General features: G+C 23.5%; 2 protein-coding genes across 2 annotated transcripts; both read left to right on the top strand.

Moving 5' to 3' along the window:
- Window positions 1–17,646: 17,646 nt before the first annotated feature.
- On the top strand, window positions 17,647–85,303 carry LOC129616601 (hemicentin-1; the record flags this gene model as incomplete). Its single annotated transcript, XM_055532235.1, has 14 exons — window positions 17,647–17,784; window positions 29,243–29,453; window positions 30,964–31,107; window positions 33,439–33,633; window positions 33,714–33,862; window positions 33,993–34,104; window positions 37,120–37,240; window positions 50,896–51,059; window positions 52,701–52,859; window positions 54,945–55,106; window positions 59,657–59,770; window positions 69,142–69,175; window positions 70,896–71,031; window positions 85,084–85,303. Coding segments are annotated over 14 exons (1,947 nt in total), but the record flags the coding sequence as incomplete, so codon positions are not given.
- A 31,017-nt stretch (window positions 85,304–116,320) lies between these two features.
- LOC129616600 (probable serine/threonine-protein kinase cdc7) lies at window positions 116,321–118,028 on the top strand. Its single transcript, XM_055532234.1, has 4 exons — window positions 116,321–116,395; window positions 116,552–117,099; window positions 117,484–117,905; window positions 118,018–118,028. Exons 1-4 carry the CDS (start codon window positions 116,321–116,323, stop codon window positions 118,026–118,028), a joined length of 1,056 nt encoding a protein of 351 aa, XP_055388209.1.
- The last annotated feature ends 21,176 nt before the right edge of the window (window positions 118,029–139,204 follow it).

The raw sequence follows: 139,204 nt of genomic DNA, 5'->3' as shown, positions 1-139,204 counted from the left end.
AAATTTTTTAAAATTTTACACAACCCCCTACCTTGTCAAAAAATTGAAAATTTTTTAAAATTTTGCACGACCCCCTACCTTGTCAAAAAATTGAAAATTTTTTAAAATTTTGCACGACCCCCTACCTTGTCAAAAAATTGAAAATTTTTTAAAATTTTGCACGACCCCCTACCTTGTCAAAAAATTGAAAATTTTTTAAAATTTTGCACGACCCCCTACCTTGTCAAAAAATTGAAAATTTTTTAAAATTTTGCACGACCCCCTACCTTGTCAAAAAATTGAAAATTTTTTAAAATTTTGCACGACCCCCTACCTTGTCAAAAAATTGAAAATTTTTTAAAATTTTGCACGACCCCCTACCTTGTCAAAAAATTGAAAATTTTTTAAAATTTTGCACGACCCCCTACCTTGTCAAAAAATTGAAAATTTTTTAAAATTTTGCACGACCCCCTACCTTGTCAAAAAATTGAAAATTTTTTAAAATTTTGCACGACCCCCTACCTTGTCAAAAAATTGAAAATTTTTTAAAATTTTGCACGACCCCCTACCTTGTCAAAAAATTGAAAATTTTTTAAAATTTTGCACGACCCCCTACCTTGTCAAAAAATTGAAAATTTTTTAAAATTTTGCACGACCCCCTACCTTGTCAAAAAATTGAAAATTTTTTAAAATTTTGCACGACCCCCTACCTTGTCAAAAAATTGAAAATTTTTTAAAATTTTGCACGACCCCCTACCTTGTCAAAAAATTGAAAATTTTTTAAAATTTTGCACGACCCCCTACCTTGTCAAAAAATTGAAAATTTTTTAAAATTTTGCACGACCCCCTACCTTGTCAAAAAATTGAAAATTTTTTAAAATTTTACACGACCCCCCTACCTTGTCAAAAAATTGAAAATTTTTTAAAATTTTGCACGACCCCCTACCTTGTCAAAAAATTGAAAATTTTTTAAAATTTTGCACGACCCCCTACCTTGTCAAAAAATTGAAAATTTTTTAAAATTTTGCACGACCCCCTACCTTGTCAAAAAATTGAAAATTTTTTAAAATTTTGCACGACCCCCTACCTTGTCAAAAAATTGAAAATTTTTTTAAAATTTTGCACGACCCCCTACCTTGTCAAAAAATTGAAAATTTTTTAAAATTTTGCACGACCCCCTACCTTGTCAAAAAATTGAAAATTTTTTAAAATTTTGCACGACCCCCTACCTTGTCAAAAAATTGAAAATTTTTTAAAATTTTGCACGACCCCCTACCTTGTCAAAAAATTGAAAATTTTTTAAAATTTTGCACGACCCCCTACCTTGTCAAAAAATTGAAAATTTTTTAAAATTTTGCACGACCCCCTACCTTGTCAAAAAATTGAAAATTTTTTAAAATTTTACACGACCCCCTACCTTGTCAAAAAATTGAAAATTTTTTAAAATTTTGCACGACCCCCTACCTTGTCAAAAAATTGAAAATTTTTTAAAATTTTACACGACCCCCTACCTTGTCAAAAAATTGAAAATTTTTTAAAATTTTGCACGACCCCCTACCTTGTCAAAAAATTGAAAATTTTTTAAAATTTTGCACGACCCCCTACCTTGTCAAAAAATTGAAAATTTTTTAAAATTTTGCACGACCCCCTACCTTGTCAAAAAATTGAAAATTTTTTAAAATTTTGCACGACCCCCTACCTTGTCAAAAAATTGAAAATTTTTTAAAATTTTGCACGACCCCCTACCTTGTCAAAAAATTGAAAATTTTTTTAAAATTTTGCACGACCCCCTACCTTGTCAAAAAATTGAAAATTTTTTAAAATTTTGCACGACCCCCTACCTTGTCAAAAAATTGAAAATTTTTTAAAATTTTGCACGACCTCCTACCTTGTTAAAAAATTGAAATTTTTTTAAAATTTTGCACGACCCCTTACCTGGGCTAAAAGTTAAAAATTTTTCAAAATTTTACACGACCCCCTACCTTGTCAAAAAATTGAAAATTTTTTAAAATTTTGCACGACCCCCTACCTTGTCAAAAAATTGAAAATTTTTTAAAATTTTGCACGACCCCCTACCTTGTCAAAAAATTGACAATTTTTTAAAATTTTGCACGACCCCCTACCTTGTCAAAAAATTGAAAATTTTTTAAAATTTTACACGACCCCCCTACCTTGTCAAAAAATTGAAAATTTTTTAAAATTTTGCACGACCCCCTACCTTGTCAAAAAATTGAAAATTTTTTAAAATTTTGCACGACCCCCTACCTTGTCAAAAAATTGAAAATTTTTTAAAATTTTACACGACCCCCTACCTTGTCAAAAAATTGAAAATTTTTTAAAATTTTGCACGACCCCCTACCTTGTCAAAAAATTGAAAATTTTTTAAAATTTTGCACGACCCCCTACCTTGTCAAAAAATTGAAAATTTTTTAAAATTTTGCACGACCCCCTACCTTGTCAAAAAATTGAAAATTTTTTAAAATTTTACACGACCCCCTACCTTGTCAAAAAATTGAAAATTTTTTAAAATTTTGCACGACCCCCTACCTTGTCAAAAAATTGAAAATTTTTTAAAATTTTGCACGACCCCCTACCTTGTCAAAAAATTGACAATTTTTTAAAATTTTGCACGACCCCCTACCTTGTCAAAAAATTGAAAATTTTTTAAAATTTTACACGATCCCCTACCTTGTCAAAAAATTGAAAATTTTTTAAAATTTTGCACGACCCCCTACCTTGTCAAAAAATTGAAAATTTTTTAAAATTTTGCACGACCCCCTACCTTGTCAAAAAATTGAAAATTTTTTAAAATTTTGCACGACCCCCTACCTTGTCAAAAAATTGAAAATTTTTTAAAATTTTGCACGACCTCCTACCTTGTTAAAAAATTGAAATTTTTTTAAAATTTTGCACGACCCCTTACCTGGGCTAAAAGTTAAAAATTTTTCAAAATTTTACACGACCCCCTACCTTGTCAAAAAATTGAAAATTTTTTAAAATTTTGCACGACCCCCTACCTTGTCAAAAAATTGAAAATTTTTTAAAATTTGACACGACCCCCTACCTTGTCAAAAAATTGAAAATTTTTTAAAATTTTACACGACCCCCTACCTTGTCAAAAAATTTAAAATTTTTTAAAATTTTGCACGACCCCCTACCTTGTCAAAAAATTGAAAATTTTTTAAAATTTTGCACGACCCCCTACCTTGTCAAAAAATTGAAAATTTTTTAAAATTTTACACGACCCCTACCTTGTCAAAAAATTGAAAATTTTTTAAAATTTTGCATGACCCCCTACCTTGTCAAAAAATTGAAAATTTTTTAAAATTTTGCACGACCCCCTACCTTGTCAAAAAATTGAAAATTTTTTAAAATTTTACACGACCCCCTACCTTGTCAAAAAATTGAAAATTTTTTAAAATTTTACACGACCCCCTACCTTGTCAAAAAATTGAAAATTTTTTAAAATTTTGCACGACCCCCTACCTTGTCAAAAAATTGAAAATTTTTTAAAATTTTGCACGACCCCCTACCTTGTCAAAAAATTGAAAATTTTTTAAAATTTTACACGACCCCCTACCTTGTCAAAAAATTGAAAATTTTTTAAAATTTTGCACGACCCCCTACCTTGTTAAAAAATTGAAATTTTTTTAAAATTTTGCACGACCCCTTACCTGGGCAAAAAGTTAAAAATTTTTTAAAATTTTACACGACCCCCTACCTAGTCAAAAAATTGAAAATTTTTTAAAATTTTGCACGACCCCCTACCTTGTCAAAAAATTGAAAATTTTTTAAAATTTTACACGACCCCCTACCTTGTCAAAAAATTGAAAATTTTTTAAAATTTTGCACGACCCCCTACCTTGTTAAAAAATTGAAATTTTTTTAAAATTTTGCACGACCCCTTACCTGGGCTAAAAGTTAAAAATTTTTCAAAATTTTACACGACCCCCTACCTTGTCAAAAAATTGAAAATTTTTTTAAATTTTGCACGACCCCCTACCTTGTCAAAAAATTGAAAATTTTTTAAAATTTTGCACGACCCCCTACCTTGTCAAAAAATTGAAAATTTTTTTAAAATTTTGCACGACCCCCTACCTTGTCAAAAAATTGAAAATTTTTTAAAATTTTGCACGACCCCCTACCTTGTCAAAAAATTGAAAATTTTTTAAAATTTTACACGACCCCCTACCTTGTCAAAAAATTGAAAATTTTTTAAAATTTTACACGACCCCCTACCTTGTCAAAAAATTGAAAATTTTTTAAAATTTTGCACGACCCCCTACCTTGTCAAAAAATTGAAAATTTTTTAAAATTTTGCACGACCCCCTACCTTGTCAAAAAATTGAAAATTTTTTAAAATTTTACACGACCCCCTACCTTGTCAAAAAATTGAAAATTTTTTAAAATTTTGCATGACCCCCTACCTTGTCAAAAAATTGAAAATTTTTTAAAATTTTGCATGACCCCCTACCTTGTCAAAAAATTGAAAATTTTTTAAAATTTTGCACGACCCCCTACCTTGTCAAAAAATTGAAAATTTTTTAAAATTTTGCACGACCCCCTACCTTGTTAAAAAATTGAAATTTTTTTAAAATTTTGCACGACCCCTTACCTGGGCTAAAAGTTAAAAATTTTTTAAAATTTTGCACGACCCCCTACCTTGTCAAAAAATTGAAAATTTTTTAAAATTTTACACGACCCCCTACCTTGTCAAAAAATTGAAAATTTTTTAAAATTTTACACGACCCCCTACCTTGTCAAAAAATTGAAAATTTTTTAAAATTTTGCACGACCCCCTACCTTGTCAAAAAATTGAAAATTTTTTAAAATTTTGCACGACCCCCTACCTTGTCAAAAAATTGAAAATTTTTTAAAATTTTGCACGACCCCCTACCTTGTTAAAAAATTGAAATTTTTTTAAAATTTTGCACGACCCCTTACCTGGGCTAAAAGTTAAAAATTTTTCAAAATTTTACACGACCCCCTACCTTGTCAAAAAATTGAAAATTTTTTTAAATTTTGCACGACCCCCTACCTTGTCAAAAAATTGAAAATTTTTTAAAATTTTGCACGACCCCCTACCTTGTCAAAAAATTGAAAATTTTTTTAAAATTTTGCACGACCCCCTACCTTGTCAAAAAATTGAAAATTTTTTAAAATTTTGCACGACCCCCTACCTTGTTAAAAAATTGAAATTTTTTTAAAATTTTGCACGACCCCTTACCTGGGCTAAAAGTTAAAAATTTTTCAAAATTTTACACGACCCCCTACCTTGTCAAAAAATTGAAAATTTTTTTAAATTTTGCACGACCCCCTACCTTGTCAAAAAATTGAAAATTTTTCAAAATTTTACACGACCCCCTACCTTGTCAAAAAATTGAAAATTTTTTTAAATTTTGCACGACCCCCTACCTTGTCAAAAAATTGAAAATTTTTTAAAATTTTGCACGACCCCCTACCTTGTCAAAAAATTGAAAATTTTTTAAAATTTTGCACGACCCCCTACCTTGTCAAAAAATTGAAAATTTTTTAAAATTTTACACGACCCCCTACCTTGTCAAAAAATTGAAAATTTTTTAAAATTTTGCACGACTCCCTACCTTGTTAAAAAATTGAAATTTTTTTAAAATTTTGCACGACCCCTTACCAGGGCTAAAAGTTAAAAATTTTTTAAAATTTTGCACGACCCCCTACCTTGTCAAAAAATTGAAAATTTTTTAAAATTTTGCACGACCCCCTACCTTGTCAAAAAATTGAAAATTTTTTAAAATTTTACACGACACCCTACCTTGTCAAAAAATTGAAAATTTTTTAAAATTTTGCACGACCCCCTACCTTGTTAAAAAATTGAAATTTTTTTAAAATTTTGCACAACCCCTTACCTGGGCTAAAAGTTAAAAATTTTTCAAAATTTTACACGACCCCCTACCTTGTCAAAAAATTGAAAATTTTTTTAAATTTTGCACGACCCCCTACCTTGTCAAAAAATTGAAAATTTTTTAAAATTTTGCACGACCCCCTACCTTGTCAAAAAATTGAAAATTTTTTAAAATTTTGCACGACCCCCTACCTTGTCAAAAAATTGAAAATTTTTTAAAATTTTGCACGACCCCCTACCTTGTCAAAAAATTGAAAATTTTTTAAAATTTTACACGACCCCCTACCTTGTCAAAAAATTGAAAATTTTTTAAAATTTTGCACGACCCCCTACCTTGTTAAAAAATTGAAATTTTTTTAAAATTTTGCACGACCCCTTACCTGGGCTAAAAGTTAAAAATTTTTCAAAATTTTACACGACCCCCTACCTTGTCAAAAAATTGAAAATTTTTTTAAATTTTGCACGACCCCCTACCTTGTCAAAAAATTGAAAATTTTTTAAAATTTTGCACGACCCCCTACCTTGTCAAAAAATTGAAAATTTTTTAAAATTTTGCACGACCTCCTACCTTGTCAAAAAATTGAAAATTTTTTAAAATTTTGCACGACCCCCTACCTTGTCAAAAAATTGAAAATTTTTTAAAATTTTACACGACCCCCTACCTTGTCAAAAAATTGAAAATTTTTTAAAATTTTGCACGACCCCCTACCTTGTCAAAAAATTGAAAATTTTTTAAAATTTTACACGACCCCCTACCTTGTCAAAAAATTGAAAATTTTTTAAAATTTTGCACGACCCCCTACCTTGTTAAAAAATTGAAATTTTTTTAAAATTTTGCACGACCCCTTACCTGGGCTAAAAGTTAAAAATTTTTCAAAATTTTACACGACCCCCTACCTTGTCAAAAAATTGAAAATTTTTTTAAATTTTGCACGACCCCCTACCTTGTCAAAAAATTGAAAATTTTTTAAAATTTTGCACGACCCCCTACCTTGTCAAAAAATTGAAAATTTTTTAAAATTTTGCACGACCCCCTACCTTGTCAAAAAATTGAAAATTTTTTAAAATTTTGCACGACCCCCTACCTTGTCAAAAAATTGAAAATTTTTTAAAATTTTACACGACCCCCTACCTTGTCAAAAAATTGAAAATTTTTTAAAATTTTGCACGACCCCCTACCTTGTTAAAAAATTGAAATTTTTTTAAAATTTTGCACGACCCCTTACCTGGGCTAAAAGTTAAAAATTTTTCAAAATTTTACACGACCCCCTACCTTGTCAAAAAATTGAAAATTTTTTTAAATTTTGCACGACCCCCTACCTTGTCAAAAAATTGAAAATTTTTTAAAATTTTGCACGACCCCCTACCTTGTCAAAAAATTGAAAATTTTTTTAAAATTTTGCACGACCCCCTACCTTGTCAAAAAATTGAAAATTTTTTAAAATTTTGCACGACCCCCTACCTTGTTAAAAAATTGAAATTTTTTTAAAATTTTGCACGACCCCTTACCTGGGCTAAAAGTTAAAAATTTTTCAAAATTTTACACGACCCCCTACCTTGTCAAAAAATTGAAAATTTTTTTAAATTTTGCACGACCCCCTACCTTGTCAAAAAATTGAAAATTTTTTAAAATTTTGCACGACCCCCTACCTTGTCAAAAAATTGAAAATTTTTTTAAAATTTTGCACGACCCCCTACCTTGTCAAAAAATTGAAAATTTTTTAAAATTTTGCACGACCCCCTACCTTGTTAAAAAATTGAAATTTTTTTAAAATTTTGCACGACCCCTTACCTGGGCTAAAAGTTAAAAATTTTTCAAAATTTTACACGACCCCCTACCTTGTCAAAAAATTGAAAATTTTTTTAAATTTTGCACGACCCCCTACCTTGTCAAAAAATTGAAAATTTTTTAAAATTTTGCACGACCCCCTACCTTGTTAAAAAATTGAAATTTTTTTAAAATTTTGCACGACCCCTTACCAGGGCTAAAAGTTAAAAATTTTTTAAAATTTTGCACGACCCCCTACCTTGTCAAAAAATTGAAAATTTTTTAAAATTTTGCACGACCCCCTACCTTGTCAAAAAATTGAAAATTTTTTAAAATTTTACACGACACCCTACCTTGTCAAAAAATTGAAAATTTTTTAAAATTTTGCACGACCCCCTACCTTGTTAAAAAATTGAAATTTTTTTAAAATTTTGCACGACCCCTTACCTGGGCTAAAAGTTAAAAATTTTTCAAAATTTTACACGACCCCCTACCTTGTCAAAAAATTGAAAATTTTTTTAAATTTTGCACGACCCCCTACCTTGTCAAAAAATTGAAAATTTTTTAAAATTTTGCACGACCCCCTACCTTGTCAAAAAATTGAAAATTTTTTTAAAATTTTGCACGACCCCCTACCTTGTCAAAAAATTGAAAATTTTTTAAAATTTTGCACGACCCCCTACCTTGTTAAAAAATTGAAATTTTTTTAAAATTTTGCACGACCCCTTACCTGGGCTAAAAGTTAAAAATTTTTCAAAATTTTGCACGACCCCCTACCTTGTTAAAAAATTGAAATTTTTTTAAAATTTTGCACGACCCCTTACCTGGGCTAAAAGTTAAAAATTTTTCAAAATTTTACACGACCCCCTACCTTGTCAAAAAATTGAAAATTTTTTTAAATTTTGCACGACCCCCTACCTTGTCAAAAAATTGAAAATTTTTCAAAATTTTACACGACCCCCTACCTTGTCAAAAAATTGAAAATTTTTTTAAATTTTGCACGACCCCCTACCTTGTCAAAAAATTGAAAATTTTTTAAAATTTTGCACGACCCCCTACCTTGTCAAAAAATTGAAAATTTTTTAAAATTTTGCACGACCCCCTACCTTGTCAAAAAATTGAAAATTTTTTAAAATTTTACACGACCCCCTACCTTGTCAAAAAATTGAAAATTTTTTAAAATTTTGCACGACCCCCTACCTTGTTAAAAAATTGAAATTTTTTTAAAATTTTGCACGACCCCTTACCAGGGCTAAAAGTTAAAAATTTTTTAAAATTTTGCACGACCCCCTACCTTGTCAAAAAATTGAAAATTTTTTAAAATTTTGCACGACCCCCTACCTTGTCAAAAAATTGAAAATTTTTTAAAATTTTACACGACACCCTACCTTGTCAAAAAATTGAAAATTTTTTAAAATTTTGCACGACCCCCTACCTTGTTAAAAAATTGAAATTTTTTTAAAATTTTGCACGACCCCTTACCTGGGCTAAAAGTTAAAAATTTTTCAAAATTTTACACGACCCCCTACCTTGTCAAAAAATTGAAAATTTTTTTAAATTTTGCACGACCCCCTACCTTGTTAAAAAATTGAAATTTTTTTAAAATTTTGCACGACCCCCTACCTTGTCAAAAAATTGAAAATTTTTTAAAATTTTGCACGACCCCCTACCTTGTCAAAAAATTGAAAATTTTTTAAAATTTTACACGACCCCCTACCTTGTCAAAAAATTGAAAATTTTTTAAAATTTTGCACGACCCCCTACCTTGTTAAAAAATTGAAATTTTTTTAAAATTTTGCACGACCCCTTACCAGGGCTAAAAGTTAAAAATTTTTTAAAATTTTGCACGACCCCCTACCTTGTCAAAAAATTGAAAATTTTTTAAAATTTTGCACGACCCCCTACCTTGTCAAAAAATTGAAAATTTTTTAAAATTTTACACGACACCCTACCTTGTCAAAAAATTGAAAATTTTTTAAAATTTTGCACGACCCCCTACCTTGTCAAAAAATTGAAAATTTTTTAAAATTTTGCACGACCCCCTACCTTGTCAAAAAATTGAAAATTTTTTAAAATTTTGCACGACCCCCTACCTTGTCAAAAAATTGAAAATTTTTTAAAATTTTACACGACACCCTACCTTGTCAAAAAATTGAAAATTTTTTAAAATTTTGCACGACCCCCTACCTTGTCAAAAAATTGAAAATTTTTTAAAATTTTGCACGACCCCCTACCTTGTTAAAAAATTGAAATTTTTTTAAAATTTTGCACGACCCCTTACCAGGGCTAAAAGTTAAAAATTTTTTAAAATTTTGCACGACCCCCTACCTTGTTAAAAAATTGAAATTTTTTTAAAATTTTGCACGACCCCCTACCTTGTCAAAAAATTGAAAATTTTTTAAAATTTTGCACGACCCCCTACCTTGTCAAAAAATTGAAAATTTTTTAAAATTTTACACGACCCCCTACCTTGTCAAAAAATTGAAAATTTTTTAAAATTTTGCACGACCCCCTACCTTGTTAAAAAATTGAAATTTTTTTAAAATTTTGCACGACCCCTTACCAGGGCTAAAAGTTAAAAATTTTTTAAAATTTTGCACGACCCCCTACCTTGTCAAAAAATTGAAAATTTTTTAAAATTTTGCACGACCCCCTACCTTGTTAAAAAATTGAAATTTTTTTAAAATTTTGCACGACCCCTTACCTGGGCTAAAAGTTAAAAATTTTTCAAAATTTTACACGACCCCCTACCTTGTCAAAAAATTGAAAATTTTTTTAAATTTTGCACGACCCCCTACCTTGTTAAAAAATTGAAAATTTTTTAAAATTTTGCACGACCCCCTACCTTGTCAAAAAATTGAAAATTTTTTTAAAATTTTGCACGACCCCCTACCTTGTTAAAAAATTGAAATTTTTTTAAAATTTTGCACGACCCCTTACCTGGGCTAAAAGTTAAAAATTTTTTAAAATTTTGCACGACCCCCTACCTTGTCAAAAAATTGAAAATTTTTTAAAATTTTGCACGACCCCCTACCTTGTCAAAAAATTGAAAATTTTTTTAAAATTTTGCACTTTTTGCCCAGGTAAGGGGTCGTGCAAAATTTTAAAAAATTTTCAATTTTTTGACAAGGTAGGGGGCCAAAAATTTAGCCAGCTAAAATTCCAAAAAAATTGCGATATACTTCTTCCGTCAAATTCCAAATGCCCATTAAAATTTTCCATATTTTTAACATATCTTACTTCCTTTGAAGTAAGATATGTTAAAAATATGGAAAATAAGATGAATATTTTTAGAAATTTTGATCATTGTATTAAACCCAGTATTATTCTTCTATTAGAGTTACTCAATAATCGGATGTAATAGAACAATATTAGAAAACAGTAGGTACATTATTTTGAAGTAGATTTAACAGGAAATTAATAATTATTTGCTGAAAATATTTAAAAAGAACTACCTAGGGACATAAACGATTTAACCCTTTTTTTACGGAACAATTAAGTAAATAAATTTTCTTTAACAATTTTTTTTCTACAAAATATTAACTGTGATCAAAAATTTGATTTATTTCTAATTTAATTGTTTTGTTTTGAAAATTTACTCCCATATAATTTTAATAATGAAATTATTAAATCTGTCTATTAATTTAGCAATATTTTAGTGAAATTCATTGAAATGTGAGTGTATATAACAATATTATAGGGAATTTTCCATTTACAAAATTGTACAAAACTTTACTTATAACACAACATTTAAATATATTCGCAAAATACTTATGTTATAATTGTAACTATTCATATATCATTGTAAAACGTAGGTACCTTCATATTATAACGTCTAACAGAATTTTATTTATTAGTACCTGAAAACATTATGAGCACATCCGGTTTTTTGAAAACGATTTTTTACAATATGTAACGATGCTTGCGTTTTAAATTTATTATAGCACCTTATCAAAAAAACAAAAATGGAAACAAGAGATATAATTTTAGGTTTTAACCCTCTTAACTTAATAAATATTTAAATAACCACAAGTATGTATATAGTTAATATAAATTTTCTCAAGTTACACTTTACAACAACGTATGGGTGGATGTAGGTACGTATTTCTATATACGTATACAATTTGATATTACATAAATATCATAAATATAAAGGGATCCTTATACTATTTTAGGTACGTAGTTTTTATTTAGAATAAATTTCACTAGAAAAATAAATAAAAAGAAATAAATATATAACTTTAATTTTGTTTCCATTGTAACACCCTCGCCAAGTTAATATTAAAAGTTCATTTATTAATTTATACGTTCATATATATAGGTATAGAGAAAATAAAAGAAATTGCTAACTTGTATACGTTGTTTATTTATAAATATGAATTTCTGTTATACATTTAAGTTATTTTTAGAATAGATTGAATATACATAAATCAAAGGTTAGAATATTTTAATGCAAACGTACGTATTTTACTTACACAGTAGCTGTAGTATATCTGCATAGATTATAGTTTCTTCGTATTCAATTTTAATATAAATATTACCCCTTAAGTTATATTTAACACGTTGAATTCCATTCCAATCGGTGAACTGGAAAAAAAACTTACTTTCATTGTAACAGATGAATAAATACAAATTATTGGCTAAAACCTGCGCTCAACGGTGCAGTTCTGCCCAAAGAAAAACTAGAAATTTTACAGTTCTACTCTCTAAATTGAAACAAATCAATTAAATAAGGAACCTATAATATATTAAAATTAATTTTTTATTTTCGACAGAAATTAAATTTATCTTCTCGTTGCATAATTATGGAGCTTTAAAAATATTCACCAGTGATGCATTGGAAATCAACGTGTTAAAAATTTCTCTGATTTCGTAATTCGAAAATTGATTGATAATATTGTTATTGTGTTAGAAATAATTATAGTTTTTGATAATGATGTTCAAGTGCTTCCCCGTCAAGTATCAAGTAATTTCGATTTAAAATTAGAACAAGTTGAATTTGACTGCGTTAATTCAGTGAAATCTTGTAAAGGTATGAACCCTTTAATAATTAAGATTTATAATAGTTTGATTAATATTTTTTTTTGCCTTTTGACTATGTCTATTTGTGTGAAATTTTCTTGAAATACCGTATTATTAATAATTCATCTACTAAATTTGTAAGGAGTAGTGAACTGGCAATTCGAGAAATTTTCCTCTTTTTTCAAAATTTTTTGTTGTAAAATTTTTAAACTGCGTTTTAAAGTTTTTCTTTGCTTTTAACATTTATTGATGGATTTCTGTATTTCATACTCTTGTTCGAAGCCCTAACACACTGAGTCCTATTTTATAACCGATGAGCAAAATAATTTACTGACATTCTTTGCCAAAAAAATTATATTTATTCACTAGTGAGTATCGAGTTTAATTTAATCTCTATACTGTCTCTATAATTCTTATATTGATATTGCTTTAAAATGAACGCTTGTGGTTCTTGTTTGTACAATGCATTTTTCAAATTACAAATGTACCTAAATTTTTCCCTCATTTGTTTTACTTATTTTTATATTCTGATCTTATACTGTAAGATAATTATCTTGGTGGATATTTCAGAAATTTCAAGAATTTATAATAAAAATTTATTTTCATATTATTCCTTCTTAAAATTTAATTAGCATGTAAACTGAGTTTTCGTAATGAGCAAATATTCTGTTTTGTTTATTAAGCAATATAATAATTTAATGAAGTCAGTATTAACATTAACATATACAAAAATTTTGTAAAGATTCTTAAAGGGAAAACGTACTAAATGCTAGTCAGACAAACTCTTTTAAAATTTATTGCATTGTTATTTTCTTACTTGAAATTTGAAAGTTCCAATTAATAATATAACGAAAAATCTTAAGGCATACCATGTTGATATAATCTTTTATATGGTTTCACGAAAAAATGCCGTTTTCTTTGAATTTTTGTAAGTATCTAAATTTTCATACACACAGATACAAAATATTATTTTTTTTTTCCTATTTGAAATATTTTAATTCTTACTTCCTTATTGAGGAAAAATAAACCTCTGCTGCCGGTTTTCTTTTCTGGGTTAATTCTATATTTCATTCTTTAGTGCGTATGTATGTATGTACATAAACTTCTATCTAAAACGTGTACTTATTTATGTATACTGATATAAGTGTATATATACATTCTTGTAATGAAGCCAGTAAATTCCTGTTGTGATTTATTTGAAAATAAAAATAATAAAAACAAAAAAAAAAAAACATTTTCTCCGAGTTACGGAATTTGGTGGCTACATTTTGTAATAATTCTTATAATCGCTTTACAATAATAAATAATAAAAACATAAAATCCCGAATTTTCCCTCAGGTAAAGTGCCTTTTTATTATATGGAAAAGTAAAAAAGCAATAAAAAAATTAAGTAACTAAATGTAAAAAAAATAAGTGTTACCATTTTGTTTTATTTTGAAAATAAATTTAATGAAGTAAAATTACTACTAACAGAAATTTCTTTATACAACTGCAGAATGGGTGGATGACATCATCAAAAGAACAAGTCAATGTAGAATTAAAATTATTTATATTAAGAAATTTTTCTCCTCGAACTGGACTCAAATCAGTGACCTACCACTTTCTAGGTTGCAGGCAATATTTCTTCATACCTCTGTAGCTCAGTTCGTCTAAAAATCAAAATCGTCCGTCTAAAAAGCGCTAGGTTACCGGTTCGAATTCAGTTCTGCAGTTGTATAAAGCAATTTCTATCATTTATTCTAATAAGAAATTAATAATAAAGATAAACGACTTCACGTTATATTGTTAATTTGTAATACAATCAAATACATTTTTTAATTTGTTTAGGTTGTTACCAGCTTTTTTAACTTCAGAAATTTCGTTTTATTCATTTTTAAAGTAAAAATATTCTGCTAAACAGCCACACTGTTTGTAATATGATAAACTGTTATTTGATGGAATTTATAAATAATTTTGTGCCCTAACTTAATTTACAGTGCCTTCTTTTATACATACATATATACATACAATTTTTTTTTCTTTATTACACATTTTGCGGTATTTTTCTGGTTGCCGATATTAAGGTGAAAATTCGTTGGAGTATATTTATGCAATATTATGACGTGCAGAAAATTTTTATGAACATATACATACACAAATTATGTGTATATTACATATGTATAAACTTATATACTTTATGTGTGAATGTGTATAATGATATAAAAGGTTATCTACCTAAAAAATATGTGGTTAAAATTTTGCCTCGTTATTTTATAATTTTTACACTTTTTTTTCCATATTATTTCATTTGCCTTATCTAAATAAAATAATATCCTTTAAATAAAATATCAGAAAATAATAATATTGTGAGAATATTATAGAGAGAGTAAGTTGGTATAATATATATTATGTAATAAGGGTGAAAATCTAATAAAAATAAAATCATAAAGATAAGGAGAAAAACAAATAGAAAAAGACAGATATATGGTATTAATGTTAACGGTATTATAAATTTTTATTTACTTCCCTTTTTGTTTTTTTTTTTTGTAAATTTTATCTCATAAAAAGTGATCCTCTTGCATTGGCTTATAATCACACAAATTATATAAACCGTTATATATGACAATATAATTATGACACAATTTATAATTTTTATGTTTATGTACTTGCTTTAAAAACAAGTCTTCTTTGTACACATTCTTATGTACAAACACATTATACTTGTACAAATATGTATTAGTTATACTCGTATTATGCGGTAGGTACTTATAGAAAATTTAAATGTATTACTAATAGTACATGTAGCATGTTTATACAATATTCTATAAAATGGAAACCGGATGTATTAATAAAAAAAAATTATGACAAAATGTTTGTGCGTGTGTGTATAATAAATATCCTATTTCAAAATTTTTCTTTAATATTTCTGTAAAGTACTCTTATAGCAAAGAAATAAGAAAATAAAAAGAAGAAGAAAATATAGGAAAATAAAAAGAGAAAAACCCACATTTTTGACATTTCGAAAGATTTAAGGGCGGTTAAATTTTGAAGGAAAAATTAATGATTCTTATTTTACATCATCAAAATGATGATTTTTATATAAACATTACCACATAGAGAGCATAATATTTTACAAAGTCTGAACCAAGGTTAAATTTATAATTTGTTTTTAATTTAATCGAATGAACAAAAAAATTCATGCTTTTTCGAAAAAAAAAAACTAGGTTAATTTTCGTTTAATTTCTGATTAATTCTTAAATAGTGAAATCGGAGGATAATTTTTTAGCCAAATTTATAAATATGATTTCATACTTTGTACATACAGTACGAGTAATGTTTAATAAAATTAAAATGAATTGGTACCGTCATAAATGTATAAACATTGGGCTTTCTATAAGAGAAAATCTGGAACACAAAGCAAGAAAATTTGTTAACCCTTAAACATAAAAATATGGGCAGCGAATATGGAAAATTTTACGAGTTTAATGTTATTACAAGAATTTTAGCATAGTTTCCTCCCTTAAACTTGTTATTATAACAAAATATAAAAAATCAAAAAAATTTTTTTTTGTATGGCAACTTTTACTCATCTCTACTCTCAAGTTCTACTCATAAATTTTTTCAAAATTATTTCAAATAATATTTAAAATGCTCGAGAATTTTGTTTGCTGCCTGTAATTCTTTTATAGTCAGTCATCCTATATTATATAAGTATTTGATATGTTTAGGTGTATTAAGTTGTAAATCTAAATATTTTAATGTTTTCGTGTGTAAAAATTTTAAAGATAAATATAAGTTGAATTTAATTTATAGACAGGAAAATAATAATAATTTGTTTAAAAGATAAAAATTTTTTTTTTTTTTTAATTGGTATCAATATGCGCGGAAAATTTTATTATATTAAATGAAATTTTCCAAAGGAATTTATAAGATATTTAATAAAATTCAATATTCATTCAGCATAAGCCATTTTTTTTTTCTTTTTTTTAGCTTTCTAAATTATTAAATTTGAAAATAATTTATCAAATTGAATGGAAAAATGTTTACCTTCTTTTTCATTAAATCTCCTGTAATAATGTTGAAAATCTAATGTAGAATGTGAGTTTTCCTTATAGTACGAAAAATATTGTAGTTAAAATTATTTTGAAAAATAAAATAGCATCATAGCACAAACCGCTACACCCATAACCGATATAAATTATGTTCAAGGACCTCACTACATATTGTGACAACTGCTGTAGTTCAGTATAACACTTTTTTTTCAAACACTGGATGTAGTACTTGAAATTTCCCTTGGCGCTGCGGATTTTTAACTAAAATACTGTAATTATTTTATTTAGATTATAAATGTTGTTAATAAAAATATTAAACTTTACGTAATTAAAATTATACTAGGTATACTTAATGTAAACTTTGTATTTCAACTTCCATAAACGTATTTTATGTATAATAATTAAAAAAGAGCCTGTTAGTGTATAGTAAAATTAGACAAGATTTACAATTAAAGTGATATTATTAAAATTCTCATACATAATTAAACAAGACTATAAACAACAGCAATTTAGTGTACAATTTTTAATGTAGAGAACTAGGCTTTTAAATTTTCGTTAAAAAAAATTTAAGTTGCCATTGCGTGATCACATATGGTCCCCAAAAAGAAATAAAAATAAAATAATATTTCATACCAGTCACACATTATAAAATTATATGAAGAAAAAAACTCAAAAATATTTTGTATACCAATAATTTAGAATAAGCATTCATAATATTTCCAAAAGATCTACTATTATTCTCCTTAAGAATAAATTCTATATTTAACATTCTCATTTAAAAACGTACGTTAGTCGTATTAAGTTAAAGAATTATTACATTAAATTAAATAAATTATAAATCATTCCATACAAGTAAAGCAATAAATATCTAAAATGAAAATCCCAAAAAAAAATATACATATATATACAAAAAATAAAGAAAATAAATTGAAAAATTTTATAATTTTGCCTTTATTTTTTGTTTACTTGTTACAGATGGAGCATGTCTTCAAAGATTTGCTGAACAACCTAAATATACAGAAGTAAATCCTGGTGAGGACGCATTACTTACATGTAAAATAATCGATAAAGCTGGAACATGTTCATGGCAAAAAGATAATAAGGTATGTAAATATAAGATACTAAATACATTACGTATGTTATATTTGTACATAATATTGTAAAAAAGAAAAGAGGTAAACAATATCCTGGATCTGAAATACAAGCAAATATAACAAAAGAATTTAGGATTATAAAAATAAAAGAATTCTCTATAAAATTTTTATAATTCTTACAAACTAAATGACAAAGGATGTCGTTTAATTGAAAAACAGAAAATACAAAGTCTTCTTATATTCAAACGCTTTTTTGAGAAATATGTTGTATATTCGTAAGTGCTAACTTTTTCAAAAACAACACTCTGGAAATATTTTCTCACAATATTCTTTCTTATATTGTCATACCGTGTTATGTTAAACTGATCGCGATCGAAATTATAAATTTGACCTGAAAATATTTATTATTCAGAGCTCCTTCTCAGTCAATTTAACATCTCATTAAGATTGTTTATGTGAGCAATTCTTGAATAAAATTCAAATATTTTTTAATTTCAGAGCAAAATCCATCTTCAGACATTGTAAATTGAAAAATAACAATTAATCGGTTTAAAATATCAAAAAATTTAAACAATATTCCCTAAATTCTTTAATTCTTAAATTTGTTCAATAATTTTGATCGACTCTTTTAAAAAATTCTAAAAGACTGTTTTGAAAAACCAAATTCTCAATAGAAACAACAAATTATTCAAAAATTTCTGTCACCTGAAATCACACACCTTTTATTCCCACCCTTCCCTCTGTTGCTTTCTATTTGTGTTTTTTTTTCTTCTTATATTCATGTTAAATTAACCTTAAAGTTGTTAAAATTTTGTTGAACCGGAACTAAAAAAAAAAATATAAAAATATAATAAGGGAAAAAAACAACAAAATACAAAAGAATAAAAAAAAAAACAAAAAAATTATAAGATAAGAACAAAATAAATAAAAATGGTGAGCAACGGCACCATATTTCTGACAATAATTTTAAGGATAATAGAAAACAAAAAAAAAAAAAAACAGAAATAATGAAACGAAAAACTGAAAAGAACACCTAAAATTCATTGCTTTTTACACATATTAGGACAATTTTTAAATTTTTGCTAAAAATTTTCGAAAAAAAGAATTTGTAAAAGTAAAAAAGGGACTAGACTATCAGGATGTGTTAAATTTTTGTCAAAGACATACTTATATTTTGCACATGTAATATTTGTCATCAAATAGAGAGAGATAGAAAGAGGAAGAGAGAAAGAAATATTAAATCGTACGAAATGTGCCCTAGTTTTCTTCTTCTATTTGTTTTATGGCCAATATACTAACGTATAAGCAGATTTTTTTTTTACATAATATGCTGTTTAGATAAAGGACAATATGTTAAATATAATTTGAGAAGAAAGGGTTGTTTTTGTTAAAATCCTATGTTTTTTTTATCTGTTATTTTTCATTTTCTTTTTTTGGTCTTAGGTGAATATTTTGTAGCCAACAATAGATAATTATTTTTGGTGTCAAAAGTGTTTTCATTTTTTGTCCCTTAGGTTTTGCATAACGGTAACGATTTGTTGGTACATCATTTATTAACAGAGTTCTTTTTTGTTTTTTTGTTAAACTAAAAGTTGTTGAGATTTTGATCTTCTTATAATTTTAATATTAGAATAAGTTAAAAGATCTACATTAGTTCCAAAAGCTTTTAGCTTATATTTCATTTTAAATTTTCGAAATAATGTGGCGTAAAAATGCATTAAAAATATAATTGAAGCACAACTATAATATAAATTGATAAGGAATTTCAGCAAACCTTATTTGGAATTTTAATTTCATTTTGATATGATCTGGTATTTTGAATGATGTTTTAAATTGGTGGGCAAATCTATATTGTAACATTTCATTTTTAACGGAAAGCCTAGCATTACGAGCTTTGCTGACACAACACGAAGTGGTGTCATCATGCAAAGGTGTTTCTTCATTCGCGCACTGCAAAGTTAGCCGTGGAGTAGTTGGAAATATCTACAAACCGGGTTCGTGCTATTGGATTCGAATTTCTTTACTGGACACTGCCCTTACAAGGCGTATTATAGACGAGAGCGTGGAGAAACTACAATAAATCGCGAAAAGCTGCAGTGGCGCGGGAATATGTCTTCCTGTCCCATTTGGTTCCCTTGAAATTTATGTTACTTGTAGTATTCAATTACAAAAACATACAGAATTATTAAAATTTTTAAATATTATTGACACAAAATTAAGTCTCACATATCTACCATTTGAGTATAATAAAATTGTATCTAACTCAAAATTAATTTTATCTCAAATTCATAATATTTTTAAAATATTTTACTAAACCTTGAAATTCTTTTGAATTTGAAAACTTCTTATTTTCCATAAAAGTGTTATACTTGTACACGATTACACTTTTGAAGTCCATAAAAAAAAACTTTTTACTTTTATAATATTAGTAAAAACACTTTCCTTTTAATTTTTGTTTTTCACTTTTTTGTCAAATACCTTAACTTATTTATTTTTTGAAAATTTTTAATAAATTTTTTTTCATTTTAAAATTTAGCGCAAACAACAAAATACATAGCAAGTTTTTTATAAAAAATTAATTTAAAAAAACCAGTTTTTTTTTTTTTGTCATCATTTTATACAATTTACCATTTAAGTTAACGTCATTTACCATTAATGTTTTAGACAGGTTTAATTACCCAGGATGTACAATAATATCGAATGACTTCAAAAAGGAATTTTTTTTTAAACAATTACTTTATTATATGCTTCTCAATTTCGTCCTGGAATGTTGTAGAGTGAATTACAACTATCTGCTTTGTTCTCTCTTTTTATTTTCTTGTTATGTACTCTTTTACTATCACATTCTCTTGATAAAAATATGGTTAGTTGTTATGGTAGCTGAATGTTAAAAAATATTGTTTCGAATTTTAAAGCTAACTTAAATTTTTTTTTATATTCAAGTATATTTTATGAAAAAAAAAATATTTCGAGGACTGTGTAAAGCACACAACTTTAAAGTTTTAAAGCATTTCATGTTAAAAAATAAAGAGATCAAAGAAAATTTTCAGAAAACAAAAATAAAAAATAAAAAATTACCGGATATTTGAATATTCCATTAAATTAAAACAAAATGACAGCACCGAATGAATACTCTACCTAAAAATGTAATTAAGTGTATGTCCTTGATAAAATGAAGTGTTCAACTTAAAACTTTTTATGGAAGACAAAGAGGAAAGAAAATATTAAAAAAATATTTTTATTTTTTAAGATTTTATTGTGTATATAAGAGAGACACGCATCAATAAAATCTCGCATACAATACAAAATAACATGCCTCATTAATTTAAGGTTGAACTTGTATTCTCGTCCTCGTGCATTAAACCATGTTATTAAGTTTTCAAACTCAATCTTTTTTTGTTATCAAGTAATATTATTGCTAAAAACCATTCCATTCAAATACAAAATGGTGCATTAATATAAAATTTAAAATTTGTGCAATCCAGTAAAATCTCCATGAATTTCACCCCTCTATAACGAGACCACCTTCATAACTTGACCCGAGTTTCACCGCTACTTCTATAATTTATAATTGAAATTATAGAAATTAGAAATAAATCAATTATGTATCAAGTTCATATTCTATTCCTTAGTATGTAAATTAATTAAAATTTTGCCATCACAATAAACATAAAACTTGGAATATAGATCTTCAGATCTAAAAATAGAAACTTTTTTTAACTTTATAAATATTTTGTATACATGAATAATTTACAAATATCTCAAATATTTCAATAAACATCAAATTAAAGTTTATAAGAGATGAATTCACCTTCTTCATAACTTTTTATTTTCAAAGCACCAAAAAAAAAAATATTTATTAATTTAAACTTTTTTTTTTCTTTTTTCATAAAACTTTAACATTTCTCTCAAAGAACATAATAATTCCAAAAGAATTTTCCAAAATCCATGAAAAATACGCGTGTTCAAAAATTATAGTGTACAAAATTCTTATCCCTTTATACTTTTTAAAATACTTTTCAAATAATATTCAAACCAAAGTACCTTGTAACCCCAAAAAAACAATTTCTAAGCCGAAAACCAAAAAAAAAATTTTTTTCCAAAAAAAAACAGGAAAAACAGAAATGAAAACATCAAAGAAGCTCTATTGAGAATTTCGGTTTGAAAAAAGGAACTTTTTTCTTATAATATGTGATTACATATTCGAAGAAAACTGTAAATTTTAAAGTTTATTCCTTGTGTATGGGAAATTCAAAAATAAGAAGTGTATTTGTCACAACTATAAGATATTCAAGTAAATTCAATTGTGTTTTTTTCATTTGTAAACTGATAATTGAAGTTTAGTAGCTAGGCGAAAACACCACAACTTCATAAATATTGTGCATTCCCTTTTGAGGAATGGAATGATTTATTCGTTTATGTGTTAAGATTTATGATAGTAGCATGGCAGTAGCATGGTAATCAATAATATAAAAGTGAAAGTGCGTAAAAGTTTGTGCTTTTCATAAATTTTTCTCCAAATTTTTTTTGACATGTGAAAAATTTGCAAAATCCAGTTTAAGGACGAAAATTTTTGGAAATTACGAATAACTACAAGTGTAAATATGAATTCTCCGAATGGAAACACAATGTAATGATAATCTGTGAAATCAAAAAAAGGAGAAAAGCAAATAAAATTTAAATAAGCACGCTTAAATACGGTATATGTTATAAATATATTAACCATGTGTACTTACTCGCACAGTAGGATAAAATTAAGGAAATACATTATTGTGTTTGGCGGCTTTGGTGAATATTATAAAATATTATATATACACTCAATTTTAAAAATACTCAAGCATCTGCTTCCTTTAATTTTTATTAATATTTGTGAAAACTGTGCAAAGAATTTAGAAACAGGGGGGCAAAAGAAGAAAAGTTTTTTAAGTCTTTGAAACAATTTTGATTGTATATATAGGTATTAATTTCCTGGAAATTTTAATCTCGTAAAAATATGTTAATAAAATTTATTTGTAAATATGTACGGTTTATAAAGATTTTATGTGTATTTTTGGTTATAATGCGAAAGATTCATTTGATTTTTTTGTCATTATTATTAAATATAATAATATACAGTAAAAAATTGTTAGTGAAAACTTTGCTATTAAATTCAGGGAAATGCATAAAAATTTCAAGTTATATCACATTACCCATATCGGAAATCTATGGTGTTTTAACAAAACCTTTTTATACAAATCTGAAGAAAATAATGAAAATTATTTTAATAATTAAAAGTTACACATTACCTGAGTCTCCAAAAAAATATATGATCGTTCAAAATGAAAACAAAAATTACAATTTTTTAAAATCTTCAGAGTCTTATTTTTGAAATGATGCGTTAACTAATCGATGACTGTACTTAATGAAGTTAAGATTTCAATTTCAGTTGGAAATAATGAAAATTTTGTTGCCCAAAATTACGAAATTATTTTAACAAATTTCTATTTTATATTTTTTAAACTTTGAAATAATTAAACTAAATTTTGCATAAATTTTCAATATTGTTAAAAATGTCTTTCATAATTTTGTTTTCACATTTAGAATCAAATCTTTATTGCATTAAGCAATTTAGCTATTGCTCAAAAAGGATTTAAATTTTATAGTGCACTAGAGTGATTATAATTTAAATGTAGTTTAAATTCAACAAAATGAATTTATAAAATTTAAAGTCAACCCAGGCAATCAATTAAGTACGAAATGAAGTTCATTAAACTACAATATATAAAACATTAATATTTTTAACATGCTGATATGAGAATGTCGGTTGCCGTTTTTCAATATATATGCATACTTACATATATAATAATGCATATATATATAATAAATGTATATATATTAAAATAACATAGAAAACATTCTTGACTTAACTATCAAATATGCTATGATAACTAATATAAATTTATATTGTACAACTTTTCTATATTGTATTTTTTTTATAGAATCATTGATTATCTCAATTTTTAGCAAATTTGCCAATAAAATTAGGAAAAATGTAATTTTTAGTTTTACTTTGTGTATCTGTTTGATAGAATGCTGATAGTTTAGAAGAAAAAATCCGCAAATTCAGAAAAAAAGCGACTATATCTTGCATTATCGCAATACAGCATAGTTAGACCTTAAAATTACAAAATAGGCCTCTTTGTTTTTAAATTTTAACATGGATTTTTTCTTGCATGGTAAGCTGTTCGAGTCTGAAATTTGAGCAGCTTCTAAACAGGTTACATTCTTAGTACAATTACAAAGTATACGCAAATAGTAAAATTTTAATTTTTGGCCATCTAATTCTCTAAACTGCAAGTTTTTCAGTAACAACAACAAGCTAATTGTAGATGGCTTGCTATTAAGGACATAACCTATACAATTAAGGGTTGACTTCGACCAATATATTCTAAATGTTTTTTTTTCCAAATTTTTGTCTTCCCCCCAAAAGTATGCAATTTTTTTTAAATTTTTTTATAATATAATTTTGGTATACCAGCATACAGTAGTGAAACAATTTATGTAGGCGATTCCTTTTTGCAATATTAATGTAGGGAATATTCACTTGTTCAAGCGAAAAGTACTGATTTACGGACTATAAGTTCGATCCAACTTTATTTTCTTTCAATCTTAATAATATTCAAAGCCAATTAGAATCCTACATTGTTTTACCTTTTTCCTTACTTTCTTTACATTTTTTCCATTTAGTTATTTGTTCATTGCTTTCTCAAATCGATTCTATATTAAAAATACCATAATATTATAGAATTTATATAGAATTTAACTATCATTTTAAGTTTAGATTATTTTCATTTCAAAAGAGAGTTATTCAAAGGTAAATATTAAATAATAAATTTTTTATTTAGGTTTAATTTTTTTTTTATATATGTCAACCTACATACCTGTTTGTAAATTATGTATATCATGTTGTATTTTCAAAAATAAATTAAATAAAAACAAGAAAAATATAGGTAGGTACTAAAATATAAACTTATACGGAGAGTAAATTTTTAATTGTTTTTCTTATCAAAATTGATCTAAATTTAAAATACAAACAGATATATTATACATACATTCATATACATATCATGTATATTATCTAAATGATATTATATTCAATTATGTGTATAGGTACGTATGTGTTCATAATATAAAATTAAATAGATAAAACTGTATAACTATTTTTTTGAATATAAAGTTTGCATGGATGAAGAATTCGATATGAAAGAAGCCATACACAAATATAATATGACAAGTTTAAACATACAAACATATAGCTAATATATATGCAGATATGTACATTTATAAATGAAATTTAAAATAAAAAAAAAAGAATATGTTTGAATAAAAAAAAAAAAACTTTTCAAATTATAAATTTAATCTTTTATGAAAAATGAAAATTGAAGTGAAAATTCAGGAAAAATTTATATAAAAAATTCTTTTTCATTTCACTTTTTTAATGAAAATTTTGTTTTTTTTTTAAATAAATAAACTATAAAAAATTATTAGTTATTCAGTTTAACTTGAGGATATTAGAAAATTTTTGAAATTTAATTGTACTGCATAGACACCACAAAGAAATTTCATATGTTGACTATTGAAAAAGGAAATTTGAGAGTATTAACACAATAAAATTAAATCTTTTCATATAACTGCAGAACAAGTGGTTGACGTAATCGAAGGAATGAGTAAAAGACAGAAAAATTAAAAAAATTTTCTCCTCGAACTGGACTCGAATCCGTGGCTTACCGCTTTCTAGGCAGACGCTCTACCAACTGAGCTATAGAGATGTGTAGAAATTTCCGACGAATTCTTCACATTGCTTTATACTGTAAACAACATGATTACTAAGTATTGTTTACATTGAGATGCTACATACATGCAATCTTCTATTTGAAACACACAATCGTAAGAACATATGTAAGTAGGTATCGTGCCTATTACACAAACATACTGAATTACTAATACAACGTGTAGTTGTGTTTGATTAATAAATAAAAATAAAAAGTATGGTAGGTTTTTAATAAATAAGTAAGAAACTTGAGAGTTTTAATAATTGGAGTGATATTGATGAAAATAAAGTGATATTGATGGTATTTTCTCTTTTTTTGTGAATATTGAATGAAGACATACAAATAACTCTGTTGGTAATAGCCCTTTTCTGTTTTTCAAAATAAAATGTAGCTGAACAAAAAATATTTTGATGGAAACAAGTTGCCAAGTAATATACAATTTATTCTAATTTAAATATATTTTTTCTCAGTGTTCTCTTCAAATAATACAACCTTTCACATTTTATTGAAGAATTTCCACATTTATGAAACTTTTACGAAATAAATGTTAAAAAAACTTAAGGTATGCTAAATGGAATTTGAATTCGAAATCTACTCACAGATATCATGTTGAGAGCGAGTATATCAATTAGAATCTCCGAATTTTCTGTATGAAAAATATATTGTCCTCAACAGTTTCAATTTTTTAGAATTTCATTTTTTCAATAATATTTTAAAATTTTACATATATGTTTTTTTTTCCCATTGATAAACGATTAAATAGCATTTTTGTTTTTAAATAAATATTATTGAAAAATTCTATTAATTTTTTAATAATGTTATAAATTTTGTTTTTTTAATAGATTTTGTGTTTTTTTACTTCGATAATATTTTCAATTTTTATAAAATTCTATTTTTAATATAAAAACTTACATAGTTTTATTTTGTATATCAGTTAAAGCTTTAAAACATGATGTTAAAACAAAAACTAAATTTAAAAAAAAATTAAAATTGAATAAATTTTATATATAAATTTTCTATTATGAAAATTTATATAGGCCTTCTTCTTTGGCAACATTAAGCAATCTATGTATATGTGTATAACAATTTAATAAAAATTTCTTCCTTAAAGGCAAATTCACTTGATGGATTATTGGCTTGTTGATTTTAGACTGAGCGAATTTTTTAATTTTTTTATATTACACTTAATTTGACACTTCTTTGACACTAATTGGATTAATACCATATTTTATTATAAATTATGTTATAATACTCGTAAAATAGACTTTTTAAAAATATAATCGTACTAAATAATACCAACGAAAATAAGGAGACATTTAATGTCATATAAAGTACATCAGTTTGTTGGGAAACCGATGAACTAATGAATTTTAGCTTAATGAACGTAATTTTGTTAATCATGTTTGATGTTCGTTGCCTTTTCTGAAAACATACAAAGCTGCAATACAGTCATAATTTTAAATTATGTTCATACTAGTGCTTAGAACTACATATAACTCTTAACATGTATTTTCAAGTTTTATTGCATATTTTCTAAGAGTATGTTAAAAAAACAACAAATAAATTATTATTTCATTTACTACTTGTGTTCTAGCACAATATTATTTATTTGACCAAAAAACTTTACTATTTATTATACAATATGAATTTAAATTGATTCAAGTTTCTTCAATTTGACAAGATATAATAATGTTCAGAATTCTTATTAAAGATAAAATTATGCAAAGTATGAATTAGACAAAAAAAAAAAAAAACAAAAAATATTTTATTCATTGTTTATTAAAATTTAATCAAAAATTACATGAATTTATTTGAATATATTTATGTATAATAAAAAAAGGTATTTTTTTATATTACATTATTATGTATGTGTGTATGTATGTTGATGTAACAGAGAGCAAAAATTATTCATTCACATAATATGTCAGAATTTTTGATATTTTATATATGATAATATTCTTATAAAAGTGCCCGTTCTTTTCCTCTTCCAAAATTATCTTTAATAATTTTCGATATACATACAATTTTCTATTTATGTATAATCTCTATATATCATAGAAATAATTATATACATAAAAAATCTATATAAAATATATATTTATAAAATTGTAGTATAATATTACACTTGTATGCTTCTGCAATTTATTTAATTTTTTTTTGTATAAGGATATAAAAGATTCAATTATTTCATTTTTACAAGTATATGAACATATGTATTAATACAATGTTTTTACACATGTATATTATATTAACTATACAACAACATGTTTATCGAACATGTATGATAATGTGAACATAAAATTATGAAAATATTTTCTATCCATATTATATTTATGAACGTATTAGGTTCTATTTTTTTCTTTTTTTGCAACCTAGAAATTGTTATTTTATTTATGAAGGTATGTACAGGGTGCTGAAATAACAACAACAATATTATAATATATTCAAACAAGTTTTCGTATTATTTTACAGGAAGCAGCAGAATTCTTCCACACTTTTTGCGTTAATGGAATTTATTTTTGCAGAGTTCACTGTATTTTAGACTAAAGCGTAAAATTAAAGGTTTTGTACAAATTGTATTTGTATAATATTATACAAATCATTCGGAAAATCTAAACATAATTATGATAATATCAAAAAAAACAAATGCTGGGATCTTAAACATAAAGTTTTTCACTAAATAGCTTTTATTTAGGCACAAATTTCTTTTTATAATTTCTAACCAATTTACTGGTAATTGTTGTGGAACTTATTTCTCAATTTGTATTAAAAAAATGTCGATTGAAAAAATAGTTTTATTTTTAATTGGATTAAACAAATTATTATTTTATAGGACGAACACCAGATTTGGATTTTATGCAATATCAAAATTATGCCTAAATTGTCAATTAGTTAACCGACTCACCTTCTAAAATTGTCTATCATGCTGAAAACTTTCAAAATGTTCATACAAAGCGAACATTTAAGAACAAAAAAATACGTATAGGACTCTAGAGCCTGGCATCGAAATTTAACAGCACATTTTATTCAAAACTTGTACATACGGATCAAAGTTGTACTCAGTCAACGAATTACTATTTTTTTATTTTTATTGACTCTTTTATGTCTTATCACTATTATTTTATTGTCAACAATAGTAACCAATTGAAAAAATGTGAATGAATCTAAACTATGTATATGGAAAACTAAAATGCTGTAAATTGTAAGATTTTGCCTCTCAAATAATTGTCAATCAACTTTCTCGTGCATTAAATTTCAGTTAACTACAAAGCCCACAAGTATCAAATTGTTAAAATATTGTTAACTAATATACTAAACACATTTTTTTTGCTTTTTCGTTATTTTTTTTTGTTTTACTTTATAGTGTTGCTAACAGAATTAAAATTTCCTGTTAAGCATTTTGAAAACATCCTATACAACTCATAATCCTCTTGTTACAACATTTTCAAAAAAAAAATTTAATATAGTATTATTTTACTTGATTCTATTAATAAGATCAAAATATTTATATATACATATTAATAAGTATATAATAACACTATATTCCATATACATACATAAATAATAACACAAATAAAAGAGATACCTATAAAAACATATTAATTTTTTTCTTTTACTTTTTTTTTTCTATTTCTATTTGATACGTTATATTATAGCCAGTGGGCATTTATGCTAAAAAATATGAATGGGCTGGTAGTATACCACATATACATTTACAGCCGCCATATAATGGTGGAGATTGTTCATTATGGATACGTTCAGCAACATTAGATTTTGATGATGGCCTCTGGGAATGTCAAGTAACAGCAAGTGATTTTACTGCACAAGATGCTTTAACTAGTTTACCTGTGCGATTAGTTGTTAGAAGTAAGTATACATTATATATATATACATATACTCACATATAATAAAAAATTATTATAGGAATATAAAATTATACAACCGCATAATCTATAAAATATTATATTGTATTATATTATTAATGCACTGCATGTAATGTGTACCCCTTAGTTGTATACTATAATATGAAATTCAATATGAAATCCACTCATTAGGTTTACATGATTTAAGAAATAATGTATTCATATGGTATTATTAAATGGAAATTTATTATACCAAATTATTACTCGAATATTATTTATATTATGGTAATGTAAGGAATACATTAAAAATCTGTTATATTTAATAAAATATAAAAAAAACCGACTTTTATGTGTGAAAATAAGGATTTTATTATTCGAGTAAATGAAATAATCATACTTTAATATTATTTTGTTTTGCTTTTAATAAGTTGGATGAATTTAGGAAAACAATATTTTTAATCCAGTTTAATTGACTAATGTCAGATATGGATAATATATGTATGCAACATTTCGTACAAAATAGACCCTAGTATTTAATCAAAAGCCGAATAACCAACACTCAAAGTAGGCAATTCTTTAAAATTCTAATACAAAATTTTAGTTATGTTAAAGATTTCCAGTGAACTTAATGTATATTGGTAAATTTCTTCTAAACCAATTAAAATGCATAACACATCAGTAATACTAAGTCGGTATATTGTGCACAAAACTATATATAAACGAAATTTGAGATCTCGTTGAGAACTTCTCTTCAATAGTCATGTGGGTAGACTATATTTGCTAAAAAAAGAGCTATTATTAGACCTTATGTTTCTCTCATGATATTTTCGTATAAAGTGCGATTAAAACTGAAATTGAAACTGTTGAACTGCTTAAAATGTATATTAAATGTGATATACTACGAAAATATAATTATAATTTCAAAAATAAAAAAAATTTTTGTATAATTTTAATACTTTATTTAAATAGTGTTCAAAATTTACTAACCACATTTAACATAACCTTTATTTATAAAGGATTTGTACATTTTAATGTTTTAATTTTAATAAAGGTATAATAGTATTATAATTATTATACATTCAATTTAAAAATTATTACACTATTTCGTATAAATATTATGTACTTGAATGTATATTATAAAAGGTATACATTCTAAAATTATTTCAATATGTTTGAATATTAGATGAAAGATGGTTTATTTACACAAATAAAATTTAAGGTGTTTGGTTAATGTCATACTTAAGTATAGAGTTACATACAAACATTATTTATTTATTCTCATTATAGGTCTGATATATTATTATCATCATGTATGTACATTGTTATAACAAAAACCATTTTTATTGTCCTTTAATCTACGATGCTTTCTTGTTAATTATATTTATTTTTTTTTTTTATTTTTTTTTGTTATCCTACACCTGTTATATTGTTGTCATGCTTTGATTATTTAATCTGTTATACTATATATTTGTATTTTCAATAATGTTTTGTGTTTTTGTTTTTTTGTGTTATAGTTAAACCACAGAGACCACGATTGGAATATGAAGGTGTTCATGTACCACCTGGCCATAATATAACTGTTGATAATGGTGCTATTGCGACAGTTAAATGTGTATCACATTATGGTAATCCACCAGCGTTAATTAAATGGTTTTTAGGTATGTTTATTATAATATAATTACAATTATTTTATATTTGATTTTGGTTCTATTTAGTAGAAAATTGTAATTATAATGAAATTTTATTGTTTATTCAAATACTTACATAATATTATATAAAATTATTATAGTTATTATATTATTATGTAAGTGTGGCAGAAACCATACACTTCGATACAAAGAATTATTATGTAATTTCAATGGAATTTAAGCTATAGTAATTTAGTTATTTATTGGTATTAATAAACAGAATTTATAATTACGTATTCTAAATATAATTTCAATATAATGTAATATTTAACCTAAATAATATTAACTTTTTTTTTGAGAATATTATAATATTCTATAGAGTCATAATATTTAATATTGCAAATCACAATAAAAAATAATATGACCTAATCGATGGCATTAGAAACCTATTTTTCAAATAATACTTATAATTGGTGACTGAATCAATGTATTAAATTAGAAAATAAAGTTGCATTATGTCCTTAAATGCGGATTAAAATGAAAGATTTCCAAGAATTATCGTTGGAAACTTAACATATGAAATTTGCTGCCATCACAATGCATACCATATTTATTTTGTGCAATTCGCTGGGTAATTATTTTACGCGTCATTAAAGTTTTAAATATTTTCTAAGAAATTCATATACAAGCATGAATCCTTTTGAATTCCTAACTTTTACTTCTAAAGTTAAATAACAATTAATATGAAATTGCGAATTAGCGTGAAATTTTAAGGATAAAATCAGATTTCGTAATAGAATTTTCAATAATTTCACATATTTTATCACATAGCCACACTATATATGGAAATAATTTGTATTAATAATATTATTGTAAACTGTTATACAATTCTAGTTAATAAAACTTGAAAATTATCCGTATATAAGCCTTGGAATTTATATATCAAAACAATATTTGTATAATTACACAAATAATTGCTGTATTAAACTTATACAACAAATGATGTATAATTGCTGCTGACATTCCAGCTTATTAACCTACTTGAATAACCAATGAATTTTGAATATTTATTGGTTTGTTTTATTACCAAGAATTTTAAATAATCAGAATAGTTCACAGAAAAACATAAAATATTATATAATCCATTTTTCTTTCACTCAAACTGAAATTTCTCGTAGTTCCACGCAGAAATCGAGAAATTCAAGAACACTTTATCCGATAAAATTGAATACAACAGATATTTAATGTTTTATTTAAAATAAAGCCTGAACCTAAGCACACAAAATTTAAAATACAAAAAAAATAAATTTGACAAATTCAATAATTTTGAAAATATTGGAAACAGGTTAACCACGTTATATAAATCAGCGAGTACAGTTTGATAATTCTAGGAAATTTCTCTTTTTCTGCTTTTCATTTCTTTATGAAGAAAATAAGTAGCTATTGTCAGTGCCTGCTCATTATTAAAACATTAAAATTGTTATAAGAAAATTTTCCTAAAAATATGCTATAAAATTACGTCATATTAATAATATTTATAATATTTCTCCTACAATTACACACACATTTTTATGTACTCGTGTATATATGTGACGTGTTCATTATCAAAATTTAAGAGTATATAACAATACCACAATTACAATACAATTTTGTGTAACCAATTTATGAGATTTTATTTACATGAACAGAATAATTCTTGTTTTATACAAAATGTTGCGGTTAAAATAAAAGTTATTGTGACAGCAGGGATTTAAATCAGGAAAAAACGAAAACGTTGTTAAAATAATAAATTTCTTTTCATTAATTTTAAAAATTTTATATGATTGTAAAGTTGTAATCAAGGGTTTTAACATTGTTTAGAAGGTATAAATAGACGCTATGAGTAATAGAAGTTTTTAGTATAGAGATTTTTGTATGCTTGAACAAAGAGGAAAATCCTGAAGATTTTGAAAATAAAATGTCGCAAATAAGGATTCAATTTGAAATTGGTTTAATTTAGAAAAAAATTTCTATAGTTAGAAATTTTTACAAAAAATTTGTGCTTCTTAAAATAATTTTTGTAGCAGATTTGAAAATCAAATTGCAACAAAATTGCAGCGCTATAACATAATTTGTTCATAAATTAATGGGAAGAACAATTTAGCCACATAGATATAAAATTAATTTGAAGTTAATTCCGGTATATTGTATAATTTCAAATTAAAGTTTACTAATTTTTTATTTTATTATATGCTATGCTATATTTTCTTTACCTATAGTTTTGACCTACGTACATAATAAGATTACACCTTTTCCGTTCAATATATTAACAAACACTACTTATTCATTACTATTGAATCTAACGTGTTCTTTTAAATTTAGGTGATCAAGAAATAACACCATTAGGTCCACAAATAAATTCAACTGAACCAGATAATAGAAGAACATGGTCAGCAACATCTGTAGTTCAAATTCCTGCGTCACGTGATCGACATGGAATTTTAATAAAATGTGTTGCATTACATGAATCATATGCAGCAAAATCTGTAACTGTTGAAGGAAGATTAGATGTTAAATGTTAGTATAGAAATTATTTTAAATTTTTATTTCCTATACACACATATATGAATTTTTTTAAATTTTATAATAAAATGCAGATGCACCTACAATACGTTTAATAGGAGCACCAGAAATTGATTTAGAGGAAGGTAAGGATACTTTAATAATGAGATGTGTTGCTGATGCAAATCCACCAGCTAGTATTGTATGGAGAAGATCTGGTAGAACAGAAATAGCTAGTTTACAGGTAAAATTTTTTAATTATTTCGAAAATATTAAGATTTTTTGATTTCAAAAATATTATGAAGCATATTGTGTACAATAGTTATATACAATTTATATAAGATATTTATAATGTACACTATTTTTTTAATTAGGAAACACTTCAGCTAAGGCCAGTAGGTCGACGTGACAAAGGTCTATATACATGTCAAGCACAAAATTCAGTTGGAACATCTGAACAACTTTCAATTGAACTGGATGTAAAATGTAAGTGAAAAAATTTATTTTAAAATAATATTCAACATTGGTTGCTAAAATTATTTTTTGACTCCAGCAATGAAAGAAAAACATTAAAAATTTGATTCTGAAATTTTTGCTAAGTTTTTTACATTGCACATGAAAAATATTTTTGCTTTACGTAATATGACAAGATTTTCATGATTTGCGTAAAATACTTTTTATAAGGAAAATTCAGACAATTAATATTCTAAATCTAGTATACAAAGAAAAATTCCGGAATCAGAAATTTGTTTCAACAAAATTAGTACTCGTTTTCTGTTAGAACATTTTGAAAATTGTTGATTTAGCTAAATAGTTTATCAGTTTTTTCTAAAATTTCCATTATCCTATAAAATGGACCAATATTAATAGAAAAATTGATATTACAAACACAATTGTCCATATTATGTGTTTATATGAAAAATGTTTTTAGTATTTTATTTGCTTCACTTATTTTAAGAGATTACAGTTTAATTCTTTTGTACAACCACCCTAAATTTTTTCACATTTCAAAATTGTTATAAAAAAGTTTTCTTATTGTTCGTTTTTTCCTTCATAATTATTTATTATAAAAGTTTATTTTTAAAATTAAAATAAATAGTTTTTTAAATGTCTGTTTATAAAGTGGACAAGTTCAGTCTTACTTACTATTATATGGTGTAATAATTTCAAGAACGAGGACGCCATAATACAATGATAACATTATAGTAGAGTGTTTGTGTAGTGTAACGTGTATAGTAAAGGTAGAATTATTGTTCTTTAATGATATTGGAGGGAAAAGCTTAATTTACAATATTATTTTTACAGAATCCGCTATAGTTTATTTTATGCCGTTATTTTCTGTATAACATTTTTTTTGTTATACTGTTATTTTAATAATTTTTCTGCTCTATATTTTAGAAGAGTAGAAAATTTTGATTGCGCCAACTTCTTTTGTCTTTTCATTTTGTGACTTTGCTTTCTGCTTTTTTATGCCTCGGCTAAACATTATGATTATTTTTAAGTACCTTGAAATGAAGAATAATAATAATAAAAAAAAAGACAGAGCAAAGAATAGAGGAAGGATTGTGAAAGAAAATTATTTTATTTTACTTGTTTTTTCTTTTTTTTTCTTTTATATCCCGATTGTCCTTTTTTTAGCGTACTTTGTTGATTTTTTTTTCTTTTTATGCTTTATAGCAATTTATGTACCTTTTAGCGAGGCTTTTCTCTATTTTAACAGTGAATGATACAAAACTTTTACAATAACAAAATTTAGATTTTGTTTTTTTACTGTTGTTTTTTCATTGTGCATAATGATGGTTCAGTTAAATTGTTAATGTTGATAATACTGATGATGATGCTGATAATGATGGCGATGATGACGACGACAGAAATATTTTTTAATATTAAAAGCATTTCATTTTATTCCTTTTATTTTTTTTTTTTGTTGAATATTTTAATAATAGTGTAACCGCTTACAAGGATAATAATAATTTAATAGGTATATATGAAAATTGTTATATATGAAAAATTATCATCATTCTTAGAGGAATTCTTAGAAAATGAAAATAAATTTTAGTTAATAATAAAAGTATAAAAAAAAAAATTTCAATAACAATATTTACATTATGGAAAATTAAAATTTTCTCTGATTCTAGATACTTGTAATTCGTTACTCTAATAATATTTCCCGAAAATCATTTTAAAATACTTCCAGCACATTCTTTAAAATTAATTGCTATTCTTATGTACCAATTTTTTTAAAAATCGATTAAATAATTTTAAGTAATTTGGTATACCTTATACATATTTAGCTTGTAGATTTTATACTGTAAGCTTGTATTGGGCCACCCAACTAGGTCTCGAAGGAGTATTGTAGGGACGAACTAAAGATGGGTCCCCTTCGAGACCCATCTTTAGTTCGGAACAAAAAATTATATGAAATTTGATACGAAAAACATAATCGAAATATAAAGACAAGTCAGGTTAATTAAAAATATTTTTGAATTCGAGAAAAATCCAAAGGTATTTTGAAGATTTAAATGAATAATTGTGTTTTTGACATGTATTCCTCTGTGTAATGGTAATTTTAATTGAATTCTTCATAACAGAAAATTCAGAATCACTTTATTTTTAAAAGTATGTGCTTAAACTCGTAGTTCTATAAAAGGAAAAACAAAACCTTCAGTATTTTTATATTTTATTTAATCACATTGCTCTTTATTCAGATTTAATTAAAATAATTGACGCTTTTGATTAATAAAAGAATCACATAAAGAGAACGAAAGTAAATAAACCTAAATTAATTACTTTTTCAAGAAAAATATTTTCCCCTTATTTCCACTACAATATATACGAACTTTAGTAACTCAATATAAATTTTACTGTAAAGTACATGTACTGTGAATGTTTTTTTGTAATTCTTTAAAATTTCATTTCAGTTTACTATCGTGAAAAATAATTTTTTTTTTAGAAAATAATATTACGAATAATAACAATAATAAAGTGTACTTATCCTTTTTTACTGCGTTAGCTTAACTATAGATACAGAATTTCATTTGTTTTCGTATTTTAGTAATTTTATGTTTATATATTACATAGGCTTATATAACATAAGGACGTGTATATATATAAAGGTTTTATTTACAATATGCAGCGTTTTGTCGTCGCTATTTATTACTATGACACAAAAAGTAACAATGGTACAAAATCTTATTTTGTGCCATTAGCAACAACAAATAAATTTTTTTAAATTTTTATATTTTTTCTTCTTCTTAATTACCTATTAACATTATTGTTCTTCCAGTAGTTTTTAACCCACAAAAAAAATATGTTATACCCCAATACCCCAACCATACAAAAAACAAAACAAACAAACACTGTGATAATTGAGAATAAAATTGGTAAACAAAATGTTTTCTTTCAGGGCTAAGAATTAAAAAGAATGACAAAAAGAAAAAAAAACAAAAATATTTAATTTATATTATCTGACTTTTTTTTTTATTTTTACTTTTAACATAGTTGCACCAAGAATTGTATCCGCTGGTCCTGATCGTTTAACAACAGCACCATTATTTAGTCCAGCTGCATTTGATTGTGATGCTGAAGGTAATCCACCGCCAACATATAAATGGGTTCAAAGGTATGTACATTATATTATTATGTAATATATAGAAGTGTTAAAAATTTAAGAAAATTAATTTTATTCGCAAGTATACTTGTTTTTTAAGTATATAGGTATACAATCACATATACGCGCATAAAAAGAACAATGAATATTATTGTTATATAATAATAGCTTTTTGAATACGATTATTGTGTACATTTTTTATACACACCCTTATATTTTTAATTCCATAAAAAAATAATCGCACTTAAATTTTGTTATGTAAGTGGAAATACAAGAAAATTTATTATTAAATTTTGTAAATTTAATTTTCATCTAGATTAATAAATTCTCTATATATGCTGTGCACTTTCTATGATTGTTCTTTTTATTGCTTAAAATAAATAAGGATAATTATTATTTTTATAAGAATTTTTTGAATGTAATTGGAAAAAAGTAATTAAATCGAATTGATTGAATTAATTTAAGATATAAAACTGTAAAAATGCATAAGAGGCAGGAATTTATTGTAGGATTCTATTTTTTTTATTGTAAATTTATATAATTAAAATTCTGATTTGGCTTTTAATATAATTTTGTAAAATTATAGGAACTTTTTATTTTATTTTATTTTATTTTTCAGTACCCACAATTTTTTAAGCAATAATAGAAATATAACGAATTTACCTTATATTCTAAAATTTGTATAAGTCCTATAAAAACGAATTTTATAAAATGAAATCAACTTCTTGATTTATTACCAATTCCAATCCAATCACATTTTCTTTTAATTAAATCCCTGAATTTACAGTAAGAAAATGAAAATTAACAACCACATTAACCATATAATTATACATTTTTAGAAGTATTTGTTGAATAATGGGCATTGGCGATAGTTTAGTTAGGCAATGAAAGTTCTGTTACATAACGATTAGTTCTAATACGCATAGGATCTTTTGTTATTCCTATCCCTACATACATTATCACTGTATCTAGATCCCTGGAAAATTGCAGTAAAGCAACCACCTCAAGCCGCGAAACCTCCATCGAGGCGACAAAGTCCCTTCCGGAGCATCTTAGTCGTTGGTGGGCCAGAGACGGAAGACCTCGCCCTCCGCCTTGTTCATCCTTTTAAGATAAACCATCGGGAGGCAGTTTCTAGTGAATACATCCACCAATAGCCTCAAATATGGACGACCGAGTTGACTCTCTTCGGCCCCAGGTGAGATATAAATTTTTTTGGAATGAGATAGACCCGGCCAATTGCCCCAATGGTTGACCCGGAACAGTTATTCTCAGTCACTCAAAGCGCGCAATACCAAAATGATCATATATTTGTTATCCTTGATACCCCAAAGTATCATATATTTACTTTTTCATATTTGTAATGTTCTGGAATTATTAGTACATTAATATTAATATAAAACAGCACAAAAAATTACAAAAAAATATTTACATACTCGTATTTGACGTTTTCCTATTATGTTCCTCTTTTCTTTTGCTTTACATTTTCCAACATGCTACGTTATTTTTGCAGATATTGCAGTTTGAATTTATTAAACCTATTTTATATTAAGATCTAGATTAGAACTGAATAATCGACAATATATAGAATTCTTTATTGCAATTGATCGGAATACTGAAAAAAAATTGACATGCTTATTACACATGATGTTATGTAGTAAACTAAATTAAAAATTTTACAACTTTTTTTAAATTTCCTCACCAAATTTCCCCTTATTTATTCATAGTTATTGCATAAGAAGGTGTGTCATAAGTTCTTGAACATTCTTGAAGATTATTTCTTACGATTTTTTTTCCACAATTTGATAAGAGACCAATAGTATTTGTGTATTCCAAATTTTCTATTACATCCGTTACACAAATTAACAAATTAAAAGATTTAATACTGAAAAACAGTTAAATATACCATTAAATACCCTTTAAGCATTTTTATACCCTGCACTTCGTGAAGGGTATATTAACTTTGGTATGGAGTTTGTAACTACTTGAAGGAGTCATCTGCGATATGGACATATATATATTCTTGCTCAGCGTAAAATTCTGCGTCGATTTAGACATGTCCGTCTGTCCGTCCGTCCGTCCGTCCGTCCGTCCGTCCGTCCGTCCGTCCGTCCGTCCGTCCGTCTGATCGCACGATAACTCAAAAACGAATAATGCAATCGACACCAAACTTTCACAAGTTTTGTCTTTTGGGCCAAGGACGAGCCCTATTGTTATTGGACTAATTTGGACAACGGGTTCGGCTAGCTGCCATACAACTCAAAGAGTTTATTTTAAATATTTCAAAAACTAATTAAGCTATAAATATAAAATTTTGTATACATGTGTCCAATTATATTCTACACATGCTGTAAAAATTATAATGGGATAGCTGCACCGGTTCGGGTGGCTGCCATACAACTCCAACAGCAAATTTTTTATATTCGGGAAAATAATAAAGTCAGATTCATGAAACTTGGCAGTCATGTGTCCAATTATAGATCACATATATTTCTGAAGTTTTAGAGGAATTGCTTGACAGGTTCAGGTACCTGCAATACAACTCCAGAAGCTAATTTTAAATATTTAGAAAAATAATAAAGTCAGATTCATGAAACTTGGCAGTTGTGTGTCGAGTTATAGGTCAGATATATTTCTGAAGTTTTGGTTGAATTGCTTGACAGGTTCGAGTAGCTCCCATACAAGTCCAAAAGTTTAAATATTTGGAAAAATAAAGTCAGATTCATGAAACTTGGCAGTTGTGTGTCCAGTTATAAACCAAACATATCCGTGAAAAATCTATAGAATGGTTTCACAGGTTTGAGTAATTGCTACACAATAACGAAAGGTGCAGGGTATAATTCAATCGGTTTATACCGACTGAAACGTTTTTACTTGTTCTTGTTTTACAATGACATAAAAAGAAGAAAAAAAATTAAAGATATAAAAAGATAATAGAAGAATTTTTGAGTTTTTTTTTTAGTCCTTTTGTTCACAGCAAAAATATTTTGCAAATTAAGTAGTTTTCTAGAACTCTTTTAACCAACTCAACAAAATAAGAGAAAATGCAAACTTTTAATTGAAGTTGAATGTTATAATGAAAAACTTAGATAATAAATTAATTAAATTATTTAAATAACATTTTTTTTTTCAACGAAATAAAGATGGAAAAAATAAAAATGTAGGAAAATTGGAAATTATGTTAGATAATCTTTAACCTCAAAAGTTATTTTCATCTTAAAACTACTCATATACACATGAAGATTTTTACATAAGAATTTCAAACTATTTCAACAAGTTTTCTAGAATTTCAAAATTTATTAACTGTTCTCTGTCATCTTCCATTTACAAAATGGAAAAAAGTGTATTATAGGAAGAGTGCTTTAAAGGTTAAGGGTCTCAGAAGCAGAGTGGCATAAGCCACAAATAAAAATCTACTTAAAATCATTGTAATAGCTGTTAATAAGTCTTCCTTAACATATTATACAATTTTCAAAAAAATAAAAGGAGAACATAATTATATCGGTTCTCAATATATACTAGACATATAAAAAATTTATTTGGGAACTTAATATTTAATTTAATTATAGAAAATTAGAAAATATCAATCCATCCCACTCATAACGAAAATTTAAAATGAAAGTCGATTAATAATACCGATTAAATTGTTTCCAAAATAATATTCCAAAGGCATAATTTCCGTAGTTTCGGAATGCTATATACTAAATATTTGTATATTACATTGTTATACTGTATACTAAAATATTTGATGTAAGATCCGCAGAAAAGGGTTAAAAATGTGTTAATGGGCGTATAGATTCATGCATCATACATATCAATGTATGTATATGTTGTGTACGAGATATGAACAATAAGAGAAAGGAAAAAAGAAAATAAGAGAGTATAAAAATATCACGTAAATCATATTCGGAAATTTATTTAATTGAAATAAGAAAGAAGATTATAGCAAAAGAAGTAAAAAAGGAAAAAAAAAAAAGTAAAGAGATAAAAAGGAAAACTTTTATTTTTTGTTTTCTTCTCGTCATTTTTCTCCTTATTTTTCATGTTTTTCTGTTAATTTCAAGGTTTTTTTTCTTAAGAATTTTTGCCTAATCTTGAAATTTTATATAGGTTAATGAATAATTTTCCTCTTTTTTCTTGTTGCTCTTTCTTACTATAATCTTGAGTTGTAGAAAACTTTGTTAAATGTTGGAAAAAATTCAGGTCAAGATAATCACTTAATTGTAAAAGAATACAAAAAACAAAAAATAAGAGTAAAGAAAAAAGAGCAAAAGACGCCTAAAAGTAGTCTAAAAGTTAAATGTAAATTCGAAAATAGAAAATTCTTTTCTTACTCCGAATTAACAATATAATTGAATGACAGTAAAAAAATATGTGCAATTCGGATAATTATGATGCAAAAAAAAATTATAAATAGAATTTTTGGTTTTTGTAATATTTCAATATATGTGAAAAGATAGAGGAAGAAGTATATTTTTTTTAAATTTTCTAATTGTAAAATGTCAGTTTTGAATGAATTGATGAAGTTTTGAAGAAAACACTGCTGTTATTAATTAGAAATGCGGTTTATATGCTCTCAAATTTAATTTATAATGAGCAAATTAATCATAAATTTGGAAAATTTGGAAAATCTAGAAAATTTATGATTAATTCCGTCAGCATAACATGGAAATCTGTTATTTTCCATTCGGGAAATTTAAATCTTCCATAATAGTTTAGTCACAACCTTATTTTTTCGATTTTTTTTCTTACTTCTCCGCATATCCTTAAATAATCCGTTGAAATATGTTTTAATTTTGACCAGGTTATTTAAATTTTTGAATTCTTTAATTTTATATAATCTCAGCCTCACTATATAATTCTCATTTATTCACTAAGGAATAAAATTGCGAAAAATATAATTTATTTTGCCTTAAGAAAACCAAAAGAAACCTTAATAATAAAATCTATTAAGCATAAACAAAAACCTAATTGTTGAAAAAAGAAATAAATTGTAAATTAAATAAATGGAACAGAGGAATTATATTATGTAATATTTTCTATATAAAAAAGAAAATTACATAATATAATTTCTATAAAAGAAAAATCATATTTTCTATTATTTTTCTATATTGTATTGCACATATAACTTACAGCAAAAAATCTGAACGACATTATAAGTAAGCATGGCATAATATTTTCAAAGAAAATAAACCTTTTCCATTTTAATGAAATTGGGTCGAAATAATATTTTAATGTTGAATGAATGCGTTGTAAAAGTTGCTTGAAAAAACTGAAAATTCTAAAGGAAATTTTTTATTAATAAAAAAAAAATTTCACTCACGTGTTTATATAAAAATAAAATTTCGTATTTTTCTAAAAGAATTTCTCAAAAATTCGCAGCAGTTAGTGTTTTTAAGAAAACTACACTTACTAAAAGTAGAACAAATAATTTTGAATTTCAAAATTGGTCACTTAATTTTTGTGAATTTTTCACATCTAAATAAGAAAAAATATTCAAGATTTAATACAAAAATTCTTCGAATATTCTACTATTTTTCTGACTGCATTTTTAATATCCTTGCAAATTGCACGTTCTTATAATATAAGAAAACTTTATGATTTTCCATTTTATAGTTTTCTTTACAGTTCTTTGCAATTTTTATTTATAAAATCAAAATTATATGTTTTTTTTTATGTTTGTTCGTTAAGGAAATAACAATTTATAAGTAAAATTCCTAGAAACTGTCATCTATCCATGCAAAAAGGAAATTGGTTAAGTAAAATAACTTACATAATTTGTTAAAACTTTAGTATTCATTACACGGAATCTGCTATAATTTGAACTCCTCTGTTAGTGTCATTTTAACTGATTTGAACAAATACTTGTTTCTGTTATTCATATTAAGATTTACTCAATACTTTCAAATTAATGAAATGTAATGTTAATATTTTCTTAATTCAAAGTAATGTCGCATTTCTGAAAAGGCTAACATAATATATTTTATTTATGCAAATTACAGTTTGCTTTATAAATAGAAATAAGCGATTGAAAAAAAAAGTCATCATTTTAAAATTAAATAAATAATGGCACAGAACTAATGGAGCTTCAACTATTAAGACTCCAGAATAAAGTTTTTATTTGAATCTATAAAATTTTGTTCTTTTTTTGTAAGAGTAAACTTTTTTATGACATTCATGTTTCTTACAGCTACATAACTTTTTTAATTTTCTTCTTTCTTTGAACTTTATTGCAAAGAAAATTTTTGAATTTTCTTGAAACTGCATTATAAAATCATATTTTCAAATCTCTTTAAAACAACGATGTTTAAGTTAGAAAAATAATTTTTGTACAGTAAAAGTGAAATGATGAAATTTTTCCTGTAAATTTGAGTAAAATTTTCTTCCTCAAACCAAATGTAGAGATGCATTAGGAAATCTAAAAATCGTGTGTTATAAGAAAAATACTTTTTTTTTGTCATTTAAATATGGAGGATTCTTACATTTTTTTTCGCTCGAAGATGCGAATATTTTGTAAGATTTCTTATAAAACTCAAGTAGAGAACACCATATAATGTGTAGGATTAAGTAGCTTTTATTGCAAATACATATTAAAAAACCTAAGCAAATGAATTTAATTTTACTTTTTAAGTTTTTAGAAGAATTTTCAGAATTTTAATATTCAGAAATTTATTTTATGAAAAGGCAGAAGATAAGAGAAATTTTATATTTGAAAAATAAATTTACTTTTTTCTCATTCTAACAAACTTCAATTTCATCATTCTAAATATTGGTATTTGTAACTTATTAAGAACATTCAAGAAACTTTATCAAAAAGGGATCATTTTTAATCGTTTAGGATTTTATCTGGCCCTAATACAAATTTCAATTTTTATAAAGTATGAAATACAATAAATTTCATTGAATTTTACCTATTTAGATATTACAAAATTAATTAACTAAAATTTCAAGAAATGAAAAAGAAAAATTCAAATTTTACTGAAGAAAATTCTCTTGTAACTAATTTTATCTTCATCCAAACGTCATCTTCATATTATAAAACTTCAATATATTATAATGTTCAATATATCGTTGAATTCATTAAAATTTTGATTTATTGCTAATATTTCGTCACAACCGCAAACTGGTGGAGGAGTTTTTTTTCAAAAATGCATTTATGAATAAGATTTATGTACCCCGATTCTTGAATTTGTGACCGTAATAGACTTTTTCCTTAATAAATAGTTTATATTTTTCCAAGCAGGTGTATTATTTTTAATGTTTTTGTTAATTAAGTGTTTATAATATGCAGGTTATTCAATTGATAAATTTTTATCACTTTTGCTAAATTATCAACTTCTTCAGTTTCTAGATTTTCAATGTGACTGCGAATTCATATTAATGTAAATTTCTGATTTGGGTTTTTGTGCAGTATATCTCTCAGTTGAATTTTGATTGGATGATTGGAACAAGCTTCTGTTTTGCCTTGAATACTCTACGAATTTGTGAATTGCTTAAAATTCTGCCGAATATTTGCTGAAATATTTTGTAATATGGGATTTTTGGTGAAAATTTTCATGTTTAAATGTAGAACCAGTTAACAATTCATTACAACTATCATCAGTAAAAATTTTTTCAGCAGCCCCTACACATATGCAATTTTTTCTTTTTTAAAATCAGAAAAAATTTTAAATTTTTTAATTTACATAAAATTCTTTTAAAAGATGCAACAAAGCCTTAACTAAATTTTCGAAATTTTAGTTGAAAAAAATCAATTACATTTGTAGTACGTATTCATTTTCGAATAAACAACAACGGTTCACAATAATTCATTCAATTGTAATATTAATTTATGATTCTTCCCAATATGTGTTTGAATAAATATTATTATAACCATAATTACACCTAACACTCTTATAATTATAGACCAATTTGCACTATATGTTGTAAAAATTCTAAAGTTATGTATTTCTACACAAGTCCTGCTGAAAAGTTATTTGTAATATTTTTCATTTTTAGTCCTTTCTTATTTTCCTATGTATAAAATAAATTAACAACATTTTGTTATTTCTCTTTTATTATTGTTAGGGCACTTGAAAAAAAAAGATGCTCTTATTAAGTCTAACTCATAAAGTAATTATATTGTTTATGCTCTTCTTTTATATTCCTTTTAGACTATATCCTTCCATATTTATTATAACAATAATTAATTTTTTTGTATGTAGCGTTCCTATACAACGCTCCACTAAAATGAACATGCACATTTTTTTTTTGTGTTCTTCATACACTTAGACATTTTTATTTATACACAACTCTTAACTTATGAGAAAATAAACTGACTACATTCGCTGTTTCTTCTATTATTCGAATAGTAAATAAAAATAAAAAAACAAATCTAAATCCTTCAACGGTCTCAAAATGCCTACATGTGTGTACATAAATTATTATCAAGGAGAAAAAAAATATGCAACCCTTCCTTTTTCATGAATTGAATTGTTTTAGTTGCACATTTTAATATTAAAAAAAATTTCCATGTTTTATTTATTTATTTAAATCTAAGAAAAAAAAAGATGCCAGTATTTCGTAAAAATATAATATTAGTAGGTGTTGCTCTTGCTCCACAAATTGAGTGAGCTGAGCTGATTGTAAAAATCAAATTCGAATAAATTGGAAAATTAATTTTCGGTATTATTCATTCTTCTTTAAAGAACCGAATTTCTTTTTCGAAATTGAGTAATTGCTCAAAAATAAATCGAAATATATTAAAACCAATTTGATAAATCAGAGTATTTCACATACCGATTTGATAAAAGATGTACGGAATTGCAACAGGAGTTCAATTTAAAATGAAGTCAAGATTTTTCGTGAAGTTTTTTATTAAATTTTTGCTAAGTTCTGTTAGTACTTTCTATTATTCTTCTCAAAGCAGCTATTCGAGTTTTTATATATAAATTTCCAAATTCGTAAAGATATTGGAAACCTTATCTCATATAAAAGAGTACATTGATCTAAAAATACAAACACGATGAAATTTACGAACACGTGAATATACGTTCACAAATACATAAATCTCTAATTCATGTAAAATCACGCTCTTAAATAACGTATGTTGCATCCCACCCCATTGAATTTTAGATAAAACAAAAAAGATGTTTATAACATGCAGTTCAGAGTGTCATGAGTTAAAGTAAATGTTTTTAAACTATCCAAGTAAAAATTTCAAAAAAAAAAAAAACTCAAAACATATTGACGAATCATATTAAATCGATTTTGTATAAAGAAGTTGTAGTTGACATGAGCAAACTATATCTTTATCTATCAATTTAGTATGACCATACTTTTAAAATATTTCATGTTTTTGATCCAATTTTGCTGCCGCACGATTTTATTATCATTTTAAAAATTCGATTATTGCATTTAAAATTTGTTGCAGTTAAATGTTGTCGCACTTCACATTTACAGTAAAAATATGGGGTTGCAGAGCAGTACATTATTACACTTTCAATAACAGTTTATATTATTAGTATTATTAGTACTTTATTAGTACGTTAACAGCAACCTTTACTCATAAAGCACTATATGATTCTTAGTATTCCTCTAAATATTCGAATCAACGTATTTCGAACAGTTAGACTAACACCTCAATCCGTTTGTGTATATTTATTAATGTATATACACTTTAATTTTAGTTGGATTATGTTTTTGATATTATTTCAATGCTGGAAGGCTAAAATAAATGTGTATTTTATTTTAAAAATAAACATTGAACTAAGGGTTGATGTTATTGTAACAAATACTTGAAAACATAAGAATAAAATTTTCACAAGTTTTCTTATATTATGGAACCAGAGAAAAGAAAAACAAAGAATATAGAAAAGAGTGTACTAATTGCTACTCTTTTCAATTTTCAACTTTAACCCTTTAATACTACTTAGAACTTTTGTTTAAAATGAATATTTAATTCAAGGTATACCTATATAATATTTGTACTCGCATATTTAAATTATGAAAGACCTAGCGTGTACATCATATAATATATTAAAAATTCTGTATAGGTGTTAGTAAATCTAAGCATTCTTTTAACCCCATTCTTATGTAGTACATATAAATATATGTGTATAATTCGTGAGTAGAATGTTCATTGTAAATTGTTTTCAGAATAAAAGTTAGAAATTATTAGTTGATATTCTCATGTGTAACAGTTATTTACTCACTTATATTTTTAAATTTTTTTTGCTATTAAATCATTTGTATAATGAATAAAAATGTATAAAATATGTAAGTGACTGTAATGTTAAAATTAGTTTTACATTATTGTTGAATTGTTCCAATAAAATTATCTTTTGCGAATAATTGATTAAAATTTAAAAACTCTATTAAAATTTGCTGAGTATAAGACAATGAAGTTTACTGAATAAAATTTTGCTATCTTCTTACTAAAAGTACTATAGTTTTAGTACAATTTTCAATTTGAAATTCATTTAAATTCTAAGAAGAATTATGGAAATATTATGAAATTTTGTTAATTAATAATGGTATTGGGTCACAACTTTTCTTTTTAAAAGAACCCTTTTCATAATCCTTTTCCACACAATTTAACTATCAATTTACGTCTAAAAATGGTCATTACTCCGACTGCAGTTGGTTTTTAGATCCCATTCACTTATTTCCATTATATTGCAACATATTCCAAATATTTCAATTATAATGAAAAGAGCAAATATGGTTTTTGTACTAATTCTATATTATGTTGGTTTATCTTTTATCGATTAAACACTTAATTTAAAAAAAAAAAACAATTCTTTAAAACCATACAAAAATCTTTAAACACCAAGGCAATGTACATATGTACAAACATATTATATAGATAAATATATACGCATGTTTTATTATGTAATCCGGTACCGTTGTAATAACATTGACAATATCAATAAAAAAAAAGGACACAGAAAAATTAACAAAACAAAAAAGGAAAACAATTTATTCCTTAAATTTCTTAACAAGTTTTTTTGTATTATAAACACAATTAAATGGAGGATGACAAAAGAGAGTCATTAAAAATAAACAGCATATCTAAAAAATTATTTTAAGTACTTTATTTTTGTTATAATTTGAAAAAACCTTATTGATAAGAGAACGTGTCTATCTGACTGTTGAAATTATTGCGATAGTGACGATCTGGACATCATTAAAGGTTCCTTAAATTGATTTTTATTCTAAAATTTACGACTTTTAACTCATTTATAATTCTCATTATTAATAATAAGTTAAAAATAATAAACTCATTAATAATAATAAGTTAAAAATAATTGGAAAACTGCGTAGAACCTGAACTGTACAATGTTATAACGTCATCAACTTTAATTTCAATCAGTCTTAATACAATCGGGTTTAATTTTCAGTCGACTAAAAGAATTCCTTCCAATGAGTTTTGTTAAAATGATAAAATCATTTAAAACTCGAAATTTGAACAACCTATTTAACAGTCTTTAAATTTTCACACTAACTTCACTGAACTGTTGGCTATTCTCAAAAAGATGGGATGGAAAAAAAAATTAAAACAAAAATGAATTGATTTTCTATCTCTTTCTAATTCTCACTTATGTGAAAATTTTAACATTTTCTTTTTACTCTTTAAAGGAAATGAGAAAGACTTTATCATCTTTATTGTCATCAATGTAGCCAGCACAGTCATAATCATCATCATTTGTAGTACTTTAATTCAAGGTCATCAGGGCAGCAAAACAAATGAAGAGTAAAAGCGAAGAAAAAAAAAGAAATACTTGAAAAAAGGGGATGACGATAAAAATACTTGCAAACATTTTTTGATCCTCTCTTTTTAACGAAATTTTCAATTATTTTTTCTTCTCTATTTTCTGTATTTCGTTCACAGTGGTCTAATGTTTTTTTCCGGTTCCATCTTATTTGGGCATGATATTGTAATGAAATTTCGTAGAAAAATATTTTTTTAATTTTTTCTTCCTCTATACAACGCAAAAAATCTTTTCTATTTTTTTTTTCGTTTCCGTTTTTTTGGCCTTTAATGTTAATTTTAACAATGATGACAAGTAAGATGACCCTTTTAAGCGTAAAGAAAACGAAAATATGTAATTATTTTTTTTTTGTTTTGGAATATAAAATTTTAGCAAATTTGAAAGACACTGAGCATCATGATTCCGTTTTTTTGTTGCGCTAAGTATTAATATTTAAAATAAAATAGATACTTGCAAATATTCTAGATTATTAGAACTCAAAACAAAATGTTCTTGCTTAAATGTTTTCACTCAGAATATTACTTTGTCAAAGTTTTACAGCAAGACGCGTTCAAAATTTTCCAAAAAAAAAAATTTTTTTTTCATATAAACCTGAAATTCACTAGCCGAATCTAATCGCTTATCAGCTAGGCGGACTACAAGTCCAACAACCAAAAAATCACCCAAATCATCAGAAAATAACAGCATTATCAAGGGTGCGTCATTAACACAGCTATTAACATTTCTAATTTTCTTAACAAGTCTAACATATTAAAACTTGAGTCTTATATAATAAAGCTTAAATTTTGAAAATTACATTTAAAATTTTTCGTTCATTCACTCCTTTTTCAACTAAATCAGCTCTAAACTAAATTTTTTGCTTATTTAATAAGGGATTTTCTGCTGAAGATCTCCAGTTCCAAATAAGTAACATGGATTTTTTAATGTTTTTATACATCTTGATTAACTGACTGCTCCGTTAGAGTCAGTTTTTCAAAAAGAACAAAAAAATGGAGGAACAGAAAAAAAGGAAACCCAAATTCTTTTATGACATTTTCCTTTTTATCATTTAACATCCATTCAATTTTTTTGTTGTTTTCTTTTGGTCTAATAAAAAGTTAAAATAATTTTTGTTCCCTTTCCTATACAAAAACAATTCGACCTTCTATATCCGACATATCTATAAAAGATAAATTTTTTTTCCTCTCTTGCTTTTCCAAAATACTGTTTAGTCTTTTGAATTTTGAAGTTTTTCAAAAAAGGGTAGTTGAAAGAATACAAAAAATTTACACATAAGTGATGGAATCAAAAATTTTTAGCTAATTAGTTTATCAGATGGTCGACGGTATTGAAAGATTATACTTGTCTTGTGTTTTTTTTTTTGCAGTTTAAAATGTTGTTTTGAAAGGATCGCTTTGGAAAAAAGATTTAAGAAAAAAATAAAAATATTCAAAAATTATATTGAAAGGGTTAAAACCAAACAAGTTTGGGATAAGATAAAATATAGAACGATTTTTTTTTTAAAATTTTCTTAACTGGCTTAACCATTCGAATATGATTCTGAAAAAAACGGTTTTATATAGTGAAATCTAAATTTGCAAACAATGCATCGATATCATTTGAAGTTTTTGAATTGTTTTGAAAATCCCGAAAAATTTTAATTTTTTTAACGGGCTCCCACCTTGTCAAAAAATCTAAAATTTTTAAAAATTTTTTTAAAATTCTTGAACGTAACCCTGCCTTAGCAAAAAATTCAAATGAAACGGAATGGATTGAAAAATTCAAAAAGCTATTATTAAAGAATACAGTCATTGTCTTAATAAGTACAAATAAATTGTCTTAATAAGTACAAGTATAGTACAAATTATTTATTGAAAATCCTCCTTAAAATCAACTAAATAAATTTTTAATGTTGTAAAATTAAAATAATTTCAGGTTAGCACATGGCACAAAATATTTAGAAAGAGGAAGCTCATCACGTTTAGTAATCGATAATGTTACATATGATTACCAAGGTGAATATGAATGTCGAGCAACAAATTATATTAATGGACAAGAGAGAAGTGTAACTTCTGATCCAGTTTCGTTACAAGTTGTTGGTAAGTTGATTTTTATATAAAATTAGATAAGTTTTGCTATCAAAAAATTCAGACATTTTTTTCATAGACTATTTTATGGTTTCACCAAAGTGTACTTGCTTCGTCGCTATTATTAAACTATTATTATAGAATCCGATAAGCTACTTATGAAATTCCCTTCTTAAAATTAGCTCATATTCTGAAATTTAAAATAATTTTATGAACATTGAAGAGTGCCTGAAAGTTCATAACCCATTATCATTTTCCATTTTCAATTGTTAGCTTTTAAGTGGTTTTGAACCTATGAATACATTATTTCATTTAAAAATTCCAATATTTCATAAAATTTCAGAAAAAAAATTCCAATAGCCTTGCTTTGCATTATTCGTTCTTAAATTTTTATAATCTTCCTCTTTTTTCTTTTATATTTTATTTTCTTCAACTTTTTGTATTTAATATTGGTTTTTTTATAGTTTTAATATTTCAAGTAGTTTCCAAAAGCAAAAAATAAAAAAAAAAGTTAAGTAACTAGCATACTTCTTTGTCTCATTCAATGAGCACCAATGGTGTTAAATTTATTTTTTATAAAGGTCACAAAAATCGTATAATCGTATATTTCAAACTTATATACAGAGTAAAGAATGGAAGAAAACTAGTAAAACTTCTCTTCAATACTTCGAAATTAATAAAAGTATTGAAAAAAATAAAATCCTCCAAAAATGTAATCAGATTTGAAATGGCGTTCAATATGTTTTGAACATTTTTTGACTCTAGATCTAATATAATAAATTTTTTTGTACTTTAAAATAGATTTTTTTTTTATATAAGTTTTATTAATAAAATATCCTTGAACTGAATTAGAGTTTAAAAATTTCTAAAAATGTTTACATTTTGTACGAAAAGTGTTTGTTAAACACAAATTTTTAATACATAAAATAAACATAAATTTAGTTGTACAAGATTTTTTAGGACGTATTACATTCGAAACATCGTAAATTAAATTTACTTACTAGCTCTTCAAAGAAATTTGTGGCTTTCGTAATGAACGTGCATGGCTTAGATTCATTAAATAAAATAAATTATTATGTATGCTTTGATTTCAATCTAACATTTTTGAGAAATAGGGGTGCAAATATAGGTTCCATTTTATGTTTCAAGAATTAGTTTTAAAATGTTATTTTAAATTGGTATTTCATATGGTTTTGTCTTAAAATATAATATGGTGTGAATAAGGCTTAAAATACCTTATGAATTAATTCTTTACCACATCATCCAATAAATATAAAAGCTCTTTCATTGACAATATCCTCACTGATTTTTATCACCTCTGTTATAACTGTTACTACTTATTGCTTTTCGTATATTTACTTAAAAAATTTTCATATTATTTATTTTATTTCTTAAAAAATCCCTTAACAACATAACCTCCAATTTATTTACTCTATGACGTTTATATTACTTTAAATTCCTTTCTACAGGAAAATATTGCCATCACTAACATAAATTCATATACCATTTCATAGCATACACAAAAAAAAAAATTTTTTTTATTAAAATTAAAATCACTTTTGTATTCAATATATTTTTATGAAAACATACAATGTTTATTACTTTAACACAATACTCATCTAAGTGTATACCATATGAATGTAATTTTAACAGGTGCACCACAAGTTTTACGTTTAAATCCATCAATGCATACTGTTTCAGTTAAACGTGGTGATTCAGCTAGTTTATCATTAGTTGTTTGCGCTGATCCAAGACCACATCATGTTACATGGGAATGGGGCTCATTAAGATTACCAGCAGGAGATGGAATTGGTAAGTTGTAATATGGTGTTTAATTTATTATAAATAAATATTTTCATATATTTCACATTTAAAAAAAAATTTTTTTTTTGTAATTACTTTTTATTACATTATTTTAATGTACATAAATAGGTATATATAAATGTACATATTCATATATTCCATAATAATGTGCATAATAATATTATATTTGATTAAAATACGCGTATAAATGAAATTTTTTTTTTAAAAGAAATATTGATTTAAGGAATAATTTATTGAATTTCAGATTTTAAATAAATATTTTTACATTTTATAAAGTTGAAAATAATTTTTAATATGAAAAACATATAAATTATTATTAAATATGGTCGAAGGAAAAAATTTTTATGATTAAAATTTATGTATGATTTTATATGAATATAATAAATTTATTTAAGAAATGTTTACTCTCTTGTGGTATTCATTTACATTCCTTTCATTACTATTGGCATAATATTATATTCCTGAAATTTACAAAAGTTATTGTTTTCAGTACTTTGTTAAGTAAACATAAAATTCATCTCGAACCTGAATATAATTTGAATATGAAGAAATAATTCAGCAATTTCATTAAAATTTCCAGAAGAGACCAGTCATAAGCAATACAGCAAGAAAAATATAATTGAATTTTTCAATTGTAAATTAATTTTCTATTGTTTTGAAGTTAATCTAGTAATTAAAATTAAAAATCGTAATTCTGCATGAATTAAATTTTTTTGGTTATTATCATAACCATTTTGCCTTCATTATGACAATAAAATCAACTTGTGAAATAAAACATTATGCAATTGATAAAGTTTTTAAATTTTAAAAAATTTTTTTTTTTATTTTCAATTTAAAAAAAAAAAAACTTTTCCGAAACCACAAACTAATTAAATATTTTTTCTCTCTCTCTCTTTCTCTTAATTTTTTCACTTTCTTCATTTTTACGGAATTTTGTTTACAATTCAATTTTGGTATTTCTTTTTTTCGGAATGTGATAATTAATTCATAATTATTCACTTGGAATCAACACTACAAAACAATGGAATACCTCATACTTTCAACTGAAAATGTCAATAAATAATAAACAATTAAATGTCAAATTTAAATCAATTAATGACAATAAAAAATAATCATTATCACTATACAAAATAATAATGAATTTAAAAACTAAAATCAATATAATTACGATTACAAAAAAAAAAAATAATTAAAATAAAAACCAAAATAAAAAAAATTCTGTAACCTCAAAATTGATTGTTCCTGTCGAAATAATTTTGTCCCGGGTTTGTTCAATATTTATCAATTTTCTGTGATAATTAAAATTAAAAATAATAATAAAAAAAAAACAAACGTAAAAACTTTTGTAATTTAAAAATCAATTAACTGGAAAATATCAATAAATTTAATATCGAATTCTACAATTTTGAATATATTGAATTTTATTATACTTAATTAAACATCATAATTACAATAAACAATATTGTGACAAATCATATCTAATATTTTAAATCCATCATTGTGTAATAATTGTTATCTTTTTTATAACTGTTATACTGCAACTGTTATACTACAACTGTTATACCACAACTGTTATACTGCAAATGTTATATTATAACTGTGCGATTAAAAAACATTATCATCATTATTAAATATATTTTTGAAAATAACAAATAAAATGGAAAAATACTATCGTCATTAATGTGAACTAAAATTATTAAAAAAAAAAAAATTTACAAAAATTATCAAAACTAATATAATAATAAAATTAAAACGCTAAAATAACGTCGGCTTAATAAAATAATTTTGGTATTGATTGCGGTTTTTGTTTTGTATATAATATTATTGAAATTATTATTGGTACTGTTTATAATTTAAATGGTATACGTAACTTAATTATTTTTATATACAAACTTATATATAACAATTATGACACATATAATGTTTACATCAAAATATAATTAAATATTGTCAATCAATTTCTAATATTATAATCAAAAAAATATATTATTTTCATTTTTAAATTATATTGAATTTCAAATATTTTTACTTAAAAAAAAAATTTGTTAAACACACTGTCATACTTTTATATAGATCGATATCGGGCTGATGATGTATTACAGGATTCACGTGAAGATTGTTATTTAGCAACATTACATATAAATAATGCTGATGAACATGATGCCAGACCATATTATTTAGTTGTGGAAAATGAACGTGGCACTGATAGACATGCCGTCCATTTAGTCGTCGAGGGTACGTTTTCAGGTGCATTTCAAATTTTTTATTTCTTTCATTTGTTTTTCTTAAACTTTGGGTTGTTGTTTTTCTATTTGATTTTGTATACTTTTGTAAAAATTTTTTTCAAATTAGTTTTTTTTAAAATGGTTTATTTTTTCACATTATTTTATATAATATATAAGTACTTACATATTTTCATTTATTTTTTTGTTTGGTTGTGTGAATATTTTCCGATTTACTATGGTATTTCTTTATTTCTTTCTTTGTACATACCTATACATTTTAACTACAAATTACCATTCAAATTTATATTTTGTATATTTGGTACTTTGTATAACGGTTTTGATACTTATATAATGCACAAAAGTATTCATGTATCACGAATTAAATTTTTTTGTTTTAATTTTGTTTCAGTAATAATTTTTAAATGCAAACTCTTTCCCCTTTTTTTTTTGTATTAAATAAAAGTAAAAACAAATAAAAATTGAGTGAAAAAATGCACTTTTTTGTATACCCTTTTAACAAAGGAGTGGTAGAAAAAATGGAAGTAGCAAATTTTTTTTTTTTTGGTTTTTGAAAATTTTTCTTGTGTACACCTACTTTAAAAAAAAAATTATTTTTCAACTAACACCACCACTATATTAGCACCTTTTAAAAAATTTTTGCACATAGTTCTGTATAATTTTTTTTTTTCTGTGTTGTAAAAGTGCACATTGTTTTTTTGTTTTTCATTTTTCTTTTGTTAAATAAAAAAAAAATAAAGTTGGGTCAAACCAATGGTTTGTATTGTAGCACTTTTCCCTTCAACAAGTAAAAATACTGCTTTTAAATTTTAATAGTCTATGTATATCCACCACACTATTAAAATTTATTTTCATTTATAAACGAAACTATTTCTAGGATTGCATACATTTAGGATGAACCATTTATGCAGTCTTTGAAATAAAGCAAAAATTAATATGAACAGGGGTTAACATAATGCTCGATTTTAAGGGTTAATTGTGTGAGTTAAGAAAAATAATTATATTTTTTAGTGTCATGGAATTTCCCGTTAACTTTTTGCGTTTATAGAAATTTGAAAAAGCTTGCGGTTTCAGAAATATAAGGTGTCAAAAATTCAAATTTTACAAATTTCAAGAGGCCATAACTTGAGAGGGGGTGGAGATGAAAAAAAATTTTCTTCTAACGAAATGAACTACTTGTTAATGTCTAAAAGCCCTTAAAATTTCAAGCTTCTACAGGCTGGGGTCTAGAAGAAAAACGACATCAAAAATTTGGAAAAAAAGGACTGCAGATAACGGTAAATTTGAACGGCCATTTTGTCTTTCTAAAGTTTAGCTATAGTATACCGCGGTAGGGGAAGCAAGCCACTGCCTTTCTGCGTTCGCGAAATTTTAAAAATGCTAATGGTTTCATTGCAACAAATAGTTAAAGTAGGCTATTTTTAGTGCTTTGGAGGGGAATAACTTCTATAGGGGGGGAGATAGGTAAAAATTTTGTTCTACGAAAATAAGTTTCTAGTAAAGATCTATGTACGTATTAAATTTCAGCTTTCTATCTTTAAGAATGTAGAAGTTTTGTAAACAGACAAAAGTTTTGGACGGACGGACGGACGGACGGACGGACGGACAGAGTGAAACTAATAAGCACTTTTTTTCAAAAAATTTTTGGAAAAGTGCTAAAAAATAGTTTTACAAAAGTATTGCAGTAAATTAGTTTTTCTCACGGCAACTTTGAAAATGTTAATGCCTCAGAACAAAAAATAACATGAGCGTAAAGCACATTACATATGTAACAAGAATATTAAAGAAAAGGGAAATACTATTTATGCCTCTTTAATTCTGTTGAATTTCGTGCCGTTTTCCGATTCCGATCCTATATAGAATAGGTAGAATGCTTATATATATAAACGATGAAAGTTTTACTTTTGTTGTTTAAAATTTGTTTTTAAAAACAGATTAATATTGTGATTGTGGTTGTTAAGTACAAAATATATAAATTTAAAAAATTAAATTAAAATTGTGGTATGACTATTATTCAGGACAATATTGTTGACGCTGAATCCAAAAATAAAATAATATACAAGGAAATATTTATTTGAGAATTTAGTGATTTTGTATTAGTCAAAAATACAAAAATAGAATTTTAAGTTTTTGTTCGAAAAAACAACTTTACATAATTTATTATTTGGATCGTTTCTATAATTTTCAAAGATAACATAATGAAAAAGAGCAAATTTAAGTCCTTTAAATCAACTCCCATTTTGTAATTAAATGGCCTATGATAAAGCAAAATCTGTGTTCTAGATAATTTTTCATTATCATCTATATTCAGGATCATTGCAGAATCCTAAATCAAAGAGAACAACTACTTTTAAAAAAATTAATGCTTATGTTTCAAATAATGATATTTTGTGGCAATATAAATCTAATGAAATACTAGTTACTGTGATTTTCTATGAACTATGGACTTGGAATTTCTCAATTAATCATAAGCCCTATAGTCCCATAATTCAATTCAGGGTCATACTATTCAAAAATAATTTAAATAATGCAACAATATTGTGATTACCATTATTATTTTTCCTTCTCCATTGAAATGCTTCATTTTATTCGTATTTGAAATTTCATTGAATTTAAAACTATTTTGAATATTTAAGTTATCCTGAAACTATGCAATTTTATCAAAACATTAATTTATTTAATACATTTAAGCCTTCGGAAAAGAGAAAAAATCCAATATCTTTTTTAAGGATAAATAAAAAACAAAACAAAATAAAAATGGATTCGCGGAAAGGATTTAAATTTTTAATTTGTTTTCCAGTAAACGAAAGTTTTGATTAAAATTTTTTTTCCTTTGAAAAATCTGAAAAATCAACAGTGAAATTATAAAAGTTTTAAAAACAAAGAAATAAATTGCAAAATATTTTGCCATTTTAATTTACAGTTATATTGATTTTTTTTCTCTTTTATTTACAAAAAAAAAAGAGAGAAAATCTCTTATTTTTCTGTTTGTTCTCATGCAAAACTTGTTGTTACTGCTTTTAACAGTTTATCATGGCTAATTTTATGACGTCACAAAATTGATTACAAATAGTTTACTAATGAAAACATTTAAATTTCAAACACACACACAGTACTAGTTTTTATTGAATCTGAGAAAAGCAAAATTTAAAATTAACTGTTGATTTAATATGAAGATAACCTGTCACAGATTCTTATAAATGCTATTGGTAACATTCTAATGTTTTCCTGTAAGTATGCAATCAACAAGAAGAAAAATTTCATATAGGATATTCAATGAAAAACGGAAAAAAAACTATTGTAAAAAAAACTTTATTAAGAAAAATTAAAAATTTTCATTTAATTTTCAAAACTCTTTTTATACAGGGTGTCTCGTATCAAAGCATAATTGCTATATACCATTGTATAGATCTTCATTAATATACAAAACTTTTATATAGAAACGATGATTTGAGAGAATTTTAATAAAATTTCACGTTGTCGCAAAATAAAATTAAAAACATTACAGCAATTAAAACTGCAAACTAGAAAATTTCCTTTCCAAACATTTACTTATTCCTATATCACCTATATATTACGTATATATATAAACTTTACGTTGTTTAATTATAATAACAAATATATTATATAAAATTATAAATTCTATGCAAACGTAATTTTTGCTCATTTTTTCATTTTCTCATTTACATTAGAGTATCTAACATAAATTATAACAAATTTTATAAATCTCATCTCCCACTACACTCTTGCTACCCATTGTACTCTTAATATATAATTCAACTTAATTTTAAGGATGTTTTATAAATACCTGCGAATAATATACAAACAATGTACACATAAACAATATGTACATATATAAATGTATACATTGTGGGGGAAAGAATGAAAATATCGTCATCAGCATCATCATTTTTTGCAACATTCTCGGTTAAATTAGTTTCACATGTTTTCCTTATTTCAGCGTTATTTTTATTTTTTTTTTAATTTTCTTTTGTTTTTTTTTTGTATAATTTTTTATATCCTTATTTAGTAATTTTTCTTTCTTATTTTCATTTCTTCTTTAATATTTTATGACTTTGTACTTTATTTTTCACTTTTCTATTATTCAACGCACTGAAATTGCACCTATTTTAACTCTATCTTTCTATATAACTATTAAAATTTCTATATACTTTTTTTTTTATATAAATAATAAATAAAACTAGATTTTTTTTCCACCTGAATGTTTATGTTTTGAATAATTTTTAACTAAAGTCAAAAAAACAAATTCCTCCTTTACATGTTTGTCTGTTTGCTTGTACATTTTTTTTTGTATCTAATTAAAAAACAAAACAAAAAAAAAATACGAAAAAAAAAACAAAATATAAAAAAACACAAATTTTTTTGTGAATATCTTGGGTTTTGAAAAAATTTACAACTACAACAACATCCGACTACAATATCATAAACTGCTGTGGAAAAACACAAATACAAAAATAATGAAACATGAAAAATTGGGGTCAAAATGGAAAACAAAAAAATATTCTTCTAACCACTGTGCAGAGCCTTTAGAGATCAGCTATCTATTGGGAATAGCAGGTGGATGTTTGGCAGCTTTACTTATTCTAATTTGTTTATGTATTTATGCGATACGTGGAAAAAAATGCTGTTTTAAAGGTGAGTGTTTTCATTTCTTCAAAGTAATTTTATTGTTTTCACAATTTAATTTTTTACATGAAAATTATATTTTAGAAACTCTTTCCTAATAAGAATACCCTATTCCAAAATAATATTAATATTATCTTAGAGGGTATTATAGATATAAAAATATAGTATAGAAATGGAAAGCTTAAGCTAGAATTTTCGTTTTTTGGTAAAATGAACAAGATGAAATGGAAAGCATGCGAGAATTTTCTTTTAAGTGGGAAAGGTTATTTTTAAAGTTCTATTAGTTTTTCCTGTTTACCAACTAATACGACATTCATTCGAGAAAATTAGTAATCTTAATATAACAATTTTTCAATTGAATATAGTAAATTTCCGTGAAAGTTATTTCTTATGGTAAATTCAATTATTTTCCTCTATTTGAATTTGTTATTCACGTTTCAAACGTTGTACTTTGCAAGAGATTCTACTAAATTTCATTTTAGTATGAATTTTTCCGTAGTAATTTTTTATAATTATCATTGGTCCTTTATGGAATTCAGAAGCACCTTTTTTTGTCAGTTCTCAGTGTCCAATAGTGTTAATAAAAAAAATCCATTGTCTTCATACTATTTTAAAAATTTTAATGTTAAACAATTTGTGTTAAAAATAACTTCATGTGTAACAAGCTTCACCAGCAACCATTCTTTTTTATTTTTCTAATTCTGTTATAGAAAATCGTTTTATATTCATCTATATTCATCTTTCTGAGCGTGATTTAAAATCGTTTAAAACAACTACGATATAACAATTTTGTAAGCATTAATAGTGTCTACAAAACTCTATGGGAATATCTAGGAAAAATTGACTAGTCTTGATCACATTAGGAAAACTTTTACTAATATTTTAAAATTGAATTTCTATTTTTCTTTAATCCATTCATTTCATATAGCCTTCTGACACTGTAACTTCGAAATTAGCAATTTTAATAATTAGCTACAACTTTAAAAAACATACAAAAAATTTTCCGTTTACAATTTGAGGTGTATTCCATATTCAACACCCTAACCACCACAAATTTTTAGAATTTATTTTTTTTTTTGTTCTTTAAAGATTTATTCTTCAATATGTTTTGTATTGGCTTTATGTAATGGAACCATAAATTTATTACACATTTTGAAAATAGTTTTTATAATTATAAAAGGAAATGCGTCAATTTTTTTACATTAAAAATAAATGGAGAAAACTGCTTTCTGCGGAATATCCTTTTTTTGCTGTATGTTTATATATAACAATTATATATTTCTCATCTACATATGTACGAACTACTTTTACGATGTATATATGTGTATGATATAAATAAAATATTTTTCAACGTAAAAATATTTATGCAGTACTACTAGTTATAATTCTATATTTTCTATGGAACGGAAAAGTTTTCAAGAAATAATTAGAAAGAAGAGAAATCTACTGTGACTGCATTTCAGATAAAGTGATTTGATTAATTTTTCAAATATGTTACGTTAAAAAATCACTCAGTGAAAAGCTTGCTTCGAAATTTTTGTTACTTTATAGTTTTATTCTTCTTTTTTTTTATTTAATTTGCTGCTCGTGATTTATATTGCTATTTGAAATTTTTTATTTGCATAAGTTACTTTCAAACGTACCAGTTGAAAATATATTAAACCATGACATTATTTTTCAAGAGAAAAGAAAATTTTGTACAACATTTTCCTACACTCCCAAAATTTTATAGTGTTATATAAGATTTCAAGAACTATTTAGTTATATGTGATATTAATATTTTATTTAAATTGAAAATTATATCAAATGACGGGTAATCAGATTTTTTTTTAATTTAAATAATTTTAATTACATAATTAAGAATCTATTATACAAGTTAAAAAAGTTGGGTCAAAGTAATTTGGTTTGTAAAGTGGCACTTTTCACTTCAAAAAGTGAAAATACTGCTTTTGCCAACAATTTATTATATTATTTGAATTACTTTCATTCATATAACAAAATATCTCAAAAATTGCATAAATTTAGGATGAGGCAAAAAAAAAAATTGAAAGAGCCATTAACATAACGAATTCAATTCAATTCGATGATTCAAATCGATTAATTACGTTAGTTAATGAAAATAATTTTATTTTTCGATGTCATGGTATTCACCGTTAGCTTTCTGCATTTATAGAAATTTGGAAAACTTTGTGGTTTCGGACATACATATTATGGTGCCGAAAATTCAAATTTTACAAATTTCGAACAACGATAACTTGAAAGAGGGTGGAGGCGGAAAAAAGATTTTTTTGAATGAAACACACTACTTATTAGTACACAAAAGCTGCTAAAAATTCAAACCCCTGATGTTTTGTCTAACTGAATTGAATTGTATTAAAATTTTCTTGCTACTCATATAGGTTTTGTTACCTATTTTAAATTACTCGTCTTTTTGATTCTTAGTTAAATAAAATTATTTGATTCTCCATAGAAATGCTTCTGCGTCTTAGTGCATTTACGCTATCGTTTATTCTGTATTGGCATAATATCCATAAAAAATTATGAATTTCTTGACCACACAATTTTATTCCTATTGTTGAATTTTAATTTAAAAATCTACCCATTTTTTTTAAAACTCAAATTGTTTTTTGCCAAACATAACTTGTGTGATTTCCAGTGCGTGTTTTATGTTTGGCAAGACTTTCCAGCCAAATTTTAATTTTTATCAGAATTTCTGTGCAAAATTTATTCAAAATTTAATGCAAAAATAATTTGAATATTAACAAACTGCTTTCATGTCAAGCAACTAACAATCACTCAGGTATATATGGCATATTTAAAAAAAAATGTTTTTTTTCATTTTTCATACCATTAAAATGGAAAGAAAATTTTGATTAAATTTTAGATGGTCGTTAAATTTTTATTATTCCCGAATAATCATTTCTTTTGAACTTCCTTTTTGCTCAACAGTTAAAAATTTAAATTTCAATATTAAAAACAATAAATACATTATAAACTTTTGGTTTTGTTTGCAATAAAATCGCACCACTATAGAATTTTTTGTTTTTTTTTTTTTCTACAATAGCTAAACATTTTTCTTTTATGAAATTTAGAAAAAAAAAATTAAAAAACTTTGAGGGACAAGAAAAAATCCTGCTTCGGAATCTTTACTTATTTATGCGCATTTTAAACAGTTTGATTATAGAGAAAGAAAAAGAAATAAAAAAAAAAAATGAAAAATCCTTTAAAGGATAATATGCGACATTTTTGATCATTCATACTTTTATTTTTGCTTTACACAAGGTAAACAACATGTTTAAGAGTAGATACGCATATAAAATTACAGCATGACCTAAGCAATATTAAAAAGGACCATAGCATAAGAATGTTGGCATGAAGTTAAAGAACTTTAATAATCGAGTATCGTTAAAATGTTATCCTTTGATTGCTATTTTTTGTCACTGAATACACGTTTCTTGTTAAAATGCGTGGTATGGTACGTTATTTTTCTACACGAAATTCTCTTTACAACAGACTTGATCTACTAAAAAAATTAATTATACTTGATCTACTAAAAAACTCAAATTAAAACTATTTAATTCTGAAAATATAGTGCAAATAAATACTAATAAATTTACCTTTAAAATCTCAAATAATAATTTTAAGACACAAAATTATATAAGAAATTTTCAAAAAAACCAACCACTCTATTAAAAAGATTCTACTGTTTACTAAAACGTTTGTTTCCATATAGACATCATAAATAATATTGATCTGCTTTATACACCGTTCTACCTGAATAATTTTACATGATATTTAAAACTCCTGTGTTTGTTTCCTAAAAGAAACAAAACATGAGAGAAAAAATTCTGAAAACAGCAAACAAAATGAAAATCTTCCACAACTTTTGTTGAATATCAATATGTAGACATTGAAGAATTCATTTCCATTATCTAAAGGAATTATATCAATATGTGTGGGATGTTGTATAGGTGTGGTGTGTTCATCATATAAAGGATTTGATGTATACATGTTTTTCTTTTTATCTAAAAGGATCTTCTTTTTCCTTGTTTTTCTCCTGTTTTCTTTTTCATAGGTTGTTGAATGGTTGTTGGAGAAAATCATCAGAGAATTTTTTTTTTATTTTTTACAATATGTATTTAAAAAACTAAAACAGCAGAACAAGAACAGAACAACAGAAAAATAAAAAAAAAATAAAAAAAATTATATTTTTTTTTTCAAAAAGAAAAAATCTTCCGTGCAAATTTTGTATTTAATTTTTAGTGTGCTTTTGTCAAATTTTCTCTTAAAAGAAGAAATTATTAAATTTTTTGTAAAATTTTTAAAACATTTTTATATTGAAATTTTCAAACATTATTACAAGTGGTAATAGAATTTACTTATTAAGAAAATACTATGAAGATCTAATTTATTTCCGGAACATAATAAAGCAAGTTTTATGTTTGAGAAACCAGTTTTTATGCTCATTGTAATAATTATCCCGCTCTGATACAGCAATCGTTTTGTAATAATAGCAATTATGTGTAATACGAGTAATAAGTTTGAAGGGAGTTTTTCAGTTAAGTATTTAGTAGAATTTGTCTTCTGCTTGAATTAATCACAACTTTGCTATAACTACTCATATTACTAAAGCATATATTATACAGAGGATTAAGAAGTCAGCGGAAATTCTTAATATAAGACATGAACATGTTCCAGAATAAAAATAACTACGGGTTTGCAATAAAAATTTTACCTGGTAACTTTACCTACCATAAATTAATAGGTTCAAAATTATTTCTTGATTCAGGAACCCGAACGTATTCTAAATAGGGCATAATCAAATCAAGAAAACATCTACTTTTCTTCTCAACTTTTCTAAATAAACAATTTTCAGCAACAATAAATTATATTTGATCAAAATATTATTATTTGCTTCTTTGCTAGAGTTCCCCTAAATATATGCAATATTTTCAAATAGCAATTTTTGAATTAAAAATTTAAAGCCGAATATGAAAAAAACAACAAAATACCTTAAGGAAATCTCCTTTAAAATGACATTTAATTTTATACAGCGAATATTTTAATTTTTTATCAAATTTATGTAGGTTTTTTTTTTCATCCTTTCAAACATTTTACACATATTTCAATCAAAATTTATGCAAAAGTTTTTTCCGTACATTGTAGAGCAAAAAAAAAAAATAAGAGATTCAAAATTTGAAAAAAAAGGAGGTAGATACAGAAGAAAAGTTGTTTGTAGGAAAGTAAAGAACATCCCTTATGGGATTTTTTCCATTTTTTTTGTGTCCTTGTTTTTTTTTTCTCGATAAAAATGAATTAATTTAAAAACACACATACATACACACTGACTCCTTTTTTTTTCTTTTTTTATTATGCTCATGCTTACGTTCTTCACTTTTAGTTTTTAATTTATGGCGGTCCATTTTTGATAAAATGATAAAAAAAAAAATTATATAAGAAGTGCAAAAAACAAACGCTTAAACTTGTTTTAATATAACAGTATTTTTTTCACAAGAAACTTAAAAATATATTCAACAAGTCGGATTAATTTTTCCCAGAGAGTGGACTTTTTTTTTTTTTTTAATATATTTCGTACTAAAGATATAAATAATATAAACATGCACATAATAATAAAAGTGGGTGTAAAAAACAAAGAAAATTAAAAAAAGAAAAACGACATTAACAAGAAAGTAAAAATAAGAGGACCAAACAGGATAAAGAAAAATGAAAAAAAAAAAACTACGTTAAGTTTATCGCTAACTAAAGTGTTTGTAGATGACTTAAGGCTTCAAAGAATTTGCATAATAATAAAAAACAAAAGTTTAAAGGTAACCTAAAAGGAAAAAATGATGAAAAATGAACGGAATTTTTTTTTTTTTATTACAAAATTTGAATGTTGTTGTCAAGTAATAGAGAACTCTTGAATACTTTATAAATTTTTTTTTCCCTCAAACTCTACTTAACATTAATTTTTCAGTTGAATTTTAATTAAAAGGATTTTTTTTTTTTTCATTAAATATAGAAAAAGATTCTGATGGAAAATTTTCAATTATTTCAAAACTATTTTTAGTTTTCCAAAAGTAGTTTCGAAGGTGATTCATAATTAATTCATTTTTAAATTGAATTCTTAAATATTACTCTTAGGATAAAAAAAATTACCCCAAAAGTATTTCAATTTTTGAAAACATAGAAAACATAGAATTATTGTTAATTTTTATAATATTTTGCGCTATAGCGGTGTGGTTAATTGTATTATAGTATGATTGTAATACAAAACCTACAAAACCAGTAAATATTGCTGAAATATATAGAAACTTCCAAAATTATAGGAACTTGATACAATTTTTTTTAAGTTAAATTATGATGGTTCTTAAAATTATTACACAATTAAAAAATAATTTTATTATTTTACGCCTACACGTAATGTACACTATTTTAAAAATAAATATTTTCATATTGAAATAACTTTTGAAACTTAATTTGTTTCTTTTTAACAAAAAAAAATTTCAATTCTGTTGAATTTTCGAAATTACTCGGTAAATATTAATAATTGCAGCTAAAATCAAATTATTTATCTTAAAAGTTAAATCGAAAAATATGTATGATGAAGCATGGATGGATATGGGAAATTTTATACATGTGTCAACAAAATTTTCAATGAACTTAACATTGAAATTACATAAAAAAAAAAATTTGATATGAGCAGCATATTATCGACCGCAAGTGTATTCTCTAGTTTAGCGAAAATGTTACAGAAGATTTGAAAATGCCCTTTAAAAACTTTCTCCGAGGCCTGATATATCCCAAAAGTGATATTAATCAATCCCTGCCATACTAAAATTAACTCACATAAAAAATTTCATCAAAATTAGTTCAGCCGAACATGAGACGCCGGTACACAGACAGAACCAAATCTTTTGAAAAATAGTTTTTTTACGCTTCCCTACTATAGAGAAATACGATCCCGTTGAAAAATTAACATTCAAAATTTGGTGCCATCACACGACCTCCCTTATTTTATGAAATTCGGTCAGTAGTATAATATTTAAATGAATTTTAATGAAATCCTACATAATTTTTTTGTTTGTTTTAAAGGCGGTTCTTGGAATTACAATTATAATTTCCCATTAAAGGTTTTAAACTTTTATTTTTGTGATATTATTTTCCGTGCAATGTTATCTTTTTTTAAATAAATCATAAATTTATTATAGGAATGCAAATTTTATTCATAACATACAATAATTAAAATAAATTTAAAATTAAGTAAATAATAAAATTTTCTGTTTCTTCAATATGTTGATCAAAGCTATTACAATTTGAAAAAAATGTGATTTTTTATGCTGCAACACATGGTATCAATATTGAACCTCCGGACTATTTAAATTATTTTCATAGAATGTTTTTAGAGAGTTTGTGTAAATTTTTCTAAGAAAAAAGGCAAAAACCTCTTAGGCAAAATTTATTTATTTAAATTTACATAAATTACTATATGGGCGCCCCAGATCGTGCTTTAAAATTAAGAATTTGAGCTTTAATATAATAAAAGTTGGACATAAAAATTATTTCTTCTTCAAAAATTCTCAGAAAAATTCTTGTATAGCTTAATTTATTGGAATCCGTCGACATAGAAATTACTTGTTTTTAAATACTTCTGATAATAAATTAGAAATAATAAATTTTTTTTTGGAATAACTTTTGTGAAAGATATTATTAACCTAATATGCAGTACAGATATAAGTATTGCAGATATAAATTAAAAATGAGACCTTTTCTTAGCCTTCAATTCACAAAAAATACAGATTAAATGAAATAACCGTGTGAAAATTGCTTAAATTTTATAAACTCGAAAAATAAATTTAATTTCCAATAAAGGTATACTAGATCTTATTTTTGGAAAATTTTCGTTGAGTTCTCATCAGTATTGTCATTTTACACTAGTGTTGGTATTGTATGTATGTATATATAAAATTATTTTAAATAAAAATAAAATTTATCAGTACAAAGTTTTCCTCCACTTGTCATAACAAAAAAAAATAAACATTATTGCAGAGATTGGACCATTAATTTTAAGTTTTCTCATTATCAGATCTGTCATCGAAGTTTTACAATATGCATGACACATTAATAATTTTATAGCAATTAATTTTAATTTTAAAAATGTGTAAAATATGAAATTCTAAAAAAGATTTTTATTTTTACAATTTCAAAATGTTGAAAATTACATTTTATTTTTTTATTTCTCTCTTTCTCTCTCTTACACTCTCTCCCTCTCTTTCTCTTTTCCTATTTTCTTTTGCTTCTTATTTAATAATATAAAATACAATGTTGCTCAACAATAATGAAATGAAAGCAGTATGAAAATCGTTAGCCATTTTTTTTTTTTCATTTTTTAAAAAGAATTTCATTGTTACATTGCTGTTATCATTTTCACTTTTCCAGTTTCCTTTTATTGTCATTCATAAAATGAAAATAAAAATGAAAATTTTTGCAAATAAAATTTTAATTTTTTTTTTCTTGTTGTTGGTATCCTTTAAAAGTGTGACGGTTTCGGTTTAATTTTTCCGGTCGATACAATTTAAAAAAAATTATGAGTATGTATGTAATTTTTTTTTTTATTTACAAAAGAGGAAATTATCATTTCGCAAGAGAAATTGTATTAAATATTTTTTAAAAATTAAAACATAATGATCGTTAAAATTCTATTTATAATTACAATATTTGGTCGGAGTTAAGCGAACTGTTTTCCAATTTATTAAGAACAACACTAATTTTGAATTGTCTGAACAGCAAAGAGTGGTTTGTTGAAAATGAGATAGTAGGAGTCAAAATTTAATTTTGTTGTTCGTTTTGTTTTTGTGATTAAATTGTTTGAACTACTCCACGTAAATGTCTTATTTTAGCCGCTGTACGAAAATCTAGTAAACCGTTTTAATAATAAAATATTCTTTTTAGATTTTAGTTGTTTCATTCGATTTTCATGTAATAACGGATTTCGTTATTAACTTTTGGAAAATTTTTCATTAAAATTTTTGTTCTTTCAACAAACTTACGGGAGTTACTCAAAATTAAAAAAAAAAAATAGGAACGAAAAATAACATAAAATTTAAATGATTGGACAAAAACGTCCTTCAACTTTATTATTATGTAAATACGATAAAAAGTTAGAAAAAAATATCCTACAGAATGTTTCATTCAATACAAAAATGATTTAAAAATAAAACATTTTTTTTTTATTTTGACACTTCCTGCTCCATTTATTTTTTTATTATATTCTCCATTTTAAATATATATATATATATATACATACATGAAATATTTTATGTTAATATTTTTTCATTTATATAAATACCTACATTGTGTTTTTTTTCCCAAATTTTCAGGTCGTTCCGGTTATAAATCATCAGATAAAGACAGGTAAGAATACACATTTGTATATGTAAATTGTATCGAAGAACAGGTAAAAAAAAAAGACACAAAATAAATAAAACACGTTCTCAAAAAACGACACTTTTGTTATATCTTAAAGGAGCATAACTAAAATAAAGTAAATAAAAAAATAAAAAAAACACATAAAATTATCAAAGTTTAAAATGAAATTTGAATTGTTGAGCCTCACAACAATAATATTACCTTCTTCTTTTCTCATAATAGCATGAACGTAAAACATAAGGTTTTGGAAAATGATAAGAATAAGAATTTTTACCGTTATTTTTAACCGAAAATATAATGTCACTTTATACAAAAATTTTAAAACGTTTACGAGAATGGAATGATTTTTTTTCAATCTGTATTTTGGTAAATACTCAATATAGATTTTAGTTAGGTATTTATGAAAAAATTTTTAAAAAATTAGAGGCATTGAAATGTGACAGTATAAAATTGTGTTTAAAAGTAATCTATACAAGCTCCCAGGGACTAAAAATTAAAATAAAATCAAAATTTTTGAAAAAAATTTTAATAAACTTTTAAATTAATTTATTCTAATGTATTATCTAAATTATTTTTAAACTGGTTTCGTTGACTCAAGTAATAGAATGCAACTATAATGGCATTTCAGAAAAATATTTTATGAAAATATGCTCCGACATCTTACAATATGGTGTTAGGATACGACTAGGTATACCTTGATTGAAATCCGGTTTTTCAACAAAGCGTATGATCTTTCTATCAATGCCTTTTAATTACTATAGTTCCTAGTTATCTATAAAGTACTTAAGTCTAAAGGTATTTTTAGCATTTTTAAAGTATTCATGTTCTCAACATGCAAGTCTTTAAAATTTGTTCAATAAACATTCAGTAAGGGTGAAAATAAAAATACCATATGGCTTATAAATCTTTATATAATTTTGGTTTTTCGTCTTTTTTTTTAAACAACAAAAGGAAATTTAGAATTTTGAAAGTAAACCAAAATAAACTTATTTTAATAATATTTCTCTTTTCTTGGAAGTAAACTGTAGTGAAATTGAAAAAAACGAACATAAATTATGTTTACGTTTTCGAGCATTATTGTTCATACACACGTTTGTTACATTCAAAAATATATTAAAAAAATAGGAAACATACCTGCCGTGTACAGTAAAGCCTTTAAAAAATTAAAATTTATGAAGTTTTTCTTTTTTTTTTTGAATTGCATTTAACAAATTTTAGAAGCGTTCTCATATTTTTGAACATATATTGCCTTTCCTTTCTCTTAATATTTTTCTTTATATTAAATTTTACATACGCATTACAAGCAAATGGAAATAGGTGTAATAATTTAAAATTTGAAAATTTGTCGCGGAAGGGGATTTGAAAAATGAAATAGTATTTTGCTTATAGTAAGGAAACAAAATGCCATTTATGTATAAAACGAAATTGAAGTGAAGTATTGGAACAATGTTAAAATTAATTTCTTAAATATTTTCTTAAATTTTCCCAAACTTGTTCACATTTTTAATTGAAAAAGGTAGGCACATCAAATCAGATAGCTATGTATTTTATAAGCGGATCAAGTTTTTTTTCTTGACCTTGACATTTATAGCAGGACTCTTATAAATATTAAAAATTTATTTGATTTCAACAATATTAATTATTATCTTTTTTTTGTTTTCCTTTTATTTGATTTTTTTTTTCTCTGGTATTAACTATATAATAGTGAAAAAGCTGATTTAAAATCACGTTCAGATAGTACAAGCGGTCCACAAGGTGATTCAATTTATACAACACCAGCTGGTTTTCATCATCATCACCATCATCATCACCCTGGACATGGTTCACCAGAAGCGATGAAGGTACGAATGGCTGCAATGATATTACAACCACCCACTAGAGTCTAGCAGGCAATTAATAATAATAACAATAATATAAATAATAATATTAATAATAGTAATAGCGATAATATAAATAGTAATGATAATAGTAATAATAATAATGATAATAATAATCAATTATTAATAAATAATATATTATCAACAAATATTGATAATAACAATACAACTGTTAATGAAATTGTTATTACTAATACAATAAATAACAATAATAATAACAATAATAACAATGATACTGATCAATTTTGTGTTAATAATACTACAACAACATTAACAAATACTAATTATACAATTACAACTTCTACATGTACAAAAAATACAATAACAACAACTACAACAGTAAATTCGACTTTATCAACAATAACTATGTCAAATAACTGTACTGATATTTCTCCTAATACAAAACCACCAAACACAAATAATACATTGATGACAAATAATAATGACATAAACACTAATAATAACAATACTAGTAATATTAAAAATAATGATATGAAAATAATTAATAATACAAAATTAATTAATATTGATGAAAATATAAATACAAATAGCTTGAGAAAAATCGGTAACAATTGTAGTGAAAGTAATAATAGTAGTAGTAATAATTCAGAAGAGGACAATACAAAACAAATTAATGAAAAAATCAAAGAAAATAATGATGATGGTAAGAACGACGGTAATAGTAATAAAGAACTACTAGTAAATAAGAACGACAATAATAAATCATTAGTGAACAACACTAATGATGATAATAAAAATGAATTAATTAATAATAAGAATTTATGTTCTTCTACAAAATTAAATGAAAGTTCTACAACATATTATAAAGAAAGAGATAAAATTGAAATAAGTATTGACCAAGATTTGATAACTGTTATAAAAAACGATAATAGTTCTAGTAAAAATAATAATAGTAAGAAATTAAAAAATATAAAAAAAACACAAAATTTAGAAAACTTATGGCGACAAATTAAAATTAATCCATTAATACAGCAACCTTTAAAACAACTTAATAGCCACGATAGTATAATAGATTATTCATTAAAATTAAAAACATCTATGTCCATGATAGAATTAAAATTACATGATAATAATGAATTTTTAGATAGAAATACACAAATTATAACAGTTAGTAATAGTAAAATCAATTCAATTCGTAAAACATTATCAATTGATTCAATTATATTATTAAATAATAACATAAATACTATTTATTATAATACTTATTGTCATAGTTCCAATAATGATCTATTAGATAATAAGAATATTCAATTTATGGTTTCTAATGATGATTTATTAATTAGTAAAAAGTTAAAATATAATAAAATTAAGCAAAAAAATTTTAAAATAAAACAAAATATTCATAAATTAGATAGTAAAAATGAAAATTTGTCAAATAAAAATTATGAATTAAATTATAATCAAGAGAATTTATATAATAGTGATAATTATAGTAATGAAAATTATATTAATAATGATATTGATCATATTGATGATGATGATGATTTAGAAACAACTGTTATAACAAACCCATTTTCAATATTTCATGAAGACCAAAAATTAGATGCAATTGCATCTACTAACAAACTAAATTATAATAGTCAACATCATTATCAGCATCAACAAAATCAACATCAACAATTTAAAACAAGTCCAAAAAATAAATTCAATATGCTAAGGCCAACAACATCATCGCATTACAATTCATTAGGTGTCAATAGTGGTCCATTTAAAAAACATAAATCCGAAAGATCAATTCGGAAATTTTTTGATTCAAACGATCAAACAAAACAACATGATAATATTAATCCTGCCAATAAGAATTATAAATATTTAAATGGTATACCAGTTAGTAAGTTCGAACGTCAAGATTTTTCAATTAATTACACAAATGAAAATAATATGAAATCACAAAATTTATCAAAAAAATTTCTATCAGCCTCAACATTATCTTTTAGAAAATTAAGTTCATCTAATACAAATAGTAATAACAAAGAATCATTAGTTATTGGTAATAAATTAAGTAATAAATTTAAACTAAATTTGAATAAAATTAACGAAGACAATAATTCAGCAAATGATGCATCTACTACAACGACAACAACTATTTCTGGTAACAATACTAATCACCAGGAAACAATAAACGCAATAAATCCTATAAATCAACAGCGTAAACGTAATAAATATTTTGAAAAATTGCATTTGAAAACAAAACAAAGTTTTCAAAAAATTCGTGATAAATGTCGGAATGTTAAAAGCTCATCAATTGATGATCAAAACCTAAACATTAATTTTTCTAATTCTTCATCAGCAAATAATGCAATAACTAATAAATGTAGAATAATAAAAAATCCTCCAAACCGTATTCCAATTAAACCATTACCTTCAAATATAACAGATAGTAAACAAATTTTATATAAAAGTTATAAATCTGAAATTGACATAACAAAGAATTTGCATTACTTAGATGCATATTTGCAGGAAAATTTTGATCAAAGCTTAACAGATTATCAAAAATCATCTTACTCAGTTGGTCGAGTTCAACAAAATTCTAAATCGAAAATGCGTAACCATTATGAGGAATCTGAAATATTTCGTAATTATGATCCATTAGAAGAACAAGATCAAAAAGACGTAAAATTTTTAACAAATAAAAGTGATTCAAGAGCAATCAAACACCATAAGCGTAGTAAATCCTATAATAAACCAGTCGAATACGCAAAAGTTTGCAAACCAACTACATCGAACAATACTGGAAATCCTTCGGAAATGCAAAATATACCGACGCGTAGTACAACAACATCAAGCTCAATTAGTAGTAGTGATTATGCATCAGTTTTTAGTGGACCAACTGAAAAAGAGAAAACATCTGTTACAAAATTGCGTTATGAGCATCCAAAAATTTCTGAATATTATATAGATAGCTTAACTTTTCCAGGTGGTGTTATTGAAAATCTAGCTACTATACGAAACCACAAACTTCTTAATAATTTATCTGATGATATGACTACAACAATAACAACTACAACACCCACAACTACCACAGAAGATGGCAGTTGTGATGATAACTTTTTCATCAATCATTTACAACAAAAATTCGATAATCATAAACAACATCATTCAAATCAACATTATCAAAACTTCTCAAAAAAACGTTTCAAAAACAATATTTTTAATAACGATGATTCTGATGATAATTCTGACGATATTGATGAAGATGATGATGAAACTGATGAGCAAATTGATATTGAAATTGATACAGGGGCTGATAGTTGTAATAATGAATTCCAATTCGCCAATACTTTACCAATTGGAAACGAGCATCATTGGACTAAAGGTAAATCAAAATCCGATATAAACGATGTTCAAAAAGAAAAATCAAAACGGTCTGAATTTTCAAATAATCCATTTGAAACAAGCAAAGAAAGTTGTATTCCTTACAATTCAAACAAAAGTAATGGGGAAGCAATATCAAATAATGATGTAAAATATGAAAGCTATTTAGACCATTACAAAAAGAAATCGAAATTTCACAACGTCGCCAACGTTCCTAGTACCGATATTAATACCGATTCTAAAACGGGACAATGTACTAACGCAGATGGGACCATAATCTTAAATGACAAAGACATGAAGCTTTTTGAAAAAAGCTTTGCGTCAGAAATACGTCAGACTGATATTTTAGACGATTGTTTAACGCCAACTCCGACACCACCACCAGCTCCGGGACATCTTAATGAAAATGACCAGTTTAATATTTTTAGTTACGAAAGTACGGACAATGAACTTTATGAACTGCAGCCTCCTGTCAATGAACGTAACTTCAAAGTACCATTCAAAGATGGTGAACATAGTAAACAACACCCTTCTACCCAATTAAATACTTCATCATCAACCAGACCATATCAAAATTTACCACAATTGGAAAAACAATTCATTTTAGAACAACAACTGAAAGAAAATTCTCAACAGAATATTTTGTCATCTCCGTCGCACGAAATAACGGTTTCAAAAAGAAACTTAATTCTCAATTCAACCAATCATCAGCACCATCCTGCAGGTGATATCATAGGTAACCCTTTGATAAATTTTGAACATAATAAAAGTGATGTATTAATGCGTAGCAAAAATGTAATAACCACAGAATTTCCCACTACATCTTCTTCAAATAACATACAAATATACGGAACCCATCAACGTAATACTAATCATTATAGCAATCGGGCACTAGATTTAAATCCTTTTAAACAACAATCTTATAGCATTGGTAATTCATCATTGAAACCTCCGAATCACAATAGGCAACCATCACCATCGTCAATGTACCAAACCGGTATTGCACATCAAAACAAAATATCTACACCGACCGGTATCGTTGGTGAAAGTACTGGTATTCCTATAATCAAGCCTAATCCTATTAGCAATTTAATGCAACATCATACAGTTGATGATCCTACTTCATATTATCCTGGAATCGCATATTCAGCACCAACATCAAATAAAACACTACATCATAAGCAATCCTTAGATACAACTGATTTAATAAGTATGAATAATAGTAGCAACAGTAATTGCAATCTTTCACTGAAACGAAATGTCAATCCAATTTATTTGCCATCACCTGATAGTGGAACCGGTGGAATTATCGATAGAGATTGCTTATTTACAGACAATTTTCAAAAATTTTATCGTTCAAGTAATTCAATTCAAACACCTTCATCATCATCTTCAGCCCCAACAACTTCAACATCATCATCTTCATCATCAGGTGGAAGCGGTGGTGGTGGTGGAGGTAATGGAATTAGTAATGTCAATATACATCCAACAGAAGCATTAACAACTTTACTAAAATCACAAAGTAAACATCCATCCTTATATTATAAATCGCAGCAACAACAGCAACATCTATTACAACAATATGAACAAAATCGGCGTAAATCACTTACATCTTGTCCTGATAGCGATTTCGAATTTGATCTTATAGGATTAAATACAGAAAATACCTTTGTAAAAAATCAATATCAATCTACACATACACAACAGCCACAACAACAAAAATTTTCATCCAGTTTTAATGAAACGAATTTCATCAATCCGAACAGTGATCTAGGTGTATATAATAATTATATTAAGAAATATACATATCAACAACAACAGCAACAACAACAACAACACATGCAACAAGATCAGAAATTTCATCAAAATCAAGGATTGCAAAACAAAAGAACGAATAATTCTAATAGAATTTATCAAAATGATTCCGATAGTAAAACTTACCCAACGCAATTCTCTTCAGCTATAGATACAAAATGTTCCAATAATCAAAGTAATTCTGGATCTATGGCAAATCGAAAAAAGTCTGAAATCAAAAAAGATGAATTTTATATTGAATATGAATGCTAAAAAACTAAAATCCTTAAAATCCATAATATTTATATAGTATAATATAGAAACAAATGAAAAAATGTTCTTATTAATTAAAATTTTGTGATATTTAAAATTTTCACCAATTAATTGTACAAATTCCTGTTAAAATATTATTTTGATCTTTGATATCATAATAATAGCAATGAGACACATTTCCGATCTTTTTAATTTGTATACAGATAATTATAAATATAGACCAAAGTTTACCAAAGTTTACTCTAAATAATTTGATTTTATTGTTGAAAATATAATATTTTTTAAATGTTTACTAAATTTTTCCCAAATTTATTTTCTTTATTGTATTAAATTCAGTCGGCTTTCGTACAAGTTGGAAAATCACGTTTTTAATCAAAAGTGAAATAATCATAGATCACCAGAATAAATTTCAGGATCAATTTCAGAAATGTCGTTTCATATCTAAATGCATTAATTTTTTTTGTTAGTAAATTATGAGTTTTAAATAATCTAAAAATATATTTTAAATTTAATGTATGTGTTTTTGGTCTGCAATTATTTGCCTCGATATAAAATGAGGGGCAAACAAATGCGTTATTAACGCTTAAATTAATAACCTTTGTTCAACATTGCTATTACAATTAAAATTTTCTTACATTTTTACAGTAAGCTAAAAATCATTAAATACATTTAATGAATCGATAGCATTTTATCTCCTTTTATTCATTTGAGTACAATACCAAAATTTAATATAATGAGAATTCAATTATTAAACAAAAAAAACCATTTTCATAAAAATTACAAAATGGATTACTATACCTTTTACAAAAAAAACAACTTTTTTTAACTGGATCCTATAGGCAACAAAAAACAATACAACAGAATAGCATTTATTAAATGAAAACAATATATTATTATATTTTATAATAAATAAATTGAAAAAAAAAAAATTTAATAAATAAAATAAATAAAAAATTAATATTATAAATTAATTCTTTAAAATAAAATGAACAATAAAGATGAAAAATAAATAATGAAAATGAAATAAATATTGTACATATTGCATACTATATACAATTAAATAATTATATATAGAAAAGTATTACTAATTATTAAAAATAATGTTAGTTATATAATTATAAAATTATATGTATATATACATTTATACATAGGTATATAATAATTATTATTAAAATGTATAAATTTTATAATAATAAAATATAAGAGAAAAAAAATAAATTCAACTATTATTATTAATTATGTTTATACTTCTATACATACATTATATATACATACATTAAAATATTTATAGTGAAATTTTGTTAAAAATTTTTTCCCTACAATTAAAACAAAAAAAAAAATGATTATTATTAAAAATAATATTAAATAAATCAATATATTCAAATAATATTAAAAAAAAAAACAGACAATTAAAATTTCATATTAAAAGAAATATAATTATATGTACATACATACATATCTATACACAAAATGAACAAAACGAAAAACAGAAAAAGAAACAAGGAAAAAAAAACCCATAGTTATTAATAATTATCATAATTGATTCTTTAAATAATAAAATATTAATTTATGAAAAATATTTACATAAGATATTAAATATATACAAAAAAAAAGGATAAAAAAGAGGATAAATTTTTTTTTTAAATAATTATTTAAAATGGGTCGGTCAAAAAGTATTCCAATTCCTCTTATATAAAAAAAAATTTAAGTGAAATCATTACGGGGGTTGGAGAACAGTCGGGTTTTATATTTTTTAGTTTTTTTTTTAACTTTACTCATAAGGTAAAAATCACTTTTACTCCAACTCTTACCAAAAATATTTTATTTAATACAGATCAATTTTTTATTGAAATTCTGGAAGCTTAAAGAGTAAATCAAAAATAAATTCCAAATTTATTAAGATTTAAGTGAAAAGGACGTTGGAAATTATTTGTCTGAAGGCAATTGATTAATACTTTTACCTTTACTGATTCTATATATTTTTTTAAATCTAAAATTTAAATTTCAAAAAAATTTAGTTTAAAAAAAAAAATTTGTAATTTTTAATGCAGCCCAACTTTCCCGTCTTCCAAATGGAAGGATACTGAATTAAGTAAAATTTTTTGAATAGAAATTGAAAAAAAAACAAAAAAAAAAATTATCATAATCTAGAATCTAGATCTCTTTTAAAACCTTACTACATAAAGCGAAAGTCACGAAAAATACTCAAAAATTTCACAAAAAAAAAATAGAAAAATATTTTAATCGGAGTACTTCGAAATCATTAAAAAATTAAGATTTTTTTTTGTAACGTTCTCCGATTGCAGAAAATAATTTTGATTGCGATTATTTCGCAAAATAATTTCACCTTGGTGGCCTGACAGATAGATACATATGGCTATATCTAAAACTATAACAATATTAATTGTTCATTCGTTTATGAAACAAATAGTATTGCTTTGATTACGTCATCCCTCTGTTCTGAAATTGTATGAAGAAATTGAGTTAATATTATTAGTGTAATAGACACAATACTTATTTCTTAAAAACAACTGTACATTGTATTAGTAATTCAGTATAAACAGTATTGTTTTCTTGTATTCACAATCTCTATGTTATCCAAAGCAGTGTGGAAAAACAACTATATTTGGAAAATAGATGACACTCTTAGCCGCCTTATTTTTAGATCAGCTATTAACAAATTAACTGACCAGGTATTATTTTGATATTATGAATTAGAGATGTAACTACAAAATTCATTTATTTCTGTATTTAATAATAGAAATTTTTATTTTATTTTTTTCTACTTTTACTCCACTTTGGGAACATTAGGGTCTTCGACTTTATTTTTATAACCAAACTTCTTTTTCACAAGCTATTGAGATAATTAGGTAAAAGTTTAAGTTCAACAAGTTATTAAGTGACTGGTTTGCAGTTTTTTGAATCTTACCCTAACAATTCGGCATACATATTTATACTGTAATATACTTTTTGACTAGATCACACTTTTAAATATAAAACAATAAAATATAATATAGAAAAATGAAAATTAATTTTAATATTGAAAATGAAATATAAAATTAAATCGCATTACCCTGCATTTTTCCTATATATATATATATATTATATATATATATAAAAAATAATAAAATATTTTTTTATAATTCAACGAATAACAATATTTTAGGTGAAAATTCGAACTTTATATTATATAATATAAAAAAATATTTTAAATAACTTTTTTTTCTTAAATATTTTTTTTTTAAATTCAATATTTTCTTTTAATATATACTACCTATTTATATATTGTTTTTCATTCATATATACATACGTACATACGTACATATTGTGTGTATATGAAAAAATTCTTGCCTTTGCAAAAGTAATTTTTGACAATAATATAAAAATTTTTTTTAATTAATTAACATAATATGAAAACTAATACATTAATAATAATAATTAAAAATTATTTATGTATATAAAAAAAAAGAAAATAATAAAATATTAAATTTAAAATACAAATAAATTAAAATTTATCATAAAAAAAAGGACATAATATAAATTCTATAATATTATATAACAAAAAAGAAAATGTTAAACTATAAAACGAAAAATTCAATTATATTAAATGTAAACGCGCAATTAAATGAAATGAAACTAAACTAGAAATGAAAATAAACAAGAAATAAATTTATTAATTACAAAATTAAAGAATTTAATTAAATAAATTATGCTAAAATTAAGCTTTCCTTCTTAATAAAATTATAAAAAAAAAAAAACAAGTAAAAATGGCTTTTTTGAACAAATTTAGGAAAAATTCTTGCAAAAGGGTTTACAGCCCTGTGAAAATTTTTATACATTTTCTTATTTTCAAAATTATAATACTTTCCCTTCCATTTTTTTATTCTTTAATTTAAATTATGATTTTTATATTAAATTACCCTTAAGTAACCTACTTCTTAATTTTGTCGAATTTAAAAATTTAAAATAGTTTATTAAATACATTTATATTTATTAATTTACTTATATATTAAATTAATTATGATCATAACACAATATTATAATTGTGGCGAATTTCTTTATTTTTAAAAAAAATTAAATAATTTTGTAATTAAGAGTTAGATTAAAAATAACACAGAAAGAAGAAAATGTAACATGTTATATAAAATGTACAAATAATATATATATATATATATATATATTTTGTTTGGGTATTCACAATTTAATTTATATTCATAACGTATATAATACTACAGAATATCTAATGTTCATATTCAAACTAGCTTTACTTCAAACCTACAAAGTTATGACTTAAAGTTATGAACTCATGTTCAATTTTATTGAGTCGATATTCTCATAAATATTTGAAAATATGTACTATTTGTTCTGTTCCAAATTTTTCAATTTCAAATTTATAATTATTTGTATTATGGAACAGTTAAATTGTTATTAATAGATCTTTTCATAAACACAGAATATAGCGAATCTATGTAGTACAGAAACTGCGCTAAATTTTTGGTCTTAAATATTAATTATTTTATAGCTAATTTAATTTATACATAAACATATTGCTAAACTATTAACAACATAGTGAAATTTTTATAAGCAGCGCAATCAAATCATATGAAATGTTTCACTTTTATAAAATGATCAAAAATATATTACATATTCACTAAAGTACTATGTTTTTACAGTATTACCATTTTGTAATCAGTATTTTGCAGTATTGCGTTTATGAAAACCTCTTATAATTTTCAGATATTTCAATAATGTTAAATTATATAGACCAAAACGTAAAACATAATTGCAGATATAGTTACATTAATTGTGTGTAATATTATAGCTGCCCAGAAAAATGATGCAACAACATATAGCGAATAAAATTTTTACACACTCACATCACAAAACAATATTAATAATTTTGTTACAAAGTACACTAATTTCAAATATCTATATTTTTAATTTGAAAATAAAATTAAAATTTATTTAATTACATTCAAAATATTTTACTCACTCTTAATTATTACGTAAACAAATTTTATTTATTAATAATAAAAAATTTAAAAGCTTAATAATTTTGAAAAAAAAAAAAATAAGTAAATTGAACAAATTGAAGAAACAAAAATATAAAACAAAAGAAATTTTAACTGCTATTAGAAATTTTGTATAACAATAGACTGCCTTACTGTTTGTCACTAAATAAGTTACTAAAAATTATATTTATAAATTATTAAAAAATATGTTATGAAAAATTATGAATATTTTGTTTTTAAAATAATTTAAAAAAAAATATTATACAACTACCTACAGATTTGAAATATCAAAATTTAAATATTAACAATAATAGTGCAATAAAATTATTGAAAATTAAATTTAATTACTATTAATAATAATGAATTTCTTTTATATAAAAATCATTAAAATCAGTGAAACCAAATAATATTTTAGTTGAAATTCAAAAATAAAATTAGGAAATTATAAAGAATTCAAAGAATTCATTATTATCTTAAAAAATAAATTAAATCGCTTAACATTTCTGCTGTATTATGCATAATACTCTCTATTGTACCAATAATATTGAATAAAAAACTAGACTGCCAAAATAAATTTACAATTAATATTAGATATAATTAAAAATTATATAAAATTTCATTAATAACAATAAAATAATATTTAAAACCATATTTTTCCGAATTTCAAATAGTTTTGAAGTTTTAATTTTACATTGTTCAATAAATATTTAAATTTTTTGAAAAATATTTGTGAAATTTTAAATATTACTTTTAAGAAATTGGAAACAGCTGAAAATGCAACTGAATCATTATGATATAGGACATGAATTTGATGAAAAAATTCATTCGCATAATAAGTAATCATTATTTTCATATTTAATATTCCATTACCATTTCCAGTCTGAAATAAAAATGAAAATTTTTAAAATCTTGCATAAAAAAATTAAATCTCATATTCAACAGAATTTTTTAATATTATTTAATTAATTTTAGTTATGAATTATAATAACATTATGAATTTTCTTTTTTTATCATTAAGTAATTAATAAAATATTTCATATATAAAAAATCCTTGCAACTATTAAATACATAAATATAATAATATATAATAATTCGGTAATAAAACATATCAGAAAATTATATTTAATTAAAATATTATTAATTTTATGAGAAGAACCTCCAGTGTAGTCAAAAAAACAAAAAAAAAATCCCTGATGAATAATGCATTTAATTAAAGTAGAAAACACAAAAAAAAACCGAAAAGAAACTTGGCAAATATTAAACAAAAAAAAGGCTGTCGTTTAATTTAAAGTTGATTTTATATACTTAACATTAATCTGACGTCATTATACGCATACACATAATATGTATATATTATTCTCTCGTATATTATATTCTCAATTATAATTTACAAAAAAAAATGGAATAAAAATTAAATGTACATTTTGTGATTTTAAAGTTTTCTTATGATTTTAAAATTAATTCAAAAATATTTTTAAACTTTGTGTGTACTTGAGGCATGTACATACCATATATGAAATTAATTACATAATATTATAGACAGAAATACATTCAATATGTCAACATTATTATGTTATATTATATTGTTATACAAATATAAAATATGATTATTAATACATTATAAATTTGTTATAGTTCTCAACTTAGCACTTAAGTCGTCACAATAATTTTTTTTAAATTTATTTAATTTATATTTTTTGCTTAAGGAACCATATTATGTATGAAAAGTTTTAAAAATGATGAAAAACCAAAAAATTTGAAAAAAAATTTCAGATTAATTTTTCGACTAAAAAATATTTTAACTTTAACTCATTTAATTTTTCTTTTAATCATAACTATGTCAAAGTTTTTGGATTTTTTAAACTATTTTAAAAACAGAATTTATTCTTTCCTATATTTACTTTTATCTATATATATGTATATGAATCATATATAATTAAATTGTCTTATCTTTTGTATTGAAACTTAATTTATCGAAATTATGAGACTGAAATAAAAATAATTTTATTTATTTTTTAATTTTTATAAAATTTTATAAATTTCTTAAAATTTATAAAATTTTAAGAAAAAGAACATTACTCTTTAAATATAAAAACAAAATCTTATATTTCCTAAAAATGTTTCCAAATTATTAAAATTATAATTATATTCTCATCTACAATGTATAGTTGAGATTTTGATATTAGTAAAAATATTCCCTATGTAGGATATAAGAGAAATATAATTCCCTATAGAGAATATAAGAGAAAAAATTCAGGTAGTTGAATATGGCAATATTTGAGATTATTTTGATTGAAAATTTTTGTCCTATTTGCAGTTACCTCATATTTTTGTATATTGACACAAAATTTAACGTGATTTTAAAATCTCTTACATAAGAATTAAATATTATAGCTGATATAACGCACATTTGCGAGAACGCAATGACATTAGTTAAGGTGCAGAGTCGCAAACTTGTTTTTATTACTATTATATTTTAATATACATATAAAGCATTTCTGTAACAAAATAATACAGAAAATTTGTTCATTCTATAGAAGTATTCTAGAAATATAGTTCTATACCAACGTCAAATCCCGGAAGTCAAAATTATATTTTTGAGTTGTGTCTTTCTTCTTCCCAACGTGCGACATATAGGTTCCGAAGGGAATTTAATTTCTGTTCCGATTTCAAGTCTGAATGTTACCATTTATGTAGGTATATCATTTGGTGTCATAATATAGTATTTAAATCTGATTTAATTAAAAAAGTCAATTATGATTGTTTTTCGGAAATTTTTTTTTGGAATTGGATCACTAAAACATTTATCTTATTATCTATACCCATTATAGTATTTTAGTATTCTATAATATAATATCAAATATAATATCTAGTGAATATACTAAAAATTAAATGAAAAATTAAATAGTCAAGATTTTTCTGAAAAGGGTACCGGACCAAATCAAAATTTAAAAGAAAAAAATTTTAATAATTATATTATAATAAAATAAATCAATTACCCACCATTAAAAGAAAGTAAAATATGTTAAGTGCAATATAACATTATAATTTATTAAAATGTAAAAATTTTCACTCAAAATGTAGAATTGCATTTAAACACGACCATATTTACATTGACCAAAATAACATCATCACGTTATATTTTAAATTAAAAAAAAAAAGAATAAAGGTAATTCTAATATTTTTATTAACCTTCATAATATTGTTGTTATTTTCAATTCATATATATACATACATAAAAATATATATATACATTTTGCACCTCATTATATTTTATTCTAATTTTTATCATCAGCATCAAATTCAGATTATAACTGAAAGCTGTATCAATACAAAAATTTTAAAATAGTGTGTTTTTTTTTATTGAAAATTAACCAATATAATATTATAAGTACGTATGTATGTACTTTATAACTCAAAACAAAATGAAAAAAATATTCAATTCCACTCATTCCACCCACTCAAAGAACAAAATATGCAAAATTAGAAAAATGTGCAAAATTTTCACTTCTTTAATTCCTAATACAATTTGAATAATGCATTCATTAAAAATATAAAATTTAATCTGTTGAACTTATTCTGTTCTTATCTTTTATTTTAGACACACTATGTTACAAAATCTTCATATCAAACTATGGTAGAATATGATGATGATCCATTTTCTGGTCCACCTTATCGAAGATATCTAGATGATACAGAATATTTATAAAATTTAAAATGGAATTAATAAGAAAAATGAAAAAATAAAACAAATTTTATAGTACAAATTCTAACTTACAAAAAAAATAACATTTTAATCATAAATTGAATTTTTGCGTTATTAATAAAATCGGCAATATATTATTATACAGTTTACTTACATACATAATAAAATATAACAGTTTTATGCCATGTTTTTTTGTATTTTTTTTTGATTTGCCTATATTCAAGTCTATATTATGGAAATTATTATGAAATGAAAGTCATAATGACATAGTCAAAATATGTTAGCAATAGATATAATAAAACTTTCTTGTCAGTTGGTTACCTTTAGTTAAGATTGTAAAATTGCTTATTAAATTTGTTAGGTCTATTTGTGGAAAACCAATAAATTATTCTAAAATAAAATAAGGTCGCCATACCAAGAGTTCTGCGGGTTTAATTTTAAAATTATTTCTAAATATCTAAAAAAAATCCACATAGAAAATATGAACACATTTAGTTAAAAATTTTCCAAATATGTGCAATTTTATTCTTAAAGGTACATTTATTCATACTCGTATCAAGTATAAAACATAATAAGGACGAAAAAGTTAGCAAGATCTTTAACAGAAAACAATTTTACCGTTTTCATTCGTCAACATTGTCAATAAAATTGTGTCAGCACCAAAATGGTATTTTGTAATTTTAAATTATTTTTGAAAAAGTTTTTCCCTCTTTTGACTCTTTGAAAACAATAATAACAATCAAATTTTTATATTATACTATATATACGCTTTATATATATATACACATTATATCTATATATTTTCACGAAATCATCATTAGAAATTCCTTTAAACGTATAAGAATCATATTTTTCTAATAATAGTATATAAATTGTTGTTTTTGGCTAGCAAAAATAAAAGCCAAACATTAATAGTAACACAAAAGGATAAAATAAATCATAAAAATCGAAATAAACAGGAAGGAGAGTAAAAAGTCAGGAAAAGATTTCATATTTCTCGTACAAATTTTATAAGTAATACAACAATATAGAATACTCATCTAAAATCTAAAAAATTTTCAATTCATTCAGTTTACAAAACTAATAATAGTAAAATAATTTTCAATTTAACCAGCAAATTGATAAATGATCAAAATATTTCATATATGAATGGTTGTATGTACTTTAGTGAAGCAATAATTTTTCTTGAAATCTTATAACTTCTATAATTTCTTATTTTTCGTTTTTTTATAGCTGCTGCGTAATGGTATTTTTTACCACAACTGCAAAATATTTTAATAAAACAAAATTCTGTCAAAATTTTACGATAAACATAAATAAAATTATTACAATAAATAATTTTAGTAATTTTTGGTTATTTAGAATCAGTTAGTCCAAAATGGCCTTAGTAAGTTTGAGACCATTCAAGACAAGAAACTAACGAAAGAAATATAAAACTTAGTACTATTCTGTACATTACCATAATTTGTATGTAGATTTTAAATAAAATACAATTGAACAAAAATAAAGTTATGGCAAATTTTAGCAATACCTAGAGCCTGATCGTACAATCTCGCTATTTTACTCGCCAAGTGAAATGAAAGTCAGTAACTGTCATATATTTGTTATTTCTTGTAAAATTGCATTTTTTTCTAAAATTTATACAAAATTTTTTCGAAATTTGGAAGGTGAGATGTTTAGTCGATAATAATGAGAAATAAATGTAAAAATCAAATTAAGAAAATGAGTAATCTTATTGGAAAATGGAATAACCATTAGAAATGCAGAGAATTCTGATTTCAAAGTCAATAAACAGTGAAAAAATAAAGCAAATACACGATTAGGCTCTTAAACTAAATGAAAGCAAATATTATTTTCTATATAAAGGCATGTACGAAAGCTCAAAATTGGAATCCAGTTTTATTTTAAATTTTTAAATAATTAAATTTCAAATAAAATACAAGAAATTAATGAAATTCTAAAGAAAATAAGAATAAGATTAATTTTAATTGTAATAAAGAAATATTAAAATTTAATTTATTAAAATAGATTGCAAAATAATGTGAAAACAACTCCTTTCCTAGAGCAAACTAAAGTAATTATTGTTTCTAAACTGAAATAAAGTATAAAATGACTTTGTATTCGGAAATCGTTTTTTAATAAAACTTTTTCTCTTTCAATTTGTTTTTTGCTTACTTGCTTGTTGTCGTATTTTCTCATCTTGTAAAAGATTTACAGTTGTTTCGTTTCACTTGAATTATTTTCTCAATTCTTTTTCATTTTATTCCTTTTGTTTTTCTATTGAAAAAAAAAAATTTATATATTTACGTGTTGTTGCAATTACTGTTGTTTTCTAATACCATTTCTTAGTCGCACACTTATTTTTGTCTCCTTCCATATTTTTCGATGTCCTTACCGATTTCTACATTTTCTAATATTTGTTTTTTTTATTACCGTTACTTTTTGTTCTTATTCGTGTCTCTATTTTTTTTTTCCTATTTTATTTTCTACTTATTTTATTTCTTCTCGGTTTCATATACCTTTTGTTGTTGTGAATGTCCGAATGTTATGGTTGGTTTTTTTTTTAAATTTATTTTTCCTTTATTTTTTCTAAAATGAAATTTTTTTTTAATAATAATAATATTTTTTTTCGTTACTGTGTACGATCGAAATATATACCAGAATATTTTGAATTGACCTTTGAACATTCGGTTTTGAAAAACCGCTTTTAGAAAAATTATTTCTGATTTAATAAAAAATTGTTTTTTAAATAAAAAATAAGTTGAATATTTTTTGGAAAAAATTACAATAATTTTTTCGACCTATAGTTGCACTGAAATTAATAAAATAATTTGAAAGTTTTCACTTACACAGAGACAAAAATATATAAATTTATACCTTTACGCATTGGTTGTAATAAAACTAAAAATAATTTTGAAATTTTCAAGCTTACTTTACGGATGCTCACAGTAACATTTTTTTATTATAATACACTATACGAATATAATAGACTTTACGAATATAATAAGGATTATGGTCGAAATAAGAAAGTAAGTTAAAATGAAAACGAACCGAAATAATAAAATAACCAAAATATAATTTCATAAAACAACAAAAGAACAATAAAAAGAAAAAAAAAAAAAGAAATAAAAATAAAAATTTTAAATTATGTCCTGTGTCGTTATTTTTCAATTTCAAAGGATTTTCTATGATTTTTTTCTACATGAAAATATTTTTCGTTTCTCAATGTTTTTTTTCTTATTCTCTTCAATTTTCTTTTTGGTTTTCGTAAAATTTTCATTTTTATACTGTTTGTTTGTTAGAAAGCTGTTATGATAAAATATAACTACAATACAGTACTGTGTCCAGCTACTAGAATCTCTTTAAGATAAATTGAAAAGTTAAGTTCTTCTGATTTAATTCTTGAAAACGGATTTTATTATTTATATATACATATACGTAAGGAAATACATATTATAGCTTATAATCCTTGTCCGGAAAATGAATTTTCTTTATTTGTTGTTTCAGTTTTTCTTTTTTTTTTCGTAATGATTAAATACATGTATTTTTTGAAGTCATTTATTGTTTTTGATAGAATTTTGAAGTAAATTTTTTTTTTTTGTTATAAGCACGAATAACTTTTGAATTTTTTCGCTTCAAAGAATGAAATTCTGAGGAATTTTAACAAAAGTATTTCGAAATCAATTCGGTTGAAGAAGTCCGAATATTAATCATAAAATTTTTAATGTACACACCTATATTATATAGAGTATAAGTTTTTGAAAACCATGTTGTTAAATTGATAATTTTTTTTTGTATTTTGCAGCTATTTTATTAAATTGTAGTTCTTGTGTATATTTCGCCCTAATTTAGTTCAGTATGGCATATAATTTTATTTAGCATATAAGTAGAACAGTTTTCTATATTATGAATTATATTGGGAGCCGCTTTTCTCATTATTGAATTTTGAAGAAACCGCAAAAATTTGGAAAAATTATGGAAAAATTTTCAGAAACCTTAAAGTTATTTATAAAAATTTCAATACTTTTTGAAAATAATATTAAAATTACGCTACACTAGATAAGTTCGTCAAAACTTTACTGTAATTACATTTAATATATTTAATTTCCTTTATTGTTATAAAATATAAAATGGTTTCCATAACAGGTTATGTTACTTCTTAAAACAAAATGCTACATTTTTTATAATATTCATTCAAAGCTATACACTGAAAAAAGCGAAAAATTATATTCAGAGAATTCTTGTGTATATTTTAAAATTAAGAAATGAATATTATGAACTTGGACCATATTTTAATTTTCCTCTCAAATTTTTATTGGTACGAATAATTTCGGTTACATATTCGCAATTTTATTGTCCCTTAATAACAATTTCTAATTTTTATTCTTATGAGTATAAAAGTATTTAGTTATCACCTTTAGTTTCCTATTATATAAGAGCTTTAAAATTCTTAAAAAAATTTTCTTTAAAATTTTTATATTCGATTTTTGCATCCAAATCCCTGTTTTTTCAATAGCTCGTAAAATCTACGTATGCATATGAATAAAATTAAAATAACTTTTCGAGGACATAAAAAAAATTGCCTATAACATGCATACATGCATATACTCTTGTATAGCATACAATGAGAGTAAAACTCAAAACAATAAAATGGAACCGCTACCAATTCTAAAAATTTATTGCATTTCTTTCTTTCTTCTTCGTTTTTTTCTATAAAATTTATTCTTTTGATTGCCGGGGTTTTTGTTTTTTGTTTTGGAACAATGCATTACAATAATAAAGTATGTGTCAAAAAACACTCATTTTAAAATAAAAATAATTATAAATTTTTATTTTAAAAATAATGAAAAATAATTTTGAACTATTTTCCATTATTGTTATTAACGTTATTGTTTTATTTTTTATATGTTTGCATGCATGTATGTGCGAATATTTCGTTCCTTTTTTTATGTAATGATTATGACAGGACGTCATAATGCATAAATATTTCATAACCTTTTATTTTCATTGCTATTATTATTATTGCCATTACCAGTATATTATATTTGTGCTTTATAAAATGCGAATGTGGTAGAAAATTTTCGGTCGCTTGCCTAAGAAATTCTCTTCTAAAACAATATCACTAATTATTTACCATTATAATAATCATAACCGTTATTACAATAATTTCTTTTTTAACACAAACCCATATGTATGTAGATATGTACGCGTATAAAACAAAATATAGTATATTGTATAGGATATATATAGGTATATTTGTAAGTATATGAATAATCAGATTGCAAAGGTGATGTATCTATGTATATAGAATTGTGTATCACATAGATTTTATTATTATTATTCGCCGTATTATATTAAGTGTACGTAAACATATTGTTCAAAATTGCATGAAATATTTTAATAATGGTCTTGAAGGGTAAAACACTAATGGAAACTCCCCAGACTTGTCTTGTATTTTTATTTTAATTGTTTTTGTCTTTATTTTTTCTTTTAATTTAAATTAAAATTTTGTATAATAAGGTCAAATCTTTTATTTACTTTGTGTGATTTTTGAAAAGAGTTCCGGCTTTATGTTTTTTTAATTTTTTTCTCGACTATTGTGTTTCAAAGAGTACCATAATAATAAAATCAAGTCATATCAATATTTTGTTAAGAAAACAGAAAAAAAAAAACAAATAATTTGTTTTAGTTTCATTCTTATTAATAAAGATAAAAAAAAATAAAATTAAGCTACCAAAAAAAAAAAAAATTAATGAAATTTTTTAAATGAAAACCCTTTAAGAGAAATGCCCTTTAAATGGATATAAAAAAAAATTCGAAAAACCTAAAGGACATTTTTATTTAAAAATTTAATTTCATTATGCAACAATTTTGAATTGAATAAAATTTTCATTAAATAAGTTATAGTTATAATATTAAAGACTTTGCACATTTTTACGAAATTAAAAATTCAGGAAAATTAATTGTGAATCACAATCTGAGTATAAAAATTTGTTTTTGAACTGAAATGTGTCAGAATATTCGGCAAAAATTTCACGGAAATATCTGACTTAAAATTGGGTGCATGACAGCCAAGTTTCTAGTTTTATTAATTTTCTGATTATATTTAATTTGCTTTTGAAGTTGTCTGATATCTACTCGAACCAGTGCTACCGTTCGATTACAAATTCTGAGCACATGTAATTGGACATACGTATACAAAATTTCAAGTTTATATCTTTACTAGTTTTGGAAAATGTGGAAAATAATCCCTTTGAATTGTATGGCAGCTATCAGAAGCCGTTCTCTGAATCTGTCTAATAACAATTAAGTTCGTCCTGGTTACAAAAGAAGTACTTGCGGAATTTTGGTGTCTATTGCATTATTCGTCTTCGAGTTATCGAGTGATCGGATGGACGAACAGACGGGTATAGCTAAATCGACACAGAATTTTACGCTGAGCAAGAATACTTATGTTACAAACTTCGACTTACAAACAGCCAATGATTCCTTCAAATATAGTTACAAACCTGGTACCAAAGTTAATACCCTTCACGAAGGTTCAGGGTGTAAAAAGATTATTTTCATATCAAAGAAAATGCGATATTGTCATCTGTTTAAGAATTCGATTATTAAAATTGATTCTTGGTGAGAGTTTTAAATATTTATTTGGTGATTTCGAGTTAAATTATAATTTTTATTAAAAAATTGTTAAATTTTGGCTTTAAACCTAAGGTCTATCAGTTAATTTCAGTATGATATGCAAAAAGTCATATAACTTTTTTGAACATATTTACGACATTTTGTCGTAAATGTATACGGTATCATTTTCACATGTTGTTTAGCAAATGAATTATTTAGACAGTAAGACCTATACGTTCAGTGCGTACTGAATCTTCAATTAGTATTGAATAATATTCTCGAATCCTGAAATCGGAATACTTAATAAATTAAAAATAAAATGGCCAATACTTCAACTTTTAATTTTATTTAAATTTCACAAAGTTCTATTATTATTTTTATTTTAAATATTTTTAAAATTTTGACTCAAGATTCATTAAATTTCCCATTTGGATTAAAATATAATTACGATAAAAAAAAGGCGAGTAAAAAATAATTTTATTTTTTTTTTTGTGGTTAAAAGTTGCTTTAAGCGTTTCTTAATTTTCAAATATAACACATACTTATATGCATGTATGTATAATGGAATATGTATAGAATTTTGTGCACACATATATATATATATATATATATATATATATATATTAAGTAAAAATACCCTTTATTGTGAAACGTTAATGCAAAACATAAGAAAGAACACTGAAAAGCATTTTAAAATTTTTTTTTTCTCGCTTTTTTTGTTTTTGTTAAACAAAATTACATCTTTTTAAGAGTTCAGAGGTTTTCTGATTTTTTAATTTTTTTTTTTGTTTTATAGGAAAATTGAAAATTGCAAAAAATAATTTTTTTTATTTTTTTACTTTTGCATTTACTTGCGAAAGTTTAACAGGAAACCCATAACCATTTCCTATATAATTTTTTTTTTATTTTGTTATATAAAAAATTTTTATATAAAGAAGTGAGAAAAAAATTAAAAAAAAAAAAACAAGAATGGTGTTTACTCTGTTCGTCCTTAAAATTCTGTGTTTTGGATTCCTTTTGTTCTTTATAAACTCCTCTTTAACTTGTGTGTGTGTGTATTTGTTTTATTTTTTGCTTATTTTTGTACAATATTCAAGAGGGGTGTTCAACCTTACCATAATAATGGTGTAATTACATTTTTTCCTTTTGTTTTTTTTTTATAAATAATATTTTAACAGTGTAAAAACATGAGTCGCACTAACTGGACTAAAAATATTTTTAATGATATTTTTATTTTGTATTTTGCACTTTGTTTTATGCAAAGTTTGGTCCCCTTTACTTTACTAAGTGTTTTTCCTTACTCCTTCGTACTTTTTGTATACTGTGTTATTCTCATTACTTATTTCTTCACATATTCAAAGCTATTATGCAAGCATGATTTGATCCTTTAAATATATTAAGATTACCATCTTTAAAAATTTCTAATAAAAAGTTTTAAAAATTTTCTCTGGAATCGGAATCCACTACAAATATTCAAATTTGATTTAAAACATTTATAGAATCGGTCGTAAATATTATTACTCTGAATTAATGAAGTTTATTGCTTTAAATACTGAAAGAAGTGTTGAAACAATAAACTTTAAAATTTTACTGCCCATTCTGCACAGATTTTTGCATCAGTTTTCTCCTCCGATCACATTTTTTAATAAATGGCTTTCCGAAACTCCGAAAGCCATTTATTTCCAAAGTCTACTCTATGAAAGCTACTTTTTGAAAACATGAAACTCGTTTAGCTTAATATTAAATCCTTCGATTATAAGCAATCAATATTCGCATACAATTTTACATATTTTCATATTGTCCTCACATAAAATTTATTAAAAAAATTTTAACCAGATGGCAACCTTTATTAAATTTATACGATCTGCATACACCATTCCTTTTTATTCAATTTATACATTTTTCTTTTAATACCATTTTCATCGTAATTACATTTTCTGCACATTAAATCACAACAAAACAGCCGACAGAAAGAAAAAAAAAGAAAAAAATAAATGAAAAAAAAAAATTTTTTTTTTTTTTCTGAAAACGGTAAAAGAAGTCAAAATTGTAAGAGCTGTAAACTCACCTTTTTTTAATATCATTGTGATTTTTTATTACGAATCAAAAGAAAAAAGAAATTGAAATTTTTTTCTATTTACTTTTTTATTTCATTTTTTTCTTTTTCCGTTTTAACATCTTAAGCTCCATTTAATTTACAAGTTGTAAGTGTTTATGCATTTATATTTTTTTTCATTCAATAGTAGCGTAAGTGTTAAATAAAAAAGTAATATTTCATTATATTATGGCATTCCTATAAATAAGACAGTGGTAAAATTAAATGAAAACCTTTTGTATGCACTTGCTATACGAAGAATAGAATATAGAGGCGCTTAAAATATCGCTATGGCACACAAAACTAGCTATTCGACTGCATTTTCGATTAATACTTAAAAAGGTTGCTATTACAGCAAAATTAATTTAAAATTGATATTTTTAAAAGTGTCGCCATTAAAATCCAATTTTTATAAACGAAAATATGTGCGTAGTTAAACATATTTCTAAATTCTAAGTTTTCACGGATCCCTAAGAATTTAGAAAATATTGGAGACTTAGAATAATGAAATTTAATAACTGATTAGTTTTCTGGTATGTCATCATAATCTTAATTTATTTTCAGTTCGATTCTACTCAAAAAATTATACTTCAAGATCTTAAGGCATTTATAGATAACTGTAAAGTAATTTGACGGAATAATTGCACACATTATTTGCTTTTTTTGTGTAATACAAATATTCTTACATAATCTTGGACTCATGTTACATCAAATCTTATTTAATTTTTCGAACTCCATTATGCTTTCACTATTTTATACCAATCTAAGATTAGATATTAAATATTAAGTTATTTTTAAAATTATAAAATCTCCTAAAAGTTCTAACGGTGAACGCTATCCTTAATCGTCTATGTATTACACATTTAAGTGGTAAAATGTTTTCCTCAAATTTATCTGAATAAACAACCACTGAAATTATATATCCGCACACACACATTAACAAAAAATTTAAAATTATATCACACCGGATGATAAAGAGTAGAGTTTCTGATTTCTCGGTGTTTTTTATTTCTCGAGATTCAAGAATTCTCAATTTCCTAAAAATTTTCATTCTCGAGATTCGAGAATTCTCGAGAAATTAATCAAGAGAATTCTCGAGAAATCGAGATTACCTTTTCCGTTCGTTTTAAATATTTTAGATGCACTTGGTGATGGTGCTAACGATAAGTCGTCTTTAAATTTTCTCTTCATTTTGTGCAGTCCAGTGAGATGTCGGTGTAAACTAGTTGTTGATGATGATTTACATGAAATTGTTTTAGCACAAAACTTGCAAATTGCCAAGTCCCCATTTCTGGCGAAATTTTTCCAAACATCGTCGTTTTCGTACTCATTCATTTTCTTGTTATTTTTTCATATAATATTAATTTATTTTAAAAAAACTAAAAATTCAATTTAGAAAAAAAGTTCTTAAAATAAAAGGTTTTATTCAATTTTCAATTTTATAACTGACAGTCTACTGACAGTCAACCAATGAATACCTAATGACAAGTAGCGCTTCACAAAGCGGCAAAATCAAACATTTTCAAAGTTTAGCTGCAACTTCATCTGCAAGCTACATGGTAATAAAACTGTTTGAGAATTTTCTCGACAAATTCTCGAAAAAAATTCTCGAGAAATGAGAATTCCCGAAAATTCTTTAAAATAAGTTCTCGAGAAAAAATCACAATTTCTTCAGTTTTTTCTCGAGATTTCTCGAGACAGAATTCTCGAGACAGAAACTCTAATAAAGAGCGCTCCTAAATGTAAATATTTTTTAAAAACTGTTATATTACAATATTTTTTGTAAAAGGAAGAAAAAACGAAATTGGAATTTTTTCTTTAAAGTGAAAGAAAAATGGGAAAAACTTCTTGATTTTCATTTAAAAAAAGGCGGAAAAAACCAAATAACTACATTCATAATTCCTAGTTTGTTTTTTAGTTTCGTGTTATTATATAACTGTAACTCATGGAATCATAACTTTTAAACATCCCCCTTATATTATATTTTTCCTCTCCTTCTTACTTTGTATGAAAAAAGGAATGTGATTTTTCTTCTATTTCAAATAGCATGTTAAATTATTATAATCTTTCTACATACATTGTTATATAGACTCATTTTGTGTACACTAAAATTATAATACAAAAGTTTATATAAAAAATAACAAAATAATAAAGAAAATTTTAAAATGAAAATTAAAAAGAAATTCATATACTTACCCTTTTATACCCATTAATTTTATATGTAGTTCCAAAGCATTGGGTGCATGTTTCTAAGAAACAAAGTTTCTTCATGTTCATAGTGAGCAAATATTTTGTTATAACTACAATAATAGGGAACTAGTATAAATTGATTTAATGATGTTAAAGTAAGTAATTTAATTTTTTTGTTCCACTTTTTCTACAAAAAGAAAATACGGCCATTATAGTCACTTTTGTTTTACTTAAAAAGCGTTTAGTTTTAACAAAAAGCCCTTCTCAATTATTTTTTTGCATTTTTTTTTTTTGAATAAAATTAAAATTATCTTGTATCATGGCATTACCGTAAATGTAATTTTAAATGAATGTTAACCACAAAGCAAGTTATAAATTTCTTTTTTTTCTTCTTTTAATAAATGGGAAATTTTAAAAAATAATTTACAGAAAATTTTAATCGTTCTGCTTTCAACAAACATTTAACTACCGAACACGATTGCATAAATAATTTCTAATATATAATTAAGTATTGTAAAAAAAAATTTTATTAAGACCTTAAGGGTTTAAAAAATTATTCTTGCATTTTGCTTGTAATTACTAAATATACGATTTAAATAATAGTTTTTTTTTTAAATATTGCAGTATAACCTACTACTGATGAAATTTTGTTAATTCATTAACGTCTTTGAAAACAAAAATAGTCGTTTTATAATTCGTTTCACCTATTTTCTATTTTCTTAAGTATTTTACGAAAGTGTAATTTAAAAATGTCAAAAACTTTAATTTCTGGCTGGCTACCGCTGTTGTATGGTTAACGTAATTGGTACATCATTTTATGAATTTTATATTAGAAAATTTACAAAATAAAATTTTGGAAATATTTGTGCATTATTATTATTCAAAAAATTAGTGTTCAAATTTATGGCGATTATTAATCGAGAAAAACTGGTTTAAAGCAAGATGTTTAAGGCTGTGGGGGAGACTTTCATTTAATTTTAAATAATAACACTATTTTTAATTGCCGAAAATAAACTAAAGATAAAAGCAGACTTTCCGGGAAAGACGAGAATGCTTTGATGCACCGTCTGAGAGGTAGTGGGACCCTTTTGCAGGAGGAGAGAAATACTGAGGTCTGCCGAAGCTTTCAAGCCAAGGTCTCTGAATCTCATCAGAGGAGAGGCTCTCGAGGTCGTGTTGTAAGAACTTACCCCACACCTGGGTGGGGACCACAATAAATCGTTATATGCTAGTCGGAATGCTTTGTTGCCCCATCTTTGCAATCTACAATACCTCAACGTACACCTCTTTCGAATTATTTTAAAATAGTTTTTATACAAAAGCTTAAGAATGTGACATAGTTGCCTTGAGTTATATTTAAAATATTTTCAACAATTTTTTTAATTCAAGCTGGTTGATTTTTCAGCCTACTCAAATTTTGAATATGACTCTTAAATTGAAGCATGAATCTAATTTAATTATAGTAATACAATTTTCATATAATTTTAAAATCATCATATTGTATTGTGTGTAACATCAACTTAATTTTGTATACGCTTCAGAAATATTTATGATAATAATTAAAATACTCTTTTATATCAATAATCTAATGAATATATTATATTTATATTATTCATCAATATTCTAACAATCTGAAATTTAAAAATTCAACACTCCCTTATTACTTACTACTAATAACAAAATTATCTTTAAAAACAAATTTAAAAATATCAAATAACAGAAGAACATAAATTAATTAATTAAAATTTCAACTAAAAAAAATATTATTAAAAAACATAATTAATTCAAATTTTTTTCTTAAAAGTTAATTAAAACAAAAAAAAATCAGGAATTGATAAGATAATTAAAAAATTTTATATAACATAATTTAAACACAACGATACAAATTAAAAACTATTAACTTTCAAAATGCGGGAGTAACTAAAATTAAAAATTTTAAATAAAAATTTTATTTTAATTGAAACTTAAATTTGAATACTCATGTGAATTATTATAAAAATTATAATAATTAAATACTATAATTATTTTATTTTAAACTAGTCAATACAAATGTTTAAAATGATTTCCAACTACTGCAATGAATTTTTTTATATAAAATATAGTTATATCGACATAAAATATACATATACATACATCACAACATACATTTACATAAAAGAGAAAAATAACACAAACGAAGAAACCTTAACTTATTACAAGACGAAACATAGTTCAACATTAAATTAATTACTGTTTTGATTTAAAATGTTACGAACTATTGCTTTAAAAGAGTCACTTAATATTATTACAGTTTAACATTTGAAATATTTTTGATATTCTTCAGCTAATATTACTCATTTTGCAAAAGATAGAGACAAAAATTCTTATCTTTCAAAATTTAAGTGAATATGAAACTGTTACGCCTAATTGTATGCAATTTTTTTAAATAAAAGCTTTTATTGCTATAAAATGAAAATGTAATTATAAAATTTACTTTTATAACAAGATGAATTATTTTCGAGTGATTTTCAACTAAATATCACTAGGTATAAAAATATTACGTTTTGAACCAAGATGTCATATCTTTCCAAATTATAATTAATAATTTAATGAAATTTATCAAAATCTTATACTTCTTAAAATTCAAATTTAAAATCTTTCTTAAAATTTTTGATATAAAAAATATTTTTTTGCTAGAATTTAATATACAAAAAGAATTTAGTTCATGCATTTCAGTCAAATCACAATATTAAATTTTGCAATTTAAGAAGGTTATTTTTATGAATTTTACTAATACAACATCATAGTTGAGAAATTAATAAGAATGTGCTTATTACACTACTAATTTATCTTAATGGAAATTTCTTCATGCAACTGCAGAACAGATGGATGACGTAATCAAAGGAACGAGTTAAAGGCCTCTGCAGCTCAGTTGGTAGAGCGTCCGCCTAGAAAGCGGTAGGTCACTGGTTCGAGTCCAGTTCGCGGAGAAAAATTTTTTTAATGAATTTTTCTGCCTTTAACTCGTTCCTTTGATTACGTCATCCATCTGTTCTGCAGTTGCATGAAGAAATTTCCATTAAGATAAAAAAGGTTATTTTTAATTATTTCAATATAAGGCGCATGAGAAAAATCAATTTCATCAAAACAGTATAGAAAACTGACATGAAAACAAACTGTGGAGTTGCACTCTCTTTTAAATACTCTAAAATACACTCAGAAAAAAATCTATGCGAAAGAAAATAGAACAAAACAAAATGGAATTGGAACACAAATTGACTACAACTACAAGTATAATAATTTTAAAAAAAGCAACAATTTTTTTATACCTTTATATTTTTTATTTTAAAATTAATCACCTTTTAATTTGTGTTTTAAGTAAATTTTTTTATTAAAAAAAAATAAATAATTTGAGATTACAAAACAAATAAATAAATATGCAATTATTATAATTCTTCATTTTTGTTTTTTTCCTTTTTTAAAAATTTAATATTAAAATTTAATTATTGAGAAATGTTTTTTTTTTTTACATATTTTATTTTTGTTTGTGTTTGATGAATATTTAATTACATTAATTATACTTTGAAAATAATTTATTTTAAAAAATTCAATTAATCAAATTTAATTATTTAAAAATCAATACAAGTAAATACAAAAAAAAAAAACCACAAGAAAGAAGATATTTTTTTTTATAATAAAACAAATTTTTTGATCAGTGTGTTTGTGTGTGTTGTTGACTGCACCTTTTATATGCACAAAAATTAATGAATAACTTTTTTTAATGTTTTTTTTTTATTTTTTTTTATTATTTTACGTATTTAAATTTAAAAATCTTTTATACATATAATTATAAAAAAAATATTTAATATTTTTTGTTTTCTATCACAAAATAATTATTATTTTAATTGAAATATTAGGAAAATTATAAATATATATATATGTATATATATATACATATATACAAACATGCATATTATATTTTAGTTTTCTTTAAATTATTAGAATATTTATAATAAATTTTATATAATATATATATATATATATATATATACACGTATATACATATAGAAATAAATAATAGCAAATGAAAAATGGTATTATAAATGGTAATGACAGTGATGCATACTACATTATATATACCTACTATTCAAATAGTATATGCATTTTAAAATAAAAGTGAATTAAAAGAAACCTGAAAAAAAAACCCTTTCTTCAATGTATATTGCATACCATAAAATGATAAATTATAATACATAAATACATATATAAATATATCAATATCAAATAAATCAATTATTTAAAAAGTCTACTTTATTATTCCAAAGACGTAATGAAAAAAGCAAAACAAAAAACAAACTAAATCAAAAATGGAACAAAATCCTTTTTTTATAATATTTATATACCAAAACGAATATTTAACTTTTATTTTAAGATATTTATATAGTAATAAATTTTAACAGAAGAGGTCAGTTTTATATATTAGCCAAAAAAAAATAAAACACATAATTTAAATAAAATTTAATTTAAAACAAAAAAAAAATCCTTATTTTTACGTTTCTTGCATTTATTTATAATTATTAATCAAAAATATAAAAATAAAAAAAAAAAAATAATTATTTTAAATTATTATTGTACATTTAATTTTATTATAAGTTTATTTGTAAAAAAAAAAAACAAAATGCAGTGAAAAATATTTAATAATAAAAATAAAAAAAAAAATTTTATTTAATAATTTTTGTTCTAATTTTGTTCTCTCTTAAAATTGTTTTGTTAATTTTTTTTTCTTATTCTTTTACTTTTTCAACCAAAAAAAATTATATTTGATTTTCTTGATGAATCGCCCCCCGCCCCTCTTATATTCTAATATTTTCTTTGATCTCATAAAGTATAGGAGCCCCTATAATAATTTTCTCTCATTTAAGCTTTTAAATACCAATCTTTACTAAATAGCCCAGTTTTAGTGGATAATTAATATGTATTTCTATTATTATTTGAATTTTTACAAAATTGTTTTAAAGTTTCTATATAATTGTATTCTTATAATATCCATAAATTATTTTGAATTTAAATTTTCATACTAATCTTATCACTCTAAAATTCTTATATTTCAATTTACGCATTTTTATAAATTCGAATTCAAATTCTAAACAATTATATTGTAAAATAATTTTTACTCTTCTTTCAATATTTCTTTCAATATATTTTATTAAAATTGTTATTTTATTAAAATTTTGTGTAAATAATTAAAAATATATTTTATTTTCAAGTTAATAAAATAAAATTAAGCCGAAAACAACATCCTTCACAGAAAATTAGAGAATATATTATAAACGTACAACTTGTATCACATGCACAATAAAACTGAATACTTACAAAATAAGTGATTCTTAAAATTTTCTCGATAATTGTAGAATTACAAATGCATTAATACAAATACAATTATAGTGCGTGGCGTACTCAATAAATAAGACATATAAATAATTACCTTTTAAAAAGAATAAAATTCTTAATTCTCTATTCGTTCTCTCAATGCATAGATTGTAATTATACTTAATACATGAATATAATTAAAAGATCTCTCATAAGTTTCGTTCACTTCAATCGTAATACTGTTATATTAGTAATTATTATGGCAGTGTGATATTAAAATTTTATAGAAAAAAATTTTTTTTTTTGTTTTACATATGCAAATAATTTAATTATATTATTTAATTTTAATATTTTTATTTCGTATTTATAAATTATAATTTTATATATTTAATTATTAATTTTAATTTTATGAGTAATATAATATAAAATGTATAAAAGTTGAATATATATTATATAAAATCCACCTAATTGTATATTGTGTAATTCGTGAATGAATTCCCTTCCATATTTTAATAAAAAAAAATTTATATATACGTAAATTTAAATCCCCGTTAATTTTTTATTTTATAAATAATATATATATATATATTTATAATATAGAATATAATATTAATAAAAATAAAAGAATTTACATTTAGTTAATGGATGACAGCAAAATAGAAAAACAATATTAAAAAATAAAATTAATTCTTCACAAAAATATTTTTAAATATATTGAAAATTTTAATAAGTATACAATATTATTTCATATAAAAATTAAATTTGTTTATAAAAAAAAAATAAAAACCAACATTTAAGTTTAATTAAATATAAAATACTGGTTTAATATCAAGGCAGTATTTAATATGAACAAGGAAAACAAAAAAGTGTTGACATAAATAATTTTAAAATATTTTCTAAAATATTTTTTTTTTCAGTCTGGAACAAGTAAATTTAAAAAAAATATATCGAAAAATATTTAAATAACAATATGAGAAAAAAAATAATTATTATTTTTATAAATATAATTTAAATACAATTTAATTTTCGAAGCACATTTTTAATTTAAGATTTTTTAGTTTTTTTCTTTTGTTTAAATTAGAATTAATAATATAAATTGTATATTAATTAGTTTCTTACTTTTTTATACTATATCGTAAATTATTTAATTGTAATATCTAAGTATTTAAATTTATAATTTTTTTTTTTGGTTTGGTAAATGCTTTTATAATTAAAATTAAAGTAAAAAATTAATTATAGTATTTTTAATTAATATTTAATTTTTTATTTTTTTTTTTATTTTTTAAACAAAACTTTTTATATAATATACTTAAAACACTTTTAAAAATTAAAAATTGTTTACATATTATAAATATATTACATATATTTTAATCTATATATATTATATATACATCATAATAAAATTTATTCATTCATTCATATTTAATCAAAATGAATGTTTTCTAAAAGTCCGACTTTTTAATTACCAAGAAAAATTATTCAAGAATTAATCAAGAAAAAATTGATTATTTATAATTATTAATATTTTATATTTGTTTTAAAATTATAAATAGATATAACAGATATAACAGATATAACAGTATAACAGTTATAATTTATATGCACAAAATTTATATAAATATAAATTAACTGTTATATATAATTACCAATAATTAACCAATATTTTAATTCAATTTAAAACATTCATTTTGATTACTTTATAAAATACTGATTCGTTACATTTCAGTACCAGTACATCTAATATTTCCCTTTGTGTCATAAAATATAGCAGTAAAATAAAAATAAAAATCGTGTTATTCGAAAAAAATTTATTTTTTTTTTTTTTAATTTCATAATATTATATTTTAAAATTTATGTTTGGGTATATAATTATAATTATTATTTGAAAAAGATAATGATTTCGTATAAAAGTGTTATACGCTAATAATATTGCCAAATATTTTAATTTAGTTTCTTTTCTTTTGTTTTTTTTTTTGTTAAAAGAGAAAGTGGTGTAAAAATATTTTAAATTATCATTATTATTTATAGAAGAGTAAATTATGATTCATATAATCATTAATAAATTATTATACGCATATACGTATGTACATAAAAAAAAATTCACATATGTATGTACATAAAATATGCATTTCTATAAATATACATTTATTAGAATATAATTATGTAATTGTTTGCAATTTTATTTTAATTTTTTTTTTTTTAGTTCAAACATTTTTTATTTCTATCGTATTCATTTATTCATTTTTAAGAAAAAAAAAATAATAGTATTGAATCAAAGAAATAATTAAATAAAAATTTTTTTAAATAAATAAAAACCATATAAAATATATCTAAAATTAATAATATAGAAAGAAAAATTTTTTAAATATTAAAATTTATAAATGTTTTATACCCAAATTGCACAATTTGTTTAATTAAATTATTTTTAATAATGGCACATAATCACCTACAATAGTTAAATTAGTTTTTTTTTTTTATATAAAATTTTATTAAATAATTTTATTAAATTTCTTATTTTTCCATAAATGAATAGGTAATTAATATTATTTATTATTTTATTGAAATTCATTGTTTCCCATGTAGCATTGAATTTCAGGAAAGCGAAATAAATACCTACACAAAAATTTATTTTCTCTTCTCTTTGTATGTGTATGAAAAATTGTCTGCTGTTTATTATAAATTTAGTTTTCCATTTAAAATTTTAATACATTCATATTTGGAAACATTTGATTTTTAGTGAATGTAGCTACGTCAGTACATACCGCCGATCATCTATAAATTTGCAGAAGCGATTAATTTAAAACGGTATTCTGTTCATAACAATACAAAAGCTTCAATACAACTCTAAAAATAATTTCGTTAAATTTCGTTAATAATAAAGCCTGCAATGCCAAATTTTTTCTGCGAATAATTGTTCTAGTAGCGTTAATATCCTTATAATTTTAGTTGTGGTTGTAAAAGCTTGTGTACAATAATACAACTTTATACAACAAATGGGTGTAAAATGGTTGACATCTGAAATCAGTGTTTTGTTAAATGTCGGAGAGACCTTACCGGTCATTAAATTTTTTCCTATTTGTTTTAAATCTACATTGAGCTTATTGATTTAAAATAGATTAGGGATTTTTTAATAGATAATTTTTCTTATTGAAAGAACTTATGTTCGTTTTACGTTTAAATAAAATTTGAAATAATTTCATTAAAAAAAATGAAGGAAGCCCTTATAAAATAGTATATTCGTATAGTTACTTGGGTGCTATATAAACATTGCTGTATAAAACGAAAAATACCTGAAATTGTTCTCATAACATCAAAAAATACAACATTGTTCGAATTATGATTATAATTATTGTTAAATTGCAAAAATCTAACGTAAATACTAAATTATTTCTATTGAATTTGAAGTCCTACAAAAAAAGAAGGAGAAAAATATTTTCATCATAAAAAAAAAATTTTATTTTACTTTTTTTTTATTTAATTTTATTTATTTTTAATTTTAAATCAATATAAATGTAAATTTCCCCTTTTAATGGATGGTTTTTTAGAGAAAAATTTTCCTTTGTTTTGTTTTTCGTTAAATAACTTTTTTTTAGTATTTTTTTTTTTTGTTTTCGGTTAGAAAAATATATTTGTATAGGTATTATATAATATGTTGTATATTAATATATTATATAATATGTATATATAAATATGTTTGTTATACAAAAAACAAAAATATAATGAAAAAAATTTTCGATTTATAGACGTTTATTGTTTGGTTTAAGGTCTTGAAATTTATAAAAACTTATTTATAGCTTAGATGAGCAATGAATTTATAAGCAGCAAATAAAATTCTAACAATTTATTTTTTTTTCTATTTAAGATAATAAATTTCGTTTAAATTAAATTTTTTCGAGCACTTTTAAATTTAAGATTTAAAATAATAAAAATTATTTAAAAGCACAATTTTAAATTTTAAATCACATTTTTTATATTTGTATTTTATAAATTATTAAACAAGGAAGAATTTTTATTCTTGAATAACATGTTATAAAAAATGTTTAACCACAAATTTTATAACAGAAAATCCTGTTAAAGTTTTCTACAATAACATGTTATTCTTAACATGATTTTCTGTATGTGAAACTAAAGTAAGTTATTTTTTCCAGAAATTTAAAATTTAACTTTAAAACATTAAAATTGACATTCGCCATTTTGTATATTTAATTTTGTTTTTTTAATTTTTAAGATAATTTAAATAGAAAAATGTCAAATTTTGAATTTTAGAACATGTATTTAAAATATGTACACGATTTTTTCGATAACATATTGTGAACTATAGAATAAATTTTACATTTCATTCATAATATTGATTGCTTGCAGCCAAAAATTAAAAAAAACAACGATTTTCAGAGCGATTTTGGTCTAAAATTGCAAAATTTTTATGATTATCTTAGACATTTTGCAATCTAAAACTGATTTGAAGAAACTTATAAAATATTTATATTAAACGAATTGAGACTTACCAGAAAATGATTTTATAAAAATTCCGTAATAATATATTTTATACTATTAAATTTACATATGTATTCGTGATATACTTGCAATGACGCTTGCTTGAACTTACTAATTTTCTAATTATAGTTAAGCAATAAATGCTACAATAATCTTTACTTTTTACATCATTTATTATAAAAGTGGAATTCGCAGTTTTCAATTTAAATTCATCAAAAATAATAAAACGGTGGATATTTCTTAATATACTAGGAGCTTACTAATTTAGACAATTTAAATACAATTGCATCTTGTACTTGTATTTATATCAAAATTTTAATATTATTTAAAATATATATTTTTCTTTATTTATGTGTTCGAGATATAAATTTAAATACATTTCTTATATATTCTTCTTCTTATATATTCCTTTTAATAAAATAGGTACTTTTGCTCTTGTCAATCTAAGAGCCCATTCAAAAGTTGCCTACTATGAGAAATTTGTAAACAAAGCTCGAATTATTAGTTACATTGTTGATATTATAAAAATATTACTACTTACCAAATGAATTAATTTAATTTTTTCTATCGAAACAAATTAAGATCAAAGTTCCACAACTACTTCCCATCTAATTTTTACAGATTACATCCCCCTAAGAAGACAAATCGAATAACTATATACTTCGAATAAAATTTAATTTAAGCGAGAAATAAATAAGTCTTAAAATGACTAACCTTGATATATAGTCAGTTCAAAATGAATTCTAATTTAATAAGTTTTTATAAATTAAATTATATTAATAAATTTTTTTTTATACAATTTTATTCCAAAATTTTTAATTATCTTTAATCACATATACACACTGATCTTTTTATAAAAATACAAAACAAAAAAAAACCAATTAAGTGGATGTTTTTTGGGCATTGCCACAAAATTTTATAAAATAAATTATTTTATATAAATAATTTATAATTTAGTTCTTAAACATTTATATATAAAAGAAATTTCAATTGTAAAATGCATTATTATTTTAACATAAAAATTTAAATTTTATAATTTTTTATATTATTTTAAAATTTATTTTAAGTTTTCTTTAAAGCTATAATTATTATATATACAATTCAGCTAACAAAGATGAAAAGCATCTTTATATTCTTTAAGTATTGAGCATGTATTCCCAATTCACCCCACCACCACCCAAAAACCAACAAATTTTTGACAAAATCAAATTATCAATATTAAAAATTATAATTAAAAAATAATGTAAAAAAAAAAAAAACAATATACAAAATTAATATTATTCTAGTAGAAATTTATTAAAATAATATTTAATTACAAAATAAATTAAAGAATAATTAAAGAATATTTTAATAAAATTAATATTTATTAAAAATATGATTAAAATGAAATGCTAGACTTTGAAAAAAAAAATATATATATATATAAAAATTAAAAAAAAAAATTGAAAATGTTATTTTGTTTTACATTTTAGTTGAATTAGTTTTGCTTTTTATACATTTTTATATTCTTAGGTAAAATAAATAAATTTTGTACTGCCTTTAACCCTTAACAGCGTCAAAAAGAATTTTTTTGACAATTATTAGCTATTCCTTGAATAAAATCTAGTTCTTATTTATTTCCTTTTTTATCATCTCTGATTGTGATTCATTGATATTGTGATTCATTAATAATCACTCTGATTGTGATTATTATCGTCAGTGATTCAGTGATAACAATAATTTTCAAAATATTCAAAATGTTGCCGTTGTTGGTTTGAATAATTCTTATATTTACAATATTCCTTTGACAAAACTTTTTTCGTTGTTGGTTTTAATAATTCCTTGAAGTTTCATACTACGTCTCACAATTATAAATATTATTTAGAAAATTTTATTCTATTTCACTTTAATAAATTAAATTTTTAAACTTAGATATTTAGTTATATCAAAAATGTCTCAAGAAATTCGCGAACAATTTACTCTAAGAAATTATTAAAAAATATAAAAGGCCTTCAGTTAATTTCCTAAATTCATTTATTCCTTAAATGAATTTAACTTAAAATCAATCAAAACTTTGAATTAATTGAATTTCAATCAATTGTTTACACCTTTTTCAATGAAAAAATATTGATTTTAATATTGAAAACTTTCAAATAAAATTTTTCACCTTCTTTTTATAAAATATACAATTTTATACCAAAAATTTTTCTATTATAAAATTTATCAGATTTTTTGAGAAATAACAATAAAATTAACCTAGGTCTTAAGTTAATTTCGATACTTAATTATAATGTTAAATAATTTCGAAAATTTTCTCAATTACAATCCCTTAAGGCTCTCAATTACAATAATAATTTTATTTAAGTTAAGAGTCTTGTATTTAAAAGGTCTACGTTCAAAAGGGCTCCTGTTCCGTAAATACAATAAAAACTATTTAATTGAAAGCTTTAACTGTTAAAAAATAGTTAAGTTAATATTTTGTTTTTGGTATAATGTCTTGGATGTGAAAGCAATTATTTTAAAGTTTCCATGATGGCATGGACAATATTCTTTTAAAGTTTTCATTTTTTTTAACATCTTTTGTTAATTATTCAGTACTTAAAATTATTCTTATTAATTTATTTTTTATTATATTTCCTTTGTTTTTTTTTCGAAAACTTTGTGTCTTGTTCAGAAAATATTTATTTTTATTTATAGTAATATAAAAGGAATATTTTTTTTAAAAAAATAAAAAAAAAAACTCTATTTTTTTTGCTTTCATCTTCCAAGAGAATACGAAAAACAAAGGAATTATTTTAATTAAGGAAGAAAGGTTTTCAAAGTTTTGTTTGTAGATTTTTTTCTCTTAAAATTTCAGTTTTTCTTTTTTATTTTAATGCCATTTTCCTCTCTATTCTTTAAGTTCTTTGGATCTCGATTTTTTCCTCTCTTTCTTTTAACTTCTTTAAAAACTTTTCTTTGCTTCTTCGTTCTCCTGTTAAACGAAAATATTTTTGAACATTAAATAACAAAGGAATCATAAATTTGATGGGATTACAAAAGTTTTTGTATAGAAAAACTTTTAATATCAATAATATAAAAGAGACTGTTTTAACGATTTTTAACAAAAAAAAAAAAATTCGTAATGCAAGCAGGTACAAAAATTTAGTTACTAAAATAAATTTATCTAAATTTTAAAATCAGTTTGATATTTACAAATAATTCCAACATTTTAAAAAACTTAAAGTTTTTAAAGAAAAAAAATTTACCGTAAGCATAATACCGCTATTTCCAATCAGAGGCATCTCTTGAAATATCGTATACTATTCAATAATTTATATAAATTTTAGGAATAAAATCAAATTCGAAATTTATAATTGTATGCTAATCGGGTGTTGTTCTACACATATTACACTCAAATCATGCGGCTAAAATAATATGGCGATATACTCCGAATCATATAAGTTAAGGCTTGTTTATGCACAGCATTACGAAAATTTTAATTGCTTTAAATTTTTTTATTACAAATTTTTTAAAAATAAAAAAAAACTTTTTATGTTCCTTTTTGTAATCAGAGAAATTACAATTTTTTCAATATGATCAAAAATTATACATAAATAATAAACAAGACGCTGATATGAAATAAACGGATTCTTCCTGAATAATTTTTCTTTTAAAAGTCAATTTGCATAGGTCAATTAAAAATTTTTTGCCTTATTAAAGCTTAAACTCTTTTTTTCTTCAATATTAATTTTATTTTTGAACACGCAATTTAAAAAATTTTAAGAAAAATTTTTTTTTTTCAAAAATCTCTATACTTTAATTATTAGCGATTTATAAAAAAAAAATATAAAATTTTTTAAATTTAAGTATTTAACGCTTTTCTTTTTAATTTTTTAAATATTATAATTTCAAAAAACAAACCTTAAACCAACCAAAAAAAAAAAAAAATAAAAACCAAAAAAAAAAAGAAATGCAGAACAAAAAAAAATTATTATTATTATTATTACTTATAATTTTTTATAGAGTGTACCTGTACTTCGTACATTTGGCAACCATGTAGCGTAGCGGGAAATGGTACTACCACCACCACCATCACCACCACCACTACTACCATCACTACCAATCACATCAACTACAGCTACTACTACTAATAATACTAATAATAAATTAACAAATTATAATCAAAAAATTTATAGTAAGAATCAAGATAATTGTCATTATCATCATTCAAATTATAATAATCAACAACAACAACAATCACAACATAACAATAAAAACAAACACAAACAACAAAATAATAATCAACAACAACAAAATTATTTTAGTGATCATGATTATTATCATCATAATCAGTCACAACAACAACAACAACAAATACAAAAATCAAATAAACATAATAAAAATCGTTGTAATTTAAATAACAGTAATAGTAATGATAAAATATGTGAACAATATCAAAGTAATAACAGTTTATATCATCACAGTCTTAAACATAAATCAAAAAAATCAAATAAAATTCAAACAACACCAACCACAAATAATTCAATAACAATTATTAGTAAACATTCACAACAATCACAACAACATCAATCAAAATCTATTAATAATTTAAGTCCGAATTCATTAAATAATCATCGACCTTTAGATACAATTAGTAATCATTCAATTGGTGATAATTCGGCAATTATTATTGAAAATAGCGGAGGGGGAAGTGGAAGTGGTAGTAACGGTAATGGCAGAAATAGTAGAAATAGTAAAATAGATGAAAATGAATATAAGATATATAGACATCATAAACGCAAACACAGTTCAACAACAGTTGGCTCAACACCAACAAATACATTAACAACATCAAATAGTCATTATAGTTCAAATGAAAGTTTACCACCACCTCCACCATCATTATCATCACAAACACAATTACAACAACAAACATCACAACCACAAAACTATTATTAATTTTATATATTGATTAATTCAAAATGAAAATTGTAATCAATAATATTAATATTAGTTTTTCTTTTTTTTTTTCACATTTATTTTTGCTCAATTCATACATAAATATTTAAAAAAAAAAAGAGATAAATAAATATAAAGAAAAATTCGAGAGAAACAGGGAGGGAATGAAAATTTTATTGATAAAAAAATCTTAATATTAAAAATTAATATAAAAACTTTCACTTTCACAAGCGAAATCAAAATCTAAATTAAATTAAAATATAACAGTTACATTTACGGTTAGTATTGTATAACATAAAGGTACATAATTATAATGATAAAATTATTAATACTAGTTTAATTTTAGATTATTATCATATTATTTTTATTAATTAAATAAAAAAAAAAAAAACAGTTAGTTTTCCAATTAGACATTATATACAGAATATAAATTATACATACATAAACAAAATAGTTTTCTTATTAAATGTGTTATTTATTGAGATAATAATATAAGAAATATAATTATATATTATGTATGTATGTATTTTGTAGATAATTTCCATATATTAAAAAAAGCTCACAGTTTAAAACAATAACATTTATAATATTGAATACATACATACAAATAATATTGTAGAGAAATTATATTAAATAGTTAATGTACATAATATTATTACAATATAAATAAAGTAGTATTAAACTTTTAATCATCAAATTAGAATTTTAGAGAATTCAATATTATCTAATACAAATAACAGTATTTTCAGTCGGCCAACAACTTAATATTTATAACAGATTAAATAATTAGAATTATCCGAAAAATTATAACAAAGAAACAATAAAAAAAGTACTGCCACATTGTGTTTTTTGAAATAGTGAAAAGTTTTTATTGTCAACCACAACTTATATTATAAAAATTAAATGCAATTCCAGGAAGTTTGATTTGCATAAGGTCAGAAGATTTTCCTATAATTAACAATTACAAATTACGATTCAAAATCAAATATGATTATTTCTGAATTAAATAGAAGAACTTATATCGAACCAATGTTTTATAAAATAGTAAATTTCCCATAACCAATTAAAAATTTTTTCAAGAAATAAAAATTGTTAAAAAAATTTTTTTATTATTTGGAATCTTTTTTCACGGTAAATTCTTCACAGTAGCATTAGTAAAAAATGTAGAAAGCAATAACATTATAATAGGTGAATTATGTAGCTAAATTAGGTCATTGAAAAATCATAATTACATATATGACCTTTGCTGAAGAGATTTCCCGATATTTTTCTGCTAATTTCAAATGAATAGCATGAAATTAAAAGAAGTAAATCGATTATCTTTAATTATAATTTTTATATTAAAATTAATTTTGTCTAATTTGATTTGATTTGAAACTGCATTAGTCCAATTTAATTTAGCAATAGTTACAATATTTTTAGCGCATTGTGTCGTAATTCTTACGATGGAAGTTAAGGTAACTATAGGTTTTTCAATCTACTTCCGCTTTTTAAATAAATATCAAAACTAATTTCGATTTCATTTCTTAATATTTTTATAAAAAAAAAAATTGTGTTTTATGAAATTTCGGTATAGTTTTTTATTTTAGAGAGAAAAAAATAAACAAACATAAAATAAGAATCAATTAAACTTCAAAAATTGTTCATCAAAAAACATAACAAACTCAATTCATATACCAAAGAATTCAATAACCAAAAACTTAATGCCATGATCGAAGAATCCAAAATTTTAATGTAATTTCCACCTAGTAAAACAAAACTACGTTACTCCTATTGTGTCGTAAAAATTACGACAAAATATTTCATATACAGAAAATTAGAACACAAATAATATTATCTATATGGACAGGTAGAGAGGGTGCAAAAAAAAAAAAATTTACAAGAAACCTCAGGTGAATCTGATAATTACGACAAAATAGTTGATGTAAAAATGTGAAAATGTGTCGTAAAAATTACGAACAGAGATTAATTCGTTTACAATTACAAAGTACTAAAACAATCGCAGCTAATTGGATAATAAATTAAATTTAATTTTTGCGTTAACAAGAATGTTATCAATTGTTAGCTTCTCCCATAAAATCTTAATTGTACTAATCGCTATTTAAAATAGGATGTATATGTACATATGTGCTATTTATATATTGCAAAGTTAATTTTTGATTTATATGGAACATAGAAATATCACAGATCTTTTAAAAAAATAACCTGTAGAAATTTTTTCAAAATATAAATTTATATATACTCAAAAAACTGTCAGAATTAAACTGTATAACAATAATATATCTACAACAATTTGACATCTCTATAATATACCAAACAAACTTACACACTGGTGATGATATAATTACTGTTTATTACATAATATTTAATACAACAAATATATATATATATAGATGTATATTCATATAATTCATATGTAATATTAAAATACTATATAATAAAAAACGAAACCATAATCCTTATAATACTTGTATATTAAATAACTGATAATATACATATGTAATATTCTTTTAAAAACAGATACATAGAATACAGACACACATGATATACTCTACATTTTAGTTCATACATATTAGCTATCATATTATAATTACACTGAATTATATTTTTAATTTTATTTGATAATTATTTTCCATTAAGAATCCATAAATTCATTTGATTATTACAAAAAAAGAAAAATCAAAAAAAAAAAAAATTGCGTAATTTATAAAGAAATTATTTACTAGTTCCACTGAAAAAAAAAAATTCTTTTATTTTTTAAATTTTTTTTTTATAATTTTCTTGCTTTGAAAATATGCTGATTATTTAAAAAACATCAAATAAAAATAATTAATTAAAAAAAATTAAAAAAAAAATCAAAAAATAATATACAAAAAAAAATTTAATTTAAAATTGAAAATATTTCTGATATAAAATGAAAATTTTCTAAAGTTGTACAAAGCTTTTATAAAATTTGAAAGGAAAAAAAAAATTTCTTTTATGAAAATTTTCTCTTAAAAAATAAATGAGCTCTAAGATTTTGTACTTACCTTCATTTTTATGGTGTTCTCTTTTTCAATTATCAAAATTTGAGCTGATTTTCATGAAGAACACAACAAAAAAATTTATAACAAGAAATTTAATTATTTAATATTAATTAAATATTCATATATACATATACTTATATACGAATTATAATTCAAATGAATTTCAATTTAAAAATTTTAATTTAAAATATATTGAAAATTATTATGGCAGATATTGTTAAACAGACACATAATTTGGAATAACAAAAATGTTGTTTATAACATTAATCACTCCGAGAGTTGATTCCTTGAAAATTTGAAAGAGTAAAATAATTCCAAAAGTCAGATACTGTTCCGACCCTTATATACGAATTAAAATCAACTTATTTTTCAAACTAGTAGATAAAAAATTTCATTACATTTGGAAAAATTTCACATATTTTACTGAATTTGAAGGTAAAATACATGTAAATTTTGCTAAAGAATTACATCCCTAGAGAATGAGAGATATCATAAAAAATTATTCAAAATATAAATTGTGCCCTATATTGTAAAATGTTTAACGGAAATATGCATTGTGGATGCTAAATGGTAGAGGCAGAACTTAATTAAAACTATTTACAGCTCATAATAATTTTGTATAAGTTGAGTAGAGTAATGTTTCTTACATATTCGAAATTATATTGTAAAAAAATATTGAATAGCAATGTCACAACACCTACGTATTGTATTATTAAAAATTTCAGAAAGTATCCTTATAATGTGACCATAATATTAAATTTTTTTTAAAAGTTAAAGAAATCTTGTTTAGTTATACAAATGCAAGAAATTAATAGTATCCAATAATTTTTTACATTTTCTTTAATTTCATGAATTTTTTTTGTAAACCGAAAAAATAAATAGTTTACAAAAAAAATGTCTAATATTACAACACAAATAGTAATGGATAATATTATTGGCCTGACTAAAATTCAATTGAAAAGCCCGAAATGACTAATAATTCTTGAAAACAAAAAATTCAATGATAAAAAATATGACGTTAGTTAATGTTGTACATATTTATTGCATTAAATTTTATATTAGCTTTGTATGTGATTTAAACTACATATTATTAAAAATAAAACATATAACAAGAAATAAATTCAAATAAATTAACAAAATTCAAATGAAAAATTATTTATATACAAATTAATAGCATAATCTTTAAATCAAAAATGATGGTTGTAAAATGTGAATCAAAAAAAAAATGAAACCAGGAAAAAACACAAATACTTAATTGAAATTTAAATTAAAAAAATAAAATCAAAAAATAAAAAATATTATTATGTATTGTATAAACTGTTATACATATTATATCAGCTATATATAATATCATATAACATTATTTAAATATAATATTAAAATAAAATCTTAACAATAACAAAATTAATTGTAAATACATAAAAATTATTTTTTTAATTTTTTTTTCTCATATTTATTTTTGTTTTCTTATTACAATGCATCTAAAATAAAATAAAATTTAAAATACGAAAGTCTTACACAAAATAAATAATTTACAGAATTATGTAAAGGAAATTTTAAAATTGGATTTAGTTTTTTGGTTTGAGCAACAATATACAATATATATATATATAAATATATAGCAGCAATATAATAATTAAGCAAAAAAAATTTCAATAATAAAACAATGGAAATAGCCACAAAAAACCTAATTTTTTTTTACTCTGATAACACTAACGCTTGGCTTGAAAAACGTTTAAAGGATGAAAACAAATATTAAATTCAAAAAAAAATTTTAAAGAAAACTATTAAAGTTTCCGTTAATACCATATATAATTTCCGAATAATATGCATACAAATTAAAGTTTTGAAAATCTGCAAACAGTTGCGATGTTTAATTCATCCTTTAAACGTGTTTTCGAATAATCGGCATTGGCTGCACTATAATAACATTAACAAGCTTAAGATTTTCACAAAATAAACAAAAAAAAAAATGAGACAAAAATATGAATATAGGGTAGATATTTTGGTTTATGGTAACACTGAATAAAATTGCAATTAACATTTTAAGAGTACATTCTATATTTTATTCATTTGTATTATTATTATTTTTTAGAAAATATTATTATTATTTATAAAATGTTATTATTTGCTATTACTGCTTCTCAATTTATAATTTCATAATATAATTCATAATATTATTTTTTTCTTTTTTTCTTTTTTAATATTAATTTCTAATATTTTTAATTTTTAAATACAAAAATTTTATATAACCTCAACGTTAAATCATAATTACTTCAATAATAATATTTAACATGAAAATTAAAAATAAAATAAAAAAAAAACATACGAATTCTTACCAAATATTCTATGACAATGAAATTCAATTATCGAAATTTATATACAATTCGTGCAGTCAACAACAATAAAAGCAACATATCTTCAAAATAATAAATATATGATACCACAATATCATCAACAACTACAAAATTATCCTGATCAATTACATGTGAATGATAAAAATCAATTATTTGTACAAAATCAAAATATGCAAACACAATTATTTGAACCACATTATCAAAAACAATCCTATTATGAAAATCAACAACAACAACACCAACAACAACAACAGCAACAACACCTAAATTTTTTACAAAATCAAAATTTAAACCATACACACATACTACAGCAACAAAATAATCAACAAAAAGAACAACATACATTACAAGAGTCACAATTACAGCAAAAATTACAAATAGAACAACAACAACAACGATTATTAAACGAACATTTACAACGGCAACAACAAAAACAACAATTTCAAATAACACAACTGCCATATCATACAATAAAATCACAAAATTCTGATGTAATTTTAACTATTCAACCGTTAAGAAATGCAGCTTCAACCAGTAATTTATATTCAACAACTAAACCAAAACCAGTTACAAGGAATTCATTTTCAAACAATAATCAAAATTTATTAGGTATTAATATGCTTGGTAATACTTCAACTATCGGTAATCGTAGTGAATTATTACTAAGCTCACAACGTCATCAACGTGATTTGTTTAGCGGTGAATTAGGTATACCGGAAATAAAAACTCATGTTGGAAGCGTTGTTCATACATTCGAAACAATGGGAATGTTACAAGATCGAATTAATAAATCAAAATTAGAACCAATTTTAATTGGTCAATCAGATAAAAATCCTTTTAATGATAATGAGGAATCATTGTTATCATCAATAAATAATAATCAAAATAATTATCAGCAAACTATTAATATTATACAGCCATCTGAATCAACAATATCACAATTTAGTTTTAGTAAAAGTAAATATGATCAATTAAAGCAAAAACTTAATGAAAATCGAATTAAAAAATCTGGAAATTATTTAGGAAATCCGAAAAATTTACAAAAGGCTGAACAAAATGTTAACAATAGTTTAAATTTAACAACTAATTCTCCTTCCTCATCTAAATACAATTCTAATTCAGTTCAATTTAATTCAGGTCCTCAATACTGCCCTGAAAACATTGCTTTGGCATGTGCTAAACCTACCTTTCTAGAAAATGTTATACATAATTATGAAATTAATTTAAATAAAACTTTAAATAGCAATTTGACTCCCGAGGATCAAACAAAAAATTATTCTAGAAATACTGTGGTAGGAAGAATTATGGAACAATCAGATAATTCAATAAAAAATTCTCAACCAGTTAGAAAAAAGAAACGTAGTTATAAGAGTTGTCCACCTCCACCGCCACCTGTTGATCGAAATATTGAACAATTAAAAGCAAAGGACAGAGAAACTGAAACCAAAGAAATATCTACAAATCAATATGAATATCATCACGCTCAGCACCATAATTCAACAACCGACAACATAGAAGATGAAGTTGTTAACAAAGCATTTAAAGATATTTTTATCAGTTATGGTGACGGTGATGAATTAGATGACGAAAATAGTTTTGATGAAATTTATCAACACAACACAATGCCAATAACTTCACAAAATCAAGAAAAACTGATCATGAAACGTGATAGAACTGAAGAATCGAGCCATAATTTCAAATCGAGCCCATCTAAAATTTTGCAACATTCAATTCACAATCAAAAAAATAAAGCCCTATTATCAGAACTTATTGAAAGAGAAAAAATAAATAAAACCAAAAATAATAAAATCATTTCTGATAACGCGTTAGAAATTGAAAATTTAAATGAAAATCCAAAACAAAATCTGAATAATGTAACTACCACTAATGCCGCAACGAAATTTAAGAAAAAAAGTCCAAAAACCCTTACTAAACGAGAGCATACCATTAAAGAGAAAAAGTTGCAAAACCATTCAAAGCAATTGCTATCTAAACAGCAAAAAAACCCAAATTTATCATATAGAATTGAGGATATTAATTCAGATGACGAAGAAAACATGGGAATTTTATCACGAACAACAAATACTATAACGCGAACAAAACAACGGCCAACAGCAACTTCTAAAACCACAAAGGATAACTTAACTGCAATAAATACGAATCAGGCATCGTTAAAAAAATATTCAAATTATCCATTACATGTTAATGAACGACTAAATTCTGATGAGAGTGATGTCTATTATGATGATATTTCACAGAAAGTGAGACATGATGATAATGAGAGCTTTTTACGTGGCTCAACTCTGAGTAAATCGTTCATTAAAAATGTTATTAAGTATCCAAGTTTTTTAAAAAAAAAATCTAAAAAATCTAAACAATTATCATCCACCTTAAATGAAAAATCGACAAGAGCAGACTATAAACATGAAAAAAGCATTCGAAAATCTAAACAAAAATTTTTAACGCACTCAATGGCTGAAATTGAATCACGAAAACTGGAAGAAAAGGAGAAAAAATCTCAAAATCCAAATTCAATAGTTCATTTGCCTGGCTGCAGATTATCATCGACAACATCACAAATTAATATAATCAAAGGTCAAAACCCATATGATCAAAAACAACGCCATATTCATTGTCATTTACAAGATAATCGTGAAAAGAAATCGATAAATAAAGAAAAATTTTCAATGAATTCTACAAATATTGATGCTCCTACTGCTTGTACTAAAGTAATTGTCAATAGGATGTCAGACACCAGTACTGGAAATCCTCTTATTTTGCACAAAGATAAACAGCTGAAGCAGTCACATCAACAGCAACAACAAAAGAAAATTATTTATCGAAATCCTCTTTTCTCAAGTCCACCATCAGTTGACACAATACAAAGGCAAAAGAAAATAATCAACAATAATTCTAAAATGAATAAGCAAAAATTTTCTTCAACAATAACAGCAACGAAATTAAAACTTCAACAGACACCCGAATTGAATGATGTGAAAAAAATGCAATCATCATCAATATCATCATTAACATCATCTTCATCATCATCATCGCCACAACCACCACCATCATCATCAAAATCGCCACTAATATCAATTGAAAATGTAAATAAAAATAGAAATTCTCATATTGATGATAATGATAATGACAATGATGATGATAAAAATGATGAACTAAAAAGTGGTAATTATGTTCATGATAATAATGATGATAATATTGACGATGGTAAGTATAATATTAATAATGATAAAAAATCTGATATATTTAATAATGAAAATGAAAGCCTTGATGATTCAAACGGTTTTAAATTAACAACAGCAACAGTAAAAAATTGTCAACATTGGTCAAATGTCACTGATGAAAATTTAATTAAATCACAAAAATCAATTTTTAATACCAAAAATAAAATTGATAAATCATTGCAAAACAAAAATCGAAAGGTAACTGTGAAAGACAATAATGATGATAGAAGTTTAACAGGTAAAAGTATTCCATCATTATTTGGTAGACGACTTATAGAAGCAAAATATAATTTAAAGCGTGTCAATAAAGAGAAACAAAAAAATAATGAGAAAAATATTGAAATTTTCAAACCAAAAGTTTTTGATATGGCAGAACTTTAAAAATTAATTTTTGGTTTGCTTTTTTCAGATTCAAAATTAACATTTCTTTATTGAATAATATTCTATGGTGCCATGTCAAATTTTATTTTAGTTTTTGTTCAAATATTTACTGTAAATTGAAATTGATGTTACTAGATCCCTATTTAAATTTACAATTTAAATTTTCTATTTAATAATTAAAGGTTCATGTTATCTCAGTTCATATACGATAATAAAAATATTCAAATTTATTCGATCATTAATGAGAATTGAGAGGTTTTTTTTTCGTTCATTACCGAGTAGACATAATATTGTAAACACTAACTTTAAGATATTTCAAAAATCTAAGAAAAAACGCAAAAATCCTTGAGAATGCCAAATAGTTTTTGTTTATAAAAGTTTTATGCAGCGATGGGGTAATGAATAGTCAAACTAAATACATACTCAAAAGCCTAACAAAAGTAGATCACTAATTTCTCAATCATTAATGAAAAACAAAACTCAGTTACTAAACCGCATTCAATTTAGAGTATTAGTTAAAATTCATACATTTTATTGTAAATATACGACATTTAATTATACGACTGTAGAAATACATACCATAAAATTATGTTTTCAATTACTTCTAATATTTATAAAAAATTATTCAAATACTATAACAAGTAAAGCAGCAATAGAAACTACTTCTTTCCGTATTGATTCCTCCATCCATTACTTTTAATATTTTTAACCTCAAACATTCATTTTTGTAATAAAATATTTTTTATATTTATTTTATATTACTAGTATTTATAAATATAACATTGAATTTAGTTGTTATCAGATATATTTTCTTACCATCATCTAAATTAATATTTAATTTAGGTCAAGGATATAGGATATTACAACATTAATCCTATTTAATTAAAAATATTTTCTATTGCGTTACTGTTATATTTTCTGAATATATCATAAATGTACATAATAATATATGTATATATACGTATACAATTGTAAATAATAATAAAATATTAACAATTAAAGCTTTATGATACTATTGTGTCATTAAAATTATGGAAAAAATTCACAAAAAATTCATTAAAATTCAAAATTATAGGATGATAAATAATTAAAAACTAAAAGGATATTAAATTTAAATACATAAATACATGTACGTATGTATATCCAAAGCAAATATATTTTCTTTATATAATGCAATCATAAAAGAAACAGAAATAAAAGCAAAAACCAAAGGATTGTCAAGGACAAAAAAGTCATAAATAAATAATATTACCCACGTTAAATAAAACAAAGAAAACTGGAAATAACTTCTGTATACACTCAAATAAATACAATGTATTGGTAATCCTATTTGCCCTACATAATTAAATAATAAATTCATACATAGTTTGTAATTAATATTAATATTTTTCTTGTATTATTACACTAAAACTTCTTTATAATTGACTATAGTTTGGCAATAAATGTCTGACTAGTTCATATAAAAATTAACTAAATTTACTTTGCATATGACTTTCGAAGAGTGAATCTAGAACGATATTGAACCGGTTTTCATTTTGATTAATCATATTTGTGTTTGAACAAATTTTAAAATAATTTCTTTTCGTAATTTATACGTCATAATTCTAAATTTTACAAATAATCAAAATTTCGCCTTATCCGTCATACTTTAACTGAAGTTTTTGAAAATTCCTCTATTAGCAATCATGTCTTGTCTTATATTAGTAATTTACATATCTAAAATGAATGAATTTAATTATTTTTGTAATCATATATGAATAGCACAACTTTAAATTACAAAATATATTCCAACTCGATTAAAATTTAGGACATTTGAATAAGCTGCAAATTATTAACATCAACTTATATTAATCTTTTACTGTATTCAATAATAAACGAAAATATAAATAAATAACTATCAATGCGAGTATTTTTATTCAATAACAACAAAAAATAACTTATATAAATAAAAAAATTTTTGCAACAAGGTATTAACACACAATGAAAATAATATTATTAATATTAAAATACTTATACAATGAAAAAAAAATCCTTAGTTATTGTGATTACTGATTATTTGTTTCTCTTGACTGACAACCTCATATTATATAGAAAACTGCCATAATAATATATGAGAAACAAAAATTAAAAAATAAAAATTTATGCCAATTCTTAATAGCTTCATACAATATAAATATTACAACTCAATATATAGCAAGTGAACACAAATAAACATACAATATAAAATGATAGTATCAAAAATATTTACATACTACATTTTATACATAATATAAAAAAAAAAAACAAATTCATTATAAGTATAATGTGCTTCATATTTGCAAAAAGTCTATTTAAAAAAAAAATATATGACAATGTAACGTAAAATATTTATAACAATAAATTGACAAAATAAAATTCATCAATTTATTCGTAATTTCCAACAGTTAAAATAAATATAATATTAATAAAAAAAAATAAAAAAATAAGTAAATAATTCTTTTGTTTTAAATTTAATATAAATTTTTATTTATTCCAATTTTTTAATTATTTTTATTTAAAATATTCTTATATTAATAATAATTTTCTTATTAAAATTATCTTCTCTATATTCTGTATTATTTTTGTAAAATTTAATTTTATATTATTAAAATATTTTTAATAAGTAAATTAAAAATATACCATAATAAATATTATAATTTTTTATATGTAACTTTATTTTCATAATATTATGTAATACATTATCATTAAAGAAGCAATTATATTTAATTAATTATATTAATTTAATTTTTTTATTTTTTTCATTATATTAGTATATTTAATAAACAAAATGAGAGTAATAAATAATTATAATTAATTGCCATATTTTACTTAATAGTAAATATTTACATATATACAAATTTTAATAAAAATAAATGAAAGATAATTATTATCAAAAATTATTAATAATAATATTATTTAATAAAGAATTATAATAATGAAATAATTATTACAATAATAATATAGAAAAATTATACCTATTAAACAATTAATTTAAATTGTTATAATATTACTATGAAGGTATATTGCTTTTATAATAATAATATAGTAAATGAAATAAAATAATATCAAAAAATATGTGAAGTATAAATAAATTTAATTTCATTTTACGATTTTTATACGATTCTCTCTGCTCAGAATTTGAGCAAACAATATATTTAGTTATAATCAACTGTTTTTATACAATAATTTTAATAATTTTAACCGCTTGTTTAATTCATTCTAATTAAAATTCTTAAATATCTGACAAAATTTAATTAAAATGAATTTGAAGAAAAGTTTCTTTTCTAAAGACTAATTAAATATAAAAATATTTTTTTTTTTAATTTTCATAATTTTCTTTAATTTTCATTATATTTGTTTCCTAATTATAATGAAACAAGAACTAATTATTTACAATAAAATTCCAAATCTTACAATATAAATATTTAAATGAATTATGATTATAATAAGACAAAAATAATTGAATATTAAAGCTCTTATTATTTTGATTCATTTAAAAATATTTAATTTCAAATTATTTAAAATTTTATAATTTAAATAAAAAATAATATTTTTTACCCAAAAATTTCTTATTGCTATATTTCAAAGTTGTATTTAATCAAATTTTTGTTCGGTAAATACCTCATAGTAATTGTAAAAATTACCTATATTGAAAATTGAAAATTTGTTATAATCTTAATTGAACCAATTATAACAAAAATGAAATCCATATTTTCTTCCATATTACATTATTTACCATTATTATTTAAAAAGAAATGAAATTATCTGTAAAGAAAGAAACATTTAAAAAATAAATTAAATTAAAAATTTAATCTAATTAAAATAAATAAATTTTTGAATTTTTGGTTGCTATATCAGATTAAATATAAAAAAAAAACATGAATATTAATTGATTTATATAAAAAATAAATTTTATGATAACGTAAAATATTTCATAAATTTAATTACATACATATTTTTTTTAATCTTTATATGCATACGTATTATATGTATCTGAATTTTGTTAATTTTCAAATTTAAATGTCAAAAATTTTAATATATATTTCAAAAACAATTTAATTTTAAAATTAATATTTAATTAAATTTCATTTCATATTAGTTAAATATTATATTTATAAAGACGTGAGTAATAAATTAATTATTATTAATTTACATAATTAATATTAATTTAATATAATTAATATTAATTTAACTCTATTGAAAAATTAATATTATAATATAGAGTTAAGGTTGTCCCACCGGTGATCTGTTCAAATACAATGATATTATTATTTAAATTTTAACAATATTCTTTAATCTACATACCATTTTGTTTTGGTAAAGCATTGAAAGGATTAAATTTGTTGACATTAATGTTAATAATTCTATAATACATAATATTATGTAAATGTATAAAGAAAAAATTTAATGCGAGTATATTATTATGTAACATCCATAAAATGCAACAAATAATACAATTATATTTAAAAATTAATTAAATAATTCAAATTTAATATTTAATGAATTTAATAATGAATTTTTTTTTAATATATTTAAAAATGAATGAAAAGTATTCATTTTTACAAAAAATATTAAAAATATTTAAAATTTTTCTAAATTTCGTTTAAATGAATTAATTTTGATGTTTTTTTTTTCAACTAAAGTACAATTTTAACCCAAAAATATATATATATATATATATATATATATATATATATACTAATAAATGTGTATATACCAAAATATTATTAAAATTTAAAAACAAATTGTTAATTATTTAATTATTATTATTTTATATATAAAATCCAAATTTATTAAACTTGTTAAAAAGAATTTATAATAATAAATTTCTTAAAATAAAATATTATTAAATAAATAGCTTCTGTAGGAAACCCATAATGAACAACAAGAAATGGAAGAAAATAAAACTGAAATTTTTTTTTTTTATTTTGACCTTCCTCTTATGATTTCATAAAGGTAAATTTGTAAAATTCAAAAAATTAAACTGAAATTGTATAAGAATACATTAGCAATTAAAGAATTTTCAAAAATAAAAAGAAACATCTTAATCCTAAATGATAAAATAGCCATTATACAACAAAAAATAAAAAAATAATTAATGTCTTTCATTTTGTTTTTTCTCAAGAAAATTAAAATAACTAAAAAAAAGCAGCTTAAAATATTAAAAAACAGGTGTCTGTCGGCATAAAATAAAATGAAAAAATTTAATATAAAAAACTAAATTTTATATTTACATATTACATATATCAAAATACTATTAAAAAAAATAAAAAAAAAAATTTATTTAATTTTACAAAATGGCTAAAGTTATTATTAGCCATTTTGTTTTTCTTTTTTTTACGTTTGTAAAATGTAAAATTTTAAATATAAATTAAATTTTAAAATTATAAAATAATAAAACCAAAAAAAAAATATTTATTATTAAACCAAATAGAAATATATATATATATATATGTATATATATATATATATATATATATTTATATTATTATAGAAATTAAAAATCTAGTTATGAAAGCTGAAGTGAATTTTATTATTAGAAAACTAACAAAAAAAAAAAAAAAAACCAAAAAATTAAATAATTGTACTAAAAATTAAAGAAGAAAAAAAATAAAATGAAAACATATATATTAAATGTATTAAATAATATTATGTATTTATTATTATTATTATGTTTAAATGTAATTAATTAAAAACATAAAAAAGAAGAAATTAATTAATTAAAACAACCAATTATTAAACACAAAACAAAGAAAACCTATTCAAAAATCATTAAAATTCTGAAATTAAAAAAAAAAAAACAGAGAGAAATTAAAAAGAAATTTAATAAAATTGTAAATGTATTTACCAAAAATTAAAAAAAAAAAAACAAGAAAAAAATTATTAAATTTCAAGATTGAAAAATTAAAAATACTAAAAAGACTAAAAAAAAAAATTTTTGTTTAAATAAATATGAAAAATAAATATTTAATTTCGTTTTATTTTATAAACAACACAAATTAATATGTACAATATGTGTAGATTGCACCAAGTTTGTTGTCCAAGAGCATTCCCTCGAGACCCACAGTTTTGATAAATCCGAGCAACTTTTTCGAGGAAATATCCCACAAGGGCATGCCCGACCAGTAAGAGCCCGACTAAAATGTTCCTTTGTTATTTATCAACACTCAACACTCATTAAGAAGGTGCATCAAAGTCTCCTATCCTTCCCCAGCTGCAAGACCCTTCCGTACCATACAATTTACAATTTTTAAGTCTGCAGTGTTCTGTTACGAAACCCATGAGAATCCTCTAATGATCTCCCTCAGAATCTTTATGATTGCCTTAAAGCGTTTCCAATAATAATTGCACAAAAGCCCCTTTGCTAGTCAACGCCACGGAACCGTCATCGAAAACTTCAAAATTTGAAGTAGGTTTTTCATATAATGTACGTATATTTACTAAAGAGCTTAGATTTGTTATTTTGATATTTGTTTTTTATGAAACTTAAATTCAAGGGGATGTCATAATAAGAAACTACTACCTAGGTATGATTTCTACTTACTTTGGAAAAATTTATTTGAAAATAGAAACAATAAAATAAAGTTTAACTACTCACAAACATGTTAAATAATTAGTAACTAATTATTATGTGACTATTTTCTACTAAGCCTGCTAAATCTGCTATATTTTTGCTTTCCTATTATATTTTATATATGTAGTTTTCTAAAAGTAATCGGCATGTTCCAAATTATTCAACGTATTAAGAATTATTATATTTATACCTTAATTTATATAACAATTTTATAATTCAAAAAATAGCACCTCGATTTTTCTTAAATTCAAATTTAGTGAATTTTAAAAAAAAAAAACTTGTAATTAAAATTGAAAGAATTTCGTAAATTTACTCAACATATAAAAAACAAAATTTTGAAAGAAAAAACTTATGTTCCACTTTCAAATTTAATAAACCTTCTCGCTAAAACTAAAATTCATTTAAAAAAAAAAGGTTTGCTAGTGAAATTTTTTACTTTAACTCAAATTATGTGTGAAAATGAAAGGTAACTAACCATCTATACACAATGTCTAACTATAAGGCATTAATGAGAAGGAACAAAAAATTATTTAGAACAATTTTTCCTTTTCTGAAATATTTAATTAGCTTTTGAAATATTCTTAGTAAATTGCAGCATTCAAATATGAAAATAATTGAAAAAAAAAATGGAAGCTCTGAAAATCATGAAATTCTTCACCTTAATTCAAAACATACAATAACCATAAAAAATACTAAAATTAATAAAAATGTACTATGATTACGAAAATATATAAGATGGTATTTCTGTATGGTGCATATACATACATTCAGTTAACACTGCCCGTCGTACACCTTTTTTTTGTCATAATTATGAAAATTCTTTCCTTTTCTTTATTTTTGCTTCCATTTTCAATGTAATAGTAAAAATGCAAAAATTTCTTTACATAAATGTACCCAAAAAAAAAATTCATACTATTTAGTTTGATGATAAAACAGTAAACTGCAGCGATACTTTCATGTAAGTATAATAGAAGAATTAAGTATATAGCAGTAGAAAAATAAATAGAGTAGTTAGTACATAAAATATAAAAGCATAGCTCAGTTGTCACTAATATTTTAAATGTATATTTAATATACATACTCAAATACTCCATAATGTACATTATGTTACATAAGAATATATAATAATTTATTTTCATGCAATTTATGCGTCATTTTTCATGAATAACTTCATAATTTCAAAATAAATTTATTTGTTTCCTGTTTATCATAATTTTTCTGTCTATTATTAAACATAAAGGAGAAAGTTTTTCCCTTTCTTTATATTTATTTGAAAAGCATAGCAAAAACAAAATACAAGAAAAAAAAAAGAATAATTTTAAAAATAAAAATAAAATCCTTTTCAGTCTTTTATAATATAAAAAATATATATAAATAAACTTATAAACATAAGTACACATACCTACATACTTTTATAATCTCAGAAATAATATAAGAGCTGAAATAAAGAGAAAACAAAAATCAACTTTTTATTAAGAAAAGTAGGCAAATTAAGCTTAAATATTACAATTCTTAACATCTCTAAGATATTTGAATTGTGCGAAATTTAAAATTTATTTTTCTGACTAAAAATTTTGTTAATATTATATTTTTGCCAGAACTAATATCGTTATTACTTGGAAATTCCTTGAGTTTCTCAGTCATCCCTTAACTCTTCATTTTTTATTATAAAGAAAATTTTTGAAAATATTTTCGAATGTATTATTAATTCTTCTGTAATCATAATATTTATTTTTGTTTTTGTCTTAATTTATCATCAACAATAGTCCTTATAACACTATCTGCAGTGAATGCTTTCAATCTTTGAATTTTATACAAATATATAGGCGAATTCGAAATGAAAAATGATTTTTAGCATTCACATAACATTTTATTGCAATCAGAATATTTGCATGTTTTACTTAACTTTGTAATACAAAATATACGAAGTTAATATTAAAGTTAAGAATTTCAAAAAAGCGCTATTTTTAAATTTATATACATACGAGTATGCCATTAAAACCATTTAATTCATCATGGCATAAAAATTACAAAGAAAAAATTGCTTTTTTCGAAATAAATTAAAAAATTTTCAAAAATATTGCGTAATAATTAGGTAAATAAGTGAGATTATATTTAAGACGACATATTGTAATTATGTGAACTGCATGTATTTAAATTTAATATTCTTCATTTAATGCAAGATGAGTTCGAACTAATTTCCGAATTCAATAAAAATCATATTTCTTGCATTGCTTCAATGAAAAGAAAATTGCATACTTTCAGGGTACTGAAAATTTTTATTTTGCTGCTAAACCCGTACATAAACAACAAATATTAGAGAGACATTTCTCTAAAAAAAAAGTTTTAAAAAAACCAAAAAAAAAAAAAAAATAAAGAAAATAAAAACGGAAAAGAAAACTTTTTTTTTTTTTATAAAAACTTTTTAACAAAAATTTTCCAAACATTAAGTTTTCTATGAAAATTTTCTGAAAGAAACAAAAAACAAATTACAAAATAAAATATCAAAAGTTGAAAATAACAAACAAAAAAAAAAAATTAAGAAAAGAGAAAAAAACGAAATGTAACTTTTCATTTCTCTCTCAATAAATAAAAAATAAACACAAAAACAAATTCACCTGCAATCGTTCGACTTTCATGAAAATTGGGAAGGGTTGGAAGGAGGAGCACTAAATTTATTCGACTTCCTATATAAAATCAAAAAAAAAAAAACAATTTCATATTGTCACTTAATTTTAAAGGTGAAAATTTTTGTAGAATTTTTAATATTGTCGTAATTTTTTCAATTTATTGAATTTATTTACAAAAACTTTTCCTTTAGAAAATTGCAAATATTTTACTTGGAAAATTAAATTGATTATGTCCTAATTATACTTGTTAAAGTTCATAAATTCACACTTCCAAATAAAATTCGTTTCAATGCTTTAAATTGATAAAAATTGAAGCATGAAATAATTCTTGCTTATTAAAATAGTAAGTCCTTTGGTCTATATAAGTTTAATTAACAAAATATTTTTTTATTTTTTTTTGCTTATAATATATAAAACAATGAATTATTATCAGGGACATTTTTTACTATGGGCGATTATGTACTTTTAACGCTTTTCCTCTATTATAGATTTTCTTCAGCATTTACTTGGCCGCTATCCATTCTTGATAACATTAGAAGGCAGCAAAGTGAAGAAAATTTTCCATCTTAATGAAAATTTCTATTTGCTTCTCAATATTCTTAAAGTAACAATTGATTATTGAAAGATTTATCGACATCACTCTCTCCATATCCCGCCATCGAAGAAAAAAAAATGCACATAAAAACAACAGTGAAACTTTAGAATTACGCTTTAAATTCAATTTTTTAGTAGTTATCTTAACTTTTACCTTATTAAGAATAAATCTTATATTTTCAAAAATTATAGGCACTCTTTGGGATTTTGCGGAAAAATTGTTAAAGAAGTCAATCGAGCTGCAGGTGAATTGCAAGTTATCAAAGAACTATTGTACATTTCACTTTAATTTTTCCTCACTATACAAACACCGTTATCCTACTATATACAAACGCCAAATACAAAATTTTATTGTTAAATTTTTAATATTAATATTCTGTATCCTCTATAAAGGTTTGTACTATTTGTAAATGCAAAAATATATCATAATAGTGGATTAAGAAAATAATTAATTTCAAAATCACCTGACTTTGGATAATAACATACAAAAATTTTCAAATGTATTAATACAAACCTTGTAATTTCGAAATATTCTGAAACTTTATTCAGCAATAAAAAGGACTAAATGAATAAAACATACATTTTATTATAATCATTATTTAGTGTTATAAAGGACTTAATAATAACAGTTATTTTATTGCTACAAAATATTAAGTAATTTCTAAAATAACAACAATATTAATCATAAAGTGTTATAAGAACTTTAAGAAATAAACAATAATACGATAACAAGCTGTAGCGAAAATATTTTTGGAGATATTTGAAAAAATCTTTTGAAAAACTTGGATTACGTTTTCTGGCTAAACTGGAATATAGAGCGATTCTAAGTGTTTTTCGTGATCATCAGAAACACACTGAATCCGTCAACACAATTTGAGTGAAGTCAACTATTTTCATGACTAGACAATAAAATATCAAATAAATACAGAAGTTTAGAGAGTTTTGCTTCGTATTACTCATAGAAAGGATTACTGTGGTGAAAGGGAGATAGATGGCGAAGAGGGTAACGCTGATACGGCAAGCGGAGAAAACTGCAAGGAAATATTTTTTGATTTGTAACTTTTTTCATTAGGTTCTAAATTTAGCAAATTTAAATGCTTTACATAATACCTGAAAACGGATTCCACCTTCGTTGTATTTTAAAAATCGTAGTTATTTTAATATCAATAACAACTTTCTCCTTGTGTTTGCAACGTGTACAAAATCAGAAAGTTTTCTCAATACATTTTCTATGTAAAATACTTCAATCAAATCAGCTTAATATAGAAATGATAGGGTTTCTAAGAATTTGACAAAAATAATCACCACATGTTAAAAGTCAATATAAAGGTGGTTATTTCCAAAACATATTATTAACCTTTTAATTTCCGTATTAACTTCTGAATTAAGTAATGTTTTTCATTTTGTGGCCATAAATAACTTTCTCGTTACACAAATAACCAAGTACATAAAATATACACAACATTCTCTATATAAATACAATGTACATAAATAGAATAAAAATATATTTATGGGTTATTAGAAATCGTATGAATTCAAAATATTGAATGAAAATCCGAATATTTTTAGGCTTCCTTATAAACCATCAATTATCAATATAATTTCTATTATTATTGTTTATTAATTCTATTGTCGTTAATAGCACGCAACTCCTATTCAATATCCCTTATAATTTTGAATTGGTCTATAATAAAAAAAATGTATTCTATTAATATAAATGTAATCTACATATGTAAATTGTTAAATAAATTTGAAATCATAGTAGAAAATAATAGGTAAATTACACAATGTGTATAATCAAAAATACATAAATAATTTATGACTGCTTACTTCAATTGCTTCCTTGTTCAACAACAAAATAAAAAAAATTAAAGTAAAAGTTATGGTTTTCTACTTAATTTCATTGAGTATAAAAATATAAATTAAGTAATTATTAATAATTGTTGGTTTTATATTGTTTTCATTCAGTGGGCATAATAAAAAAACTTAATTTGAAAATATTTATTGCTCTAAAACAACAAAATGTGTTGAATTTCAAATAAAAATATTTTAGTTAAAAATAATGTGGTGAATTCCAGCCAGCGCATATCAAATTTATTCGATGACCTGCCTGGTTTGCGAAGTTCGCCATCTCTTATAATAAACTATTTATACTAGTCATTTCCACTTATTAAGTATTTTGTTAACAACACTTCCCGCAAAGGCAGGCAAAGAAGATTGTGTATTATTCTTGTCCTCAGATTACCTACTTTGTACACATTTTAAATCAGGTACTGCCTAAAGCAGGCGGAAGCAAAACCATTTTTTTGTATACTATTTTTTAAGAACAATTTTATTTGAAGCTTTATTAATCAGAAGATATTTTATTATGAAGCAAACTGCTTTGCAATATATTGTTCTGTCAGACTTCTTTTGGTATTCCTACCAAAAATATTCTTGAATGTCGGCTAATTTTTATTCTGTTGTTTAAGGCACATATAAATCTAGTTTTTTGTAATTTTTCATATAAAAGTCGTTCTCGGGACAAATGATTGTTCAGCTTGACATTATTGGCTACGATAATAGCTTCTAATGGTAACACAACGATAATAGCTTCTAATGGTGCTAAACGACAGCTATTTTCGCTTGTTTACTTACATTAAAATTATTTTTCTTTTTTTTTACCAAATACTGAAGCTTTTAATTGTCATATTTTCGCGGATTAATACAAATTTACCAATTGGCAGTATTATATTGTAATAAACTTTCATATTATGTCAACACCTCACCATTAAATAGCCTGAATAATATGAAAATTTAAATAGGACTCCAAAAAACTCTTCATTTCTTAAATACACCATCTCGTTTTGATTTAGAAATTATTCCAAATATCAAATCCATTATGCTACTCTTATATTACGAAAAAAATTAAATAACCTGAAGAATAAAATTTCAAAAATAAAAATAGTATTTATTTTACTTATTATAACAACACACCAATTCCAATCACTAATTAAATTTTGTACTTCAAAAACATAAAACCATAGAAAAAGAAACTCTGCCAAAATCACAAAAAAAAAAAAATTAAGGGAAACCTCACCCATAGGCAAAAGCATATTGAAGAAACCAGCAAGGTCATTCATTCATTCTGTTCATAATTCATTAAATTTTTATATATAAGGAATGACGATATTTCTTATTTCCGCTATTGCTTACCGTTTACATCTAAAATTAAGCACAAAAAAAATTTTTTTTTTATAACAAACGAGGATACCATAATAAAATATCGTACAAAAAAAATGAACATTAACAAATTTGTTTTATCGTATTATAGCTCAGTTTGCCTTCGAAAATGTTACCCCAACTCACCGCCCCACCCCTTCCCACTTGTCTCGTTATTTTTGGTGTTCTGTCATTTTATATTTATATATTAAAGGCAAATAATTCAACTTTAAATGCGGTCTATATTTGTATGGCATATTAATCTAGGCCATCATTCCTAAATTATTTATTAACATTTTTATAATAAAGCTTCCGGACTATCAGAAAAACCAAAATAAGGAAAATATAATAAGAAAATAAAATATAAAAGAAAAATTAATTTTTTTTTTTCTAGTTCAACTATTATTGTACACAACACATACATAATTTTTATACATTTACATTTACACATATCATAATACATTATAACTTAAGCTAACATAATAATATTTGAAGGAAAATAGAATAGAAAGACGTATTAAGGAGCAAATTTTGAATTTGAGACATTTTGCAAGTACATGACTTAAAAATTAATAAATCGCAATTCAGTAAGTATTGTAGTAACCCTACAATTCTACGTTAATTTTGTGTCTATTCAGTCTATTTTAGCATTGATGCTCTCAAATTCTTATATCTAATAAGACATATTAACTGCAATTGCATTTTCAAGGAGTTTATTAGGACCAATGCAAATGTTGATAGTTCTATCATTAATAATGTTCACGTAAATTTATTTAATAAAAAAATTGTCTAACCACTTAAAGACAAACTAACAAAATCAATATTTATAGTCGATTACAATAAAATTTTGAAAAAAAAGAGCAACTTTATGCTAAACAGTAATTGAAAAAGAGAGGCAAACTGGGAGGATTTCTGTGCTGCACGCATGATATAATTTGAAGAAATCATTAATAAAAATTATTAAAACATTTTTCCAACTTAATTCCTTTTTTATACCGTTTTTATACTTTGTTCTATATTTTTGTTTTTGTTGTTTTTTTTTTATCAGAAGTTGTAACAGTAAATGTTATTAGAGAGAGGTCCTTATAACATATTATTTTTTCTTGTTCTTTCGGTTGTTTTTATTTCCTTTTTTAATAATTTTCTGTTCTTTTTTTTTCTCTCCCTCTCTCTTTTGTTAACAGTTTTCAAATGAAAGCAATTTTCCGGATTGAATCAAAACTTTACTTCTCTTCTTCCTCTGAAGAATAATATAAGCCCTTCTAATATCCATTTCATGGTCAAATTGTAGTAGTGTTTTTCTAACGTGTTTCAATAGTAATATAGATAGATACGGTTAGAAACATAAATAAATTTACGATATAAGTATATACCTAATCTTAAATACAGTGATAGAAAAAAATATTGTCATGACAGTTTTAATGCTTTAAAAACACAAGAAAAAAAACACGATAACAGTGGTTAATAATGACGTTCTAAGAAAAAAATTCATATAAAAAATAAAAACAATCGTTTGATTGTGCCTTTTTTTTTCAAAGAAAAAGTCATTAGTCTCTCAGTTTAAGTTTTTTATGTTCCGGTAATGATTTTATTCCTAATCTGAATCATATTACCTTTTATTTTTATTTTAATATAGAGAAAATTTACTAGAATATCGTAAAATATGCGTTATTTTTAAAAGAGGAATACTTAATATGAATTTCAATAAATTATAGAATTTTTATAAACTGCAGAATTTCTTATATTAAATTTTATTTTGTATTTAAAAGTGAAAGCAACAAAACAATTAAAACAAATCACAATTATCCTTTACATTAAGTAGTGCATTTTTGCTACATTTACTTCAAATTACTCAAATTGATTTTACAATTTTATTCAAATTGAGGGGAGCAATTGCATTGATTATTCCATATGACTTAATTCATGAACAGATTTATAATATATTTTAAAAATAGCATGATTAGAATTAAAATCATAACATAATTCTCCCGCAATTTAATTTGATTTTACTTTCCATGTCCGTATGTATCTCTGTTAAAATGCCAAGCATTCCAGAACAAATTTTGCCCTTATTCAAAATCGATCCTCATATCTCTACTCCCTATAATTCCTTAATGTTCAATCCCCATGAACTAACATTATTAAGTCCTCTATCTTACAAGCGTATCTGATACAAATCCCATTTTTTTAAATTTCGTCCTGTATCTCAATTATTATAGAAAAATTTTATCAAAATATTAAATTTAATCATATATCGAATTTTGACCTACGCAACGAATTTTTATAATCTTGAAACTTTAAAACACACAAAAAAAAACCAAAAATCATTAAAAATATTCAAAAAAACCATAAGATAAAAAATATTGGCTCTAAGATTTTTTTTGTATCCTCTTCCTTTTTGTTAGTAATTGTAAAGGACATCTTTTGTCTCTATTGAAATAATCCTGTATTATATAATATCCTGTCTTTTAAAGAATTTTCAAAAAATAAAAGAAGATGATTAAAATCTTAAAGTTTATTTTATTTTAAATTATTATAGAACTTTAGAGAAAATATCAACAACAACAAAAAAAAAAACAAAAGAAAAACTTTTAAATTTCTACCAAGAATTTTTCATAAACAATTTGTGTAAAATTTATTTTTCCAAAAATATTCTTAGATTAATTATCCTATACGAAACTATTAAACTAAAAAACTAAAAGTTATTTTTTATGTTTCTCTTTTTTTTATTTTAATTATTATTTTCTTTTCTTTTTTTCATATTATTTTTTCATTTTGTTTTTGTCAATTAAGTAAAACTGTCATCATAAAACTCTTTTTTACTTACAAGAGGAAGTTCTCTATATGTATGTGACTACGATGTTCCGACAATTATCCCTATCATTAAAAACATTTTTAATTGTGTATATGTATATATACAAACATATATAAATTATCCATACATATGTATATAAATTTACACATATGCATATTACATAATCATATTACATTTTATAATTTGGTATACACTCTTGTGTATTGAATACAAACATAAATGTTATGTTTTAGTTAGTAGCATGGCCACAGGATATTAATTTCAAGTGAAAGGATATTATACCCAAAAAAACAAAAAAACAAAAGAAGAAAAAAATTAAAGAAGCAAGAAAATTAAGAAAAATAAAATAGAAAAAAACCAAGGAAGAAATCATATTCACAAAATGTTTCACATTGAAATTTAATTTTTTTTTTACATATACACACTTCGGTATTACTATTGTACCAATACCTATGTGTATATATACAATCATGTATACATTATATTAGGTCATTAAAATAATAAACATACAAGGTGATCATTTTAAATTTTCAATGTTCTTGAGTCACAAATTGGGAGGATTTCATGGAAGCTATAGTCCAAAATAAACTGGAAAGTGGAATGAAAAATCACATTTATGTAGCAACATTAGAAGCAAATTATATTAAATATTTTATGGAATGGTACTAGAGTCTCTTTTTGAAGTCATAATTTTGGTGGCGATATTAATAATAGTAAATATGTTCAAATATTTTCCTTATAAGTTTTCATCTACAAATTTGTAGTTGCTCAAAAAATTTCTGTGTAAAACGGTCAAACATTGTCTTAAATTAATATTAAAAAATTTACAGTATTTTTTTTGCAATTTTGAGGAAAAAAAAGTTACAAAAATATTCATTAAAAATTTTTCAAAAACTTCATTGTTTGGTTTACAAAATATTTTATAAATACATCTTATATTATTATAGTTAGTGTAACATAGTTGCATGTCTTAAAATAAAGGCGCTAAATATTTGAAAGATTTATACAAATGTGATGTATGAGAAGTGTTATACAATATAACTAGCATTTCGCTGTAATTTTATCAAATGCTACTGAAAATTTTTTGTTACTGGGCCCACATTCGTGTTTATCCAAGTAATATTCTATTATAATATTAAAAGTTTGAATAAGTTTAAGAATAACAAAGTTTATTTTTTTTACAAGAATCTACTTTTCTTTAATATGAGTATAGGAAATTGTTCCTCAAATTTAAAGCCGAATAAATTCGATAGTTAATATATCAAGGTATCCATTATTATTTTAATTCTGAACCATAGACGATCTGTGATCAACATTTATAATCGTCATCCAAATAAATTTTCCATGCATCTTGTATTCTACGTATACTAAATTCAAAGTAAGACGTACGTATAGGTAGATATACTTCATAAATACCGAAATATCCTTTGATACACGAATATAAAGTATATTTTGCATCTCATACATAATAATAAAACATGATCGTATGTATATAGGTATGTAAATATGTATGATAAATACACATGTTTCATATTATATAAAAGAAATTGTACATTATAGTACACACTCAATATTGGTGAATGGGAATAGTGATACCCATTGTTGATTTAGAAAATGTTATCCTAAAATTCATGCTGAGCTTTCAAATTTTATTATCCTTTATTTTTTATTGTTCATCTTTTCAATTTTTGTTCTTATATCTTTAATTTTTTGCTTTTTCCTATCTTTTTTAATTCTCATTTTATTTTACAATTTTTTTTTTGTATTGTTTTGTTTTTCCTTTTTGTTTTCCTGAACCACAACAAGAGTATAAACAACAAAAACTAGACATTTGAAGTGTAAAAAAAATTTTGTTATACAATACATTTTATAGGTATAAATAGGATGTAAATTTGTGCATTCATACACAATATATTTGTATGCATATATTCGTATGTATGGATATGTAAAAAAAATTTTTTTGTATATAATGAACTTTTATATATAGGAAGGACAAGTTTCATTTATATACGCACACATGATATCATACCCATATGGTTATATCGAAGTTCTTTATTCTCATGTCATTTCATGACATTTTCAATTTATCTAACACTTTTATAATAATGCAATACATATGCGTGTGACACACTTTTTGTTTATTATTATATACACACATTTGTATGGCATTTTAACAAGTATACGTGATACAGATAAACTTATATTAAAATATTAGAAGTGATATACAAAAACCATTGGTTTAGAAAGATAGATTTTAATTGTATTCAAATCTGATTGCATATTACCGTTGAATTCGAAACAAGATGTAATGCAAAGTCTATATGTAAGATGTAATATAAAATCATAGTAAATAAAATATTGGTTTCATCGGAATTTTCGACCAATTACATAATGTATATGTATTATAGAAAAAACACTTTGAAATTTCCACCAAATCGGTGGAGTAAAATAAATTTTTTAGGCACATCGAAATTTATTTCATATATCATGATTTTATTGAATCGAAGTTACTCTCAAAATTATTATTACAAAACATGGATCCTAATTTCTGGAGCATTGTATTTAATATCATAAATTATTTGAGAATATATTTTGTTTTTTGGCTTAGCCTATTTAGTTTTTGACTTAAAATCGAAAAATTTGTAAAATATGTTTAAGTTTCGGTCCATTACTTCTCAACGTTACAAATTTCAATATATCAAATGCCTATTTTGTAATGAGTACAAAATTTTTAACAAATATATGGTGCGGTATTCGCACCAGAAATTTTATTTTAAAATCAATTTGTTTAAAACTCTTTTTATCTATATTTATAATGAATTGTTGTTAGAAATTTTACAACTTACTTGTCTATTCTAAGACAAACTAAATAAAGAAAAAAATTTGAGTTGGTTTGTACTGAACCGGCCGCAACGGAACCAGTATATTGTCTAGCTTTAGCAAGCTCTTAGTCATATTATTTAAATTCCCTCAGCTTCTTATTGTTTATTTAAGGTTTTAGAAAATTCTCATGTATGTGTAGAATAATTGTAGAACAACCAATTTAAAAATTTTAGAATCAGACATGTTATCTAAATTTCTACATTTTATTAATGTATCATTTGTTATCAAGTTTCTACCTCAGGTACAGTTGTTATCATCAGGTTTCTACCTCAGGTACATTTGTTATTGTTGTGACACTGATATGACATCATTTTTAAAATCATTAAAAATTTTTAATAATTTATTATGCATTTAAAAAAATTTCTCAAACATTAACGACATTCCAAAAATATTTTAAGTTAATAAAAGGGTTCCGAAAACCATGCATGTTGTTTAAATATTATTGAAGAAAATGTCGTCTTGTGAAATACAATTTTCGTATAAGTGTATGTACTCGTACCTTTGCATGCATATAAGGCTTAATCTTTTTCATTCTCAAATTAAGAGTTTTCTCTTTAAATATATTTGTCAACAATATGAGAGCTTTAATTGTTCCTTGATCATTTTTAAAAATTCTACTGTCATAA

This window comes from Condylostylus longicornis, unplaced genomic scaffold, assembly GCF_029603195.1.
Source record: "Condylostylus longicornis isolate FDR11 unplaced genomic scaffold, ASM2960319v2 ptg000244l, whole genome shotgun sequence".
Lineage (NCBI taxonomy): Eukaryota > Metazoa > Arthropoda > Insecta > Diptera > Dolichopodidae > Condylostylus > Condylostylus longicornis.
This window is presented reverse-complemented; position numbering and strand designations above follow the sequence as displayed.

Excerpts from the sequence above, each read along its gene's own strand:
- LOC129616600 (XM_055532234.1), top strand. The coding sequence starts at position 116,321 with ATGATACCACAATATCATCAACAACTACAAAATTATCCTGATCAATTA. Across the intron at positions 116,396-116,551 it reads ATGATAAAAATCAATTATTT|CAACAAAATAATCAACAAAA; the intron begins GTACAAAATCAA and ends CACATACTACAG. Across the intron at positions 117,100-117,483 it reads AATGATAATGAGGAATCATT|CAATTTGACTCCCGAGGATC; the intron begins GTTATCATCAAT and ends AACTTTAAATAG.